This window comes from Coregonus lavaretus (assembly GCF_964263955.1).
Source record: "Coregonus lavaretus genome assembly, chromosome: 4".
NCBI classification, from domain to species: Eukaryota; Metazoa; Chordata; class Actinopteri; order Salmoniformes; family Salmonidae; genus Coregonus; species Coregonus lavaretus.
This window is the reverse complement of record NC_139991.1, coordinates 54,891,440-55,035,618: the sequence shown is the minus strand read 5'-3', so window position 1 is coordinate 55,035,618 and position 144,179 is coordinate 54,891,440. Positions and strand designations below refer to the sequence as shown.

Genomic DNA, 144,179 nt, shown 5'->3' with positions numbered 1-144,179 from the left:
CCCTTTGCTATGAGACTCGAAATTGAGCTCAGGTGCATCCTGTTTCCATTGGTCATTCTTGAGATGTTTCTACAACTTGATTGGAGGCCACCTGTGGTAAATTCAATTGATTGGATATGCTTTGGAAAGGCACACACCTGTCTATATAAGGTCCCACAGTTGACAGTGCATGTCAGAGCAAAAACCAAGCCATGATGTCGAAGGAATTGTCCGTAGAGTTCCGAGAAAGGATTGTGACGAGGCACAGATCTTGGGAAGGGTACCAAAACATTTCTGCAGCATTGAAGGTCCCCATGAATACAGTGGCCTCAGTCATTCTTAAATGGAAGAAGTTTAGAACCCCCAAGACTCTTCCTCCGTCCGGCCACACTGAGCAATCGGTAGAAAAGGGCCTTGGTCAGGGAGGTGACCAAGAACCCGATGGTTACTCTGAAAGAGCTCCAGAGTTCCTCTGTGGAGATGGGAGAACCTTCCAGAAGGACAACCATCTCTGCAGCACTCCACCAATCAGGCCTTTATGGTAGAGTGGCCAGACGGAAGCCACTCCTCAGTAAAAGGCACATGACAGCCCGCTTGGAGTTTGCCAAAAGGCACCTAAAGGACTCTCAGACCATGAGAAACAAGATTCTCTGGTCTGTTGAAACCAAGATTGAACTCTTTGGCCTGAATGCCAAGCGTCACATCTGGAGGAAACCTGGCACCATCCCTACGATGAAGCATGGTGGTGGCAGCATCATGTTTTGGGGATGTTTTTCAGCGGCAGGGACTGGGGCGAAGGTTCACCTTCCAACAGGACAACGACCCTAAACACACAGCCAAGACAACACAGGAGAGGCTTCGGGATAAGTCTCTGAATGTCCTTGAGTGACCAAGCCAGAGCCCGGACTTGAACCTGATCGAACATCTCTGGAGACCTGAAAATAGCTGTGCAGCGACACTCCCCATCCAACCTGACAGAGCTTGAGAGGATCTGCAGAGAAGAATGGGAGAAACTCCCCAAATACAGGTGTGCCAAGCTTGTAGCGTCATACCCAAGAAGACTCAAGGCTTTAATCGCTGCCAAAGGTGCTTCAACAAAGTACTGAGTAAAGGCTCTGAATACTTATGTAAATGTGATATTTCCGGGTTTTTTTACATTTGCAAAAATGTCTTAAAAACAGTTTTTGCTTTGTTATTATGGGGTAGTGTGTGTAGATTGATGAGGGGGGGGGGGGGGGAACCATTTAATCCATTTTAGAATAAGGTTGTAACGTAACAAAATGAATACTTCCCGAATGCACTGTACATAGCTGGCAAATACTGACTGCACTGACAGTCAAAGGGAGGGACACTGAGAGAAGAGAGAAAGAGAGAGAAAGACCAGACAGCGGAGACTTGCAGGCATTGCTGACATTTGGTATTGATTCCCCAGGTTTTTTATTGCCACTCCTCTCTTAAAAGCCTATTGGACAATTACAGGGAGACCCTGAGGGTCCGCCCAGGACTTTGATAGCTCCTGGTTTTCCCCTTGTTCCATGGAAAACCGGAAGAAGCTTCGGAAAGGTGCAGAAGCTCTAATTGGCTATGAGCAGACCAAACTCAAAGCAGCTGTCAAGTGAGGGAGAAAGGGAGCGAATCTGGCAGAAGAGAGAATGCTTAATTAAATGAGAAGAAAGTGCAATCTGGAAATTCTTCTTTTTATTTATCACAGCCGGGTGAATTAGGTCAGATTTTTCTGACACTGCAAAGTGCAATCAAGGAGCAGCCAATCTGAAGCTGTAATGGTGAACTACACATACATTTACATACGCTAACTACCAATCACAAAGTGCCTTGTTTCAATGTGGCTGATTGACCAGGTAGGTGTAGCTTAACCACTGATCTATGTTCAGTTTGATGAAACCAGAAGATGATAATGTCCATCAAGTTTAACTATACACAACTGGCTCCAGACCATCCTCCACCTCTCCCCACACTATCACTGTCTGGTAGTGCATGTCTGATTCTCTATCCATAAGCCCACTGTAATATATAGGAAAACATGCATTAGTGCCATAATGAGAGCACTGAGGCAATAGCTACGTCAGATGAGGAACCAAATTCCAATCTGATTGTTAGGTTTTAATTCAGGGAATGAAGGGGGGGGGGGGGTTAGCGATGACGTGGAGGGTTTGCAAGGGACTTTAATCCAGGAAGTGGAACCAGACTATATAGGCTAGTGTCCTATCTAGTCTCTACCACCACCAACCCCATTACCTAGGCATTGTAGCAAACCAGCAAAACGCACCATGAAGCAGTTACACCACTACAAGACCAATGGCCTGTGTTGACTGGTGAGCATGTCGCGATGGATGCAAACACAGATTTGTTGTACTGCAGCCTGCGACTGGGGCTTTGTCCGAACAGAGAGCGCCAATATGGACGCTTTTCCAAAAGGGCAGGCAGGGACATGGGGTGAAAAAATTTATGAGAGGGATTTTCCAGTTTTTTTTCTTACAAGAGCTGTCACCATAGTTGCAACTGAGGTAAGTTTGTGGTTGGAGACTTGGCATGGAAACCAGCAAAAACACATACACACCCGGCCACACAGACATACACTTGAGAGGGGGACTACATTTGGCACCCTGTGTGTGTGTGTGTGTGCGCGCGTGCGTGTTAGAGCCCTGCACGGTCATGAATTCTAAGCCTGAGCCATGCACGTGACGTTCAGGCCCTACCCTACCGAGGCCCGATTGCTTCTACCAAATGTAAGGCCCTGCCCGAAACCAGAAATAACTTCCTCCGTTAGTAAATCCATTAGCTGCTCCTCTCGGTCTGTCACTCGCTCAAACACGCTGCTCGCTCTGCATGCGCTCTGCTCATGGCGGCTCTGAGTCTGTGAGTATCCATAGCAACAGCTCTGCTTGGGCTGCTCAATGACGAGACATGAGACAGTAGTTAGGTGTTAGCTACTTTTCAACACTCTAAACTCGGATAAAACTCAAGAAACTATTATTTTCTGTGAAATAATCTCTTGACGAGGTTGAAACAATTCTGACACCATGTTATATGACTGTACTGCGCAGCAGAGCACGAGCAAATGGCTCAGCTTCAAAATGTTAGCGATCCATTTAGTGATACCCAAGCCCTAGTTATTGATGAAAAAACAGGCCCTACCTGGCCAATGTATAAGGTTGGGGCCTGTCGGGCTCAGGTAGCAGAGCTCTAGGGTGTGTGCCGTTGGGCTGTGCCGTCTGTCCAGGGCGGGTCAGTTCCGTCTGCTGCTCTACCTCAGGCTTAGAACTACAGCAGACCGCAGCCAGGCATTTTGACTCTCACTGGGGGTCTGACTGCAGCCTGGAGACACTCCACCCATCCGCCCTGATTGCGCCAACACCCAGCCAGTCAGTCAGCCAGCCAGCCAGGCCGTCTACAATATGGCTATATCCCACAACACAAGACAGACCAACCATCTACTCCTACAAACAGGCTGTAAGCCATGTCTGACAGAACACAAGCAACTCACCAAGTGATACTGAACAAAAAACAACTAATCCTATCTAGCAGCGTGCTCCAAGTCATGTATGAAGCTTTCTCTCAACCAGAACAAAGGGGTCATTTTCCTGTAGTATTGGTCCCAGGGCTCACCAGGGGGGATTCTTCCCTTGTTCCCTGTACTATAGAGGGAGAAAGAGCAGCCTCCTCACCAGCTGGCTCTGTGGAGAGATCCACTCCCCTCCTCCTCTCATCCATCCCTCCATCCACCCCCTCCTCCTCCACTCTGGGCCTTTTGGTTTCACTCCAGCCTGTTTGCCTTCTGTGGTTACAGAGGCTTCCGATGCCACAATCACTCAACAGTGGAGGCTGAACAAGGCTTTTAAGAGTCCCTGACAGTCACACACACACACACACACACACACTAATCCAGTGTGAAAAAGGGGTCATTGTGCCACACGGTAGTACTAGTGTATGTGGGGATGGCTGGAGGGAATGCTCAGACTGCTTTACTGTTTTTAAATGCCTGTTAAACCAATCATTCCTCTCCATCGTCCAGCCACACACGCAGTCACACACACACACACCTCCTGGCAGCCCATTTCACAAAGACACTACTGCGGTTGCCCGGCTACAGTTCCCTGTCATGTCAGCTAATGGCTGCATCATACAGGATTTTCATTGGGAGTGAAACTCCCCTGACACACACCACCACACGGCTCATCTCTCACAGTCCTCACAAGCCTGGGTATTGTAAGCATGTGTTTCATGTCAGTGTTTTTGATACCTGTGTACACACACGCACACACACAAACATGCACAGACACTCACCCACATACACACACTGTGGCAGTGATGGAATTGTCCCGATTGAATCAGAGAGGTCCCTCAGGGACACCGAGCCCCTTTACCTGTCACCACACCACAGCCTGGCACCATGGCTCCCTGGACCTGACCCCCTTCTACCAACATCACATCTCAACTACTAACATATTTCATCTATGACACACAGAGAGAGAGACCGAGAGAGAAGGGGGGGGGGGGGGAGAAAACAGAGAGGGGGTTTAAAAATAAACTGATCATTACTATTCATCATGAAAGTATCACTCATAACAGGGGTGTGTCCAACCGTATCCACAGAGATCAATGTGGACTTAGGCTTTTGTTCTTGCCAACCAGTACACACTTGATTCAACTAATCAACTATTCATAGACTTCAATCAAGATATGATTAGTTGAATCAGGTGTGTTATTGCTTGGTTATAAAAAAAACGGCACCCCCACTATAACACACACAACGTTCAATGAATTATCTTAAACCTGATTCACATTTGCTGTAATGCTATTCTTGTTGCTTAGTTCTACTTTTCTTCCTAAAGGCTATCTGAAGACTGTTTCAAATTCCCCTCTCTACTGTTGTATTACAAAGGTACAGGTGGTGGACCAAAATACGGAAACACCTGGATGAATGAAGGACAACAATATGACAATGCCCCCACCCAAAAGTGCATGAGTAGTCGCCCAATAGTCATCCTCTTGTCCCTCATTTGTTTCCACCACTTGTAGGTCTTCTATCGCAGATATCCCTCAACCCTGATCTTATTCTACTCGCTCTGCATCAACGACTTCCTGTCCACTCCAAACGTCTTGGAGAGAGTACAGAGGTTTCTAACTGTTCCGTCTTGTTTCTAATCTTGGTAAAGGCACCACGGCTAGATGCATAATATGGATAACTGTAGTTTGTGTGTTTTAATCAACTTCAATCTGAACCAAAAAACGATTTATGCTCATGTTCATTGAATATTAGGGATATCAACACACTATCCCCATGTGTTTAAATATAAACCAGGCTTATAGGAGCATACTGGCCTTAATTGGAACAACAGTAATTTATGGTGAAAAATAGAGAATAGCAAAGTCTACTCATAAAATATTTGGAAACCAATAGTTTAGGGTATAAATATTGACTTCAATATTATCCAAAGTTAGTATTAATCACATGGAACAACATGTATTTATTGGCATTTACATTCTGTATAGAGGGAGTGCTTGTTGTGCTACTGTACCTTTTAAGCCCACCTGAGATAAATGTTAAATGTACAAACATTTAATCTATAATCTATGTACAGTACCAGTCAAACGTTTGGACACACCAACTCATTCAATAATTTTTCTTTATTTTTACTATTTTCTACATTGTAGAGTAATAGTGAAGAGATCAAAACTATGAAATAACACATATGGAATCATGTAGTAACCAAAAAAGTGTTAAACAAATTCTTCAAATAGCCACCCTTTGCCTTGATGACAGCTTTCCACACTCTTGGCATTCTCTCAACCAAACTTTTGACTGGTAGTGTATAACAATGGAAGGTTCATTTAACAGTCAAATAAGACAAAATGCATTTAAAAATGTATGCTGTGAATGCCTGAAATCTATTATCTTGTTGTAGTTGCAAGTTATGTTGCTCCTGTGTGACTGTGACATGCAGGCACAACTGCTAACATGAAAAACCCATATATTAAATAGGCAGGAAATAGTAATTAATGCCCATTAAATATGCTATCACGTGCATACATCAGTACATTAATCTCTTAATTTATACATAAAGTATGATCACTTATCTGAGAAGGTACAAAAAATATCTGAAAAATGTGTTTATCTGAGGGTAACCTCAACATCAACAGTTTTTTTTTCAGCTTTGAAATAGGCCACTAGTGGGAATTTACACATAACTCTCAATAACTTAATAATAAAACATCTGATTGTCTTAGAATAACAACTGTTGATTTAATTGAAACATTAAACATTAAAACAGCAGACATTTTAAATTTTATTTGAATCCAAAGATGGAAGTGAGTTTTATGGGTACATGGCTTAATAGGCACGCTTACCCTAGATGTCTAATTCCACCCAATCTGTAGGTTTAACCGGTTTACCCCCCTCCCATGTGAAATCGGTCATAGAGATAATGATATGAAGCTTAAGAGGCCATCGGTAAACCAGAGGATCAATTGAATTGGACAAACCCAACATAGGTTGCCTCAAATAATCCCTACATTTGAGCAGCCCTCTTCCTCTCCATTTTAAAACCCACCTACTTATAGCCACGATTATTAGCTTTTCTTTCCACTTTCTGCTTGAACTTCTTCTCTCATAGTCTTACATTCCCGTGTGACTATTTCTGTCCCCTCTCTTTTGACAGTGTTTAAGTGAGTGTGTCCCAATTTTCATGTTCTATATTTCATAAATTGAAGTCTTTCCTTTGAATGTGAATTGCTACAGCTAGCGGTGTATGAAAATCTCCTTCCATTCTTCTGCTGGTGATAAGGTCTATATCAGGCTATGCATGAGGAAGAGGGTCTGTCGGAAAGCTTATTGAACGTAAATGATCGAATCATCTGTTCAGTTGTCCTGCTTTACTGACGCTACATTGAGAAAGCTAGCTATCTAGGCCTATGTTTAGAATCAGAAACATTTTTGTTACATTTTCTCAGCACAAGCTTCTCCTGGTTTCTTCTCCATTGAATGACGCTTGTATGTGAGCACTGAGAAGGAGAAGTTGTCTTCCCTCTCGCTCCGTCTTTCACTCTCCTTCTCTCTCTCTCTCAATCTAAAGAAGCAGCCATTTTAGATTGACCACCATGAATACAGTTCATTACATTTACGTCATTTAACAGACGCTCTTATCCAGAGCGACTTACAGTTAGTGCATACATTATTCTTTTTTATTTTTATTTTATTTTTATTTTTTCATACTGGGCCCCCGTGGGAATCGAACCCACAACCCTGGCGTTGCAAACGCCATGCTCTACCAACTGAGCTACCTCCCTGCCGGCCATTCCCTCCCCTACCCTGGACGACGCTGGGCCAATTGTGCGCCGCCCCATTGGTCTCCCGGTTGCGGCCGGCTACAGCAGAGCCTGGATACGAACCAGGATCTCTAGTGGCACAGCTAGCACTGCGATGCAGTGCCTTAGACCACTGCGCCACTCATCCTGAACAACACCCACTTCAACAGGCCAAAGGGACATGATAGAACAATTACTATTGTTGTTTACACCAAGGCCATATAACATGAGGAGAGAGAGAGAGACCATGGAGTAGAGGAAGAAGAGAGTGAGTAGAGAGGACAAGGAGAGAAGTCCTAGCTAGCAGATGGCCTGAATCGTCCACAGAGACAGTATTCTCTCTTTCCAGAATCCAACAGCCCAGCTAGCTATAGAACGAACAAACAGCCTCCAGCACCTGGTCATGACACACGCATACACTCACATGTACGCTTGGGCACACACACACAAACAAACACTTGTGCAAACACACACTCACTCACTCACACACACAATCCCACTGCTTACAGCCTCAAGGTGTATGTGAGTGAGTGTGTGAGATTGTTTGTGTGTGTGTGTGTGTGTATTCTGTTACGCAACGGGAGAGCTCTTCCCATCTGTGCTTCTACAGCCCCCGCATCCCTGACTAGTGAAGCGAGAAACCATACATCAGCTTTATCATCTTCACCCTCTTCCTCCTCATCATCCTCACTCAGCCCAACCAATACCAGAAAACATCTCCTATTCTCCGTCCCAGGAGCATCATCTAACAGATTCCATACATTTCCAAATCTAGATTATCCCCCAAAGACATGAGTGCAAAATCTCCCACATCGTCTATGGCATTGTAACTGACCCCGCTCTGCCTATTGTTGTGTGAAATGTACTACAACAAAGAGACCAGACAAGAGTGAGATACCCCCTCCCAGCTGCTATCTGTGGGATTAAGAACGTTAGCCACATGCTAGGCCTCTTACTGTGCAGCCTGCCTGCCTGCCTACAGCCCCAGCCTGCCTGCCTACAGCCCCAGCCTGCCTGCCTGCCTACAGCCCCAGCCTGCCTGCCTGCCTACAGCCCCAGCCTGCCTGCCTGCCTACAGCCCCAGCCTGCCTGCCTGCCTACAGCCCCAGCCTGCCTGCCTGCCTACAGCCCCAGCCTGCCTGCCTGCCTACAGCCCCAGCCAGCCTGCCTGCCTGCCTGCAGCCCCAGCCTGCCTGCCTGCCTACAGCCCCAGCCTGCCTGCCTGCCTACAGCCCCAGCCTGCCTGCCTGCCTGCCTACAGCCCCAGCCTGCCTGCCTGCCTACAGCCCCAGCCTGCCTGCCTACAGCCCCAGCCTGCCTGCCTGCCTACAGCCCCAGCCTGCCTGCCTGCCTACAGCCCCAGCCTGCCTGCCTGCCTACAGCCCCAGCCTGCCTGCCTACAGCCCCAGCCAGCCTGCCTGCCTACAGACCCAGCCTGCCTGCCTGCCTACAGCCCCAGCCTGCCTACAGCCCCAGCCAGCCTGCCTAGCATAGCTCAAGGCCAGAGAAAGCAGAGGTGGACACTGTGTTTGTGGCGGGGTTTTCATTAAGAGGGTGCTATTAATCTCTGTCCATCACTCTCAATCTCCACACTGTGGGAGTGCATGTCACTGGAAGCTACGCAAGTATATCCTACAGACATGAATTCAACAGTCATGAATGATGTCAACAGTGATGAAGACTGAAATTATGAAGAATATCAGGATATATTTTGGACTCGCACAATACAGATAATTCCCAATCAAAGGGAGTGTCAACAGCACCCCCCCCCCCTCCACCAGAGCAGACAGTCTTATCTGCCTCTCTGCACACACACAGGGCTCATCCTGGCATCCTGGCACAGGAACGGGTGCCTGCTGCCAATGGCCCACAGCTCGGTCTGCTCTAATAGGGCGCCAGGGCTGCAGCTGGAGCTCGGGCGCTAAAACGCCACTCACCTTGTCAGCAGAAAGCCCAGGGAAACCAGGTCAGAAGGCGCCACATCACATGACACCCCTGCAGCTAGCGCATTTGCACCCAACCGTCCAAGCCTCTAGCTCCAAGCTAACCACTCTGTTAGCTGGAGCCATAACTGGGCCTCGAGGCTACGAACAGGTTAAAGATATTACTGCAGATGACTGTTTGGGGAAAGAGGTGAAGAGATAGCTTTCTTTAGTCCAGGTCTCCAGTAAAAGCTTTTTAGAAAAAAACTGGTTGGGTTTCAGAAATAGTTGTGGACTGAGTCAGAAAGCCTCTCTCAGTCTGCGTCCCAAATGGCATTATTTTCCCTATACTTTTGTAGTGCACTACATCGGGGATATGGGACGCATTTGGGACACATCCTCCGTCTCCCCTGGTTGGCTGGCTGCGGCTCGCAGACACCTGTGGTTGGAATTCAAGGCACGGAACCCTGGGAGCCAAGCATATGTCTGAGGAAGACCTCCCCGTCTCAACTCGGACTGACCGCATTTGTTATTCACTCAACTGAACTCACATTCCAGGAAGATAGAGGTAACTCTCCTACAAAAGGCCATGCAGAGGACACAGTCAGGTATACACACAAACACACACAGGCACTGAGTGACACACACACGTAGGCACTGACACACACTGTGAGGCTAATGTAGTCCTCTATACCCTTCACAAAGAGCGTACCTGCTCAGTGACAATGGGGGGAGAAGACAAGAGCGTAAAAATGCACTGAGAGAGGAGAGTGAATGAGGAGGGAAAAGCTGCTTACACAGACAAAAGAAAACAATGCTGACAATTCATTGTTCAGCGATTTTTAGGAGGAGCCCCATGTCTCGCAAGGCTTAGTGGCTCTATGACTGTGTAATGAACAGGCAGTGACGAGATCACTCAGTAGGCAGGTTTCTATGGTTTGTCTCAGTCAAGAGGTCAATCCTGACATTTCAGCCAAGGAACATGTAAAGTACCAGAAACTACACACAATAATCAATTGCACCAATTCAAGGACCAGAAGTTGTGAGATTAAAATGGAAACCATTAGATTTCACTAGCTTTAGATGCTCTAGTCTAAATCCTACCCGTGTGTATGATGAGACTATGAACCCATCCCCCCTCCCTCCATACATGGCAGTCAGTCAACCCTGCCAGGCAGTGGTCAGCGTGTGACAGCCTCTTAAATCTCCAGACATGAACGGAGCAGCGACTAGAGCTAAGATTAGAGAGGGCAGCTGCCACTCACCCAGGTCTCCATGGAAACTGTTGTCATGGGAGGCTCTGCTGGCCGGTGTGGAGTCCGGATCGAGTGGGGGCCAGATCTGTCCGGTCTTGCGAACGCTCACAATGGTGGCTTCGGACATGACCACGTGGCCCTGCTGGCGGTGGCGCTTTTGGGACTGTGGCATGGGGGGACTGCTGCTGTCAAATGAGTGCTGGGAGTTCTGCGAGTTCTGCGAGGGCGAGCGGCTCTTCTCCCTGAAGGGCCGGCGGTAGGCCGTGGTGGGACTGGGCGACACGTGGCTGGACTGGCCAGACGAGAAGTCCTCCTCGCTGGATGTTAGGTTCTCATTGGAGCTGCAGTCTGGTGTGTAGCCACCACCTCCGCCCCCAACGTCCTCAAAGCTCCCGGGAGAGTAGGAGCGCCGGGGCCAGGTCAGGTGGTGCTCGTCTCCAATGTGGTCCCTCATGATGACGCCCCCTCTTCCGTCCCCCCCGCCCTCGCCCATCATCACCCCGCCCACGTAGATGCTGGTGTAAGGTTGGAAGTCAGAGGGTTGCCATGGGGGTGGAGGGGGCTGTTTTCCCCCGTTGGCCTTGGGGTGGCGTGGGTTGGGGTCCCCGTCCTCGTACTCAGCATCGTACCCACAGGTGCTCTCTGTAGAGCGCCCCCTGTAGACGGGCCGGGTGCGGAGCTCACCTGCCACAGTGGCCAGGTTGCCTGGCAGGGAGTGCAGAGATCTTTTGCGCTCCATCTGCATGGCCTGGCTGCCCAGGTTGTTGATCTTGTCAGAGCCGTCTCGGTCGTTGACTCTGACCAGGCCCCTGTCATGGTGGAACTCCATGTTGGTGTAGAAGGGCTGCTGCAGCTGCTTCTCCTGGCTCTTCCCCCCATCCCCGGCAGAGTGAGAGTTTGCCCGCTTGATCCTCTCAAAGTTAGACCTTAGCGCCGCCACCCCCAGTCCCATGCCAAGCTTGTCATTGGTGTCAGACGGTAGGTCCTTGTTCGGGGGTGGGTGTTGGCGGCGAGGGGATATACCTCCTTTCTGTTTGGAAGGCGAGAGGCCGTCTGTCTCGCAGGGCTCTACCTGCTGGGGTACCTCGAAGGCAGACTGGAGCTCCAGCCCGTCTCCTTGGGAGGCTGACTTCCGGGCTGGAGGGGGTCTAGGTTTGGACCTGGCCTCCCCCACCGGCTGGAACCGGCTCCGCTCCCCCTGTTCCTGTACGTGTGGCTGCTGAGACTCAGCGCCCAGCCCTGCCTGGTCCCCAACCTCGTTCATCTGGGCTTTCCTGAAACCCCAGCGCTGGCGGTCATAACTCTTCCTCTCCTTGGCCAGCAGCGTCTGCAGGTAGATCATACGGAAGCGCTCCTTGTTCACCTCCAGCTCTAGCCGCCGGATGGAGGCTTTGCACTTCTCCAGCTCCTGCTCGATGCCCCCCACCGACCGGAGCTCCATCTTTGGGGGGTCAGACTCGGGGAACTGCGCTTTCCATGCTTCAATAAATCCCACAGGCTCCACCATTGTTGATATTTACTGTACAGCAATAGATCTGACTGGGGTGATGTCACCAGTAGCCTACGGGGCTCGTTATTTCTCGCCTATCATACAGTTTCTGACAGAGAAAAAATCGGAATGTACCTAGAGAAACTACAATAGAAAAATACCATTCATATTAATGGTGTTAAACCAGTTCAAAAACTGACAATTTAACTGTTGTCACCTCTTTACCGATTTCGCAGTCACAGTACATTTTATAGTCAACAATAGAAATAGGCTTATCACTCAAACCAGCGAATGTGTCAGACACGAATCATATTTGACCACGGTCTCGCCTCTTCTGCATTATTCCAGAAAAAAAATATGAGACACCAAATCTCCTGAGCGGATGATCTTCTGGATCTAGAACTCTCGTGTTATGAGAAAGTGATAACGGCTCTCCAACTACTTACTTTTCATTTTCTTATTCAAGTCAAGCTTTTTCCATATAATCCATCATTGATGACCCTCGTTTACTCACATGACAACATCCCTGTTCCATTATCACCGGCTCCAGCTGTTCCTAGCCCTTTGTACCAGCTCAGCTTCCAAGGAGAATGGCATAAAATGAGAGAAAAGCGAGAATTATGGTTTTCATTCAATTCATTATCTCCTGTTCCTCTTCGGAATCGAGGATACATTTACATTTGTTTTGCCTTGTTATCCCATGTTTTCGCGGTTCATTGTTAGTGTACAGTTTATCTAGATCTTCACCGTTCCTCGCCTGTGGACCACTGTGGTTGCGTGTTCCCGTGTTCCAATCTCTTACTGGAGACAGAGGGCTGCAGGAAAGGGAGGGGCCAGACGGAATATGATTGACAGTGGCTGTGCTCGGTTTCCGTTCAATTAAAGAGGCAAGGCATGGATGTATTCAACTGTATACCACAGAACAATGTTCACTCAACTTCATATAATAATACATTATTCCGGCAGTGGATCATTTATTGATATTTCAGTAAATCCAATAAGCATAATCATATAGGCGAAACTCATTGATGTAACCTATATTCCATTTATTTATATCTTTATTTGAGCATTGCAGCTAAGATGGTAGAATGGAGAGTTAAAAATCATTTGTTGTATTATTATTGTTGTATTATTCTCTTTATATGGACTGAGAAAATGCTAATTGTAGACTACAGTAATTGAGATCAGCCTGCCGTGCAGGTGGGATACTGGTGGGCGCGTGGCACGTCCGGAATTCCTAATATGACACCACAATGCCACCTTGTGGCTGTTCACCTAAAGTGGATACAGTAGGCTAATGATTATTATAAACTGGGTGGTTCGAACCCTGAATGCTGATTGGCTGACATACCACGGGTATGACAAAACAGTTATTTTTACTGCTCTAATTACGTTGGTAAACAGTTTATAATAGCAATAAGGCACCTCGGGGGTTTGTAATATATGGCCAATATACCACGGCTAAGGGCTGTGTCCAGGCACTCCATGTTGCATCATGTGTAAGAACAGCCCTTAGCTGTGGTATATTGGCCATATACCACACCCCCTCGGGCCTTATTGCTTAAATAAACTCCATTCAAATCCACAAGTCCACAATATAGGAGTACAGTAGTTGTTGTACAATAGTAACTTTCTATCAGTGGTGGAAAAAGTACCCAATTGTCATACTTGAGCGTGTGTGAGAGAGAGAGAGAGAGAGAGAGATATGGGGAAACGAAGCTTCCTGAAGCGTTGAGGCTTTCCAGCAAATTGTGTCAAAAATAGGTTAATTACTAGGAGATTCATTATCCATTCACAATGCACATTAGTGACATCTGCTGGACAGCAATAAATAGCAACGTGTGATTATCAGAGTTTTTTTCTCTCCACTAATCCGTGGCGCAGCTGTAAATCGTTGCCTTTAATAGTCTACAATCAATTGGATTTCTAAATTTACATTATACTTCCGTTTTTTGCCTTCAAGTTGACTGTTTTTCAAAAACGGAATCTATGGCATTATTTAGGATGCTTAAGACAGAATCTTATACTAAATAAAATGAATTATTTGAACAACAGTGCAGAAAGTGTGGTTTCACATAAAACTATTTTCAAAATAGTGTGCCTAAAGCGGGATTGCGATGTCAGCTAGGCGAAACAGACATCTGTGCCACAGACAGAAGGGGTAACCCAGAAACGTCACAGGGGCTATAAAGCTGAAGCATCCGTTTATAACGTTTTCTCACCGCTAAATAATGGTGGTGAGTTGGAAGTCCAGTCGCGGATAGTGGGAGAGAATGGAACTAGGTGAAACTGGACTGACGTTCTGCTAATTTTCTCATCGATGAAACATCTGATCTCAATACACTTTCCTGTTCCCAAAACTAAAAATGTGTTACGAACACAGTGCACTTAGATTTATAGACTTGACGCTTTGCCAATGGTGTAAAAAATGTTGTTGTTTAGGTGTGCAAGGTCGAATTGAGCTTGTGCACAAGCGCACTTCACAGAGGAGGCATTCCTTAACGGAAATATGCTATAAATATGCTACAACGTGCCAATAGGATCTCGCTTGCACCTGCTTGGCTTTGCCCACCTTGCTTGTTCTGCCCACTATGCTTCATTTGCTCCTACTGTAAACGACACAGCTGAACTATCTTGGGTTAGCTAAACTGAACAAAAATTTAACGCAACATGTACAAAGTGTCGGTCCAATGTTTCATGAGCTGAAATGAAAGATCCCAGAAATGTTCCATATGCACAAAAAGCTTATTTCTCTCAAATGATGAGCACACATTTGTTTACATCCCTGTTATCAAATCAAATCAAATTGTATTTGCCACATGTGCCAAATACAACAGGTGTAGACATTACAGTGAAATGCTTACTTACAAGCCCTTAACCAACAATGCAGTTAATTTTTTTTAAATTAAATTAAAAGCAAATAATTAAAGAGCAGCAGTAAAATAAAATAACAGTAGGGAGGTTATATACAGGGGGTACCGGTACAGAGTCAATGTGCGGGGGCACCGGTTAGTCGAGGTAATTGAGGTAATATGTACATGTGGGTAGAGTTAAAGTGACTATGCATAAATAATAAACAGAGTAGCAGCAGCGTAAAAGAGGGGGTTGGGGTGAGGTGGGGTGGGGGGGGCAATGCAAATAGTCCAGGTTTCCTGTTTCAATACCTTATCCCGGATTAATTGTTCAGCAGTCTTATGGCTTGGGGGTAGAAGCTAGACCTAGACTTGGCGCTCCGGTACCGCTTGCCGTGCAGTAGCAGACAGAACAGTCTATGACTAGGGTGGCTGGAGTCTTTGACAATTTTTAGGGCCTTCCTCTGACACCGCCTGGTATAGAGGTCCTGGATGGTAGGAAGCTTGGCCCCAGTGATGTACTGGGCCGTACGCACTACCCTCTGTAGTGCCTTGCGGTCGGAGGCCGAGCAGTTGCCATACCAGGCGGTGATGCAACCAGTCAGGATGCTCTCGATGGTGCAGCTGTATAACTTTTTGAGGATCTGAGGACCCATGCCAAATCTTTTCAGTCTCCTGAGGGGGAATAGGCTTTGTCGTGCCTATTCTACGACTGTCTTGGTGTGTTTGGACCATGATAGTTTGTTGGTGATGTGGACAACAAGGAATTTGAAGCTCTCAACATGTTCCACTACAGCCCCGTCGATGAGAATGGGGGTGTGCTCAGTCCTCTTTTTTTTTCCTGTTAGTGAGCATTTCCCCTTTGCCAAGACAATTCATCCACCTGATAGGTGTGGCATATCAAAAAGCTGTTAAACAGCATGATCATTACACACGTGAACTTTGTGTTGGGGACAATGAAAGGCCACTCTAAAATGTGCAGTTTTGTCACACAACACAATGCCAAAGATGTCTCAAGTTTTGAGGGAGCATGCAATTGGCATGCTGACTGCAGGAATGTCCACCAGAGCTGTTGCCAGATAATTGAATGTTCATTTCTCTACCATAAGCCACCTCCAACGTCATTTTAGAAAATTTGGCAGTACGTCCAATCGGCCTCACAACCGCAGACCATGTGTAACCACGCCAGCCCAGGACCTCCACATCCGGCTTATTCACCTGCGGTATCGTCTGAGACCAGCCACCCGGACAGCTGATGAAATTGTGGGTTTGCACAACTGAAGAATTTCTGCACAAACTGTCTCAGGGAAGCTCATCTGACGTGCTCTTCCTGTCTGATCTTGGGCCCCTTCGGGCTCGTGCGGTGGCAGAGATCTTTGTGGGCTATCCTTGTCTCAAGTTGGTGGTCTGTTGATATCCCTCTAGTGGTGTGGGGACTGTGCTTTGGCAAAGTGGGTGAGGTTATATCCTGCCTGGTTGGCCCTATCGTCGGACAGGGCCACAGTGTCCCCCGACCCCCTGTCTCAGCCTCCAGTATCTATGCTGCAATAGTCTGTGCTGGGGGGCTAGGGTCAGTCTGTCCTATCTGGTGAAATCCTCCGTCTTATCTGGTGTCCTGTGTGAACTTAAGTATGCTCCCTCTAATTCTCCCATCTCTCTCTCTCTCTCTGAGGACCTGAGCTCTAGGACCATGCCTCAGGACTACCTGGCCTGATGACTCTTGGCTGTTCCCAGTCCACCTGGTCGTGCTGCTGATCCAGTTTCTGCTGTTTTACCTGTGGCTATTGAACCCTGACCTATTCACCGGACGTGCTACTGTACCTTGTCCCGGACCTGCTGTTTTCAATCCTCTCTCTCTCTCAATCGCACCTGCTCTCGACCTCTGAATGCTCTGCTTTGAAAAGCCAACTGACATTTACTCCTGAGGTGTTGACCTGTTGCACCCTCTAGAACAGGGGTGTCAAACTCATTTTAGCTCAGGGGCCACATGGAGGAAAATCTATTCCCAAGTGGGCCGGACCGGAAAAATCATGGTATATATAACTTAAAAACAACAACTTCAGATTGTTTTCTTTGTTTTAATACGATCAACATACAACATAAAGCTGGAGCCTGAGGACAGTGTGTCCAAAATAGTACAAGCACAACATCACTATTAATCATAAAACACGTCAAGTTTATTTGAAAATTCTAAAGAAAAAGAACACACAAACACACAATGCCTCAGTGATTAACAGAACTGTTTCACAGATCACAGAACTATATCAGGGTGTCATTTCTCAGGCAGAAATGTAGATAAAAATAATGAAATCCTGTTCCCCAAACAAGTGCAAGAACCACAGAGTCAAGAATAGGTTAATTATACAAATAAAATAAAATCAATTAAAAACAATAGCACATCAACATAAAAACATATAAACATAAATCTGAAAGCGTTGCTCAAACTCCCGTAACAGTCCAGTTATTTTATCTTTGAACCGCTTCATGTCTGCCACATGTTGGGTCGCGCACACATTTTTCAGACAGGGGAAGTGAGCTGCATCACCACCGGCAAGTTGCGTCTCCCACAATGACAGCTTCAACTTGAAAGAACGTATGCTGTCATAATACTGCGTGACAACTTTGTTGCGCCCTTGCAGCTGTTTGTTCAAGTTATTCAGGTGCTCTGTAACATCCACCATAAATGCAAGGTCCGGCATCCATTCTGCGGAATGAAATTCTAACACTGGTTTGCCCTTTTCTTCCATGAACTGTTCAATTTCTTCTCGTAAATCAAAGAAACGCCTCAGCACAGCACCTCGGCTTAACCATCTTACCTCAGTGTGGTATGGCAGGCCATAGATGTGGTCTTTCTCTCTGAGAAGGCTGTCAAACTGACGGTGATTCAGGCTTCTGGATCGGATGAAATTAACAGTTTGGATGACCACCTTCATGACGTTATCCATCTTTAATGACTTGCAACACAAAGCCTCCTCGTGCAAAATACAGTGAAAAGTCAAAAAATCACATCCTCCATTTGCAGATTGCACTTTCTCTCTGAACTTTGTCACAACGCCTGCTTTTTTCCCGATCATTGAGGGCGCACCATCTGTAGCCAGGCTGACAGCGCGGGACCAGTCCACTCCGACCCTGTCCAGCGCGCCGACGAGTGCGGTAAAAATATCAGCTGCTGTCGTTGTATCTGTCATCGGCACCAACTCCACGAACTCCTCGGTGACGGTCAATGTGTCATCAACTCCGCGGATGAAAAAATGGCCAGTTGTGCAACATCTGTAATGTCTGTGCTTTCATCAATTGCAACCGAAAACGCAATAAATGACTTTACTTTTTGCTTCAACTGGCTGTCCAAATCCACTGAAAGATCGGAAATCCTGTCTGCAACTGTGTTTCTTGTCAGGCTGATATTTGCAAAAGCCTGCCGCTTTTCAGGGCACACAATCTCCGCTGCCTTCATCATGCATGTTTTTACAAATTCACCCTCACTAAATGGTTTTGAAGCCACTGCGATTTCATTAGCAATGAGGTAGCTAGCTTTCACTGCAGCGTCACTGATGTCTCGGCTGTGAGTAAACACAGACTGCTGTTTCTTCAGACCCGCCAACAGTTCATTCACCTTCTCTCATCTCCGCTGTCCTTGAAAGTTGTCATATTTGTCGGCATGAAGACTCACATAGTGGCGACGAAGGTTATATTCTTTCAGCACTGCAACATGCTCTGAACACACCAAACATACAGCTTTCCCATTCAATTCCGTGATTAAATAGGATGACCATTTTTCTTGGAACACTCTGCGTCCACTTTTCTCTTTTTTGACAGAGACATATTGGGGCAATGAGGGTGCCAAAGCACATAATGTTAAAAGTAGAAGCCGTAATAAATATCGCGGGCAAAACAAAGTAGCTCATTGGCTGCACGTGCTTGACCTACTTGCTCTGCCCCGGTATAAACAGTTTGCTTGCTTAACACAATTGCTATCGCGCCATCCAGTGGACGCAATTGGAACAGCAGTTTATTTTATTGAAAAATTGCAGGGCATTTTTATACTTAAAAAAAATAATATATATATATATATATATATATATATTTTTTTTTTTTGTCATCTCGCGGGCCGGATTAAACCCGTTTGCGGGCCTGATCCGGCCCGCGGGCCGTACGTTTGACACCCCTGCTCTAGAACCACTGTGATTATTATTTGACCCTGCTGCTCATTTATGAACATTTGTACATCTTGAAGAACGATCTGGCCTTAATGGCCATGTACTCTTATAACCTCCACAGCCAGAGGAGGACTGGATACCCCTCAGAGCCTGGTTCCTCTCTAGGTTTCTGCCTTTCTAGGGAGTTTTTCCTAGCCACCATGCTTCTACATCTGCATTTCTTGCTGTTTGGGGTTTTAGGCTGCTGATGTAAAAAGGAAATGTATAAATACATTTTATTTCATTCATCTACATGCTTGTCGTCCTCACCAGGGTCTTGACCTAACCGCAGTTAGGCGTCGTAACAGACTTCAGTGGGCCAATGCTCACCTTCGAGGGCCACTGGCACGCTGGAGAAGTGTGCTCTTCACGGATGAATCCTGATTTCAACTGTACCGGGCAGATGGCAGACAGTGTGTATGGCGTTGTGTGGGCGAGCGGTTTGCTGTTAACGTTGTGAACAGAGTGCCCCATGATGGCGGTTGGGTTATGGTATGGGCAGGCATAAGCTACGGACAACTAACACAATTGCATTTTATCGATAGCAATTTGAATGTAGATACCGTGATAAGATCCTGAGGCCCATTGTCATGCCATTCATCCGCCGCCTTCCCCTCATGTTTCAGCATGATAATGCACGGCCCCAAGTCGCAAGGATCTGTACACAATTCCTGGAAGCTGAAAATGTCCCAGTTCTTCAATGGCCTGTATACTCACCAGACATGTCACCCATTGAGCATGTTTGGGATGCTCTGGATCGACAGCGTGTTCCAGTTCCCGCCAATATCCAGCAACTTCGCACAGCCATTGAAGAGGAGTGGGACAACATTCCACAGGCCACAATCAACAGCCTGATCAACTATGTGAAGGAGATGTGCCGTGTTGCATGAGGCAAATGGTGGTGACACCAGCTACTGACTGGTTTTCTGATCCACACCCCAACTCTTTTCTTTTCTTCTTAAGGTATCTGTGACCACAGCTGCGTATCTGTATTCAGTCATGTGAACTCAGTAACAACTTTGAAATTGTTGCATGTTGCGTGTGTATTTGCGCACTTGCCAACGCCATTGCACATTGTCAAGCCAAACATGTATTGCAAACAATGAGTTTGTATGACAGCACAAACAGACTGGGGCACTCAGGCTACAAGACAACGATACAGACCCCAATAAACAGTTTCAATAGTTTATTAAACTGAAACCACAATCTCAGTGATGCATGTTACAATCGCAGATAATGATCATTCAAATGTACAGATGTTCCCGTTTTAACATGGTGGGGAGTTAATGCATCACAGTTTAACTGCAGCTTCAATAAGTTACATGATATTGCCAAGACAAAAAGGAACAATTTTATTCAACAGGTATAGAACACACGGCTATATTGCAAGTCACTAATAAATCAAAGCCACGGTCAGTCTTCTGTCCTGGTTTCTCACAACTAATAGTCAGTAGTTGAGTGGTTATATTGTTAAAGTTCAGACTCCACAGACATCAGTGTCTCCTGGCCCAGTACTGTGCAAATTCCCAAACAATGGGAAATGTTTCTGATCAGTGATAAACACTTAATAGCATTAGTGATACTGTAGTATTTCTCTGTAAAATCATCTATCATCGTGTCAAGCAGTTTTGTACAATATTATTTTACTATAGAAATATAGATCAATTGCATGGCTACTCACTGCTGGAGGGCATGCACTGCTGTGTATTGTACATGGATATAAAACTATAGTCAACCTGGTATGAAATACTGAAGGTAGGAAGACGCAGGGAGGAATGTCAGGGACATGGAAGGCTTCCCCTGCATAAAGGAATCCAAACAGCATCATCTCTCCCCAGTCTAACCATGATATAAGAAGTCAGTTAAACCCTCAAACCCCCACCCACCAATCCCACAAACACACATTCCCACACCATCTCATTCCACTTACTATTTGGTCTTTTTATTTTCATAACATTTGAATATACTGTAAATGCATTGTACCCATGTCTGCACAGGTCACATATACAGCAGAGGAGGCTTGTTGGAAGAGCTATAGGAGGAAGGGCTCATTGTAATGGCTGGAATGGAATTCATGGAACGGAGTCAAACATACGGTTTCCATGTTTGATACCGTTCAATTTATTCCATTTCAGCCATTACAATGAGCCCATCCTCCTATAGCTCCTCCCACCAGCCTCCACTGATCTACAGTACGGGTCATGATATCCGAGGTGTAATGCTACCCAGAACACACATGCTGGACAGGACTGTTAGTCTCTACAGCTATCATATCAGACTAGATGGAATGGCAGGTTTTAGTCATCACCTGTAGAGAAAGGGAAATTATGATGAGTACAAAATATTGCCACAGAAAAACATGTCTTAAAATATTTTTTTTTACTGGATTTCCAAAAGACTATGTACAGTATATTTCCATGCAAGCAAAACACAAGATGACACCCACACTGATATCTGTGATTGTGTGGGAGCTTAAGCTGCAAGTGTACGTCAGCGAGAAAACAATAGATGCTCTCAGGTAAAGTCTATTAGAAGAATGGTGACAAAGAAAAACCGGAGTATGATGTAGACATGGCTTGAAATATCCTCAATCCAATCCAATCCAATATCAACCACAACATAACCAACTGACACTGACTTCTATGGCTGTGTTTAGACAGGCAGCCCAATTCTGATATGTATTAGCTCTGAAAAAGATCTGATGTGAAAAGATCTGATATGATTGGTCAAAAGACCAATAAGTGGAAAAGAGATCAGAATTGGGCTCCCTGTCTAAACTTTTTACAGAGTCCTGGTTTTAGTGTGCACTGAAAAAGAAAAAAAATAGCCTCAGTCTTCAGTCAAAAGCCCATCCTGAATCGATATAGCCTGTCAGAGACAAGTTAATTCAATCTGATGAGTGGCAGCCCTGGCTGTCATCAAGTTGCAGCAACAGCTGAGAGCTGCCTGCGCACCAGATGGACAACTAGCCCAAACTGACAAGAACAACAGAAATGTATTGATCTAATGGTCTCAGCTGGTCAAAGGTAATCGTGTAATGCAAAAAATATGCTGATGTCTGCAGCTGATCAAAATGTTATAGCTATGAGTCATCTCTCCATTATACATTTTTGGTGTGAAGTGATTGGTGTGTTAAGGAGTGTGGTGGAGGGAGGGAATACTCACTAGTGAAAAGGGAAGCCAGTGGAAGGCATTGAAGGAGAAAGCACACCATTGTTAAAGAACACAGACACAGTGCAATCAAACCAAGGCATCTACCAAAAGACATGCTTCACAGAAAGGTATGTTTCCATGTTGGATTGCTGAAAAACAGACCTATTTAGTAGACAATAATACTAGTGTGATGGTATGGACTCCTTGGGACTACTATTCTAAAAGGTATACTGCACCTTTCACAGACTTGTAAGCCCCCCGGAGGGAAATAAAATACTCTAGATCAGAGTTCTGTATCAACACACACTGCCAGCCAAGTTGCGCCTAATAAGCATGAAGCATTCAAAGACACATTTTCTATATTCAAGTATGTGCCCATACAAAAACCACACTGTATAGAAATGATCTAGACACCACATTAGGTCAGTCCTGGTAAAGAAATACAAAAACACTTTGATTCAAAGGGTTCATGAGTGTATTTTTCTTGAAATATAAAAAACAAAACATTGGGGGACTTATGTGTCGCAAGTTCATGGTTGGAGCAGTCAATTGGAAAACCTGTATTTTAAAAGTAAATTATTTTTGTAGCCTTTTCTCTCCTTTGAATCAAAATCATGACCCACATAGAGATGGCAACATTTACATCCTTTATCCCCACCCAATCCTGCCAACAAAACAACAAAAATAAATGTAATAAAAGTCATGTCAAATAAAAAATACAAAGACAAAATACCCTTAATAAAAAATACTGAGGAATGGCCAATTAGTTTTTTGTTTTCTGCACAAGGAAATAGGGGCACACATCAGGTCTCATAACTATATTGACTAAATGTTGAATAAAGACTAAAGCCATGTAGGGGAAAGCATCAAGAAATGAGCAAAATGGATCGTATTGATGTAGCTGTGCTCTGCCTAGTGCAGAAAAACTGGCTTTTCAAATCAAAAAGTTTTAAAAATAAAGAAATCCATAAAGGTAATTTTTACATTGATGTGGGGGAGACGACTAAATGAAAAACCCAGTACAGTTCATGCTAGGTCAAAGAACATGCAGCTTCCATTTTTAGGATACTTTTGTTTCAATTTCAGCGATGCATACACACACAACCACTCCACAAACCCTTATCTTACCCATCTCCTGCTATCTGGTGCTTGTCCATCGGCTCTGAAAGAGTTCTAAGTTTATACTGAAGACAACGGTAAACATTAAAAGGTAACCCTAACCATTCTCTTAGCCACTCCTCCTGCAATCCGTTCCAACAATTTACAAAGTGATGAACAAAAACAAAAAAGTTGCATAAAATAGTGTTAAATCTCTGTACAGGTCAATGGACTGCTTTTAAATATCTAAATTTGTATACTCGTATGAAAAGGGCAGCGCAAAAAGAACCAGGAATTGATTATTTGTACTGTAGTGAAATTAGACAAAATGATAATCTCAAATCATTAAAATATTCTAATTTAAAAGGCAATATCGACAATAACAAAAACTGACATTATTTTCTGTTTGAACCAGCAAAAAGTCCACAGCTACAGGAGTGACGGTCAAACTGACACTCACACAAAAGCCTCACCCACTCACAAAAGGCCTTTTCGATTGTTACATTTTTATATTATTTGTTAAGTTTGTGTGTTAAACTAGGTCCTTCTCATGCACGCTCGGCAGGCACACTCCAAGTCTACACAAACACACACACACTAACTATGCACACACTGGAGGAGAGAGAGGGGGTTGTGCTCAAGTCAGTCAGGACCAGAACATGTCTGCCATGTTAGTGTCGGTGCTGTAAATCCACAGCACCAGGGGGAGGGTGAGGGCCACAAAGGGCCAGGAGATGCCCTCCATGCATGCAGAGAGAGAGCAGCCTTTGCTGCTGGGCTTCTCCAGCTCTTTACCAGGATAGTTCTCCATGTAGTTCCTGGCTGCTAACTTTAGAACCTCGTCCAGCAGGAGGACGGGCAGGGAGAGCTTCAGCACCATCAGCCACTGGGTCAGGTTCAGAGGGGTAATCTGGAAGATGATCTGTAGAGGAGAGGATAGCAACATGGGTGAGGATGATAACCTCTCCTGCTTTTTCAGTTTCTCTACCCATCCCACCCGTTACACTAGCATTTAATTGTTCTAGAAATCATTTCTGGTAGCCTCAGGTTTATTATTATTGCAGGTAGTCTCACCGGCAGGGGCTCCACATAGAGGATAAGGAAATGCAGGGACATGGAAAGGCAGATGGCTCCCAGCAGCCACACGTTCTCCCAGGGGGGCATACGCAGCAGGGACTGGTTCTCTGACACACTGGGGGAAACAGAGAGAAGAACTGGGTTAAGTCATTGATTGAAACCCATTTGGGAGCCATTTGCCCAACATTTGACCATGTGTACCAGATTAATTTCACAACATTATGCTACTAATGTCAAGCCTAAATCAACAGTGGGGAAGTTTTAAATGAGAGCAGGAACACGAAAGATGTAGTGGCATAGTCTGACCTGTTGAGGGCGTTGCACATCTCGATGGTGACAAGCACAGACAGGGCCATGGTCATGGGGTAGGGGGACTCAAACAGCTCACACTCCAAACCCTCAAACTCTGGGTTCTCAGGACCACACTGCAGGAAGTGGCTCTGTGGGAAGAGGAGAAAAGCCGCTCAGTAAGAGTGCCTGTGTGTGTGCGTGCGCCTGCGTTTCAGAGTGTATGTGTGCATTGTATTGGCATTGTTCTCCTACCAGTTGGTAAAAGGTGATCCTGGGTCCGTCCTCAGCAGCGACGAACCACCAGGCAGCAGCACCAACTGTAGCCACACCCACATAGCCTAAAGAGGCAGAGCACAGGAGACACACATGGCTATCTAGATACACACAACAGCCTAAACACTTGTTCAACTAATATTTCACTTCTGTGAAGGTTTCTTCTCCACAGAGGGCAGGTGAACTCACATCCTATGGCGAGGTATCTGAAGAAGAGCCATCCAGAGATGAGGGGCTCGCGGGCGTTGCGGGGGACCTTGTTCATGATGTCCAGGTCGGGGGGGTTGAAGCCCAGTGCAGTGGCAGGGAGGCCGTCCGTCACCAGGTTAACCCACAGCAGCTGGACAGGGATCAGAGCCTCGGGGAAGCCTAGAGCAGCCGTCAGAAAGATGCTGTAGGAATGGTAGAATAACATTATTTGCATGAGGATGGAGGCTTGTTACCCTGGCACTGAGGACCTTTTATTGATTTTCTCACTGAAGAGAGGAGATGTGGGTGTGAGTCCCAAATGCCACCCTATTCCCTATATAGTGCACTACTATTGACCAGTGCCCTATCGGGTCGAAAGTAGTGCCCTGGTCAAAAGTAGTGAACTTTAAATAGAAATAGGGTGCCATTTGGGACAAAGCCATGACCCTTACCAGACAACCTCTCCCACATTGGAGGAGATGAGGTAGCGGATGAACTGCTTCATGTTGTTGTAGATGGCCCTGCCCTCCTCCACAGCCGCCACGATGGTAGAGAAGTTGTCATCGGCCAGGACCATCTCAGAGGCTGACTTAGCTACAGCCGTGCCGGAACCCATGGCGATGCCAATCTCTGCCTTCTTCAGAGCAGGGGCGTCGTTCACTCCATCACCAGTCTGGTCATGGGGAAAGGACAGGGCATGGTTAGCCATCTAAACTACTTTTCTACAGGATACGTTTAGAGCTTTTGACTAAATCACATATGGATTAGAGGTTACATTACATGCTGAGGGCTCATCATGAAGGCTTATCAATCATGAAAGCCAAACCACAAAGTGTAGTTTCAGTTAAATGCTGCACAGAAACTGTGATGAGGCAGGTCTCTGGAGGACCTTGTCTCACTCACCATGGCTGTGATCTCGTCCATGGACTGCAGGAACTCCACGATCTTGGATTTATGGGACGGCTCCACGCGGGCGAAGCAGCGGGCGTTCACCACCGCGTCTCGCTGGGCGGCCGGCGACAGGTCGTCAAACTCGCGGCCGGTGAAGGCCATGGAGGAGACATCGTCTTTGTCACTGAAGATGCCGATGCGGCGGCAGATGGCAACGGCTGTGCCTTTGTTGTCGCCGGTGATCATGATGACGCGGATGCCGGCTAGGCGGCACAGCTTGATGGAGGCAGCCACCTCGGCCCTGGGAGGGTCCAGCATGCCCACGCAGCCCACAAATGTCAGGTCCGTCTGGGGAGAGACACAGGGGGAAAGAGACAGTCAGACCAGAGTCTTGGATTTGGCTCACTCACAATGCCTCATCCGTATGATCGAAATCTTTCGTTTTTGAAATATACACTATTTTTGCAGCCTCATCACGTTTCTCCTATACAGTAAGTCCCAGTATTTAAGGTGTCTGGGGTTGTCCTTTCTCTGAATAAATGCTCTGCTATTTCTGTCACTCTCACTTCATTATGATCCCCCACTCCCTCACCTCGTATTCAATGAAGCGGTTTGAGTCTTCCAACACCATGTTCTCTTTGGCAATGGGGTTGTCCTTTGTGGCCAGGGCCAGGCAGCGCAGTGTGTCGCGCCCAGTCCCGTACTCCCTGATCACTGACAATACCTTGTCCTTGATGCCCGGGGTCAGGGGCACTTTGTTCCCGCCCACACGGATGTGAGTGCACCTGTCAATCACTCCTTCTGGGGCTCCCTGGAGAAAGAGGGACAGAGACAGGAACTCAAACTAGAGGAAATAAAGCATCAGCCTCTGCTCATTTACTACATACTGTACATTAAACTACAAAATGACACTGGCTCGTAAAGTACACAAATCCAAATCATTTATCATAGTTATTATGATGTGGCATCTAGAACTGTGTCCCAAATGACACCCTATTCCCTATATAGTGCCCTACTGGGCCCTGGTCAAAAGTAGTGCACTATATAGCGAATTTCTCAGGTGTCCATATGGTCTACTATCCGAGAAAAACTGTAGATGGATTCTCATAATTACCTTAACAAACATCTTGCCAATGGAGGAGCGGGCCTTGTTGGGGGTGCAGTACACAGACATGGACTTCCTGTCTCTGGAGAACTCCAGGGTGAACTCCTTCTTCATCAGCTGCTTGATCACCTGTACCACACAGTGAAAAAACACAGACCAACACATCCTTAACAAGGAGGAGTGGAACAGCACAACCTGGGGGATGTCTGATGGAATAGGACCACACTCAGGTATGCATCCTAAATGGCACCCTATTCCCTATATAGTGCACTACTTTTGACCACCAGGGCCCATAGGGCTCAGGTCAAAAGTAGTGCACTATAAAGGTAATAGGGTGACATTTGGGACCAACCCTCAGTTTTATAATTATTTCACAGGAGAATCATGTTGGGATTAAGAGAGTTGCCAATGGTGGCTTACAGAGTTGCAGGCATTGGCTCTCTCGATCTTGGACAGTCCCTTGACGTCGGTGTCAAACACGTTCATCTTCTCCACCAGGCAGGTAAGGGCAGTCTCTGTGGCCTCGCCAACCTTCTCATACACACCTTTGGTCTGAGGAAAAAACACACACCAGATAGTAGCAATGAACAACTAAAAAAACATGTATATCCACAACAGAATGGGGAAGACCACTGATATTCAAAACAATAAATGAACCACTGATAAAGGCTTATGTGACCGGGCCTTTTCAACCAGCAGGAACCTAACAGTGACATTTATAAAGGATACAAACCTCATTGTAATCCAGGGAGGAGTCGTTACACAGGGCACAGATGGAGGCCATCTCCACCAAGCCATCATACTGGGAGGACTTCACTTGTTTACCATCATGGTACCTGTAATAAAAGACAATGTTGTGGTGTATTGATAATGTGACTACACGTGTGTTTCATTGTGTGCGCGCGCGTGTGTGTGTGTGTGTTCGTTCTGTATGTCTGTCTACTCACACTTGTCCCTCAGGTGCGTATGTGGAGCCAGTGATTGTGAACTCCTTCAGGGAGCAGCTATCGCCCGCAGCCTGGTCAATAATGAACATCTAGAACACAAACACAGGGAGAGAACGTGTCAGGTCACACACACACACACACATTTCCTTATGGACGTAAAGCGTCCGCATACAGCATTGTTGAGGTCGTCTTAGTTGCGCAATTTTACATTAACTAAGATGTTTGATGCAGTATTTCTCAAGTGAAAAAATGTGCATGAAAACTAGTAATCTCTCGTTGAATGACATTTCATTGAAGAATCCTGTCCATAGTTCCCACTCCAACCAGGAGCTGACCAATCACAGACGAAGGGGCGTAGCCTTTGGCTACCGAACTACATGAACAGTCGGAGAAAAAAAATCAAACAGCCGAACACCAAAATGGACAAAAACGGCACAATTTGCACTAACTGTTTTGACTGGGAAGCACGCGACAGGCTTTACACAACTGGCAGTTCTCTAGATCCCCTGAATCAACCTAACAGTGTATGCCACTGCTTTGGAAAGCGGCCATTTTACGGGCTCCAGACCAATTATGCTATTCTGTGTATTTTTGGCCGCTAATTGTAACTTTTTTTGTAAATAATGTTTCCGCCATCGTTTCCTATGACCGAAAAGAGCTTCTGGACATCAGAATAGCTACCACTAACCTCGATTTGGACAAGGACTTCTACTTCAATGAGTCGGAGGAGAAAGACATTGATTATCCTGTACCAGGCCCAAATCCCCGACACTCGTGGAAGGCGAAGACTGCGATATAGAGGCCGGCGCGCGGGCACCTTGATTAGACTACGGCGGCGAGAGAATAAAATCGCCTCCACCCTCTGTTCTATTTGCGAATGTACAATTGCTAGAGAATAAACTGGATGAGCTCTGTTCGAGACTATTCTATCAACGGGACATCCAGAACTGTAATATACTATGCTTCTCGGAGTCATGGCTGAATAAGGACATGGATAATAACATCTAACTCGTTTTTCTATGCATCGGCAGAATAGTACGGCAGTCTGGTAAGATCGTTGGGGGGGGGTGAGTCTCTCAATAACAGCTGGTGTGCGATCTCTAATATTAAGAAAGTCAAGGTTCTGCCCGCTTTAGTTACAATACTTCATGATAAGCTGTAAACCGTACTATAAAAAATAAAATACAAAATAAATAAAAAAAGAGTTTCTGTATTTTTTACAGCTGTCTATTTACCACCACAAACTGATTCTGGCACTAAGACCGCACTCAAGGAGCTGTATAGGGGCCATAAGCAAACAAGAAAATGCTTATCCAGAGGCGGCGCTCCTAGTGGCCGGTGATTTTAATGTAGGAAAACTGAAATCTGTTTTACCTAATTTCTAGTAATTTCTAATAGCATGTCACCTAGAGAAAAAAACAACAACTCTAGATCACCTTTACTCCATGCACAGAGACATATACAAAGCTCGACCTCCATTTGACAAATCTGACCGTAATTCTAGCCTCCCGATTCCTGTTTACAAAAACTCAGGAAGTAGGAGTGACGTGCTCAATACGGAAGTGGTCAGGTAAAGCAGATGCTACGCTACAGGACTGTTGTTTCGGTAGCACAAACTGTAATATGTTCCGGGATTCATCCGATGGCATTGATGAGTTTACCATATCAGTCACCGGCTTCATTAATAAGTGCATCGACAACGTCATATCCCAACTAGAAGCCATGGATTACAGGCAGCATCCACACTGAGCTAAAGGCTAGAGCTGCCACTCGAGACAGCCTATAGGGAGGTCAGAGACCTTGCAGTGTGATGCCAGGACAACAACTTCTCCCTCAAAGTGGGCAAGACAAAGGAGCTTATCGTAGTACCGAAACGGAGGGCCGAACACACCCCCATTCACATCGACAAGGCTGTAGTGGAGCGGGTCGAGAGCTTCAAGTTCCTCGGTGTCCACATCACTAAGGACCTATCATGCTCCAAACACATCAACACAGTCATGAAGACGGTAGGACAACGCCTCTTCTCCCTGAGGAGGCTAAAAAGATTTGGCATGGGCCCTCAGATCCTCAAAATGTTATACAGCTGCACCATTGAGAGCATCTTGCCCACCGCTTGGTATGGCAACTCAAGCGGTACTGGAGCACCAAGTCTGGGACCAAAAGGCTCCTGAACAGCTTCTACTTCCAAGCCATAAGGCTGCTGAACAGTTAACCAAATGGCTACCCGGACTATTTACATTGACCCCCTTTATTATTTATTTATCCTAATTTTATGGGACTGACTCTCTTGCACTGGCTCTATGCACACTCACTTGACTCTACCCACGCACCTGACTCTCTTCACATACGCTGCTGCTACTCTGGTTATTATATATCCTGATTGCCTAGTCACTTTTACCCCTAACTACATGTACATACTGTATTAACCTCAATTACCTCGTACCCCTGCACATTGCCTTGGTACTGGTACTCCTTGTATATAGCCTTGTTAGCTTTTATTGTGTTCTCCTTTTTTAATGAGCAAATATTTCATACTTTTTAACTCTGCACTGTTGTGAACGGGCTCGTAAGTAAGCATTTCACTGTAAAGTCTACACCTGTTGTATTTGGCGCATGTGACCAATAAAATTTGATTTGAGCCCACTGATCTACATGCAGTAGTAGCACAGCCTACCCAGTAGGGGGCAGCACATCAGACAACTGCAATACTATTAGAGCACTGATAAACCCTAACCCCAATTAATGAAATAATTGCTACTGTGCCTTGGGAAAAAAACACTAAGGATTAAGCACACTTTACACTGGTGGCTATGGGTCTCTTGGAGAGGTGTTCTAGACAAGGGTACTAATTTATGTCCATGCTGGGATGAATGTGTGGATGTGATCTCTACCAGCAGACGGCGGGACAGGGAAGGGAAAGAGAGAGGAGGAGACGGGAGAGAAAAAGCAGACAGGGATAGGGTTAGAGGAGAAAAAGAGCAAAGTGAAAAAATCTAAAAAACAAAGAGAGATGGAGAAGAAGTGGGAGCATGTAAGTGAGAGAAACACAGAGAGCAGTAATAGGGCAAGCCTGCCTCCACAGATGGCATGCAACAGAGAGACACACACACAGGACGCGCGCATACATACATACATACACACACACACAGGACGCGCGCATACATACATACATACACACGACACGCGCGCGCACACACACATACACAAACGCGCGCATACACACACACAGGACGTGCGCACACACACACACACACACAGGACGCGCGCACACACACACACAGGACGCGCGCATACATACATACACACACACACACACACACACAGGACGCGCGCATACATACACACAGGACGCGCGCACACACACACACAGGACGCGCACACACACACACAGGACGCGCGCACACACACACACGACGCGCACACACGACGCGCACACACACACGACGCGCACACACACACACACACACACAAGACGCGCGCACACACACACACACACACACACACAGAGTGAGACTAATCTCCCGGCGCCGGCTTTGCAGAGAAGCAAGGCAGGATGGAGAGATGGAGAGAAATATCAAAATAAAAGTATGAACCGGTGTTGTCTTTCCCTTCTCCCCTCCTGAGGCACAGTACAGACTTCAAAAGAGCTGTGACGTCAGGGATGCTTTACCAAAAACACAATGAATTAAGAAAAACATTCCTCTACTCCAGCTGGCTAATTTTAGAGTTACCCGTCTTACACAGCAGCCGAATTCCAGATTCTGTTATTGCAGTATCGGTACAGGAATAGTTCAAAAGTATATATGCTAGGAAGTTTTGCATTGGAAAACAATTTCTTTGTTATCTTTAAACAAGATGCTGCTTCCAATCTTTCCCCTCCCTCTGTATTCCAAGAACTGAACCATGCTGCCATGTTATGCTGAGCTGTTTTGATTATGCTGAGCAGTGTTGCGTGGAAATGTATTGTGTAATGTTGTGCGTGCCGTGCCTTGTGCTGTGTTTGCGTGCAGACACCCTCTCAGCACAGACCACTCAAAATCAGAAAGAGATAGAAAGAGTGAAGGGGGAGAGATCTAAAACAAATTTTGAACTGGGTCGTTCGAGCCCTGAATGCTGATTGGCTGACAGCCGTGGTATATCAGACTGTATACCACGGGTAAGACATAACATTTATTTGTACTGCTCTAATTACGTTGGTAACCAGTTTATAATAGCAATAAGGCACCTCGGGGGCTTGTGATATATGACCACTATACCACGGCTAAGGGCGGTGTCCAGGCACTCCATGTTGCGTCGGGAATAAGAACAGCCCTTAGCCGTGGTATATTGGCCATATATCACAAGCCCCCAAGGTGCCTTATTGCTTAAAGAGAGAATGAGAGGGAGATAAGAGGGAAAGGTATAAGGATGAAGAAGAAGAGAAAGAGGGAATGAAATGTGAGAATAGTAGGAGACGGCAGAAAATAAGATAGAAATTATACAGGAGTGATGCAGTAGAAGAGAACAGCAGTGTCGAAGACCATTGGGGAAAGAGGCTTGGGAGTGGTAATGCATTATGGTCCATATTCAGGGATTTTGGCCCGCGGGCCACCTGTTGCCCATCCCCCTGAATATGAATGACTGTGTGTGTGACTCATCACCAATCTGAGGGCAGTGAAATCACCAGAAACTCAGCTAAACATTTGTTCAATTCAGGAAATCTGTTCCCACAAATAAAAGACACGTGATTGTGTCTCAATGTAATAAAGGTATGAAATGATTGTTATTTTCAAATTTGCAGTGTACAAATTATTAGAATTATGTTTCAGCCTCCCGACCATCCGCAACCGACAAAGATTGGCCAGTGGCTGAACCTAGCTGCCTACCCCTGGCATAAAGTGTTCAGCAGTTGCATTTAATCAATCTAATATGATGCAATTCAATAAATATAGGAATAATTTCATAGCCTCCACTTCCCAATCTCATTTAAACCGTGATAGCAAATAAATGAATCATTCATTATACTGCTTTGCCTTTCAACCGCTACAATACCCTGGGGATAAGTCCACACTGTCAGTAGACGCTGTCAATACTGCTTTATTGCCAGGGGGTTTCTGATGCCAAATCAGTGGGAAAGTTTTCACTGGAATGGATTGTTCATGGTTGCCAAGAACATAGCCTTTTCCTTAAGCAGGTATACTGCTACATAAACTAGCAAAGGCTAATCAAGTTGAGCTCAGAAAGCCCTAAAACTCCATCTGATTAAACATGCTAATATAAATGTGGAATAGGCTGCTGTAGGCTCTGTTTAGCTCAGCTGGACCCCTCCCTGCCAGTGCAGAAAGCTCGTCCCAGGAGGCAAGGTGTGAGGAGGTGTTTTTTGCATGGCTTTTGCATTGAGCAGCTGGAGATTTGCATTTCCACTGGCAGGACTTCAGATGCTCACCGGCTGGGTCTCATATACTGACTTGCCACTGTCACCTTCCCAGGATTCTCCATGGTAAAAGTGTTTCCAAGCAGTAGCACACAAACAAGGCTAGAATCATTGATTTAGGTAAGAATATTTTTCACTACTAAGGTAATGTTAGTTTTAATACCCTGAGTGTTGGACGTAACCATAATACAAAACATCAGCCATTCCTACTAAAAACCCTTCCCACCATACCACCACCCATATCCCCATGGTGCTCTGGGGATGGGGACTCACCCTGCAGACAGACATCTGGTTGGTGGTGAGGGTGCCGGTCTTGTCGGAGCAGATGACGGAGGTGCAGCCCAGGGTCTCCACAGAGGGCAGGCTGCGGACAATTGCGTTCTTCTTGGCCATCCGGCGGGTTCCTAGAGCCAGACAGGTGGTGATGACAGCGGGCAGACCTGGTAAAGAGAGAGATGGCAATAAGAGGGGGTTAGACATACTAACTATGCTGGAGCCCAATGTATTGCTTTCTGTATATTATAGACTGCTTCCCCTCACTCCTCATTCCCACTCTCCTAGTGACTCTTACCCTCAGGGATGGCGGCCACGGCCAGGGCCACAGCAATCTTGAAGTAGTACACAGCGCCGCGGATCCAGGAGCCTCCATGGACGGGGTCGCTGAAGTGGCCAATGTTGATGAGCCACACAGCGATGCAGATCAGGGAGATTACCTTAGACAGCTGCTCCCCGAACTCATCCAGCTTCTGCTGCAGAGGCGTACGCTCCTGCTCCGTGCACGCCATCTCGTCCCGGATCTTGCCAATCTCCGTGTGGACGCCCGTGGCCACCACAACGCCCACCGCCTTACCCGCTGCTATGTTTGTACCCTGTGAAGGAGAGAGGAGAGGTGGTGAGACAACAGGTGTACACTGCTGAGGGTTGTAATAACACTGGGGACACCTGAAATACACTGGGGACCTGAACAAGTGGGGGAGGAACAGTAAAAAACTGGAGAAGAAGAGGACGAGGGGTTAAGGATAAGAGGTCTGACATCAAAATCCCAGAGAGGAACATGTAACGGAGATAAGGGAAAGGGGGAGAAAAGGAGATTATAATTATTGGGTTAGCTAAACTTGAAAGAGGATAATGTACTGAAGAGACAATAGAAGGTGAAAGGGGAATGGGGGAGAGAGGTCTTTAATGGTTTTCTAGATACTCACACAGAAGAGCATGTTCTTCTTGTCCTGGTTTACAGCCCGGGGGTCAGGTACCGGGTCAGTGTGTTTGATCACAGAGACAGACTCCCCTGCAGGAGGAGAGAAAGAGAGGGATGAGGACGATCAAACAACGCCGCCCTTACACAGAGCAATGTGGTGATGGGTTGACATTTTGGGGAAGATGGGTGTGAATTGCCTTCACAGCTGACTGAGCAGGGCTGCCAATTACAAAATGCTGCATCCGAGGGGACTTTCACACTCCTGAGTCTGCACTGCAGGGGGATGCAAGGCCTAGTGGGTAATCAGCTGAGCAAGCTCTGCACTGTTCTGATAGGCTGAGACAGACTGTTTTTCACAGATTATAGCCATTAATGGGAGGAGAGGGAAAAGCAGCTGAAATACCACAAACTCCGCTACCAATTAAGGCAGTGGAGCAAGACCGGGGTTTCAGGACTAGCTTCTCATAACCCTCTTCCCTCTCGCTTCCATATCGCTCTCTCCCTCTGTCAGCCTCTCCTCATTCTCCTCCCTCTCTATACTGTATTGACTAAGAACTGCTGACCTCTTCTTGAATAAAGGTTCAGGGAGTCATTCGGAGAGAGAAATTCTCTTGTTCTCACACTGACTGTTTCAATGTCATTCTCAAGTGGTGACTCAACCCGGAGTCATTCATCAGCCCATATAACCCAACTCACAAACACCGGCAACTACATACAAGTTCTACACAAAGATATAGCAAACCTAAATAAGATTAATATTGTAAATGCCTGTAACATTGTGTTCTTGCTGTGCTTTTATGGATGCAGGAGCAATGGCAAGGAATGTTTAAAACTACACTATATATACAAAAGTATGTGGACACCCCTTCAAATTAGTGGATTCGGCTATTTCAGCCACAACATTGCTGACAGGTGTATAAAATCGAGCACACAGCCATGCAATATCCATAGAAAAACATTGGCAGTAGAATGGCCTTACTGAATTGCCTAGTGACTTTCAACGTGGCACCGTCATAGGATGCCACGTTTCCAACAAGTCAGTTGGTCAAATTTCTGCCCTGCTAGAGCTGCCCCGGTCAACTGTAAGTGCTGTTATTGTGAAGTGGAAACGTCTAGGAGCAACAACGGCTCAGCCGTGAAGTGGTTTGCATAGTACCAACTGTAAAGTTTGGTGGAGGAGGAATAATGTCTGGGCTGTTTCTCATGGTTCGGGCTAGGCCCCTTAGTTCCAGTGAAGGGAAATCTTAACGCTAAAGCATACAATAACATTCTAGACAATTCTGGCATCCAACTTTGTGGCAACAGTTTGGGGAAGACCCTTCCCTGCTTCAGCATGACAATGCCCCAGTGCACAAAGCGAGGACCAAACAGAAATGGTTTGTCGAAATATGTGTGGAAGAACTTGACTGGCCTGCACAGAGCCCTGACCTCAGCCCCATCGAAAACGTTTGGGATGAATTGGAACGCCAACTGGGAGCCAGGTCTAATCGACCCAACATCAGTGCCCGACCTCACTAATGCTGTTGCGGCTGAATGGAAGCAAGTCCCTGCAGCAATGTTCCAGCATCTAGTGGAAAGCCTTCCCAGAACAGTGGAGGCTGTTATAGCAGCAAAGGGGGGACCAACTACATATTAATGCCCATGATTTTGGAATGAGATGTTCGACAAGCAGGTTGAAAAGAAACGAGGCCAAGGCCTAGATCTCACCTGTCAGAATGGACTGGTCCACCCTCAGGGTTGTGGATTTGATGGATGTGAGTCGAATATCTGCAGGAACTTTGTCGCCAACTGTGGAGAAAAACAAACATAATGGGGGGAGAAAACATTAAAGGAAAAATCCACTCAAAACCACTAATTCCTTTAATTTACAGTGTTAAATAACACTCATATGTGAGAACAATATTTTCTGTGAATAAATGTTTCATTTTGGTGTTATAATAAGGTTGGTATCAACATGGAAAACTGTTGTGGAAATCTGTTGCAGCTCAAGTCAACTACAAAATCCACAATGCAATGCTCTCTCTATGGGCTGTCTGGCTGGCTAGCTAGCAAGCAAACATCGCTACACACAATAATACCAAAGACAATATCAGCATGTAAAGTAGCTAGTTAGCTGTAAAATTGCCTGTAAAATCAATTTAGGAGTCTACATTCTCACTATTTCAACCTGCTGATCGATGTGCCTCAGAGTGGAGTCTGGCATTCGCAACAGCAGATATACTTTTGAGGAGATGGGAAACGTTGCCCATGCTAGTCAAATGGGCTGTGCGGTGTATTCTGGGCGTTAACAAGAAGTAAAACATTGAAAATATTTTCTGAGATGTGAGAAAATTAACTTGCCATCTGTAATATCGTATAGCTTTGGAATCTTGACATTACGCACTTTCTAGGAAAACAGGCACGTTTCTCGACATACAGTTGAAGTCGGAAGTTTACATACACTTAGATTGGAGTCATTAAAACCATTTTTCAACCACTCCACAAATTTCTTGTTAACAAACTATAGTTTTGGCAAGTCGGTTAGGACATCTACTTTGTGCATGACACAAGTAATGTTTCCAAAAATTGTTTACAGACAGATTATTTCACTTATAATTCACTGTATCACTGCACCTGTACACAGCCATTCTGAAATTAGCCCACCCAACTACCTCATCCCCATATTGTTATTTATTTTGCTAATTTGCACCCCAGTATCTCTATTTGCACATCATCTTTTGCACATCTATCATTCTAGTGTTAATACGAAATTGTAACTATTTTGCACGATGGCCTATTTATTGCCTTACCTCCATAACTTACTACATTCGCACACACTGTATATATATTTTCTGTTTGTATTTTTGACTTTATGTTTTGTTTAACCCATATGTAACTCTGTGTTGTTGTTTTTAATCGCACTGCTTTGCTTTATCTTGGCCAGGTCGCAGTTGTAAATGAGAATTGTTCTCAACTGGCTTACCTGGTTAAATAAAGGTTAAATAAAGGTGAAATAAAAAATAAAATAAAATCACAATTCCAGTGGGTCAGAAGTTCACATACACTAAGTTGACTGTGCCTTTAAACAGCTTAGAAAATGTGTGGGTAGAACTGAAAAAGTGTGTGTGAGCAAGGAGGCCTACAAACCTGACTCAGTTACACCAGCTCTGTCAGGAGGAATGTGCCAAAATTCCCAACTTATTGTGGGAAGCTTGTGGAAGGCTACCCGAAACTTTTGACCAAGTGAAACAATTTAAAGGCAGTGCTACCAAATACTCATTGAGTGTATGTAAACTTCTGACCCACTGGGAATGTGATGAAAGAAATAAAAGTTGAAACAAATCATTCTATTACTCTGACATTTCACATTCTTAAAATAAAGTGGTGATCCTAACTGACCTAAGACAGGGAACCTTTACTAGGATTACATGTCAGGAATTGTGAAAAACTGAGTTTAAATGTATTTGGCTAAGGTGTATGTAAACTTCCGACTTCAACTGTATACACTTGACTTTGAGAAGGGATTGCGTGACGGTTAGCTTAGCAACCGCGTGACGCAGCATAACAACGTGAACATGATTAGACGACAGTCTGCTAGGTGAGGTGTTATACGTTTCCTATAATATCTCTAGCAACGGCACCATGCAATGCACCCTGGACAGAAGAGGCAGACAAATAGGAAAAATGTGCTAGACCCTCCGTTAAATTACAAATTTCTCGAGGTAGGAATATCGCAAAAATATGATCAATGGCTCATTCGAGAGAAAACATCCTCCCAAGTTATGACATCGGCCAGTATTGAAATCGGACATGTATGATAGCCGTTTTTGCAAACTAAAAGTAATATTCCTATTACCTTTCAGTGTAGTGCTAGCGACTTTATCACAGTGCTACGTCATACCGGCCGGATTTCTGCCTGCTTGAAAGGCAATAACTCAGATACACGTTAAAACATGAAATGACCCAGGGAATTGATAGAACATCGTAGATGCACAAAAACAATATAACATTCAAAATGGGTGAACCTTTCCTTTAAGTACAACTAGAGCAGGGCTGAGTTGAGTGGATTATACTGAAGGAGGATACCTTTAGTGAATGGATTACATTCTAACCTGTAGTTCACAGATTAAGCACAAGACATCTAAACAAATTAGGCATAAGGTGCATGAGGATGGGGCAATTTGACATTTTGAAGGCATAATTGAGTCAAGAGATGTTAAACATTTTGGTGCAGTACAAACCTTTGAAGACAGAACGGCTTTATCAAACTCAAGTTATTTCATGAGCAAGAGGGTCACAACACTACTGATGTTCACAGGGCATGTCCAATTCTCCAGACACACACGTGAAACCACTGGCTCACTCATATGTGCAGAATGTAGACTAGTGACAAATTAAACATTTGCTGGATAACAGCTGAGAGAAAATGATATGTAAAACAATATTAATGTTCCACTGAACTAGTGCGGGGGACAAAAATAGAAGGTAGCTCATTCTTTCCACTAACATAGGGCTTTGGTAATTGCCAGTAAAACAAAAGTACAACATAAATTCCAAAATACTCTTCGCACCACTGAAAGGGACAGTCCCAAGAGCTCATTAAAGGATCTTGACATTTATTAGCTACGGCTGAGAAGAGGGTATCAGCGTATCCTACTGTCGGCCTGAAAGAACAACACGCAGGGATTCCAAATTATATTGATAAATTGCTTTAGGCAGGGTGGTTGATTAAGAAAGCAGAATGTAAAATGGCTTGTTCTTTTGATGTAGTTTTACAGTATATAAACTAGTATATATGAACTACTTTATGTAGCCAGACAAAAAAAAAGATGGCCTACTGTACAAACAAGAGCCCCTGATTAATTCCTTCTCCAAAGGACAGAGTTTTGACAGACATGTAAACAGACCCTTGGGCCTCCTCAGTGCTAGACGGGGGGGGGGGGGGAGGAGAGAGACGAATTGCTTGAGACCTGAAAAAAGCACGTCCAAAAATGGGAAAACTATTTTGATCAGTTCTACAGTGGGGGTTTAGTTGTGAACGCTGCTGGGCAAGAGTCTCTGCTATGGCCCTCATGGAACAGGGGAGGCCACCTAGCCAGCACACTCTCTCTATACACAATATACTCACTATGCTCTGCATAATCATACTAGCGCCACCATAGGGACAAGAGGCTAGGGACTACATTAAACACTGGAAGAGCAGCTACTTATTTCTAGCTTTATCCCTCCAAACATTCTGATAAAACCCCAGCCTTAATAACTGTGCCAACTCCAGCTGTAAAGTTAGGAATGGAGCGCTATCGCCTTCATCCCTGGTGGCTGTCAAAACTTCATTACAACCTGCCAGGCTACAAACTGAACAAAAATGAAACGCAACATGCAGCAATTTCAAAGATTTTACAAAGTTAATCAGTCAATTGAAAAATTCATTAGGCCCTAATCTATAGATTTCACATGACTGGGAATACAGATATGCATCTGTTGGTCAAAGATACCTTTAAAAAAGGTAGTGACGTGGATCAGAAAACCAGTAAGCATCTGGTGTGACCACCATTTGCCTCATGCAGTGCGACATCTCCTTCGCATAGAGTTGATCAGGCTGTTGATTGTGGCCTGTGGAATGTTGTCCCACTCCTCTTCAATGGCTGTGCGAAGTTGCTGGCTATTGGCGGGAACTGGAACACGCTGTCGTACACATAAATCCAGAGCATCCCAAACATGCTCAATGCGTGACATGTCTGGTGAGTATGGGACATTTTCAGCTTCCAGGAATTGTGTACAGATCCTTGTGACATGGGGCCGTGCATTACGATCCTGAAACATGAGGCGAGGGCAGTGAATGAAAGGCATGACAAAGGGCCTCAGGATCTCGTCATGGTATCTCTGTGCATTCAAATTGCTACAGATAAAATGCAATTGTGTCCGTTGTCCGTACCTTATGCCTGCCCATACCATCACCCCACAGCCACAATGGGGCACTCGGTTCACAACATTGGCATTAACAAACCTCTCGCCCACACGATGACTTACAAGTGGTCTGTGGTTGTGAGGCCAGTTGGACATACTGCCAAATTCTCTAAAACAGCATATGCCAAACTTGGTCCCGGGGATCACAAGGGGTGCACGTTTTGGTTATTGCCCTAGCACTACACAGCTGATTCAAATAATCAAAGATTGATGTCCTTGTTTGAATCAGCTGTGTAGTGCTAGTGCAAAAAACTGTCACTGTCAAAATGCCCCTAAACTAGCTAATAGTGAACCACATTCCCAATACACAAGAGGGTCATGGAGTAGGGTAACCTACTTTTGAAGACAATGAGAGCAGAGTGCCTGTAAAAATAGGTCTTAATTCGACAAGTTGCTCATCAAGTAGCCTAACAGCATTTATTTGACATGAGTAGGATCGGTGCTATCAATGGTGAATCTAAAAACCAAGTCTCAATGAAAGAAATGAAGGGCATTTATTAATAATAATAATGGTGGATGGAGTAAGACATGATGTCCCAGATGTGCTCAATTGGATTCAGGTCTGGGGAACGGGCGGGCCAGTCCATAGCATCAATGCCTTCTTCTTGCAGGAACTGCTGACACACTCCAGCCACATGAGGTCTAGCATTGTCTTGCATTAGGAGGAACCCAGGGCCAACCGCACCAGCATATGGTCTCACAAGGGGTCTGAGGATCTCATCTCGGTACCTAATGGCAGTCGGGCTACCTCTGGCGAGCACATGGAGGGCTGTGCGGCCCCCCAAAGAAATGCCACCCCACACCATGACTGGCCCACCGCCAAACCGGTCATGCTGGAGGATGTTGCAGGCAGCAGAACGTTCTCCACGGCATCTCCAGACTCTGTCACGCGCTCAGTGTGAACCTGCTTTCATCTGTGAAGAGCACAGGGCGCCAGTGGCGAATTTGCCAATCTTGGTGTTCTCTGGCAAATGCCAAACGTCCTGCACGGTGTTGGGCTGTAAGCACAACCCCCACCTGTGGACGTCGGGGCCTTATACCACCCTCATGGAGTCTGTTACTGACCGTTTGAGCAGACACATGCACATTTGTGGCCTGCTGGAGGTCATTTTGCAGGGCTCTGGCAGTGCTCCTCCTGCTCCTCCTTGCACAAAGGCGGAGGTAGCAGTCCTGCTGCTGGGTTGTTGCCCTCCTACGGCCTCCTCCACGTCTCCTGATGTACTGGCCTGTCTCCTGGTAGCGCCTCCATGCTCTGGACACTACGCTGACAGACACAGCAAACCTTCTTGCCACAGCTCGCATTGATGTGCCATCCTGGATGAGCTGCACTACCTGAGCCACTTGTGTGGGTTGTAGACTCCGTCTCATGCTACCACTAGAGTGAAAGCACCGCCAGCATTCAAAAGTGACCAAAACATCAGCCAGGAAGCATAGGAACTGAGAAGTGGTCTGTGGTCACCACCTGCAAAACCAGTCCTTTATTGGGGGTGTCTTGCTAATTACCTATAATTTCCACCTGTTGTCTATTCCATTTGCAAAACAGCATGTGAAATGTATTGTCTATCAGTGTTGCTTCCTAAGTGGACAGTTTGATTTCACAGAAGTGTGATTCACTTGGAGTTACATTGTGTTGTTTAAGTGTTCCCTTTATTTTTTTGAGCAGTGTATATATACATATATACATAGATATATATACACACACATACATACACACACACACACACACACACACACATACATATATATATATACATATACAGTGAGGGAAAAAAGTATTTGATCCCCTGCTGATTTTGTATGTTTGCCCACTGACAAAGAAATGATCAGTCTATAATTTTAATGGTAGGTTTATTTGAACATTGAGAGACAGAATAACAACAAAAAAATCCAGAAAAATGCATGTCAAAAATGTTATAAATTGATTTGCATTTTAATGAGGGAAAAAAGTATTTGACCCCCTCTCAATCAGAAAGATTTCTGGCTCCCAGGTGTCTTTTATACAGGTAATGAGCTGAGATTAGGAGCACACTCTTAAAGGGAGTGCTCCTAATCTCAGCTTGTTACCTGTATAAAAGACACCTGTCCACAGAAGCAATCAATCAGATTCCAAACTCTCCACCATGGCCAAGACCAAAGAGCTCTCCAAGGATGTCAGGGACAAGATTGTAGACCTAAACACGGCTGGAATGGGCTACAAGACCATCGCCAAGCAGCTTGGTGAGAAGGTGACAACAGTTGGTGCGATTATTCGCAAATGGAAGAAACACAAAATAACTGTCAATCTCCCTCGGCCTGGGGCTCCATGCAAGATCTCACATCGTGGAGTTGCAATGATCATGAGAACAGTGAGGAATCAGCCCAGAACTACACAGGAGGATCTTGTCAATGATCTCAAGGCAGTTGGGACCATAGTCACCAAGAAAACAATTGGTAACACTACGCCGTGAAGGACTGAAATCCTGCAGCGCCCGCAAGGTCCCCCTGCTCAAGAAAGAACATATACATGCACGTCTGAAGTTTGCCAATGAACATCTGAATGATTCAGAGGAGAACTGGGTGAAAGTGTTGTGGTCAGATGAGACCAAAATGGAGCTCTTTGGCATCAACTCAACTCGCCATGTTTGGAGGAGGAGGAATGCTGCCTATGACCCCAAAGAACACCATCCCCACCGTCAAACATGGAGGTGGAAACATTATGCTTTGGGGGTGTTTTTCTGCTAAGGGGACAGGACAACTTCACCGCATCAAAGGGACGATGGATGGGGCCATGTACCATCAAATCTTGGTTGAGAACCTCCTTCCCTCAGCTAGGGCATTGAAAACGGGTCGTGGATGGGTATTCCAGCTTGACAATGACCCAAAACACACGGCCAAGGCAACAAAGGAGTGGCTCAAGAAGAAGCACATTAAGGTCTTGGAGTGGCCTAGCCAGTCTCCAGACCTTAATCCCATAGAAAATCTGGAGGGAGCAGAAGGTTCGAGTTGCCAAACGTCAGCCTCGAAACCTTAATGACTTGGAGAAGATCTGCAAAGAGGAGTGGAACAAAATCCTTCCTGAGATGTGTGCAAACCTGGTGGCCAACTACAAGAAACGTCTGACCTCTGTGATTGCCAACAAGGGTTTTATCACCAAGTACTAAGTAATGTTTTGCAGAGGGGTCAAATACTTATTTTCCTCATTAAAATGCAAATCAATTCATAACATTTTTGACATGCGTTTTTCTGGATTTTTTTGTTGTTATTCTGTCTATCACCGTTCAAATAAACCTACCATTAAAATGATAGACTGATCATGTCTTTGTCAGTGGGCAAACGTACAAAATCAGCAGGAGATCAAATACTTTTTTCCCCTCACTGTATGTATGTATGTATGTATGTATGTATGTATGTATGTATGTATGTATGTATGTACAGTGGGGAGAACAAGTATTTGATACACTGCCGATTTTGCAAGTTTTCCTACTTACAAAGCATGTAGAGGTCTGTAAATTTTATCATAGGTACACTTCAACTGTGAGAGACGGAATCTAAAACAAAAACCCAGAAAATCACATTGTATGATTTTTAAGTAATTAATTTGCATTTTATTGCATGACATAAGTATTTGATACATCAGAAAAGCAGATCTTAATATTTGGTACAGAAACCTTTGTTTGCAATTACAGAGATCATACATTTCCTGTAGGACTTGACCAGGTTTGCACGCACTGCAGCAGGGATTTTGGCCCACTCCTCCATACAGACCTCTAGATCCTTCAGGTTTCGGGGCTGCCGCTGGGCAATACGGACTTTCAGCTCCCTCCAAAGATTTTCTATTGGGTTCAGGTCTGGAGACTGGCTAGGCCACTCCAGAACCTTGAGATGCTTCTTACGGAGCCACTCCTTAGTTGCCCTGGCTGTGTGTTTCGGGTCGTTGTCATGCTGGAAGACCCAGCCACGACCCATCTTCAATGCTCTTACTGAGGGAAGGAGGTTGTTGGCCAAGATCTCATGATACATGGCCCCATCCATCCTCCCCTCAATACGGTGCAGTCGTCCTGTCCGCTTTGCAGAAAAGCATCCCCAAAGAATGATGTTTCCACCTCCATGCTTCATGGTTAGGATGGTGTTCTTGGGGTTGTACTCATCCTTCTTCTTCCTCCAAACACAGCGAGTGGAGTTTAGACCAAAAAGCTCTATTTTTGTCTCATCAGACCACATGACCTTCTCCCATTCCTCCTCTGGATCATCCAGATGGTCATTGGCAAACTTCAGACGGGCCTGGACATGCGCTGGCTTGAGCAGGGAGACCTTGCGTTCGCTGCAGGATTTTAATCCATGACGGCGTAGTGTGTTACTAATGGTTTTCTTTGAGACTGTGGTCCCAGCTCTCTTCAGGTCATTGACCAGGTCCTGCCGTGTAGTTCTGGGCTGATCCCTCACCTTCCTCATGATCATTGATGCCCCACGAGGTGAGATCTTGCATGGAGCCCCAGATTCCATCTCTCACAGTTGAAGTGTACCTATGATAAAAATTACAGACCTCTACATGCTTTGTAAGTAGGAAAACCTGCAAAATCGGCAGTGTATCAAATACTTGTTCTCCCCACTGTATGTTTTCATGGAAAACAAGGAAATGTCTAAGTGACCCCAAACCTTTGAACAGTAGTGTATATTTGCACCCATCTCCGTGAACTAATCCATTGCGGCGCCCTAGACTAAAAGGGTGTGATGCAATTGCGGAGCCTCCAGAAGCATGCAGAGGCCAAATCAAACTCTAACGCATCACCATGCTCCTCCCACATTTTGTAACAATGCGGAGGGCTCTGTATAGCTCGGAATTTAAATAATTTGTTTGACAACTTGACAACTTCCTTGACAACAGCTCTACACTGTTCTGCAAAGCGCAAGAAGTATGAATGCACTGACTTCTGCTGAGGCTATATCACCATAAATGCTGATGGCCAATGCAGAAGTCGGATTGACCATGCGCACAGATGCAAAGTGTACTTCTCTCTGTAGAATACGCTCTCTCCCGCCAATTTGTGCACATTCATTGTTTCATAACTTAATTGTGTGAATTTTTTGCATTTGATTGTTCGTGTATATCAATTCTTTATTACATATATCACCAGTAGTACATTTACCGTTAATTCCTAATCTACAATGTTTGTAATTTGGCAAGGTGACTGGGAATATGGCAGAATACAAACAGTGGAGCTACTCACTTCGCAAGGCAATTAAACTGGCAAAACATCAGTATAGAGACAAAGTGGAGTCGCAATTCAATGGCTCAGACACGAGACGTATGTGGCAGGGTCTACAGACAATCACGGACTACAAAAAGAAAACCAGCCACGTCGCCGACACCGACGTCTTGCTTCCAGACAAGCTAAACACCTTCTTCGCCCGCTTTGAGGATAACACAGTGCCACTGACGAGGCCCACTACCAAGGACTGTGGCCTCTCCTTCTCCGTGGCCGACGTGATTAAGACATTTAAGCATGTTAACCCCCACAAGGCTGCCGGCCCAGACGGCATCCCTAGCCGCGTCTTCAGAGCATGCGCAGACCAGCTGGCTGGTGTGTTTATGGACATATTCAATCTCTCCCTTTCCAAGTCTGCTGTTCCCACATGCTTCAAGATGACCACCATTGTTCCTGTACCCAAGAAAGAAAAGGTAACTGAACTAAATGACTATCGCCCTGTAGCACTCACCTCTGTCATCATGAAGTGCTTTGAGAGACTAGTCAAGGATCATATCACCTCTACCTTACCTGCCACCCTAGAACCACTTCAATTTGCTTACCGCCCCAATAGATCCACAGACGATGCAATCGCCATCACACTGCCCTATCCCATCTGGACAAGAGGAATACCTATGTAAGAATGCTGTTCATTGACTATAGCTCAGCATTCAACACCATAGTACCCTCCAAGCTCATCATTAAGCTTAAGGCCCTGGGTCTGAACCCTGCCCGGTGCAACTGGGTCCTGGACTTCCTGACGGGCCGCCCCAGCTGTTGAAGGTAAGAAACAACATCTCCACTTCGCTGATCCTCAACACTGGGGCCCCACAAGGGTGCGTGCTCAGCCCCCTCCTGTACTCCCTGTTCACCCATGACTGCATGGCCAAGCACGCCTCCAACTCAATCATCAAGTTTGCAGACGACACAACAGTAGTAGGCTTGATTACCAACAGTGATGAGACCTCCTACAGGGAGGAGGTGAGGGCTCTGGGAGTGTGGTGCCAGGAAAATAACCTCTCACTCAACATCAACAAAACAAAGGAGATGATCGTGGACTTCAGGAAACAGCAGAGGGTGCACCCCCCTATCCACATGGATGGGACCGCAGTGGAGAAGGTGGAAAGCTTCAAGTTCCTTGGCGTACACATCACCGACAAACAAATGGTCCACCCACGCAGACAGTGTGGTGAAGAAGGTGCAACAGAGCCTCTTCAACCTCAGGAGGCTGAAGAAATTTGGCTTAGCACCTAAAACCCTCACAAACTTTTACAGATGCACAAAAGTGGTCCTCTGTAGCTCAGCTGGTAGAGCACGGCGCTTGTAACGCCAAGGTAGTGGGTTCGATCCCCGGGACCACCCATACACAAAAAAAAACAATTATGCACGCATGACTGTAAGTCGCTTTGGATAAAAGCGTCTGCTAAATGGCATATTATACTATTATTATACAATTGAGAGCATCCTGTCGGGCTGTATCACCGGCTGGTACGGCAACAGCACCGCCCACAACCGCAGTGCTCTCCAGAGGGTGGTGCGGTCTGCCGAACGCATTACCGGGGGCAAACTACCCGCCCTCCAAGACACATACAACACCCGATGTCACAGGAAGGCCAAAAAGATCATCAAGGACATCAACCACCCGAGCCACTGCCTTCATCCAGAAGGCGAGGTCAGTACAGGTGCATCAAAGCTGGGACCGAAAGAATGAAAAACAGCTTCTATCTCAAGGCCATCAGACTGTTAAATAGCCATCACTAGCACATTAGAGGCTGCTGCTGCCTATTGAAAAATCACTGGCCACTTTAAGAAATGGAACACTAGTCACTTTAATAATGTTTACATATCTTGCACTACTCATCTCATATGTATCTACTGCATTCTATTCTATAATATTCTACTGTATCTTAGTCCATGCCGCTTTGTCATTGCTTGTCCATGTATATATTCTTAAATCCCATTCCTTATTAGTTTTGTGTGTATTGGGTATATGTTGTGTAATTGTTAGATATTACTGCACTGTCGGAGCTAGAAGCACAAGCATTTCACTACACCGCTATAACATCTGCTAAATGCGTGTACTTTTGAGCTAATACTCTATAAGAGATACAGGAGCTCAAGCAGTAGAACATTTGAGGTGCCGGTAATCAGCTCAAGTGAGCTCCTGCCCAAGCTTCTTATCCCTTGCGCAAATAGCCTACAGCTGTGTCTGTCCTGAGCTCACTGGTGAGGGAAACTGAGGGCCCAGAATATTTTATACAATGTTGCAAGTTCACTAGTGCAAGCTTCAGGCCTGACCCAAGTTAATAGTTAATACAATGTTTCAACTTCGTTGCAGACAGGCCATGTGTAGCCAATGTGATTTATAGGATATTTATTTTTATCAGGATATTTTCTACCTGTAGGCTGCAATGTTTTTATTTGTTGGCCTCCTGTAGCTCAGTTGGTAGAGCATGGCGCTTGCAACGCCAGGATTGTGGGTTCGATTACCACGGGGGTCCAGTATGAAAAATGTATGCACTCACTAACTGTAAGTCACTCTGGATAAGAGCGTCTGCTAAATGACTAAAATGTAAATGTAAAATGTAGGCTATTTTTTTACATTAGTTTGCAATGGCAATAGAAGACAATTTTTAGGTTTGAATCATTTTCATTGATAGAATTTTGATTAACCACATGACAATGATTTTGAGATATGAAGACGTTATTATAAATTAAACTAAACTGTTCCACGAAAATGTGCATATGAAAACCATAACTGCCATGCAGATCGGTAGAAACTGTAAAATAAATTGGCATTCCACATGAGAAAGGTTGCCGACTCCTCGTGTAGCCTATTATCGGCAACTTCAGGAGAGTAAGGGCAGAATCTGCAAAAGCCAGCAGGAGGAGAATAGTTGGGTCAGGTAACTTTTTTTTCTTCTTCTTCTGGTTATCTAGATCTCTGGGGCCCTCGAGGCATTTGTCTTATTTCATCAAACCGTAAGCTTTAAGCACCAGACAAGCTAAATGCATATAGTTGATTTTAGTGCAGGGCCGAGTATCGCTCCGCCTCCTCGGATGTCGCTATGGCTTTGACAACCCGTGCCAACGGTCACCCTCTACATCAGCATGGTGAATGAGGCTTTATTTAGCTGTCCATATTACTGAGAAAGGAAGATTGTCTCTTCCAGGTTGGGGACCTTTTCCTCCCCAGACATCAAAGAGGATCCAATCAACCCCCTTGAGCGAGAGAGAAAGACAAATGTCAGGCAACAGGTACTTGAGTGTTATCACTCCATCAGCCTACGAAGGCCATGGCAAAGGGGATCCTCTTCAGCAAATAAAATTTTAACACTCACAAACGCACACGTTGTGACATGGAACCTGGCCTAAACTGCAGTGGTGCTCCTGAATGCCTGTGTGGAGCTGTGTAAAATGTGTTACTACAGATCACAACAGAAAGCGGTTCATATCCACCCTCCATTCCTTGTAAACAGGTAGCCTAAACAATCACCCACACCACTCGCCAGCCCTGGCTCATCAGTGGCCAGGGAGGTTTGATTTTGCTCCTACAGTTCTCCGGCGAGGTTGCATGTAGGCCTGAAGTTTCCCGGTCGTTTCACGCAGTCAAAGTCCACAGGGAACCACCTGCTGTTCTCATGAATGGTAAGAGAAAGGAGCCATCATCAAACCCAAGGTACATAAACAAAGAGCTGGAGATACACAGCATGCTGTGTGAACCTACATCCATGACCTAATAAAATCAGGCAGCCCCTTAGTGTCGGTTGTGTAATGAAGAAGAAAGAAAAAAGTATAATGAGAAAAGGGAGGATGAAGAGAGGCAGATGAGAAGAGGGAAAGACGGACGGGGTAGAGAGTTAAACGGATCGCTTGAGAGAGGACAAAAGACAGACCATTCTGGCCTCTAAACACATGAAAGGAAAGTGCAACCATCTGGTTCGCTAATGATTTATCTGATAAAATCTTGCCCTTTGTAAATGTTAGATCCTGTCTATGCCCCTTGGACCACCTCACCAGCACTGCCATGGTGGGATGTTGTAGAAGGCAACAAGACCACAAAGCCAGAGCCTGCTGTGGTCCAACTCACACACACACACATTACAAAACTGGGTCACACAAGCACACTGCCAGCCACACAGAGACAGAGAGAAAGGCCACGCTTGTTTTTCCTATATACAGGGGGTCAGGGTTATTGCCATGGCATGGTGGGAGGTGATGGTAGTCAGCTCGGCTGGAAGAAAAACATGTCCTGGAAGGAGAGCTGGTGAAAGATGAAGAACTGCTGCTGTTCCAACGTGTTACAACACAGAATCCCTGTTACTGATAGCCAACTGTAGGTGAATAGAACAACGAGGGAGGAGAAGAGGGTGGGAATCTATCTAGCAGGCAACCTTTCGCAGAGTCCCTGAGAATGCCACTGTAAGCTACTGTTAGCAGTAACACTGGAAGCTAAACCTAGGCTTGACAGCTGCTTAGCCCAGGCTCCCGCTCTCACGTCCCTGGTGAATGCATGGTTGCCCTCTCCCTCTTAGGGGGGGTTGAAGCCAGGCGGTTAAAGTGAAAGCCACAGCTGAGGTGGTGTGTGGTGGTGAAGGCAGTCTAAGGTTTCTGGCACGCGCCACAGCTCATATTCAGGTCATCCCCTCCACCCTTGTTAACACCATCACTACGTGTTTATAGTCTCTGAGGGGTCGGTAGCATCCTGTCGCCAACCCATCACTGTCACAATCTCAGTGGAAGAGAAGGAACCCTGATCACATGGTTTCAGTCAGGTATGACCCCAAATGACACCAGGAGGCAGCCCATACCATGGCAGACACGCACACATTTTTGGGGGACAAAATGTTGGGGACAGACTATTTTGAGCAACTTACATGAAAACCACGCAGTCATGGAAAACGTGTTTATTTTGGTCTAACAGTTGGGAGATACCGGATCATTGATGCATTCTAAAGGAAGGCAGGTGTAGCGTTTGAGATTTGACATGACGGCACTGATTGGTTTGACTGTTTGCAGATGAGCAGCAAATCAGAGTGTGTAAGAGATGGACTGAACATTTCGGTGTGTGCCGCAAACAAAACTGTGCGTGGTCTTTGACAAGTAAACAAATGAATAAAACATTTACAGTATGTGAGTAAGCAAGTGGAAGGTAGGTAGGTGGGTGTCGTCTTGCCGGTAGACTTCCAAGGTCACTGGGATCCAGACGGTGGAGACAGCAGCTCCAGCCCAGCCTGTCAGCTCTGACTCACTCTTCGGAGGGGAGAGATGTGGTGGGTAGGAGGAAGGCTTGAACATGGCACGTTGTGCACTCTGCTTACATAAAGCCAAAAGGTGGGATATTCACGAGATAACACAAACACACGAGCGGTCACCGACGTACAAACACTGCATATTGTACACAGAACTCTGTTTAAACCCTTACCCTTGACAAGACTTAAGATTCCTCTTTGGCAGCTCTGAGGACTCTGGGCCAGGATATAAAGCAGATGCTACTTTAAACATGGCACTTAGCTACATAGCATTCAAGTCATGTATCAACTCCTCTCCTTACTCACCGCACAAAGGTCCACGTACTCTGCCTTTATGGTATGTAGTTACTCCTGTTACTCTGAAAATGGAGCGTGAGGGGTTAACTAAAGCCCTTCATTCCACTTCCTGAGTGCGGTGGCAGGAGTGGGAAAAACCCCCTCCAACCTTTCCTTTGAGGCAGAGAGAAAGAAAAGTCATTTTCTAGAAATCTGGGTGACAGAGAGAGCAAGACAAGAAGAGTAAAAGGGGAAAGGACAGGGCCATGAATTGGGTGAAGCAGAAGGAGAATAGCCAATCTGTGAGGAGGCCGGGTCCGGATGACAAGAGGAAGGAAGTCGTGGGAAAGGGTTGTGGATCCAAAGAGCCTGAGGGGACATCGGGTTTTTGAGGCCACTGTATTCTGATTTCACTGTAACCCTATTCTATTCCCATATGCGATTCCCATGTCCTAGCAATCACACAACCCCCCTTTCACTCACCCACACACAGAGAGACTCATTTTATATGAACCTCTCAATCCATTCACAGTTCTCACATGGTCTTATGTAACAGGCAGCTCCACTCACCTGGTGCCGCTATTATATTGTATTAGTCAGGGAGATGAGCAGTGTTTAGCAGAATGGATGTATGAGTTAGAGGAGAGACTCATCTACATCCCAAACACTGTTGATGAGAGCCTGCTATCGCAAATTACTTCGCTTTTTAGCAGAGCCTACTCAATCTATTATCTCAAGTACCTGTCCCACTGCAGCCAGGTGACGTACAGGTCGATTTTACAACAGCATGGGAGAGTTCACATTCAAACAACTTCCTCCAGTGCCATTCAATATGAGAGAGAGGGGCAGACAGAGGGGGCTGAACAGTTGCCAGTTCTACATTGAGAGGATCTGTTGTTGGCTAGAGCGTCCACTCTGACAAGTGTAGAGCATTGGAGGTGATGAAGTAAACAAAGGGTTCAACTCAGGACTGACATTTCAACTTAATTCCAATGAAAGGTCAAACTCTATAAAAGGTAGGGCTCATCTAAATTGTCTAAATCAGACTTTGAAACAACATTCACTAGCCAAGATCAAATACGGTGTTTGGGGGCGTCAATGGCAGTGAACGTTTCTGTAAATCAATTAGCAGAGCAAATGCCAGGCGGTGTCCTCTCTCCTGGTTTAGCATGCAAGGGAGACTGGGGAGATCAGGAGCAACACAGCTTTGATCTCTCTGCTTACATGACAGAACATGCATGCATATGAAATACATTCCTACCGTTTTTATAGTTGTTTGTGTAACGATTCACAGATACGCATCGGTCCCAGATTCAAATGTTTAAGATACATGTGCATCGTTCCGCGGTCTTGCACCTGTTCACATTTTTTGGGTGCTTATATTAAATTCTTTATACCTTAGGAAAATACCTCATCTTCTGTAACAACTGATGCTTCCTCTCCTTTAGTGTCAAACTGCATGTAACTGTGTTGACAGTCATAAATCTACAAGTAATTTTGTATGCCGAACAACCCCAGGCAATAGCCTAGTCAAACTGCGTGCTGTGCCCAGCTTCGCGTGCTGACCAACGCGAGGTAGGCGGCCTGTTCCTGATCTTGCACATCTGCTGGGCTCCTTCAGCATTCAAATTCTAAAATGGCTTGCGTGATACTAGGCTTTATTAGTAGAGCTAAAACCTATGCAATTTGTTAGGTTATTGCTATCTATGCGCTGTTAGAAAAGTAAGATACCGGAGACAACTCTCATCTGGCTATAATTGCTGAACGAGCCTTACAATTGATTTTATTTTGATTGTTCAGGTTCACCGTTAGCAATAGTTTTGGTAGATTTGCTTTAAACAAATAGTGTATATGGTCATTTTTAGATATACAGGGTAACCTTGATAATTTCATAACGAGGACAGCAATCACTTTTGTGAGGCGCACTGCATGGCCGGAGCGAGAGAAGAAGATCACGCCGTAAAAATGTAAAAACATTCAAAACCATTCGATATTGAGATGGGGGTGAAATCCAAAAGTTGTGCTGAAAGTATTCACACCCCTTGACTTTTTCAAGATTTTGTTGTGTTACAAATTGGGGATTAAAATTGATTTGTCTTGGGTCTTTTTACCATCTCCACCAAATATTCCAATGTATTTTCCAAATAAAAACACTAATATCTTGATAAGTATTCAACCCCCTGAGTCAATACAAGTTAAAATCACCTTTGGCATCGATTACAGCTGTGCGTCTTTTGGGAAAAAGTATCTTATAGTGTTGCACACATGGATTGCACAATATTTGCCTGTTAATCTTTTTTAAACTCTTCAAGTGCTGTCAAGTTGGTTGTTGATCATTGTTAGACAGCCATTTTCAAGTCTTGGTATACATTTTCAAGCCGATTTATAGCACATTCAGAAAGTATTCAGACCCCTTCCCTTTTCCTCAATCTACACACAATACCCCATAATGACAAAGCGAAAACAGGTTTTTAGAAATTTGTGCAAATGTATAAAAAAAACAACAACCGAAATACCTTATTTACATAAGTATTCAGACCCTTTGCTATGAGACTCGAAATTGAGCTCAGGTGCATCTCGTTTCCATTGTTCATCCTTGAGATGTTTCTACAACAACTTGGAGTCCACATGTGGTAAATTCAATTGACTGGACATGATTTGGAAAGGCACACACCTGTCCATGTAAGGTCCCACAGCTGACAGTGCATGTCAGAGCAAAAACCAAGCCATGAGGTTAAAGGAATTGTCCGTAGAGCTGCGAGACAGGATTGTGACGAGGCACAGATCTGTGGAAGGGTACAAAAAAACAGCATTGAAGGTCCCCAAGAACAGAGTGGCCTCCATCATTCTTAAATGGAAGAAGTTTGGAACCACCAAGACTCTTCCTAGAGCTGGCCGCCTGGACAAACTGAGCAATCGGAGGAGAAGTTCCTCTGGAGAGATGGGAGAACCTTCCAGAAGGACAACCATCGCTACGGCACTCCGCCAATCAGGCCTTTATGGTAGTGGCCAAGCGGAAGCCACTCCTCAGTAAAAGGCACATGAGAGCCCGCTTGGAGTTTGCCAAAAGGCACCTAAAGGACTCTCAGACCATGAGAAACAAGATTCTCTGGTCTGATGAAACCAAGATTGAACTCTTTGGCCTGAATGCCAAGTGTCACGTCTGGAGGAAACCTGGCACCATCCCTACGGTGAAGCATGGTGGTGGCAGCATCATGCTGTGGGGATGTTTTTCAGCGGCAGGGACTGGGAGACTAGTCAGGATCGAGGCAAAGATGAACGGAGCAAAGTACAGAGAGATCCTTGATGAAAACCTGCTCCAGATTGCTCAGGACCTCAGACTGGGCGAAGGTTCACCTTCCAACAAGACAACAGCCCTAAGCACACAGCCAAGACAACACAGGAGTGGCTTCGGGACAAGTCTCTGAATGTCCTTGAGTGGCCCAGCCAGGGCCCGGATTTGATCCCGATCTAACATCTCGGGAGAGACCAAAAAACAGCTGTGTAGCGACGCTCCCCATCCAACCTGAGCTTGAGAGGATCTGCAGAGAAGAATGGGAGAAACTCCAAATACAAGTGTGCCAAATTTGTAGCGTCATACCCAAGAAGACTCGAGGCTGTAATCGCTGCCAAAGGTGCTTCAACAAAGTACAGTAAAGGGTATGAATACTTATGTAAATGTGATATTTCAGTTTATTTGTAATACATTTGCAATAATTTTTAAAAACCTGTTTTTGCTTTGTCATTATTACATTTACATTTTTAGTCATTTAGCAGACGCTCTTATCCAGAGCGACTTACAGGAGCAATTAGGGTTAAGTGCCTTGCTTAAGGGCACATAGACAGATTTTTTACCTAGTATGGGGTAATGTGTAGATTGATGTGGTAAAAAAATATTTAATCAATTTTAGGATAAGGCTGTAACGTAACAAAACGTGGCAAAAGTCACTGGGTCTGAATACTTTCCGAATGCACTATAAGTCAAAACTGTAACTAGGCCCCTAAGGAACATTCAATGTGTATATTTGGCCTTGTGTTTTAGGTTATTGTCCTGCTGAAAGGTGAATGTCTCTCCTGAACATATTTAGGCTTGCCATAAAAGTGGTTGGATACTTATTGACTTAGGACATTTCAGCTTTGAATTTATTTCAAAAAAATTCTAAAAACAAAATGTTAGATTTTTTACATTGTGGGGTATTGTGTGTAAATCAGTGGCTCAAAATCTCAATGTAATCCATTTTAAATTCAGGTCGTAACAAAATGCAGCAGAGGTAACTCTGGGTTTTCCATTCCTGTGGTGGTGCTTATGAGAGCCAGTTTCATCATCGCGCTTGATGGTTTTTACGACTGCACTTGAAGAAACTTTCTAAGTTCTTGAGATTTACCGTATTGACTGACCATGTCTTATAGTAATGATGGACTGTTGTTTCTCTTTGCTTATTTGAGCCGTTCTTGCCATAATATGGACTTGTTATTTTACCAAATAGGGCTATCTTCTGTATACCCCCCCCCTACCTTGTCACAACACAACTGATTGGCTCAAAAGCATTAAGAAGGAAAGAAATTCCACAAATTAACTTTTAAGAAGGCACACCTGTTAATTGAAATGCATTCATATATATACACACACACACACACACACACACACATTTATATATATATATATATATATATATACACACAGTGGGGGGAAAAAGTATTTAGTCAGCCACCAATTGTGCAAGTTCTCCCACTTAAAAAGATGAGAGGCCTGTAATTTTCATCATAGGTACACGTCAACTATGACAGACAAATTGAGAAAAAAAATCCAGAAAATCACATTGTAGGATTTTTAATGAATTTATTTGCAAATGGTGGAAAATAAGTATTTGGTCACCTACAAACAAGCAAGATTTCTGGCTCTCACAGACCTGTAACTTCTTCTTTAAGAGGCTCCTCTGTCCTCCACTCGTTACCTGTATTAATGGCACCTGTTTGAACTTGTTATCAGTATAAAAGACACCTGTCCACAACCTCAAACAGTCACACTCCAAACTCCACTATGGCCAAGACCAAAGAGCTGTCAAAGGACACCAGAAACAAAATTGTAGACCTGCACCAGGCTGGGAAGACTGAATCTGCAATAGGTAAGCAGCTTGGTTTGAAGAAATCAACTGTGGGAAAAATTATTAGGAAATGGAAGACATACAAGACCACCGATAATCTCCCTCAATCTGGGGCTCCACGCAAGATCTCACCCCGTGGGGTCAAAATGATCACAAGAACGGTGAGCAAAAATCCCAGAACCACACGGGGGGACCTAGTGAATGACCTGCAGAGAGCTGGGACCAAAGTAACAAAGCCTACCATCAGTAACACAGTACGCCGCCAGGGACTCAAATCCTGCAGTGCAAGACGTGTCCCCCTGCTTAAGCCATTACATGTCCAGGCCTGTCTGAAGTTTGCTAGAGTGCATTTGGATGATCCAGAAGAGGATTGGGAGAATGTCATATGGTCAGATGAAACCAAAATATAACTGTTTGGTAAAAACTCAACTCGTCGTGTTTGGAGGACAAAGAATGCTGAGTTGCATCCAAAGAACAGCATACCTACTGTGAAGCATGGGGGTGGAAACATCATGCTTTGGGGCTGTTTTTCTGCAAAGGGACCAGGACGACTGATCCGTGTAAAGGAAAGAATGAATGGGGCCATGTATCGTGAGATTTTGAGTGAAAACCTCCTTCCATCAGCAAGGGCATTGAAGATGAAACGTGGCTGGGTCTTTCAGCATGACAATGATCCCAAACACACCGCCCGGGCAACGAAGGAGTGGCTTCGTAAGAAGCACTTCAAGGTCCTGGAGTGGCCTAGCCAGTCTCCAGATCTCAACCCCATAGAAAATCTTTGGAGGGAGTTGAAAGTCCGTGTTGCCCAGCGACAGCCCTAAAACATCACTGCTCTAGAGGAGATCTGCATGGAGGAATGGGCCAAAATACCAGCAAAAGTGTGTGAAAACCTTGTGAAGACTTACAGAAAACGTTTGACCTGTGTCATTGCCAACAAAGGGTATATAACAAAGTATTGAGAAACTTTTGTTATTGACCAAATACTTATTTTCCACCATAATTTGCAAATACATTCATTAAAAATCCTACAATGTGATTTTCTGGATTTATTTTCCTCATTTTGTCTGTCATAGTTGACGTGTACCTATGATGAAAATTACAGGCCTCTCTCATCTTTTTAAGTGGGAGAACTTGCACAACTGGTGGCTGACTAAATACTTTTTTCCCCCACTGTGTGTGTGTGTGTGTGTGTGTGTGTGTGTGTATATATATACACACACACACACACACACACACACACACACACACACACAGTGGGGAGAACAAGTATTTGATACACTGCCAATTTTGCAGGTTTTCCTACTTACAAAGCATGTAGAAGTCTGTAATTTTTATCATAGGTACACTTCAACTGTGAGAGACGGAATCTAAAACAAAAATCCAGAAAATCACATTGTATGATTTTTAAGTAATTAATTTGCATTTTATTGCATGACATAAGTATTTGATACATCAGAAAAGCAGAACTTAATATTTGGTACAGAAACCTTTGTTTGCAATTACAGAGATCATACGTTTCCTGTAGGTCTTGACCAGGTTTGCACACACTGCAGCAGGGATTTTTGTCCCACTCCTCCATACAGACCTTCTCCAGATCCTTTAGGTTTCGGGGCTGTCGCTGGGCAATACGGACTTTCAGCTCCCTCCAAAGACTTTCTATTGGGTTCAGGTCTGGAGACTGGCTAGGCCTCTCCAGGACCTTGAGATGCTTCTTACGGACCCACTCCTTAGTTGCCCTGGCTGTGTGTTTCGGATCGTTGTCATGCTGGAAGACCCAGCCACGACCCATCTTCAATGCTCTTACTGAGGGAAGGAGGTTGTTGGCCAAGATCTCACAATACATTGCCCCATCCATCCTCCCCTCAATACGGTGCAGTCGTCCTGTCCCCTTTGCAGAAAAGCATCCCCAAAGAATGATGTTTCCACCTCCATGCTTCACGGTTGGGATGGTGTTCTTGGGGTTGTACTCATCCTTCTTCTTCCTCCAAACACGGCGAGTGGAGTTTAGACCAAAAAGCTCTATTTTTGTATCATCAGACCACATGACCTTCTCCCATTCCTCCTCTGGATCATCCAGATGGTCATTGGCAAACTTCAGATGGGCCTGGACATGCGCTGGCTTGAGCAGGGGGACGTTGCGTGCTCTGCAGGATTTTAATCCATGACGGCATAGTGTGTTACTAATGGTTTTCTTTGAGACTGTGGTCCCAGCTCTCTTCAGGTCATTGACCAGGTCCTGCCGTGTAGTTCTGGGCTGATCCCTCACCTTCCTCATGATCATTGATGCCCCACGAGGTGAGATCTTGCATGGAGCCCCAGACCGAGGGTGATTGACCGTCATCTTGAACTTCTTCAATTTTCTAATAATTGCGCCAACAGTTGTTTCCTTCTCACCAAGCTGCTTGCCTATTGTCCTGTAGCCCATCCCAGCCTTGTGCAGGTCTACAATTTTATCCCTGATGTCCTTACACAGCTCTCTGGTTTTGGCCATTGTGGAGAGGTTGGAGTCTGTTTGATTGAGTGTGTGGACAGGTGTCTTTTATACAGGTAACGAGTTCAAACAGGTGCAGTTAATACAGGTAATGAGTGGAGAACAGGAGGGCTTCTTAAACAAAAACTAACAGGTCTGTGAGAGCCGGAATTCTTACTGGTTGGTAGGTGATCAAATACTTATGTCATGCAATAAAATGCAAATTAATTACTTTAAAATCATACAATGTGATTTTCTGGATTTTTGTTTTAGATTCCGTCTCTCACAGTTGAAGTGTACCTATGATAAAAATTACAGACCTCTACATGCTTTGTAAGTAGGAAAACCTGCAAAATCGGCAGTGTATCAAATACTTGTTCTCCCCACTGTGTGTGTGTGTGTGTGTGTATATATATATATATATATATATATATATAAACAAACTCAGCAAAAAAAGAAACTTCCCTTTTTCAGGACCCTGTCTTTCAAAGATAATTAGTAAAAATCCAAATAACTTCACAGATCTTCATTGTAAAGGGTTTAAACACCGTTTCCTATGCTTGTTCAATGAACCATAAACAATGAACATGCACCTGTGGAACGCTTGTTAAGACACTAACAATTTACAGACAGTAGGCAATTAAGGTCACAGTTATGAAAAGTTAGGACACTAAAGAGGCCTATCTACTGACTCTGAAAAACACCAGAAGAAAGATGCCCAGGATCCCTGCTCATCTTCGTGAACGTGCCTTACGCATGCTGCAAAGAGGCATGAGGACTGCAGATGTGGCCAGGGCAATAAATTGCAATGTCCGTACTGTGAGATGCCTAAGACAGCGCTACAGGGAGACAGGACAGACAGCTGATCATCCTCGCAGTGGCAGACCACGTGTAACAACACCTGCACAGGATCGGTACATCCGAACAGCACACCTGCGGGACAGGTACAGGATGGCAACAATTGCCCAAGTTACACCAGGAACGCACAATTCCTCCATCAGTGCTCAGACTGTCCGCAATAGGCTGAGAGAGGCTGGACTTACGGCTTGTAGGCCTGTTGTAAGGCAGGTCCTCAACAGACATCACTGGCAACAACGTCGCCTATGGGCACAAACCCACCGTCGCTGGACCAGACAGGACTGGCAAAAAGTGCTCTTCACCTGACGAGTCGCGGTTTTGTCTCACCAGGGGTGATGGTCGGATTCGCGTTTATCGTCGAAGGAATGAGCGTTACACGAGGCCTGTACTCTGGAGTGGGATCGATCTGGAGGTGGAGGGTCCGTCATGGTCTGGGGCGGTGTGTCACAGCATCATCGGACTGAGCTTTTTGTCGTTGCAGGCAATCTCAACGCTGTGCGTTACAGGGAAGACATCCTCCTCCCTCATGTGGTACCCTTCCTGCAGGTTCATCCTGACATGACCCTCCAGCATGACAATGCCACCAGCCATACTGCTCGTTCTGTGCGTGATTTCCTGCAAGACAGGGATGTCAGTGTTCTGCCATGGCCAGCGAAGAGCCCGGATCTCAATCCCATTGAGCAGGTCTGGGACCTGTTGGATCGGAGGGTGAAGGCTAGGGCCATTCCCCCCAGAAATGTCAGGGAACTTGCAGGTGCCTTGGTGGAAGAGTGGGGTAACATCTCACAGCAAGAACTGGCACATCTGGTGCAGTCTATGAGGAGGAGATTCACTGCAGTACTTAATGCAGCTGGTGGCCACACCAGATACGGACTGTTACTTTTGATTTTGACACTCCCTTTGTTCGGGGACACATTATTCCATTTCTGTTAGTCACATGTCTGTGGAACTATTTACACATGTTAAGTTCGCTGAAAATTAATGCAGTTGACAGTGAGAGGACGTTTCTTTTTTTGATGAGATATATATATATTTGTTCAGATGTTGAAAACAAGTGGCCTACCTTATTTCTCAGAATGAGAACGAGTTGCCAATTCCTTACATAAATGGGTTTTATGCTTATTGCACACTTATAAAATACAGACTAGACAGCTAGTGTGGGGGCAGCAGGTAGCCTAGCGGTTAAGAGTGTTGGGCCAGTAATCGAAAGGTCACTGGTTCGAATCCCTGAGCCGGCAAGGTGGAAAAATCTACCGTTCTGCCCTTGAGCAAGGCAGTTAACCCCCAACATCTGACCCTCGGGCGCCGATGACATGGACAACAATTAATTGATTCAGAGGTGTTGGGTTAAAATGCGGAATAAACATTTTGGTTGAATGCATTCACTTGTGCAAATGACTAGGTATCCACTTTCCACTAGTAAAACGCTGCTAGTGGTACGTGGTACCGCAATGCCGGGCACGACAAACTGAGCATTCATTTTGGTCAGTTCATTAGGTACACCCATCTAGTACCGGGTCAGACCCCCCTTTGCCTCCTGAACAGCCTGAATACTTTGGGGCATGGAATCTACAAGGTGTTGGAAACGTTCAAATGTTGCTCAATTGGTATCAAGGGACCTTACGTGTGCCAGGAAAACATTCCTCACACCATTACACCACCAGCCTGTACCATTGACACCAGACAGGATGGGGCCATGGACTCATGCGGCTTAAGCCAAATCCTGACTCTGCCATCAGCATGACGCAACAGGAACCGGAATCCGTCGGACCAGGCAATGTTTTTCCATTCCTCAAATTGTCCAGTGTTGGTGATCGCGTGCTCACTGGAGTCGCTTCTTGTTTTTAGCCGATAGGAGTGGAACCAGGTGTGGTCGTCTGCTGCAATAGCCAATCCGTGACAAGGATCGACGAGTTGTGTGTGTTCTGAGATGCCGTTCTGCACACCACTGTTGTACTGCGCCGTTATTTGCCTGTATGCTTGCACGATTCTTGACATTGTCCTTCGATCTCTCGTCAACGAGCTGTTTTCGCCCACACGACTGCCGCTGACTGGATGTTTTGTTTGTCGCACCATTCTTGGTAAACCCTAGACGTCCCGCGTGAAAAGCTCACTAGGCCGGACGTTTCTGAGATACTGGAACTGGCCCGGACGATCATACCACACCCAATCGAACAGTAACTGAATGCCTCTACACCCATCTGTCTGGTTTATATAGCAAGCCACGGCTACGTGACTCACTTTCTGTAGGAGTGAACCTAATAAACTGGCCACTGAGTGTAACTAGCAATAACTTAATCTACCAGCGCGTGTCAACTTGTTTGCTATATCTCCCCCTCCCTACTCCCAGCGTCACTCACAAGAGCTGCTGCTCTGCTTCGAGCCTCTTGCTCTCCCTCGTGCATTACAGCTCTGGTTAATAAAATTGCAAAAAAAAGTATTAGTTAGTGGTACTTTTGTGATAACTGCACTGTGATTTTAATTTTGTGAAAAATAAATAAACATCTAATCTTTGTTGTTGTGAGTGGCTGGGGGAGGGGCTTGGTGTTTGTGTGTGTAAATGGGAAGGTGCAGACAGCACAGAAAGAGTGAAGGTGACGAGACCAAAAAGACAACATGAGAACAAGTGGACATAAACGCTCATAAAAACAGAAGAAAAACCCCACTATTCTTGGAATAGAGGTATTTGGAATACCGCGCTAAAACATACATTTTAATTAATCAAATTATTTTGATATATCACCCAGCCCTACTACATACACCATAGACATACACATGTACACACACAGGTCAGCTCAGAGAGGCCCAGCTCATGAGCTTATCAGAAGCAGATTTGAATTTAGAATGGAAAATGAATGTTTATGTAACAAATGTTTGTGCATCGAATCGTATTGATTAATTCTCTAATCAAACCGAAATCGCACCAAACTAAAACGTATCGTCCCTGTATCGTATCGGAGCCCATGTATCTAGATACGTATCGAATCGTCTTAAAAGGGAAAGATGCCCATCCCTAATAAACTGACACACTTGCACTCTGAAAAAAATATTCAGTGATCACACAACACTGGGTTATCAAAGCTAAGCAGACATGCATAACTGGGATGGCGCAGGGGTGGGCAAATGTTTTGACCCCCCCCCCCCCCACCCCGTGTATTGGAAGCATCTTACCGGCCACCTCCACAATGTCCCCTGGTACAAGGTCCCTGGACTTGATCCGCTGCACACTCTTCCTGTCCTGCCGGTACACCTTTCCCATCTCCGGCTCGTACTCTTTGAGCGCTTCAATGGCATTCTCCGCATTTCGCTCCTGTAAGGCAAAAGCAACCAGATTAAATCAATATTATTCACAGAGATAATGTAAGCTTTACGTGTGTGTTGATGGCCAGATCCTACACAAAGAGCATTTAGAGATGGTTAAAGAATGAGAATGATCACTTGACCAGTGACCCTTAAGAGGAGAAAGGAAGCAAACCCAAACGAGAAGTGTATCCAACAACAAATCACTGGACATTGTAATAGACAGAAATACCACAGTATTTACAATGCTGATCTGTGGATCTCTCATCACACGTCAAAGAAAAAACAAATAGGACCAAATGAAAATACGGCCATTACACTTAAGGGGCTCAATTTCAGATAAGGAAACAACACATTCCTGACTCACTCAACCCTGGGAATTCAATGGACTTGTATTTTTAACATCTTGTATGTTTAACGTCACAAGTCAGTGTGCAATCAGATATAGCTGAGGACTGGAGCACAGTGTACCACAGTGAAACCCTCCCAGTCCCTCTACCCCCCCCGTCCTTTACTCCCCAATCAACTACCAGCGATCTGCTGACCTTTTCCTCCCTGTGGGATTACTCCCCGAGGGACAATCACAAGCAGCCAGCCTGGCATCACTTTGGACAGGGCACACCCGCTGGCCTCTCTCATTGGATGGGAACACGGACACAAAGCCTTCGTTAAAAACACAGGCGGCAGGGAGAGTGTTGTAGGTTGTTAACGGTTGCCGTGATAACCGTTGTGGGCATTGATTGGTCCAAGGCGCTTGTATTGAAGTAGAGTTTGGTCGAGGACTGAGTATAATTCAAAAGATATTCTGAACAGGTTCGTCATCATAACCTCCACCATCCCCAGACAAGTTTTGTTTGCTTATACAATGGCAAACGACCTGACAAATAACGGCTCTTCTCTTACAAACTTCAACAGGGCCTAGAGCATAATATAATTTATGTCCTTACTACCATAAGTGCCTGTCTCCACAACTGCCATCACTAGCCTAATTTAACTGAATATGGCATGCTAGAGTAAATTAACTTAACGTTAGACATTGCATTTGCTTATTTCTTTAATGAATTTTCTACACTACACCTAATCAAAAGCCACCCCCGTAGAGGTAACTTCCCTGCGTGCGTGTTGTAGGTCAACTAGGGGGACTATGAGGGTGAGGTGTAAATATTTGGAAGCAGTGAGGTGCAGCAGAAGGCCCGAGAGATGATCGAGGAGTTGGTGGCCAGAGACAACAGCCCCGGGGGATTCCGCAGAGTTAAAACACACTTAAACCACAGTGAACAGCAGACAGCACTGAGTGAGGTACTGTATGTGGGGGTGCAATGATTCACCAAACCCATGGTTCGGTACGTATTGCGGTTTTGGGGTCACAGTTCGGTTTCGGTACAGCGGGAAAATGAAATGCAGTTAATTTTTGTTTATTTAAGAAAATACAAAACTTGGTATTCCTGATTCCATATATGATCATGAGTCATAATGCCTGATGAGAACAGAAAATCAGGAATACCAACACTTTGTATTTTCTTAAATGAAAACATACAATTACTCATCAACGACAACACTAAAATAAAGTGCAAAATGCGTGTAAAATCAATATGTAAACATGGCTTCGACATGGTATAGGCCTATGCTACAATGATTTCTTACAAAGAGAAAAAGGCGGGCACTTGTGTGACTCTCATAAAAAGGGGCGTATGTAGCACAATACTTCCAATTTTTTCTATTTTGTTGCCTTACAACCTGGAATTAAAATTGATTTTCGGGGGGTTTGTATCATTTGATTTACACAACATGCCTACCACTTTGAAGATGCAAAATATGTTTTTTTGGTGAAACAAACAAGAAATGATAAAAACACAGAAAACTTGAGCGTGCATAACTATTCACCCCCCCAAAGTCAATACTTAGAGCCACCTTTTGCAGCAATTACAGCTGCAAGTCTCTTGGGGTATGTCTCTATAAGCTTGGCACATCTAGCCACTGGGATTTTTGCCCATTTTTCAAGGCAAAACTGCTCCAGCTCCTTCACGTTGGATGGGTTCCGCTGGTGTACAGCAATCTTTAAGTCATACCACAGATTCTCAATTGGATTGAGGTCTGGGCTTTGACTAGGACATTCCAAGACATTTAAATGTTTCCTCTTGAACCACTCGAGTGTTGCTTTAGCAGTATGCTTAGGGTCATTGTCCTGCTGGAAGGTGAACCTCCGTCCCAGTCTCACATCTCTGGGAGACTGAAACAGGTTTCCATCATTCCTTGAATTCTGATCAGTTTCCCAGTCCCTGCTGATGAAAAACATCCCCACAGCATGATGCTGCCACCACGCTTCACTGTGGAGATGGTGTTCTCGGGGTGATGAGAGGTGTTGGGTTTGCGCCAGACATAGCGTTTTCCTTGATGGCCAAAAAACCTCAATTTTAATCTCATCTGACCAGGGTACCTTCTTCCATATGTTTGGAGAGTCTCCTACATGCCTTTTGGCGAACACCAAAAGTGTTTGCTTATTTTTTTCTTTAAGCAATGGCATTTTTCTGGCCACTCTTCCATAAAGCCCAGCTCTGTGGAGTGTACGGCTTAAAGTGGTCCTATGGACAGATACTCCAAACTCCGCTGTGGAGCTTTGCAGCTCCTTCAGGGTTATCTTTGGTCTCTTTGATGCCTCTGATTAATGCCCTCCTTGCCTGGTCCATGAGTTTTGGTGGGCGGCCCCCTCTTGGCAGGTTTGTTGTGGTGCTATATTCTTTCCATTTTTTAATCATGGATTTAATGGTGCTCTGTGGGATGTTCAAAGTTTCGGATATTTTTTTAAATAACCCAACCCTGATCTGTACTTCTCCACAACTTTGTCCCTGACCTGTTTGGAGAGCTCCTTGGTCTTCATGGTGCCGCTTGCTTGGTGGTGCCCCTTGCTTAGTGGTGTTGCAGACTCTGGGGCCTTTCAGAACAGGTGTATATATACACTGAGATCATGTGACACTTAAATAAAGTCCACCTGTGTGCAATCTAAGTGATTATGTGACTTCTGAAGGTAATTGGTTGGACCAGATCTTATTTTAGGGGCTTTATAGCAAAGGGGGTGAATACATATGCACGCACCACTTTTCCGTTATTTATTTTTTCGAATATTTTGAAACAAGTTATTTTTTTTCACCAATTTGGACTATTTTGTGTATGTCCATTACATGAAATCCAAATAAAAATCCATTTAAATTACAGGTTGTATTGCAACAAAATAGGAAAAACACCAAGGGGGATGAAAACTTTTGCAAGGCACTGTAGCTCTCTGTAGCACTGGAGGTCCATCATCTGTAGTAAGCGCAACACAGGGTGCATTGGCCAATTCATTGACAACTTCAGATTTAGCTTGCTTATATAGAGCGGGTACTACACATTTGCTGAAATGGGTGCAAGAGGGCGAAGTTCGTAACGTCGCTCGAGCACTTTCACGAGGTGCTGAAACCCCCATTCGCAACCACCGAGAATGGGCACATATCCGCAGCTATAAACATACCCTTTGCTCTCGTAATTATTTTGGCCTGGTCATAATCGGAGCCACCAATGGACTGCTGAATGTTTATTTATTCCTCTTGCTTTGTTTGCTCTTTTCCATATTATGTCTCTCTCTGATAAGCTACCCAGGTAAGGACTGAAAATAGCTCATATGAATATAAGTAGGACCATGAAATCAATAACTTGCGAACATGAGATACCATTCATATATTAGACATGAGACTCACTTAGATAATTCCTTTGATGATACAGCAGTAGCAATACTATGATATAAGAAGTGCATTCGGAAAGTATTCAGACCCCTTGACTTTATTTTATTTTCTATCAATCTACACAATACCCCATTACGACAAAAAGCAAAAATTGGTTGTATTAAAAATAGTAAAAAAACGGAAATATCAAATTTACATAAGTATTCAGACCCTTTACTCAGTACTTGTTGAAGCACCTTTGGCAGCGATTACAGTCTCGAGTCTTCTTGGGTATGACGCTACAAGCTTGGCACACCTGTATTTGGGGAGTTTCTCCCATTCTTCTCTGACGATCTTCTGTCAGAATGGATGGGGAGAGTCGCTGCACAGCCATTTTCAGGTCTCTCCAGAGATGTTAGATCGGGTTCAAGTCCGGCCTCTGGTTGGAAAAAAAGGATATTGAGACTAGTCCCGAAGCCACTCCTGCGTTGTCTTGGCTGTGTGCTTAGGGTTGTTGTCCTGTTGGAAGGTGAACCTTCGCGCCAGTCTAAGGTCCTGAGCGCTCTGGAGCAGGTTTTTATCAAGGATCTCTGTACTTTGCTCCGTTCATCGTTCCCTCAATCCTGACTAGTCTCCCAGTCCCTGCCGCTGAAAAACACCCCAACAGCATGATGCTGCCACCACAATGGTTCACCGTATGGATGGTGCCAGGTTTCCTCCAGAAGAGATACTTGTTTCTCATGGTCTGAGAGTCCTTTAGGTGCCTTTTGGCAAACTCCCTAGCGGGCTGTCATGTGCCTTTTACTGAGGAGTCGCTTCCGTATGGCCACTCTACCATAAAGGCCTGATTGGTGGAGTGCTGCAGAGATGGTTGTCCTTCTGGAAGGTTCTCCCATCTCCACAGTGGAACTGTGGAGCTCTATCAGAGTTACCATCGGGTTCTTGGCCACCTCCCAGACCAAGGCCCTTCTTCCTTGATTGCTCAGTTTGGCCAGGCAGCCAGCTCTAGGAAGAGACTTGGTGGTTCCAAACCTTTTCCATTCAAGAATGATGGAGGCCACTGCGTTCTTAGGGACCTTCAATGCTGCAGAATTTTATTGGTACCCTTCCCCAGATCTGTGCCTCGACACAATCCTGTCTCGAAAATCTACAGACAATTCCCTTGACCTAATGTCTTGGTTTTTGCTCTGACATGCACTGCTATCTGTTTTTATTCTGAATACATTTGCAAATTTTTTTTTTTACTGTTTTCGCTTATAGGTTGTGTGTCAATTTAATTTTTGTATCCATTTTGGAATAAAGCTGTAACGTAACAAAATGTGGAATAAGGGAAGGGGTCTGAATACTTTCCGAATGCACTGTATGTAAGCATGCATCAATCTACACACAATACCCCATAATGACAAAGCGAAAACAGGTTTTTAGAAATGTTTGCAAATGTATTAAAACTAAAAACAGAAATACCTTATTTACATAAGTATTCAGACCCTTTGCTATGAGACTCCAAATTGAGCTCAGGTGTATCCTGTTTCCATAGATTATCCTTGAGATGTTTCTACAACTTGATTGGAGTCTACCTGTGGTAAATTCAATTGATTGGACATGATTTGAAAAAGGCACACACCTGTCTATATAAAAAAGGTTCCACAGTTGACAGTGCATGTCAGAGCAAAAACCAAGCCATGAGGTCGAAGGAATTGTCTGTAGAGTTCCAAGACAGGATTATGTCAAGGCACAGAGAGAGAGATTATATATACACACACACACACACACACTACCAGTCAAAAGTTTGGACACACCTACTCATTCAAGGGTTTTTCTTTATTTTTAAAATGTTTCACATTGCAGAATAATAGTGAAGACATCAAAACTATGAAATAACACATATGGAATTATGTAGTAACCAAAAAAGTGTTACACAATCTAAATATATTTTATATTTCAGATTCTTCAAATAGCCACCCTTTGCCTTGATGACAGCTTTGCACACTTGGCATTCTCTCAACCAGCTTCATGAGGTAGTCACCTGAAATGCATTTCAATGAACAGGTGTGCCTTCTTAAAAAGTTCATTTGTGGAATTTCTTCCTTCTTACTGCGTTTGAGCCAATCAGTTGTGTTGTGACAAGGTAGGGGGGTATACAGAATATAGCCCTATTTGGTAAAAGACCAAATCCATATTATGGCAAGAACAGCTCAAATAAGCAAAGAGAAACAACAGTCCATCATTACTTTAAGATATGGTCAGTCAATACGGTAAAGTTCAGTCGCAAAAACCATCAAGCGTGATGATGAAACTGGCTCTCATGAGGACCGCCACAGGAATGGAAGACCTAGAGTTACCTCTGCTGCAGAGGATAAGTTCATTAGAGTTAACTGGACCTCAGATTGCAGCCAAAATAAATGCTTCACAGAGTTCAAGTAACAGACACATCTCAACATCAACTGTTCAGAGGAGACTGCGTGAAATCAGGCCTTCATGGTCGAATTGCTGCAAAGAAACCACTACTAAAGGACACCAATAAGAAGACTACTTGCTTGGGCCAAGAAACAGGAACAATGGACATTAGACCGGTGGAAATCTGTCCTTTGGTCTGATATGTCCAAATTTGACATTTTTCGTTCCAACCGCTGTGTCTTTGTGAGACGCAGAATAGGTGAAAAGACAATCTCCGCATGTGTGGTTCCCACCATGAAGCATGGAGGAGGTGGTGTGATGGTGCTTTGCTGGTAACACTGTCTGTGATGTATTTAGAATTCAAGGCACACTTAACCAGCATGGCTACCACAACATTCTGCAGTTATTCGCCATCCCATCTGGTTTGGGCTTAGTGGGACAATCATTTGTTTTTCAACAGGACAATAACCCAAAACACACCTCCAGGCTGTGTAAGGGCTATTTGACCAAGGAGAGTGATGAGTGCTGCATCGGATGACCTGGCCTCCACAATCACCCGACCTCAACCCAATTGAGATGGTTTGGGATGAGTTGGACCGCAGAGTGAAGGAAAAGCAGCCAACAAGTGCTCAGCATATGTGGGAACTCCTTCAAGACTGTTGGAAAAGCATTCCTAATTTAGCTGGTTGAGAGAATTCCAAGAGCTTGCAACGCTGTCATCAAGGCAAAGGGTGGCTACTTTGAAGAATTTAAGCTCTAAAATGTTGATTTGTTTAACACTTTTTTGGTTACTAAGTGTTATTTCCTAGTTGTGATGTCTTCACTCTTATTCTACGATGTAGAGAAAAAAAAAAAAAAAACTTGAATGAGTAGGTGTCCAAACTTTTGACTGGTACTGTATGTTTGTATGCATACACACATGCATACATACACACATGCATACATACATACATACATACACATACACACACACACACATATATACAGTGAGGGAAAAAAGTATTTGATCCCCTGCTGATTTTGTACGTTTGCCCACTGACAAAGAAATGATCAGTCTATAATTTTAATGGTAGGTTTATTTGAACAGTGAGAGACAGAATAACAAAAAAATCCAGAGAAATGCATGTCAAAAATGATATCAATTGATTTGCATTTTAATGAGGGAATAAAGTATTTGACCCCCTCTCAATCAGAAACATTTCTGGCTCCCAGGTGTCTTTTATACAGGTAACGAGCTGAGATTAGGAGCACACTCTTAAAGGGAGTGCTCCTAATCTCAGCTTGTTACCTGTATAAAAGACACCCGTCCACAGAAGCAATCAATCAATTAGATTCCAAACTCTCCACCATGGCCAAGACCAAAGAGCTCTCCAAGGATGTCAGGGACAAGATTGTAGACCTACACAAGGCTGGAATGGGCTACAAGACCATCGCCAAGCAGCTTGGTGAGAAGGTGACAACAGTTGGTGCGATTATTCGCAAATGGAAGAAACACAAAATAACTGTCAATCTCCCTCGGCCTGGGGCTCCATGCAAGATCTCACCTCGTGGAGTTGCAATGATCATGAGAACGGTGAGGAATCAGCCCAGAACTACACGGGAGGATCTTGTCAATGATCTCAAGGCAGCTGGGACCATAGTCACCAAGAAAACAATTGGTAACACACTACGCCGTGAAGGACTGAAATCCTGCAGCGCCCGCAATGTCCCCCTGCTCAAGAAAGCACATATACATGCACGTCTGAAGTTTGCCAATGAACATCTGAATGATTCAGAGGAGAACTGGGTGAAAGTGTTGTGGTCAGATGAGACCAAAATGGAGCTCTTTGGCATCAACTCAACTCGCCGTGTTTGGAGGAGGAGGAATGCTGCCTATGACCCCAAGAACACCATCCCCACCGTCAAACATGGAGGTGGAAACATTATGCTTTGGGGGTGTTTTTCTGCTAAGGGGACAGGACAACTTCACCGCATCAAAAGGGACGATGGACTTGGGTGAGAACCTCCTTCCCTCAGCCAGGGCATTGAAATGGGTCGTGGATGGGTATTCCAGCATGACAATGACCCAAAACAAACGGCCAAGGCAACAAAGGAAGGGCTCAAGAAGAAGCACATTAAGGTCCTGGAGTGGCCTAGCCAGTCTCCAGACCTTAATCCCATAGAAAATCTGTGGAGGGAGCTGAAGGTTCGAGTTGCCAAACGTCAGCCTCGAAACCTTAATGACTTGGAGAAGATCTGCAAAGAGGAGTGGGACAAATTCCCTCCTGAGATGTGTGCAAACCTGGTGGCCAACTACAAGAAACGTCTGACCTCTGATTGCCAACAAGGGTTTTGCCACCAAGTACTAAGTAATGTTTTGCAGAGGGGTCAAATACTTATTTCCCTCATTAAAATGCAAATCAATTTATAACATTTTTGACATGGGTTTTTCTGGATTTTTTTGTTGTTATTCTGTCTCTCACTGTTCAAATAAACCTACCATTAAAATTATAGACTGAACATTTTTGTCAGTGGGCAAACGTACAAAATCAGCAGGGGATCAAATACTTTTTTCCCCTCACTGTACATACAGTGGGGGAAAAAAGTATTTAGCCAGCCACCAATTGTGCAAGTTCTCCCACTTAAAAAGATGAGAGAGGCCTGTAATTTTCATCAAAGGTACACGTCAACTATGACAGACAAATTGAGGAAAAAAAATCCAGAAAATCACATTGTAGGATTTTTTATGAATTTATTTGCAAATTATGGTGGAAAATAAGTATTTGGTCACCTACAAACAAGCAAGATTTCTGGCTCTCACAGACCTGTAACTTCTTCTTTAAGAGGCTCCTCTGTCCTCCACTCGTTACTTGTATTAATGGCACCTGTTTGAACTTGTTATCAGTATAAAAGACACCTGTCCACAACCTCAAACAGTCACACTCCAAACTCCACTATGGCCAAGACCAAATAGCTGTCAAAAGACACCAGAAACAAAATTGTAGACCTGCACCAGGCTGGGAAGACTGAATCTGCAATAGGTAAGCTGCTTGGTTTGAAGAAATCAACTGTGGGAGCAATTATTAGGAAATGGAAGACATACAAGACCACTGATAATCTCCCTCGATCTGGGGCTCCACGCAAGATCTCACCCCGTGGGGTCAAAATGATCACAAGAACGGTGAGCAAAAATCCCAGAACCACACGGGGGGACCTAGTGAATGACCTGCAGAGAGCTGGGACAAAGTAACAAAGCCTACCATCAGTAACACACTACGCCGCCAAGGGACTCAAATCCTGCCGTGCCAGACGTGTCCCCCTGCTTAAGCCAGTACATGTCCAGGCCCGTCTGAAGTTTGCTAGAGTGCATTTGGATGATCCAGAAGAGGATTGGGAGAATGTCATATGGTCAGATGAAACCAAAATATAACTTTTTGGTAAAAACTCAACTTGTCGTGTTTGGAGGACAAAGAATGCTGAGTTGCATCCAAAGAACACCATACCTACTGTGAAGCATGGGGGTGGAAACATCATGCTTTGGGGCTGTTTTTCTGCAAAGGGACCAGGACGACTGATCCGTGTAAAGGAAAGAATGAATGGGGCCATGTATCGTGAGATTTTGAGTGAAAACCTCCTTCCATCAGCAAGGGCATTGAAGATGAAACGTGGCTGGGTCTTTCAGCATGACAATGATCCCAAACACACCGCCCGGGTAACGAAGGAGTGGCTTCGTAAGAAGCATTTCAAGGTCCTGGAGTGACCTAGCCAGTCTCCAGATCTCAACCCCATAGAAAATCTTTGGAGGGAGTTGAAAGTCCGTGTTGCCCAGCGACAGCCCCAAAACATCACTGCTCTAGAGGATATCTGCATGGAGGAATGGGCCAAAATACCAGCAACAGTGTGTGAAAACCTTGTGTAGACTTACAGAAAACATTTAACCTGTGTCATTGCCAACAAAGGGTATATAACAAAGTATTGAGAAACTTTTGTTATTGACCAAATACTTATTTTCCACCATAATTTGCAAATAAATTCATTAAAAATCCTACAATGTGATTTTCTGGATTTTTTTTTCTCATTTTGTCTGTCATAGTTGACGTGTACATATGATGAAAATTACAGGCCTCTCATCTTTTTAAGTGGGAGAACTTGCACAATTGGTGGCTGACTAAATACTTTTTTTCCCCACTGTATATATAGTGCCTGTAACCTGGTTCAGGTTATTAAATCAACCTACCTGGGTGTTTACAAACACTACAGGAACAAGATCATCTACATGTTTTGATAACATTTTTACTAATACTATAGAACTTTGTTCTAAAGCCGTAGCCATACCCATTGGATCCAGCTCCAGTGGATGATGTTAAAAATATTTGTTGCTCTGATGTGATTAATAAGGAGCATCCAGATGCTGCACAAATTGTTTCTTCCAATTATTGATAAACATGCACCTGTTAAGAAACTGACTGTTAGAACTGTTACGGCTCCATGGATTGATGAGGAATTGAAAAACTGTATGGTTGAAAGAGATGAGGCAAAAGGAGTGCCTAATAAGTCTGGCTGCACATCTGACTTACTACAAATTGAGAAAATGTGACTAAACTCAACAAAAAGAAGATGAAACTGTATTATGAAGCCAAGATCAATGATATAAAGAATGATGGAAAAACAACTTGAGTACTTTAAAATGACTCAGGTGGCTTATTCATCACAAAACCATTTGATGTTCCCAATTATTTTTATGATAACTTCATTGGCAAAGTGGGCAAACTTAGGCAGGAAATGACAACAACGAACGGTGAGCCATCATTCATATATAAAAATAATAATAATAATAAAAGAAAAGCATTGTAAGTTAGAATTTTGTAAAGTTAGTGTGGGAGAGGTGGAAAAATTATTGTTAGCGATCAATAAACCTCCTGGAATTGACAATTTAGATGGAAAGCTACTGAGGATGGTAGCTGACTCTATAGCCACTCCTATCTGTAATATATTTCATCTGAGCCTAGAGGAAAGTCTTTGTCCTCAGGTCTGGAGGGAAGCCAAAGTCATTCCGCTACCCAAGAGTGGTAAAGCGGCCTTTAATGGTTCTAACAGCAGACCTATCAGCTTGCTGCCAAGCGCTTAGCAAACTGTTGGAAAAAATGGTGTTTGACCAAATACAATGCTATTTCTCTGTAAACAAATGAACAGACTTCCAGCATGCTCATAGAGAAGGGCATTCAACATGTACTGCACTGACACAAATTACTGATGATTGGTTGAAAGAAATTGATAATAAGCTTGTGGGACCTGTACTGTTAAATTTCAGTGCAGCCTTTGATATTATTGACCATAACCTGTTGCGAAAACTTGTTACGCCTTTTCAACCACATCGTGGATTCAGAGCCATCAATCGAATAGAACTCAAACGGTTTTCCTTAAAATGGGAGCTTCTCTAATGTCAAAAATGTAAAGTGTGGTGTACAGCAGGGCAGCTCTCAATGACTTGTCACTGGCATTAAACAAAGCATGCGTGTCCATGTATGCTGATGATTCAACCATATACGCATCAGCAACCAAAGCTAAAGAGGTCACTGAAACCCTTAAAGAGTTGCAGTCAGTTTTGGAATGGGTGGACAGTAATAAAAACTGGTCCTGAACATCTCTAAAACTAAGAGCATTGTATTTGGTACAAATCATTCCCTAAGTTCTATACCTCAGCTGAATCTGGTAATGAATGGTGTGGCTGTTGAATAAGTGGGGGAGACTAAATTACTTGGTGTTACCTTAGATTGTAAACTGTAGCTCAGTTGGTAGAGTATGGCGCTTGCAATGCCAGGGTTGTGGGTTCGTTTCCCACGGGGGGCCAGTATGAAAATGTATGCTCTGGATAAGAGCGTCTGCTAAATGACTAAAATGAAAAAAATATATAGATTCAACGGTTGAAAAGATGGGGAGAGGTCTGTCCCAAAGAAATGCTCTGCTTTTTGACACCACACTCCACGAAGCAAGTCCTGCAGGCTATAGTTATCTTATTTTTTATTATTGTCCAGTCATATGGTCAAGTGCTGCAAAGAAAGACCTACAGTGGGGGTAAAAAAGTATTTAGTCAGCCACCAATTGTGCAAGTTCTCCCACTTAAAAAGATGAGAGGCCTGTAATTTTCATCATAGGTACACGTCAACTATGACAGACAAAATTAGAGAAAAAAAATCCTGAAAATCACATTGTAGGATTTTTAATGAATTTATTTGCAAATTCTGGTGGAAAATAAGTTTTGGTCACCTACAATCAAGCAAGATTTCTGGCTCTCACAGACCTGTAACTTCTTCTTTAAGAGGCTCCTCTGTCCTCCACTCGTTACCTGTATTAATGGCACCTGTTTGAACTTGTTATCAGTATAAAAGACACCTGTCCACAACCTCAAACAGTCACACTCCAAACTCCACTATGGCCAAGACCAAAGAGCTGTCAAAGGACACCAGAAACAAAATTGTAGACCTGCACCAGGCTGGGAAGACTGAATCTGCAATAGGTAAGCAGCTTGGTTTGAAGAAATCAACTGTGGGAGCAATTATTAGGAAATGGAAGACATACAAGACCACTGATAATCTCCCTCGATCTGGGGCTCCACGCAAGATCTCACCCCGTGGGGTCAAAATGATCACAAGAACGGTGAGCAAAAATCCCAGAGCAGTATGGCGTTGTGTGGGAGAGTGATTTGTTGACGTCAACGTTGTGAACAGCGTGCCCCATGGTGGCGGTGGGGTTATAGTATTGGCAGGCATAAGCTACAGGACAACGAACGCAATTGCATTTTATCAATAGCAATTTGAATGCACAAAGATACCGTGACGAGATCTTGAGTCCCATTCATCTGCCACCATCACCTCATGTTTCAGCATGATAATGCACAGCCCCATGTCACAAGTATCTGTACAGAATTCCTGGAAGCTGAAAAATGTCCCTGCATACCCACCAGACATTTCACCCATTGAGCACGTTTGGGATGCTCTGGATCTACGTGTACGACAACCTATTCCAGTTCCTGCAACTTTGTCTTTTGTCTATAATGTTTTTTTCATTATGTGTCATTATGTTGCCATTGGTTTCAGCTACTGGGGATCCTAATAAATCAAAATCAGCTGCGAAGCGCTGCTTGAATGCAGAGGGGAGACGAAGTTGTGTGTTGTTGTTTTTTTCGTTTCAGTCTTGCTCCGGTGGTAGGAACACTGGGGTGATGTCCGGTGGTAGGAACACTGGGGTGATGTGTTAAAATGTTTAAAGTGTTGGCAGCTGCATAGGCTATTTTCATTGAGCAGTGGAGACAGTACTGATAAGTCGGTCCATCACTGTTGTAATCTATTGGGAAACCAAAATGTTCCCAAACTGGAGATTTAAATGATGGAGAATCCTCCTGGTTTATTAACCCCACCACTCGCCATCATACAGAACCAGTTCCCGGCTGCTCCTCAAAAAAAGGACAATTTGAAATGCACCAATTAAGATTTGAATTTTGATTACAAAGTGCGTATAGTTTTGTTGTTTTAACGGAAATAGCCAGACCTTTTTTCCAGCTAAGATTTACTCAAGAGGCATACAACGCAGCGTAGGCATAGCCTACAGGCCTAGTGTTTTTATTTATTTATGCATGTATTCATTCGGGTTCACAGTACGGCCCTAACCGATGTCCCCGTACTGAACGGTTCAGTACGAATACGTATACTGTTACAGCCTCCTGAAGGACCTCTTCAGCTATATAGCTTTTTGCATTAACTTTGATAATGTCTTGGGGGGCAGTTCCACCACATGTTCATTATCTCCAGTGCCAGAATAGTGTCTCCATACACTATACAGTGGGGAGAACAAGTATTTGATACACTGCCAATTTTGCAGGTTTTCCTACTTACAAAGCATGTAGAGGTCTGTAATTTTTATCATAGGTATACTTCAACTGTGAGAGACGGAATCTAAAACAAAAATCCAGAAAATCACATTGTATGATTTTAAAGTAATTAATTTGCATTTTATTGCATGACATAAGTATTTGATCACCTACCAACCAGTAAGAATTCCGGCTCTCACAGACCTGTTAGTTTTTCTTTAAGAAGCCCTCCTGTTCTCCACTCATTACCTGTATTAACTGCACCTGTTGTGAACACTCCCCCCACTGAGCGGCAGAGGTGAGTTCAGTGGCAGTGTAAACTGCGCAACCGATTGTTCTCAAATGAGAGCCGAGAAGGGGCTTGGTGTGAATTACAATGAGTCTTTTTGAACATTAAGAAAAATACTTAGCTCTCGATTAGAGGTTTGTCCTAGCCACAGTAACCAGGGTGTATTCTGAATAGAACGACTCACCACATGGTTCTATGGCTAGAGAAAGATTTCATTATGTTGGTTAAGGAATATATTAGAAATCCACTGTTTGGCAGGATGTAAAAGCCATATGGCAAGAAAGACTGCTCTGTACTAAACTCCAGTGGTCAATGACACCATTGACCAAAAAGGTATAACTAACTAAACAGACAAACTGTATGGACCTGCTTCAATGGGACTCCTTCCGGGTGTGGGTGGACATCTGCCCAACAGGACACTCTTTCTAGTCATCTAATCACCTCTCCACAACCTTAGAAATTGACAGATTGAGTCACAGGCTAAGATACAGGTGCCAAGCGCGAAATAGATACCATATGATAATACATTTAGAACACAGTAAACCTTTACTGTTAAGCCATTACTACTGTCCCCCTACACTAACTCGCCTGTAGCCGACCCGGTTGCCGAGTGACATCCGGCATTATTTACTGTGGTCTTTTATGGGCCTCTTAATCTTGTTGCCATGTGCATGGCGGGTGCTAGGAGTCCCTGTGCCCATCGAGCGGCGATCTTCTCCTGCCTCTGCTCCGACTCGGATTGAAAAAGAAACCGAGCAGAAAGGTAATTAGGCTGTGTGCCTCCAAGCCTGCTCCAGCAACAAAGGTGCACACAGCCAAATCAATAATCCACCTCCTGTCGATGACCTGCCACTTTAACCCCTTGGGATAAGCCAGAAGTCTAGAGGAAACCACAAGCAGAGAGACATACCCGTACAACCATACAGGTTGTGCCATCGAGATTTTTTATTTTTTTACCCCTAAAAGGACCCAAGAGTGAGGAGGGAAAACTTGGCATGTGAGTGGAGGGGGAGGGGGAGGGGGGGTGGGGGGGGGGGGCATCTCAGGCCAGTCAGAGTAATGAATGGAGACTAAAATAAAACCAAGGAGGAGAACGTGGGACGAGGGTTTCTGCATGAGTGAGAAATGAACGAAGGCAGGGAGGGAAAATAAGACCTATTTTCTCTCTGCTCCTGGCCTGGGGACTCCAGTGGGATGCTTGCTCTATCTTTAGCCTGAATTGGGAGAGTTATCTAGTTAGATCTGGAGTTTTACAATGACAACTTAATATAGGCTTTCACTATCCAACTCCATCCCCCTCTGCATCTAGGGATTTCTTGACACTGGGAGCTAAAAAGTAAAACTTATTGTGTAGCTCAGTTGGTAGAGCATGGCGCTTGCAACGCCAGGGTTGTGGGTTCGATTCCCACGGGGGGCCAGTATGGAGAAAAAAAAATGCACTCACTCTGGATAAGAGCGTCTGCTAAATGACTAAAATTTTTAACGTAATCTAGATAGAGTGACTATATGGAATCATATATCTTCCACAATTCTTGCAGTACATCTGTAGGTTTCCAGTGTTTTTTCTGGCTTGGTTTTAACAGTGCCATCAGTGGCACAAGCTTGTTTGAACAGCTGGGGCTGGGAGACCTGGGTTTGCAAGTTATAAAACTTCAAAGCTCATTAGACATGATTCATCCCTTCGAGACAGACATCAGCAGCAGCACAGGTGTGTCAGAGAACTCCCCCGACGCACATATTGATGACAACAGTCCTGCTAGAGTATAGGAACTAATCTGAATGTCCTGTAACACAATAGGGATGGCTGAATTCATTGTGTTTATGTCACACCTTTCATGTGAGGATCCCACTGTACTACTGCATAGTGTGGGGGTGACCTCACACTACCATTGTGCTAGTCCCATGAGCAGTGGAGAGAAGAACTAGAATGAGTCAAGGAGGCTGGACTGAAATCCATCAAAACCATGTTCTGTAGAACTGCACACACAGTGCTCCAGGGGAGGACTATGCAGTGAATTACTTTTCCACTTGATACAGTCAGCAATGAGTAGGCAAGAATAATGGTTCTCTCGGATCACTAATCTTTAATTAAGTTGATCAATCAAACTGTATAAGAGATGTATAGGCTAATCACATTGTGTAGTACCCTTGAGCAACAGTTAATGCACTCGGCAGGCAACACCATTACACAGCCATGATTCAACCGACTGACTAACTTCTAAACTGAATGACTACGGCTTTAAATGTGGATAGCTACATACAGTGAGGGAAAAAAGTCGTGGATGGGTATTCCAGCATGACAATGACCCAAAACACCCGGCTAAGGCAACAAAGGAGTGGCTCAAGAAGAAGCACATTAAGGTCCTGGAGTGGCCTAGCCAGTCTCCAGACCTTAATCCCATAGAAAATCTGTGGAGGGAGCTGAAGGTTCGAGTTGCCAAACATCAGCCTCGAAGTGGGACAAAATCCCTCCTGAGATGTGTGCAAACCTGATGGCCAACTACAAGAAACGTCTGACCTCTGATTGCCAACAAGGGTTTTAGCACCAAGTACTAAGTCATGTTTTGCAGAGGGGTCAAATACTTATTTCCCTCATTAAAATGCAAATCAATTTATAACATTTTTTACATGCGTTTTTCTGGATTTTTTTGTTGTTATTCTGTCTCTCACTGTTCAAATAAACCTACCATTAAAATTATAGACTGATCATGTCTTTGTCAGTGGGCAAACGTACAAAATCAGCAGGGGATCAAATACTTTTTTCCCTCACTGTATAGGCCTAGCTATATGCCCAGTGTATATCTTCATTCTCCTGCGTCATAAAGGACTGAGAAGAATAGCCTCTGGTTCCGCTCTAAGCTTGGTTCTATTTTTAACTGTCTTTTTGTTCATGGCATTTTCTCTCCCCGAGGATTGTTTGGGCAGGCAGGCGTTTAACTGGCAAGAGGACGTCCACAGGGATCCCTCCAAACCCTCTTCCTAGCATCCAAACCCTGCCATCAGGGGGACCAGCTCAGTGACCAATCACAGGCAACTAATGGTTGTCACTGACTGGAGTGACTAAGAAACTGTCATTAAACCAGCCAGGGGCAAAAACAGCTTTGCTACAATTTGTACATAATTTCAGTTTCTTCCTCATGCACACAATCAATTCCCTCAATTTACAGTGAGTGAGGCAATCAGTTATCTCTAGATATGGCCTGATCCTATCATAAGCTAGGCCTACTACTATTAATTATATCCCTCTTAGGGTGGGACAGTCTATCAAACTAAGAAAAATCTAAGTTGACCATATTAAAAGAAAAAAGGTTGTAAAAGATCTGCTTACCTGCCAGACACCCACGATGGCATTTGCTATTAGAATCAGCAAAATTACAAAAGGCTCCACGAAGGCTGTGATGGTCTCCTCTCCCTCCTCGAACCAGGCCAGCACCTAATACAGGAGAAACAGGCAGACAAGTCAGACAGCAATACCCCAAAATAATACATTCATATTATGCCCTGCAGTACCAGATATTAATGTCTCAGTCAGATACCAGCTTTAGGGTGTAGCGGAGATAAGGCGAACCAGAGGCAAGGGTCAAGGTAACAGAGCCTGGAGCACTATTGCAAAACCAGGGCAAAGGCAATCACTTGGTAACAGTGAGTTATTCAATTTGGGTGAAAAGTAGCCGTTGGAGAGTGACAAGGCTCATCAGGGCTGAAAGTGTGGTTGTCAGCACAAGCCCATCAAACACCTTAGCATCTGTACATCTAGGCCAGCTACTGCAGAGAGATGTCAGTGAAGAATTGACTACCTGTCTGATGCAGGACTTCCAGCTACATCAAATCTACTGTTGAACATGCCATTTCTAATACCTGTAGTTTACATTCAAAGCACCACACACCTCTACGCTGTTCAGGCATCCAGTCTCTGGCTAAGCATTTTGTCCTCTCTCAACAGCGAGCGACTACTCTTTAAAGTGGTGTTCATTTCCATGAAGTCCTCAGCCACTGAAATAGGATGCATGGGTTTAAACCAGTGGTTTGAATGACCGCATTACATAACAGATAAAATCAGCAATTTCATCTGTAGAGGTCCAACCATTTTACCTCAGAAATGACTTAGAGATGGAGGGGACAATGGTAGAAATTACTGAAAACTTCCTTGTACATCTCAAACTAGTCTACACTTCGAAGGGCTGGAGTGGTAGCTTCCCACACAACAGTGCTCATAAAGGCCAAGCTTGATCTTGTATGCTATGTAATGACCACTTTGAATGAAGAGGTTAAAAAAGCCACATATTCTCATTCTATTTTGATGTCCCCGACAGTCAATCATGAACAGGGAGGAGATTGAGCAGAGTAGCACTCCTCCTCAGGCATTGGAGTACACGACAGAGGCCTCAGCATCATTAACTCACCCAAGCCCACCTAATTATCCTTGTCATGGTCTCTGGCGATAACAGTCAATAATATGACTCATTTGTGCAGTGAAATAGGGGATTGAAAGCCTCTCACTACCACACATTAGTAAAATGTGTTCAGCGTAATGACAGTGTTTCAGTCCCAATTCATAAAATCTTATCCAGAGAATGGGTCTATCGTTTCTCAAAGACTATTTCAGAACAACAGGGACAGAAGTAACTTGTCTCCTCAATCAGAATCTAGGCCAGAACTATAAATGTGTTACATACTAAGATTATCCTCCTTCTAACCCAGTTAGAGGTACAGCCTATCAAATCAAATGCCAATGAAAAATGTGAACATCTTGACAGCTCAAGCATGCTTAGGACGCTTGTGTGTGTGATCTGTCTACTACTGGATGTGATTTACAGGCTAGATTCCTGACCATCATCACTATGTGTGACTGTCCCTGCTGCTGGTGATATTTACAGCGATGTGTCGTTGAATACCAGCCAACAGGAAGGGAAATGGGGTCACAGAGAGGTGAACTTGGCACTCACCGGCATCACCACTAGTGAGGCCACTTGTGACATAAAACAAACATTGTTTATTTCCAGATCAACTGCTTCCCATGAAGGACTTCAATAGAAGGGATATGATAGGGCCTTACTAAAGGGAGTAGATTAGGAATAATTGGACAACAGCAGGAAAAGGAGGCTCAAAACAGGTGCAAGAAAATAGCGACTCGCTAACAACTAGAAACTCAATCAATTATGTTCTCAACATAGCAGACTAGGTTAGCTTTCTCAGCTGTCCCCCACTCAGTGTTCCTCACAAAAACAAACACGCCCCTCATTCTGATGCAGTAACCTAAGATGTAACGACACACAAGTAGGTGCAACAACCAATTAATTATCCCTAAATTACTGGACAAATGCCAGTTTACCATCACATTTTCACCAGAATAGACAGTCAGATACCATACAAAACCGACATGAGGCTGGCGCTGTGGGCACAAGGCCTAATGGAAACCCAGGGGCTTGCAATTTCTTAAGAAACCCCTCTTCAGTGCTATCTGCCCTAGAGGGGTTTTGTGCGTTCCGCAACAATTATGCCCGTACACTTATTCTGGACACATATGAAGCATACCATCATCCTCATGTGAATAAATTAAGAGTCATTATATACTTACAAAGGATATGCAGGCTGCAAGAAGAAGAATCCTCACAAGTAGATCTCCAAACTGTTCAACTACCAGTTCCCATAAAGATTTTCCTAATAAAATAAAATAGAGGGTTTGATTGCATCCAAATAATTGGATAATTTGAAAAAGTAAATTAACAAAAATGTAACTATTTGCTTACCCTCCTCAGCAGGCAATTCTGCGGTTCATCCAATGGATACCACAACGGAAATAGAGGACAACAGTGAGAGAGGAATGTTACAATTGGGTTTCAAAAGGGAAAATACACCTAGATACCTAGGACTGGAGGACAAACATAAGACATACTCAACATCGTTTAGAACAGGCAGACTATTTCAAATGTACAGCATTTTGCTTTAGTTCGTTTACTGAAATTGTTTCAACACACGAGACTGTACATGTTCATGACGTCAGCAATTTGTTCAAACAAGCGGGTTGCTGAAGAATGGAAGAGGCGTAGCGGTAGTTTAGCTAGCTAACTAGCTAACAGGCCGTACACGGTGTAGCCAGGCAAGGGATATCACATTTCAGAAACATGTTACTCACCATTAGGTCCCCATTTTTCCCGCTGCCTCTTCACCTGGTCTAAACCTAGACCTGTGCTTTCGTTCACGTTGAAATGGCTGTAAACTTCCTCCACCGTCTTTGTGTGAGCGTTCTCCATGGTGAGAGTAGCCGCGCGAGGTCACACACCAGCTCGCTAACGTTTACTGCTTAGCTGAAACCTCGACAACCCCACTGATTCCTCAATTATTGTGTGTCTTCCCCAAACTCACGCTGTCAAAAATTCATACAAATATAAATAACCTCACGTGCAATGAAAACGGTGGCTAATGTAAGTCCTCACACTTGTTAGGAGACCGATGCCTTGCCCTGTCAAACTCGCCGGTTAGCTACAACGTTCCAGACCATGAAATACGGATAATTCATACCACCATCAAAACTATTTCATTTTTTGAAGGAGCAATAACTTAAGAAAAATGCGTCCCTGTAGTTGGATAATGCAAGTGGCTAAGCGGTAGGTCTGACAAGCACAGCCTTCGTGGATGTCCGCTGTCTATTTCCTCTTGCGTGCTGCTGCGGATTCACTACCTTCACCATCAGCACCAATCGCATTTGTCCACTACACTTTCGCATGCTCGCATGCATGGTGTCCGCATGTGGAATGCGCTTATTGGTTGGAGACTCCGGAAATCCATTTTTCTTCCCGATCTTTCGGTCCTCACTAGTTACCGCAGCCACAAAGTCATTATTCTGTATAAACCCCGCATATTTAAAAAATGTCTCTTCAAAAAGTATGATTTTAAACCTAACCTTAACCACACCACTAACCGTATGCCTAACCCTAACCTTAAATTAAGACCAAAGAGCAAATTTTAGTTTTCATTAATTTTTATGATAACCAATTTTGACTTTGTAGCTGTGGTAAATACTGACAAACCGATCTTTCGCCGGTGTCCCTGATCAGCTAACTCCTTCGGTGGGGTTTATCGGCGGTTGGCATCCAATGTTATTGTGCCTTACCGCCACCTACTGTACTGGAGTGTGGACCAAGCGACAGAGAGGAAGTAAATCCTACCTGCCAGCCCCGTTACATATTTGAGACGATATCTAATGATGTTCTACTCAATATACTCTTTCAACTAATTTTCTGTATCCCCTTCTCCCTCATACTAGATCTCAGCCTCTCTCTTTCCCTCTGATACTTGAAATAAATGTCTGCCCTTAGTATCTCTATTCCACTGCTCCTGCCATCTCTGCACCATCACTGTCCATATCTGGCTTTTTTGCCTCTGAAACTACAACATCCCCACTACTAAGTGATTGTTTAGCCAGTACATCAACTGCCTCATTCCCCTCCAAGTGGAATGGTATCAAATACATCAAACACATGGTCTCCATGTATTTGATGCCATTACTTTTGCGCCGTTCCAGCCATTATTATGAGCCGTCATCCCCTCAGCAGCCTCCACTGGCTGGGACCCAAGTAAATCTTATCTGTATACCCATCTGTCTAATCCTGCCATGGGTTTGTAGCACATCATAAAGCAGGTATTGTCTGCTACGTTAGCTGAAGGACTGCAGACTCATCAACACTGCACATGAATCAGAGCAAATAACTACTCTGTCTGGCTTGACTTCCTCCACCCACTTCAAGGCCAACAGTATAGCTATCAGCTCTGCCGTATATACAGCCAGATGATCTGTAATACGTTTCCTGACTGCCAACCCACATTCCTGCACTACAAATGCTGACCCAGTACGTCCTGTCCTTGGATCTTTTGAACCATCTGTGTAAATGGCCACAAAATCCTGATACACAGTATGCAGACATCTATTAAACAAATCAGATGGATCAACACCCTCCCTATCTTTCTGTAGTCTCTCCAACACTTCTAGATCAACTACTGGAGGCGGGAGTAGCCATGGTGGATTTACAGGAATAGCTACCATTGGACTAAACTCCCTTCCATACAGTCCCATCTCCCTCGCCTGGGTATTACCCACCCACCCAAAGCTCATGTTCTGTCCTCGCTCATGTTCCCAGCATGCCTGTAAAATCCCTTTTGCAGAATGAGACACCCCATGTCCCTGTAGGTTGACCCAATAATTCATTGCCAGCTGCTGTCTCCTAATCTGCAATGGCAAATCCCCCATCTCCACCCGTAGTGCAGCCACTGGGGAGGTCCGAAATGCCCCACTACATGTTCTGAGTCCTTGCCCCTGTATGACATCTAACCTTTCCAATGAGGTCCGGGCTGCCGAACCATACGCTATAGAGCCATAGTCTATTACAGATTGGATCAATGCAACATAAATGGTCCTCAAAAAGGAACGCCCCCCACCCAATCCCCGTCAGACAGCGCATCACATTTAGCACCTTCTTGCACTTTCCAACCACTCTCTCAATGTGTTCTGCCCAGGTGAGCCTAGTGCCAAAGTATACCCCAAGGAACCTGAAGGCCCTCACCCGCTCCAAGTTTCTCCCATATAACCTCAAGTGTATCTCATCTCCCACCTTCCTCCTGGTAAAGAACAGAGAACCTGAATCTCCACATTAATGCCTACCACTCTACCTCATCAATTGCTTCCTCTACCTTTCTGACTGACGGTCAAAAGTTTTAGAACACCTACTCATTCAAGGGTTTTTCTTTATTTTTTACTATTTTCTACATTGTAGAATAATAGTGAAGATATCAAAACTATGAAATAACACACATGGAATCATGTAGTAACCCAAAAAGTGTTAAACAAATACAAATATATTTATATTTCAGATTCCTCAAATAGTCACCCTTTGCCTTGATGACAGCTTTGCACACTCTTGGCATTCTCTCAACCAGCTTCATCTGGAATGATTTTCCAACAGTCTTGAAGAAGTTCCCACATATGCTGAGCACTTGTTGGCTGCTTTTCCTTCACTCTGCGGTCCAACTCATCCCAAACCATCTCAATTAGTTGAGATCGGGGGATTGTGGAGGCCAGGTCATCTGATGCTGCACTCCATCACTCTCCTTCTTGGTAAAATAGCCCTTACACAGCCTGGAGGTGTGTTGGGTCATTGTCCTGTTGAAAAACAAATGATAGTCCCACTAAGCCTAAACCAGATGGGATGGCGTATCGCTGCAGAATGCTGTGGTAGCCATGCTGGTGAAGTGTGCCTTGAATTCTAAATAAATCACAGACAGTGTCACCAGCAAAGCACCCCCACACCATATCACCTCCTCCTCCATGCTTCACGGTGGGAAATACACATGTGGAGATCATCCGTTCACCCACACCGCCTCTCACAAAGACACGGCGGTTGGAACCAAGAATCTCCCATTTGGATTCCAGACCAAAGGACACATTTCCACCGGTCTAACGTCCATTGCTCGTGTTTCTTGACCCAAGCAAGTCTCTTCTTATTATTGGTGTCCTTTAGTAGTGCTTTTTTTGCAGCAATTCGACCATGAAGGACTGATTCACACAGTCTCCTCTGAACAGTTGATGTTGAGATGTGTCTGTTACTTGAACTCTGTGAAGCATTTATTTGGGCTGCAATTTCTGAGGCTGGTAACTCTAATGAACTTAACCTCTGCAGCAGAGGTAACTCTGGGTCTTCCATTCCTGTGGCGGTCCTCATGAGAGCCAGTTTCATTATAGCGCTTGATGGTTTTTGCGACTGCACTTGAAGTAACTTTCAAAGTTCTTGACATTTTCCGTATTGACTGACCTTCATGTCTTAAAGTAATGATGGACTGTCGTTTCTCTTTGCTTATTTGAGCTGTTCTTGCCATAATACGGACATCTTTTACCAAATAGGGCTATCTTCTGTATACCCCCCCTACCTTGTCACAACACAACTGATTGGCTCAAACGCATTAAGAAGGAAATAAATTCCACAAATTAAAGGCACACCTGTTAATTGAAATGCATTCCAGGTGACTACCTCATGAAGCTGGTTGAGAGAATGCCACGAGTGTGCAAAGCTGTCATCAAGGCAAAGGGTGGCTATTTTGAAATATAAAATATATTTTGATTTGTTTAACAATTTTTTGGTTACTACATTAAAAATAATGAAAAACCCTTGAATGAGTCGGTGCTCTAAAACTTTTGACCGGTAGTGTATGTATGACACATTTCTTCCCCTCTTCCATAAGGCCCCATCATGTGTAAATAAAGACCTCCCAATATCCAGCCGTACCTGAGAGTAAACATCATTGATCATGATTGAGAACAACAGAGGACTAATCACGCTCCCCTGTGGTGTACCGTTATCCACCAGGTAGCTTCCTGATAGAGACGTCCCCACCCTCACCTGAGTTGGCCTTGAGAGGCCTGTTGTCTTTAGTTGGTTTGGTCAGGGCGTGAGTTTCTATGTTATATATTCTATGTTTACGTTCTAGTTAGTCTATTTCTATGTTTCAGTTCTAGGTTGTGTGTCTATGTTTGGCCGGGTGTGATTCCCAATCAGAGACAGCTGTCGCTCGTTGTCTCTGATTGGGGATCATACTTAAGTAGCCTGTTTGCCTACCTTAGTTGTGGGATCTTGTTCCGTGTTAGGCTTGTATGTGTATAGCCAGAGGACTTCACGTTACATTGTTTCTTGTTTTGTTTATGTTTATTGAGTTTAATAAACATGTACGCTTTTCACGCTGCACCTTGGTCTGACATGTCTCTCAACGTTCGTGACAGAAGATCCCACCACAAAAGGACCAAGCAGCGTGCTAAGAAGGAGCAAACGCCTGGTACTCAACAGGAGGCTACGTTGGTAGATGTCCTCCTCGGTTGGGGGAAAATCACAGAGGACAGAAGAGGAGGCCGTCCGTTATGGTAAGGCAATGAAGGAGGAAGCCCGGGAAGGAGAGGATCAATGGCGACATCAACGAAGCCGGCAGAAGAGGAAGCCCAAGAAGCAGCCCCAATAAAATGTTGAGGGGGGGCTCACGGGGTGGACGACGAGGTAGCAGGAGGCCGGGAAAGGGCTGACTAGAGAGGAGGAGGACGCTATTTTAGAGGTCCTCCAAGACCTGTGGATCGAGAGAGAAGAGCCCTGACCACTGCACCCGGTGGGGTTCCAGTTGGAGTCCCTACGACCATGGGAACAGGAATGGGAACAGTTTTACACTGAGGAGTCGGAGGATGATGACGACGATGAGTTTCTGTTCCCTAACTCATGGGGGCTCCCGGAGGAGTCCTCACTGGAGGAGGATTGGGCGCGGAGAGAGGACTGGAAGAGTCGTACATTTCCAACGCCAGTTCCCAGCCCGGTACGCCCCGTGCCTGCTTCTCGCACCAAGCCAGTGGTGCGTGTTCCCAGTCCGGCACGGCCCGTTCCAGGACAGAAACACGCACCTAAAATGGAGTCAGCAGGTACAGTCGGTCCGTCCGGATCTTGGGAGGAACGTATCCAACGGCAGGCGAGTAGGATCCAGGCGCTCGGCAGCGCAATAGTGCGCGTGTTGAGTACATTGGAGCGATGGGAGAGAGGTGGCGTTTCAACACCTCCTCCAACCACACAACTCGCCCGACCTCCAGTGACGGTCCCCTGCATGGAGCTCTTAAACGTGTCGGTGCCCAGCCTGGGGCAGGCAACCAGTCCTATTACAGGGCTGGAATTTTCCTCTGTATCGGTGCCCAGGCTGGGCACAGCTTTTAGTCCTGCTCCAGAGATGAGGATGGATACGGCTCCGGAAGTTTGCTCCACTCCGGAGCCAGAGCAATCCGCTCCACCGGTGCCTGATCCAGCTCCGGTCGGTTGCTCCACTCCGGAGCTAGAGCAATCTGCTCCACCGGTGCCCAGTCCAGCTCCGGTCAGCGGATCCACTCCGGAGCCAAAGCAATCCACTCCACCGGTGCCTGATCCAGCTCCGGTCAGCGGCTCCATTCCGGAGACAGAGTAGTCCGCTCCACCGGTGCCCAGTCCAGCTTCGGTCAGCGGTTCCACTCCGGAGCTAGAGCAATCCGCTCCATTGGCGCCTGATCCAGCTACAGTCAGCTGCTCCACTCCGGAGCCAGAGCAGTCCAGTTCGGTAAAGCCCGTACCTGCTCCCCGCACCGAACCAGTGGTGCCTGTCGCCAACCCGGTATGCCCCGTACCTGCTCCCCGCATCAAACCAGTGGTGCGCGTATCCAGTCCAGTACTGCCCGTACCTGCTCCCCGCACCAAACCAGTGGTGCGCGTCTCCAGTCCGGCACGACCCGTTCCTGCTCCTCGCACCAGACCTGTGGTGCGTGTCCCCAGTCCGGCCCGCCCCGTTCCTGCTCCTCGCACCAGACCAGTGGTGCGTGTCCCCAGTCCGGCCCGGCCTGTTCCACCGGTGCCTGGTCCAGCAACGGTCAGCGGCTCCACTCCGGAGCCAGAGCAGTCCGCTCCACCGGGGTCCAGTTCAGCTCCGGTCAACGGCTCCACTCCAGACCCAGAAGTCAGCCACTCTCCAGGTTCGGGGTCTCCCACACCAGGGTCCAGACAGGGTTTGGTGCATCGTGGGGGGATTGTCGATCCAGGTCCAGACGTCAGCACCTCTCCAGGTTCGGGGTCTCCCACACCAGGGTCCAGACAGGGCTTGGTGCATCGCGGGAGGATTACCGATCCAGGCCCAGACGTCCGCCCCTCTCCAGGTTCGGGGTCTCCCACACCAGGGTCCAGACAGGGCTTGGTGCATCGTGGGAGGAAGGAGAGGGGAAGCATTGCGCCGAGGTCCAGACCAGACCAGGGGCGCAACGGGGAGGCAGAGAGGAAGAGGTCGTCACGCCCGGAGCCGGATCCGTTTCCGAGGCTGAAAGCCCACCCGGACCCTCTCCTAATGAGTCAGGTTGGTGCGGCCGGAGTACGCATCTATGTGGGGGGGTAATGTCACGCCCTGGCCGTGAGAGGCCTGTTGTCTTTAGTTGGTTGGTCAGGGCGTGAGTTTCTATGTTATATATTCTATGTTTACGTTCTAGTTAGTCTATTTCTATGTTTCGGTTCTAGGTTGTGTGTCTGTTTGGCCGGGTGTGATTCCCAATCAGAGACAGCTGTCGCTCGTTGTCTCTGATTGGGGATCATACTTAAGTAGCCTGTTTGCCTACCTTAGTTGTGGGATCTTGTTCCGTGTTAGGCTTGTATGTGTATAGCCTGAGGACTTCACGTTATGTTGTTTCTTGTTTTGTTTATGTTTATTGAGTTTAATAAACATACGCTTTTCACGCTGCACCTTGGTCTGACCCGTCTCTCAACGTTCGTGACACAGTTCTACGTTCTTCCTCCTACCCCCATAATATCAAGCTTGATTAACAACCCCTCCTTCCACATCATTTCATAATCCTTCTCCACATAAAAAAAAGACAGCTACCACAGTCTCCTTGTTCACCTGAGCCTTCCTTACCTCTTCTTCTAAGCAAAGCACTGGGTCCATAGTTCCCCATCACTTCCTGAACCCACTCTGATTTGGCAATACTAGCCCCCTGCTCTCCAGGAAGTAAGTTAGCCTCTCCGTAATCATACGTTCCATAATCTTACATACATGTGATGATAAAGCTATTGGCCGATAGCTTGTTGGCCTCATTGGGTCCTTCCCTGGCTTCTGGATTGGTACCACTACTGCCTCCTTCCAGCTGCCTGGTAGTTTCCCCTCCTCCCACCAATACCTTATCCAGTTCCTCATCACTAAGATGGGCCAACATAACATAGCACACCTCAACTTTCCCAGGTGAAGTTAACCAAGCCTTACCTATTGCCCTTTTCATCTCTGCCATGGTAAATGGTGCATTCAACGCATCCTTTACATCCTCCCTCCTATCCAGCACTCCAGGGTGCTCCTCTCTTGTTCGCGCTCTCCCCCTCCTCTGACAAATTTGCCGAGCTATGCACTTGGACAAATGCTTTGGCCATCATCTCTGCATTCTCATCTGTTACTGCAACATCCTCCCCACTCGTCAACACTGGATAATCCCACTCCCTTCTGATCCCACTCATCCTCTTAATCATCCCTCACACTTCTCCCACAGGTGTCGCCCTTCCAATGGTGTCACAGAACCGATGCCAACATGACCTCTTTGCCTGACGGATAGTTCTCCTCACCAGGGCCTGCTTATACTGAATCAGATGTTGGAAGTTATGCGTCCTTTTCAGTACTCTAAATGCCCTGTTCCTACTCCTCACCATTGCCCCACACTCCTCCATCCACCATGGGACTGCATTCCCCCTCCTCCCTGAACTCTTAGGTATAGCCTCAGTAGCTGCCCCCACTAAAGCAGTTCTCACCCAGTTATTCATACTATCCACATCCCCTCTTATATCCACCCGAGCCATCACCTGCTCACTGAGCTCCTGAAACTGATCCCACTTTGCCCTTCCAAACACCCACCTGCCTACTCCATCCACTAACACCTCCTCCTCCCTCCGGCCTCCCCCCCACCACCTTACTTCTATCCTGGTCCTCCACCACCTCCAGCACTTCCAGGTCCAATATCTGACAAGGATTATAGTAGTTCACTCCCACTAGCACCCCTCCTCTCAACTACACCTCCACCACCACATATTCCTGTTCAATACCTTTGCCTAGCATCCTGTAAGGAAGTCCTTGCTTTATGAAGGTGGCACACCCCCCCATCCCCCTACATCTCTGTCCCTACGAACAACTACATATCCCTGTATGATAAACTCCAAAGTCGGTTTGAGCCAAGTTTCCTGCACACAAATCACATCAGGTTTAGCTGGCATATCCATAATGAACTGCTTGAACTCCTGCCCATTAGCCAACAGGGTTCGAGCATTCCATTTTAGTACTACCACCATAACTCAAATCCAGTAATACATGACTCCAGCCTCGGCTGATTGAGGTAATCTCGAACCTGTTCCCATGTCAACCCTGTCATACTCAGATGTCTATCAGCCGCTTTCACTATTAGCTGAATCCTCTCTGTTTTAGACTCTACTTTAGCAGTGAACGTCACCTGCTATGAACATCACCAGCTTCTCTTTCTCTTATAATCGCCGCCCACCTGCCCCCTAATCCTCGGTCTAGTTGCTCCTAACCATCTCTTCCTTGAACCTGTATCTCCCTGGACCTGGACCACCCTCACTGCCTCAGCATGACACCCTTCTCTCCGCTCTCACTTGTTGCACTTCCACTGGCTGCTTCATTGCCTCACACCCACCATATGCCACACTATGAGCACCCCCACAGCTGCAGCACTTTGGTTGTACACCATCCCCACACTTCCCATACTTATTTGGCAGTACGCTCTACCATCCGAACTGCCGCTGGCTTTAGAAACTATGTTGCTCTCCTCAAACGTCCTTTTCTTCTTCATATCCGCCTACATAGACCTCTCGCTCCCCTTCAAACTCCCACTCCCTTTCTCTCCAGCTTTCTTTGTATTTTTATCTTCCCTACTCCCCCCTTTATTTGTACCGCTATGCTCCATACTTGCTTCACTTTCTTCTCCATCACTATCTCCTACCATTCCTGACCCAGTCACAGCACAGCCGTGCCGAACCGCCGCCACACCATGTAAAGTTTGATTGTTCGTTTATCAACGATTGATACCGGAGCTCCGATCAACCCACGTTATGTCTCAACCCGTTGTGTCTCTACCGTTCCCAGCTGACTCCAATGGCTGACTTTCCTCAAAGAACTATGCTGCGTTCACGTGCTAGTCGGAACTAGGAAACTCAGAAATGTCCGACTTGCTAACTGGTTGGTTAGATTAAGTCTGACATATTCGAGTCTCCTAGTTCTGACTAGCACATTAACGCAGCACTACATATATTTTATTTAATATTACAGCCCATTAATATAATGTATCTGGTAATATTTAGAGCATTTCTATTACAATATTTAAAAGAGCTAGTAGGCTATATAAAACCAGCTAATGTAAAAAACTGCTAGATTAACTGTAAAATCATCTTGGCATATCACTTGAGGGGCAAAATACACAAACATTATCTAGGTTTCTATCCAACTGGCCACAGATTTCATGCAAATATTCTAAAATCTGCATAAAAACAATAACGCATTTTCCCACCAGAGATGTTTCCATCAAATTCACTTGTTGCTGATAGAGCCCCACAGAGGACGTGTCATAATATCCCCAAAAAACCTAGCAGTCAAACAGGGAAATGCTTCCAATAGTTTTTTCACCATTCATTTTTCTCATTGGGGATTTCTGAAACACTTAAAATAAGGGCTGTGTTTTGTGTAGGCTTACCCTGGTGTGACGTTTTGATAACCATGTAAATCTCTCTCGGACAAGGTGACTTTTATCAATATATTCGGCTCTATTTACTCTCAGATTCGAAAATGCTAATTAGCATCAATGTAGACATCATGCAAGATTGCAAATCCCTGCATGCTCCTGCACGTCATCTCGAGAGAGATTTACACGGTTATCAAAAAGTCACCCCAGGGTAAGCCTACACAAAACACAGCCCTTATTTTAAGTGTTTCTAAAATCCATTATGGGAAAAATGAATGGTGGAAAAACTATTGGAAACATTTCCCCGTTTGACCGCTAGGTTTTATGGGTATTATGACTCATACTGTGGTACTCTATTAAAGGCTGTGCGTGATGACGTAGTGCACATAAAAATACATTTTGTGGTTAAATTCACATTTCTATCCACAACAGGTCCTTTAAGGTGGAAATACACCACTAGTAGGAAAATGTGCATATTTTCTTTATGCGTTTAAAACAAAATTTGCATGAAAATCTGTTGCCAATTGGATGGAAACCTAGTTAGAGACAGGCTTATAAAAGTGAACATCTTATCTTGAATGTTCAGTATCAGGGTTCTTTATTTTATTGGTTTAAGGCCAGGCACCACACCCTAATAGGGGATCCCCCCTTAATCAAATCCCAAACAACTTTTACCAGTTGAATGTAGATACAAATATACATTTTCAACAAGATTTTGACATCTTTAGGTTTACTTTTTGAAAGTACTAATATTAACGGACCAAAATACCAACAAATCTCAAAATTGATAGGTAGATGCAAAAATGTCATTTCCGCCTGGGATGCCTGGTGTTAACATACAGCTGACAGCTAGTATTAATCCCAACACAAGTCTGCTAAGGTCAGCAAGACACAAATCAATAATACTAGAATTACATTCACTCAACCGGTTTGATAAAAGACCAGTTAAAATCCATGTTGTCTTTGTTTTTTCTCTCATTGATTGCAGTGGAGAGCAGACCTGGGTTGTGAGCTATGATTCAGAGAGGTCCATTATCTATTGGTTTGTACAGGATGGTTGCATTGGTGGACTGTGATCACCAACTTGTCATTGGGGGACTGATGGGCTTCTGGAGGTCAATGGCGTCTTCAGTGTTTTCATAACAGCTTGGTCCAGATAATTTAGTCTCATTTGTGAGAATCCGTCCCAAAAGTCCCCTATTCCTTATAAAGTAATGAAAATTGTAAACATTTGACTCTGCTCATGTGAGTCATTGACCTGTCATTTCTCCCTCATTCACAGTAGTTGTTCTGTCAATCCAGGAAGAGGATATGAGAGGCTGCCTCCTCCACTCAAGGCCACATCAGATGTTTCTATAGCTCCTCAGCATCCCCAGTGTGAGACACTATGTGCTGCCTGGCTCCAACATGTTCAATCAGGCCACCACTAATAAATGGCTTGCATGAAACCCCTACTCCACTGGAAGATGATAGTCAGTGAGTGGAGAAGATGCTGTAACAGCTATCTTGCACAAAGTAACTCACATTCAACACAAAGTAAGAGATGGATATTATTTTTGGTTAGTATAGTGCATGTTTATTGGCAGTGTGTGTGCTTGTTTTTGGTTATTTTGGTATTTTATTAGGATCCCCATTAGCTGTTGCAAAAGCAGCAGCTACTCTTCCTGGGGTCCACACAAAACATGAAACATTACATAATACATAACATTAATAGACAAGAACAGCTCAAGGACAGAACTTCATACATTTTTTTTAAAGGCACACGTAGCCTACATATCAATACATACCCACAAACTATCTAGGTCAAATAGGGGAGAGACGTTGTGCCATGAGGTGTTGCTTTATCTGTTTTTTGAAACCAGGTTTGCTGTTTATTTGAGTTCCATGCAATAATGGCTCTAAATAATACTGTACGCTTTTTTGAATTTGTTCTGGATTTGAGAACTGTGAAAAGACCCTGGTGGCATGTCTGATGAGGTAAGTGTGTGTGTCAGAGCTGTGTGTAAGTTGACTATGCAAACAATTTGGGATTTTCAACACATTAATGTTTCTTATAAAAAGAAGAAGTGATGCTGTCATTATCTCCTCAACTCTTAGCCAAGAGAGACTGGCATTCATAGTATTTATATCAGCCCTCTGATTACAATGAAGAGCAAGATGTTCCGCTCTGTTCTGGGCCAGCTGCAGCTTAACTAGATCTTTCCTTGCAGCACTCGACCACACGACTGGACAATAATCAAGATAAGACTAAACTAGAGCCTGCAGAATTTGCTTTTTGGAGTGTGGTGTCAAAAAAGCAGAGCATCTCTTTATTACGGACATACCTCTCCCCATCTTTACAACCATTGAATCTATATGTTTTGACCATGACAGTTTACAATCTAAGTTAACGCCAAGCAGGGGCGGTGTGTTCATTAGGGCGATATGGGCGACGCACTGCCAAACGGGAAAAGGAAGGGATTTTTTTTCTAATCAATTATATCACGGCAACAGTAGTTATCAGTGTTCTAATCTAGACGTCTGATCTGCCACTAAATGTCCAATCAGGCTAAAGTCGTGCTTCAAATGGCCCCGCCCCTTTTGGGGCGATTTCAGTCAGGTTGAAAATCGCCCCAGAAGTCTCTCATAGACTCTCATGTAAAATCTTTTTTTTTCAAATATCAGAGCTTTCAATACAATCTCTATGGGTTCCGGGAGGGCTTGCACTTACGCGCTTTCGTCATACGTAACATAACCATGAACGTAACTAAGAAAAGAGCGGGTAGCAGCGTCAATCAATTCACGTACTACTGTCAAGATGGCTAGCGTTCAGTGCAACTCGATTGTCTCTTTGAAATAAGTTCCTTTTTGTCGGCGAACAAATCAAGATAAATTGGCAACGAAACAATTAGGACCTCCCAGACCAAATTTAATAATTCAACAGGTTTCTACTAAAGGGGGAAAGTCCTACACCCGAGGATTTTCCAAAAATTGGTACGAACGAAAAACCTGGCTAGCAGGCTGCGATGTAGCTAATGCAGTCTTCTGATACCCCTGCTTACTCTTTCACCCTGAAGGCTGCACGGCAGACAGCACCGCTTGGACAGCGACTGGTGTAACGGACATGCACCATCTTTCAGAAAAGATTAAGAAACATGAGCTGTCAAAGACCCACATGGATAGCTGTTTGAGATTGTCTGCTTTGGGGAGAGTGAACATTGCCACTCAACTGGATGAGGGATACAGGCTAGCTGTCCGCCGCCACAACGATGAGGTTAGCAAGAACCGCCACATCCTCAGCCGGCTAATCCAGTGTGTGAAGTTTTGCGGAGTGTTTGAGTTAGCTTTGCGAGGCAAAGATGAAACTGAGGGCTCCACCAACCCTGGTATTTTTCTTGGACTTGTCAACTTTGTGGCACAATTAGATGAGGTGTTTGATGACCATCTTAAAAATGCTAAAGTTTTCAAGGGCACATCAAAGACCATTCAAAACGAGCTACTGGAGTGTATGCTAGCGGTCATGAGGGAACATATTGTGGAGGAGGTGAAGTCGGCGAACTTCGTAGCTATCCAAGCTGACGAGACCACGGACGTTTCTACACAGACACAGCTGGTGCTTGTGCTGAGGTACATAGATAGCAACCACAAAGTGCAGGAGCGCTTTTTTGAGTTCCTTCCCATCTCGGAATCAACCTCAGTCTCAATCGCCAGTGTGCTTTTGGAGAGACTGAACGGTCTTTTTGCCGACGACGAGAAAGTCAAACTCATTGCGCAAGCTTACGATGGAGCCAGTGTGATGAGGGGAGAGAAGGCTGGTGTGCAGCAAAAGGTGCGTGAGCATTTCAAGAATGCCCATTACGTGCATTGCTATGCGCATTAGCTGAATTTGATCATGCAGCAAGCTACTTCTCGCCTCAAAAAAGTGAACATTTTCTTTTCCGATCTGAACGGGATTGCAACTTTTTTTTCCCGGTCACCCAAACGCACCAGCATTCTTGACCAGACTGTTGCACGAAGACTGCCCAGACCTTCATCCACACGGTGGAACTTCAACAGCAGAGTCATGAACACTGTCTACGAGAATCGAGACGACCTCATAGAATGTTTTGAAGCCATCCGGACGGGTTCATTGGGTTCATTTGACCAGCCCACCGTGAGAGAGGCATCTGGCTACGTGAGGATGCTACATGATGAAGATTTAATTTTTTTCCTGGGGCTTTTTCACAAAACCATGCCCCACGTCGACATTCTGTACCAGAAGCTACAGAAGAAGGACATCGATGCTGTCTTCATCAAACGTGCCCTCGACAGCTTCACAAGCAGTGTGCAGGCCATAAGGTAAGATTAAACAATATCATTCGATCTTTCTCAAATCAGAGCTTTATTTGAAAATGTATGCATGAAAGGAGACTGCATTTGTGTTTGAAATTACATTATTCTCATTATATATGGCCAGTGGTGTAATCTAGCTTATTTTATATACTATGTGTACTGTACAGTGGTGCTCATAAGTGTATGAACACATTCTAAAGTTGACTAAAAAGAGGAATAAAAAAATAAAAAAATCATCTTTTGGAAATTGATCTTAATGACTTAATTAAAAAAGTTGGAAAATCCAACCTTTAAGGACACCAATTTTCTTTTCTTTTTTATTCCTCTTTTTAGTCAACTTTAGCATGGGCTCATAAGCTTATGAGCACCACTGTATACTGTGCTGAACATCCAGGCTATGTGAGACACAAAGGCTAACTTAAACACTAAAGACTTTATGCATCCCTGCCCATTTTAAGTGGAACTGAAGTATTTGTACTATACATGGATACATTGCATATACCTGTGCATCACATAGACAACAATACTGTACAAAGCCAACAAACACATTGGTCTGTTTGCCTTCAGGGACTCCTCTCAACAGCAGCTGCAAGAAGCAACAGGAGCCAAAAGACCCAGAACAGCTTTGAGAGAAGAGGAGAAGCAGAGGCTGTCTGAAGAGGTCTGCAACACCATCCTGGATCACACCAAAGAAAGGTTCTCTTTCTCTGGCCACCTTGTGAGTGCTACCTTACTGCAAGCAGACATGTTTGAAAGGTACTGCCATTCATTTCCTGATGAGGCTCTGAATGCCACTGTGAATGCATACCCCATGCTGAGCAAGGCAAAGCTCAAGACAGAACTATCTCTGATCTATGAGAATCCTGAATTCAAGGGCTGCTGTGGTGCACTGGCACTGTACCAGGTTCTCATGAGCTACAACCTCCAGGAGACGTTCTCTGAGACTGTGACTCTGTTGAACATCCTCATAACTACTCCCATGACAACAGCTGAAGCTGAGAGATGTTTCTCAAATTTGACACGAGTTAAGACATTCCTGCGAAATTCAATGGGCCAGGAACGTCTGAATGCACTGGCCATGCTTTCCATGGAGAGGGAACTAGTCCTCAGCATGCCTGATTTCAATGAGAGTCATTGACCACTTTGCTGCATTGAAAGAGAGAAGAGAACAGTTTCAGTACAAGTAATGTAGCCTCTCTCTCTCTTTGTCCCTCCCTGTCTGTCTCTTTAACACACACACGCCCAAATCAGTTCACAGTTGATGTTGTTTCAAATAGTTATAAAAGTAAAAAAATAAAAATAATCTGTTCATGTTCATTTTTACAAATCTATACAATTGGCCAGAATATGGTTGTTCATATTTACAAATCTATACAATTGGCCAGAATATGGTTGTTCATTTTTACAAAGCCATACAGATAGCTGTGTTTACCTTTTCTATAAATTATTTTCAAATTCTGCTTTCAGGCAAAATGTCTATCACTGTTCATTTTCACAAATCTATACAAGAGGGCAGAATATGGAAGTCTATAAAAATTTCTTATTACCAATAACTTGCATCAATGTTTTCAGTAGCCTCTATCAAAAGCTCCTGCTTGCTTGTTGTGAATTATGCTCAGGTGCACATATTTCCAATTCAACCATGAGGCCTTTTTGAAGCAAGTAATGTGTATATCAGAATTCTTTAGTTAAACTTAGCAGCACCTCATCATTCTGGTTTGGTCTTCAATGTGTAAAGCCAAGATGCCCAGACTACACTAGGTCAAGCCTCACTTGTTCATTCCCCTATTTGGGACAACGTTACTTTGCTTTTATTAAGTAGCACTTTGGTCATATCCTACATTCCACAAAATGTAGTTCTAAAGATCCACTTCAGTGTTGCCAGATCTCGCGAGACAAATAAGCAACCAGGCCTGTGAAAAAAAGGCAAAAACAAGCAACTTTTTCTACGGAGCCCCCCTAGGTTCTGGGTGTAGGTCACCTAAATCAGAAAAATTGCCCCCCCTGAGAATTTTTTCAGGAGCCGCCACTGACGCCAAGTAATTTAGTCTCCTCCACTTATTCAACAGCCACACCATTCATTACCAGATTCAGCTGAGGTATAGAACTTAGGGAATGATTTGTACCAAATACATTGCTCTTAGTTTTAGAGATGTTCAGGACCAGTTTATTACTGGCCACCCATTCCAAAACAGACTGCAACTCTTTGTTAAGGGTTTCAGTGACTTCTTTAGCTGTAGTTGCTGATGCGTATATGGTTGAATCATCAGCATTCATGGACATACATGCTTTCTTTAATGCCAGTGGCAGGTCATTGGTAAAAATAGAAAAGAGTAGAGCGCCTAGAGAGCTGCCCTGCGGTACACCACAATTTACATGTTTGACATTAGAGAAGCTTCCATTAACAAAAACTGTTTGAGTTCTATTAGATAGATAGCTCTGAATGCACTATATGGCAGAGGTTGAAAAGCCATAACACATAAGTTTTTTCAACAACAGGTTATGGTCAATAATATCAAAGGCTGCACTGAAATCTAACAGTACAGCTCCAACAACCTTATTATTATCAATTTCTTTCAACCAATCATCAGTCATTTGTGTCAGTGCAGTACATGTTGAGTGCCCTTCTCTATAAGCTTGCTGAAAGTCTGTTGTTCCTTTGTTTACAGAGAAATAGCATTGTATTTGGTCAAACACCATTTTTTCCAACAGTTTGCTAAGAGCTGGCAGCAAGCTGATAGGTCTGCTGTTAGAACCAGTAAAGGCCGCTTTACCACTCTTGGGTAGCGGAATTACTTTTGCTTCCCTCCAGGCCTGAAGACAAAGACTTTCCTCTAGGCTCAGATGAAATATATTACAGATAGGAGTGGCTATAGAGTCAGCTACCATCCTCAGTAGCTTTCGATCTAAGTTGTCAATTCCAGGAGGTTTGTCATTATTGATCGATAACAATACTTTTTCCACCTCTCCCACACTAACTTTACAAAATTCAAACTTGCAATGCTTTTCTTTCATTATTTGTTTTTTTATGCATGAATACGATGGCTCACTGTTCATTGTTGGCATTTCTTGCCTAAGTTTTCACTTTGCCAATGAAGTAATCATTAAAATAATTGTCAACATCAAATGGTTTTGTGATGAATAAGCCATCTGATTCGATGAAAGATGGAGTTGAATTTGTCTTTCTGCCCATAATTTCATTTAAAGTACTGCAAAAAAAAAAACATCATTCTTTATATCATTGATCTTGGCTTCATAATAGAGTTTAATCTTCTTTTTGTTGAGTTTAGTCACATAATTTCTCAATTTGCAGTAAGTCAGCCAGTCAGATGTGCAGCCAGACTTATTAGCCACTCCTTTTGCCCCATCTCTTTCAACCATACAGTTTTTCAATTCCTCATCAATCCATGGAGCTGTAACAGTTCTAACAGTCAGTTTCTTAACAGGTGCATGTTTATCAAGTGCAGCATCTGGATGCTCCTTATTAATCACATCAGAGCAACAAATATTTTTAACAACATCCACATAAGAGTCACAGTAAAATCTTTTGTATGATCTCTCATACACTATTTTAGGCCAAGCTTTTGGAACTTTGGCTTTCCTGGATTTAGCCACTATATTGTGATCACTGCATCCAATGGGTACGGATTTAGGTGTCTGGAAGCCTCACTGTCATCACTATATGTATGCAGAGGATTCCCCCCAGATGGTATTATTAAGTCTGTGAGAGATGAGCCCCATGCCCTGATAGATATGGATGTAGATTCAACACAGGTCATCCCATTACCCATTAGGCTATCTATGGCCATTTCAGGGTCTATTAGCATGTGCTGTGGCAGCTAAAGATAATCCATTAAATGTTGTTGCAGAGTTCTATAAAGTTCTACTTTATTCTTTTTAGGCCTACATTTTGAGTGTATTATGATTCACATTTCCTGATATTATACCAACCTGTGTCATTGACTCAAGGGGCAGATTCCTGGACACATGTTAAGCCTAGTCCTGGAATAAAAAGCACACTCAATGCAGAATTTAACATGATTTTTGGTCTAGGATAAGGTGTAGTCTGTGTCCAGAAAACTGCCCCAATAAACGAGTCTGTACAAAATCTTGTGTATGAGATTATCACCTTTCAAAAATGGTCCTGGGTTGTGAGTTATATAGGGGTGTGGATTATAGTAGGAGATGGTTTCTGTCTCTTACAGCTGGCCTGTTGTCTGCCTGAGATTGTGGTTATTTATAGATACTGTGATTAGTGTGTCATGTCACACATCAACCCAATGGTCTGCAACTGTTCTGCCACGCCAGATAAGATGTAGGAGGGCTGACATTGTTCAACTGATGTGGGGTTGTTATGGAGATCTGCCCATCAACTAGTCCCAGAGCCTTTTTAAATGGGCAGTAGATGTTTAATGCACATTACTCTCATGCAATGTAAAGGTTTATGTCAAAGGTAAATGGTGTCTTTTTGATGTTCAGATGGACTGAGTCCCCAGGATTACCGTTGAGAGACATAGAAATACAGACAGGCTGACTGTTGCTGACTTAACATAACGGTAAAATATCATGTCATGTCCATTATCTCAGATTTGAAACAAAGAATTGCAATATGTTATCTCTGTTTAATAAACTATCACTGTTTCCTACTTATTTTACCAAATTGTTTTACTTGTGCGGAAAGGGCATTTAGCTGCTTGTGTTCTTTTCCCATATTGAGTCTGTTTGGCAACTTCCTCTGGGCAGTGTGCCAGATGATCACCTAATAAGGTGCTGTGAAAAAGTGGGAGAAAGAATCTGGTTTGACATAGAAATAGGGAAGATTCGCTCTATGGATTAAGGATGATAATGCTGAATGATGTGTCATTCATGGCCTCTCTACATGTAATAGACTTGTGACCAGTATACCGCCATTAGACATAGAAGATGGTTGGGGGTGAATAGGGGGAAATTGTTTTTAAAAATAAAAAAAATTCTGTAACACACTGTCATGACAGGATTTAATCAAAAATGTTATTTGCTATTATTCAGTGTCTTTGTTTACAAATTACGGATGTGTCTTATTGTGAGATCTGGTGAGAGCTGTGAGGTGAGTATACTTCGCATTATAACATTAATCGAAAACCTTTCCGTGATTGTATTTGACTGACGGAAGAAATGTACATGCACGGCTGCAAATGTGATGGAATTGAGCCCTTAACTCTGGCCCTTACTTTTCAATTGGCATACAGTATATATGTGATGATCTACTGCACTCTAGTGGACACAGATAGTGCATGAAAATGTGGAATAATAGGCATCCAAAAAGTACGTATTTGCGAATAAACATTTATTAAGGGGCTTATGTTTAAACTGATCATTTGTTTGGCCACAAATGTTGAGGCGATCATATCGGTAGTAAAGGCTTAAAGGTAACAATATAAACTAAAAATATTCTACCTCATTAACATTTTACATCCCTTCTACAGTGATAGGAGAAATAATCAAAAACAACAAGTATTCGCAATTCACACAGAGACGTTTTCCACCTTTACAGAAATCTAATGGTAGGAACTTCAGTGGCTCAACCTTGGACGTATACAATTATGGATAGATTTTGCCAATAAATAGGTATAGGCTCAGTATTATAGGTTTTAAAGTATGGAGGTGCTGTTGGTGCAGAAGATCATAGAAAGATACCTTCTCTTTGTCCAAGTCCAGACAAACTCTGATCCTCTCAGGTTTCTGCTTTATTCATGCCCCCCTTGGGAATTCTGACCCCCCTCCCCTCCCCTCCCATGCATGGGAGTTAGGCCAACAAGTGTTTTAGCTAGGTAGCCTATGACAACAAAAACTAAAGCATACTGTATGACAGAGCCATAGATGTTTTGTCAACATGAAAGAGAGGAGGATGGCATTGGCGTTCAACTAGTCTACAAGTAAGGTGAGTCAAAAACATTTTTACTTGAGCACACACACAAATCATTACCACAGACATGATATTTAGCAACATTGATTGGACTAAATTGTTTTTGGTATCTAAGTTTGTTTTCAGTGTATTAAACTAAGCATATATATCCTTGTTGATTTGATGTGTAAATGTTTAAGTTGAAATGGTGCTGGAATAGCGGAGGCAGTGCTCCTGTTGTCTTTGTGCTAACTTGAGATAACTCTGTGGTTCTAAATCAGAAGTTGTTTAGTAAACTGTCGAAAACATTAACTTGCTAGACCATGCTGCAGGTCATATAACTGTTTGTTACATGCAATATATGCTTTGTGGACTTCACCGGCCAGATGATGCTCTCCGGTTTTGTGATGAAACAAACATATGTGTAGTTGAATTTATTCCTCCACTGTGTGACTGTTGTCTTTTTGTTGTCACGGCCTTATTGTATATCACCGTGGCATATGAACGAATGGGTTATCGAGCAAACAACGCAATTATCACAACATAGTCGGGCTTTCAACTTACTCTTGAAAGTTGTAATAGTAGAATGCACAAGGTGCAATTTCGAAATAGGGTAGAGCATCAGCAGTTTTCCTCTTGTCATAGAGCCCCACAGTGGCGGTGTCATAATACCCATAAAACCTAGCGGTCAAACAGGGAAATGGTTCCAATCGTTTTTCCACCATTCATTTTCCCATAGGGAACTTTACAAACACTTAAAATAAGGTCTGTGTTTGGTGTAGTCTTACCCTGATGTGACGTCAAGGTGACTTTGATCAATTATATTCGGCTCTATTTACTCTCAGATTCGAAAATGCTAATTAGCATCAAAGTAGACATAATGCAAGACTACAAATCCCTGCAAGCTCCTGCACCTTATCTCTAGCTGACACATTTGCTAACAGGTATTGTGTCAATTTAAAACTTGCACAAGACAGTTCACAGAATTGTCAATTTAAATACATGTAGCCAATTTATTCATTACTAAATTTAGCTAACATTAGATAGTTAATCCAGAGATCCTTCCATTTGCCTCGATTCGGCAGTCACGTCCAGATCACCATGGTATTTGTAGTTATTTATGATCGCCACATTAGCAGCTAACTAGCATTTCATTTTTTGCAGGTAAATACAGGCGAATATGACTGTAAATAAAACAATACAATAGGTTGAGAGGAAGTTGAGCACAATTTTGGTTTATTTACAAATCAGAATTTTAGAAGGAGACCAATTAAAATGTAGAACTCGAGAGCGAATGAACTCAGCTCTCGCAATATTAGCTAGTATGCACACAAGGTCAAAGTTAGATGGTCGATTGACTGGGGTTTTAAATTCTCAGTGGCAAAGTCTTGCTGTATAATATACAGTTGTTTCTGTATGGACAGCCTATGGGGAGGGTTTCTAAGTTCAAATATTTGGGTCTATGGTTCAATGAGCGATATACATGGAAAGATCATGTCATAAATGTTGAAACAAAGTGTAAGAAGGTGATGAATCTTATGCGCTCGGTCTCTGGTTATAAATGGGGTGCTGACAGACAATCATTGATGGATATTTATAGAGCTCTGATCAGGACGACAACTTGACTACGGGTGTATAGTTTATGGAACAGCGGCGAAGACTTGGCTTCAGAGACTGGACAGAATCCAGTATATAGCGTTAAGGATATGTATTGGTGCATTTAAATCAACATCTGTAAGTGCCTTACTAGTGGAGGCAGGTGAGATGCCTTTGAATCCCACTGCTACTGTTCTAGATGACTGTTGGGAATATACTAGTAGACAAGTCAGTGGTTTTGGTTGGACAGTTGAAAAACTTGAAGATGAGAGTGGTCTGAGGGAGTTGGAGGTTGGCCCTTGCTACAGGTTTTGGTTTTTCCACTTATGTTCTGAGGTTGGACTTTAGCACGTATAGCACTTTAGCACACCGATTGGTGTCACCTCATTTGTCAGTATGTGTTCCACCTGTGCTGGTTTGCCATCTCGTTAGTAGGAAGGTGTTTCACCTGTGATGGCCCAGTGCTCCAATTGGTCTTGAGCGAGGTGGAGGGTCAACACCTTCAGTTGGCTCTCCCTATTTTGATTTCTTTCTCTGATCTTCCCTGTTTTCATTTACTCCACTTTTTGGTTTACTTCATGTCTTTAAGTTGGGTGTTTTTTTATTTTTATGGGTGCTCATGGTGGGTGTCTTTAGGTCCCAGTTGTTGTTGCTAATGTCTTTTTAGAACCGCTCCTAAAACCTCACCTGTTTTGGTTGTTGTCAGTGAGTCTTTGTTAGTTCCCACTTCTGTTTGAGCGACAGTTTTGGTTTTCTTGCTAGGGAACGTAACAAAATGGTGGCTCGTCCGGGATGTTGTTTCCCATGAGTATGGTAGTAGCTCTAGTCCCCTACTCTGAAGTTCTACTGTGCCCAGATATGAGTGTTCAAAGTACACTTTTGTGGTAGTTTGTCACTGACATAAGATTGGCGGAATCATTTTGAAAGTTCCATAAACACATATGCTAATGGTCTTTAAGTTGGAAGCATTTGTGGAAAACCCTACATGGGAGATGCTAGATAAATGTACAAAGGCGAATCTGCTAATTTCAAAGCATTATGACATCAAGGTGGCATCTAGCGACCCAAAAGCAGTAGTCAGAGTTGATCGGTACTGCTTTGGTCGAGGAATAAATATTTCCGGAGAGGGAGGTTGATGAAAAGGGTCCTAAGGGTAGTAGGGTGAGTCCTGTAGATGTGCAACTGCGAGAGTTTGAGCTAAAGGCAAAGTTGGAGCAACAGACATTAGAGCTCTAGCACAAGGAAAGAGAACATGAGGCGAGATTGGAGCAACAGAAATTAGAGCTTGAGCACGAAGAAAGGGAACGGGAACTCCGAATCCAGTCAGGCCATCCTGCACCCTCAACAGAGTTTGATCTTGGTTGGAACAGCCGGCTTGTACCGCCTTTCAATGAAAAAGATGTGGATGTATATTTTACTGTTTGAGCGGATTGCCACATCCCTAAAATGGCCGCACGGCATTTGGTCACTTCTCCTCCAAAGTGTTCTTGTGGGAAAAGATCAGAAAGTGTATGGCGCTTTATCTCTTGACCAAAGCTCAAATTACAACACTGTTAATGCTGCTATCCTTCGGGCTTACAAATTGGTCCCAGAGGCATTCAGACAACAGTTCCGTAAATTACGAAAGACAGAATCACAAAGCCATGTTGAGTTCAAGGGAACACGCATGTATTTTTGATCGGTGGTGTCAAGGACCTTGAGGATTGAAAGACTCATACTTCTCAAGCAGTTCAAGAATTGCCTTCATGAAAGGGTTTAAACCTACATTTATGAGCACAAGGATCTCACTCTTGAAAAAGCTGTAGTTCTTGCAGATGAGGGTATGTTGACACATAAAACTACCTAAGCAAACAAAGCGCCCAGTAGTTATCTCTAAGCAAAAAGCCAGTTTGTCATTACTGCCGTGAGAAAGAACACATTGTCTCTCAGTGTCCTAAGTTGAAACAGAAAAATTTGAGAGAGAAAAGGCTTCTTCTTGTGGGAGCACTCCAGCCCATTAAGTCTCCTAAACAAGATTTTGGATCAGATGTGTATTAACTCTTTGTTTCAGACTGGTTAGTGTCTCTCAGAGTGGCAATGCTGTCATGCAGCCGGTGAAGATACTGCGAGACACTGGGGAAGCCCAGTCCTTCATTTTGGAGGGTATTTTGCCTTTGTCTGACACTTTAGCAACTGGTTACAATGTGTTAGTACAAGGCGTGGAGATGGGTTGCATTGGAAGTTTCTTTGTATAATGTGGAACTCGAGTCAGATTTTTTTCTGGTTCAGTCATTGCTGGATTTAGGCCTAGCCTACCGGTGAATGGGGTCTCATTCATTTTGGGAAATTATTTGGCTGGAGGCAAGGTCGTGCCAAATCCTGTCGTTTGTAAGGAACCCAGAGTAGAGGAACCTGATGGGTTATCAGAAAAGTACCCTACAGTGTTCCCAGTGTGTGCTATTACACATGCTATGTCTAAGAAAGTCGCCGGGAGCAAGTCTAACGTTGAGGAGGATGTCAGCGATCCCACCATGGTCGATCTATCTGAGACGTTTATGGGTGATCCTGATTTCATAAACTTCCTGAGTTGACCTCTCCTTTGAAAACCCCAAAGGTGAGTGAGTTTGTAGGACCGCTGAAGGAAGAGAGGATCCCTACACTTGACACTTCGATGTCTAGGAAGCAGCTGATTGCTGAACATAGTAATGATGTTTCCCTCTTCCCTCTTTTTGCTGACATACGTCCATAGGAGGAGTTTGATGAAGTTTGTGTGGGTTACTTTGACAGAGATGGTGTTCTAATGAGGAAATGGCATTCTCGCGCCACTTCTGGGCAAGACGATTGGCCCAGTGTATCTCAAATTGTGGTTCCAGTTACGCTTCGACAAGAGATACTGAGATTGGCTCACGATGGTAGTATGGCATGCCATCTTGGGCTCAACAAGATGTATGAACGTATCTTGCATAACTTCTTCTGGCCTGGTCTAAAACAGGATGTCGTGTCTTACTGTAAATCCTGTTATGTTTGCCAGCAGACGGGTAAACCAAACCAAGCTGTACCTTTCCAGCCTATTCCTGCTTTTGACTAACCTTTCAACAGGGTTCTGGTGGATTGTGTTGGTCCTTTGCCCAAAGCAAAGAGTGGTAACCAGTTTCTCTTGACCATAATGTGCACTGCCACTCGTTTCCCTGAGGCCATTCCACTGAGGAAATCACGGCTCCCAGTATTGTTAAGGCCCTGGTGACATTCTTTTGAACGTTTGGACTTCCGCAGGTAGTGCAGTCAGACCAAAGTTCGAATTTCATGTCAAAGGTCTTCCAGCAAGTGCTACAGCAATTGGGTGTTACCAATTGCCCCTCTAGTGCCTACCACCCAGAGTCTCAAGTTGCTCTTGAGAGATTATCAGACTTTGAAGTCTATGTTGAGAGCTTACTGCTTTGAGTTTGCAGGGCAGGAGGTTGTTCAGAAATCTCTCGGTTTTAGTCCGAATGAGCTCATGTTTGGACATCATGTCAGAGGTCCTTTGAGTTTGCTGAGAGAGAGTGTGTTGCAGGGCGACACCTTAAAAACAAATCTGTTGGAGCACGTTAGTGCTTTTCGATACAGATTACGTCATGCCTGTGAGTTTGCCAGTGAGAATCTGGAGAAGCTCTAAAGAAAATGAAGGGTTGGTACGATCGAAAGGCCGAAACCGCACTTTCGATGTGGGTGACCAAGTCCTGCTTTTGTTGCTCGTTCTGGGGTCACCGTTGCAGGCTCGTTTTTCAGGCCCTTGCCCCAGGGTGAGGAAGGTTGGTAATCTGGATTACATCATCGCCACACCGACGCGCAGGACAAAAACCCGGCTGTGTCATGTCAACATGTTGAAACTATACTTCACCCGCTACGATCGGGCGGCGAAGTTGGTGGAAACTGGTAGTGATGTTCTGCCTGTGGCCACTGCTGTCACTATTGACTATAGTCTTCCTTAAAAGTATGAGGAAAGCTCAATACACCCTGTGCCGGTTGGAAGGTTGAGTAACTCAGAGATTCTAGAAAACCTTGATGTCTTTTTGGCACATTTGTCTCTGGAGGAAAAAGGCGACATTGTTGCACTGCTTTTAGAATATCAGGGTTTATTCTAAAATGTGCCAACTCAGACAAATGTACTAGAGCATGACATTGACTTTGGGGACTCTGCCCCAATCAAACAAGGTTTACTACGGATATTAGAGGAGTTTCCCCTTGAAATCAGACATGTCCGTGATAAGGACAACTTGGTTGCTGATTGTCTCAAGGATGGGCAGTCAATAAGTTTTGTGTTTTGCGTTTAGCCAGTGTGTTGCCCTGGCTCACAATTTATTTTGACTGCACGTTTTTTCCATATTGGAGATTTGTTTTGTTTTGTTTGGGCTCGTTCCAAGGGGACAAGAGTTATAGAAACGTACGTGAGTTTCTCAAGACTTCTGAGTTTTAGGCAACTATTTGTATTTTTTTATTTAACCTTTATTTAACTAGGCAAGTCAGTTAAGCAAGTCAGTTAATTATTATTTACAATGACGGCCTACACCGGCCAAACCCGGACGACGCTGGGCCAATTGTGCGCCGCCCTATGGGAAACCCAATCATGGCAGGTTGTGATACAGCCTGGAATCGAACCGGGGGTCTGTAGTGACGCCTCAAGCACTGAGATGTAGTGCCTTAGACCGCTGCACCACTCGGGAGCCCACAACAAAAAAAGAAATGGAGAAACAACAAATTATATATATATATATATATATAGATATAGATAGATAGATAGTACCAGTCAAAAGTTGGACACACCTACTCATTCAAGGGTTTTTCTCTATTTTTACTATTTTATACATTGTAGAATAATAGTGAAGACATCAAAACTATGAAATAACACATATGGAATCATGTAGTAACCAAAAAAGTGTTTAGAAAATGAAAATATATTTTATATTTGAGATTCTTCAAAGTAGCCACACTTTGCCTTGATTTACATTTACATTTAAGTCATTTAGCAGACGCTCTTATCCAGAGCAACTTACAGTTAGTGAATACATTATTTTTTAAATTATTTTTTTTATACTGGCCCCCCGTAGGAATCGAACCCACAACCCTGGCGTTGCAAACGCCATGCTATATCAACTGAGCTACATCCCTGCCGGCCATTCCCTCCCCTACCCTGGACGACGCTGGGCCAATTGTGCGCCGCCCATGAGTCTCCCGGTCGCGGCCGGCTGCGACAGAGCCTGGATTCAAACCAGGATCTCTAGTGGCACAGTTAGCACTGCAAAGCAGTGCCTTAGACCACTGCGCCACTCAGGAGTGATGACAGCTTTGCACACTCTCTCAACCAGCTTCACCTGGAATGCTTTTCCAACAGTCTTGAAGGAGTTCCCACATATGCTGAGCACTTGTTGGCTGCTTTTCCTTCACTCTGCGGTCCAACTCATCCCAAACCATCTGCATTGGGTTGAGGTCGGGGGATCGTGGAGGCCAGGTCATCTGATGCAGCACTCCATCACTCTTGTTCTTGGTCAAATAGCCCTTACACAGCCTGGAGGTGTGTTGGGTCATTGTCCTGTTGAAAAACAAATGATTGTCCCACTAAGCCCAAACCAGATGGGATGTCGTATCGCTGCAGAATGCTGTGGTAGCCATGCTGGTTAAGTGTGCCTTGAATTCTAAATAAATCACAGACAGTGTCACCAGCAAAGCACCCCCACACCATCACACCTCCTCCATGCTTCACGGTGGGAACTACACATGCAGAGATCATCCATTCACCTACACTGCGTCTCACAAAGACACAGCGGTTGGAATCAAAAATCTCCAATTTGGACTCCAGACCAAAGGACAGATTTCCACCGGTCTAATGTCTATTGCTCGTGGTCTTGGCCCTAGCAAGTCTCTTCTTATTATTGGTGTCCTTTAGTAGGGGTTTCTTTACAGCAATTCGACCATGAAGGCCTGATTTCACGCAGTCTCCTCTGAACAGTTGATGTTGAGATGTGTCTGTTACTTGAACTCTGTGAAGCATTTATTTGGGCTGCAATTTCTGAGGCTGGTAACTCTAATGAACTTATCCTCTGCAGCAGAGGTAACTCTGGGTCTTCCTTTCCTGTGGCGGTCCTCATGAGAGCCAGTTTCATCATCGCGCTTGATGGTTTTTGCAACGGCACTTGAAGAAACTTTCAAAGTTCTTGAAATGTTCCGTATTGACTGACCTTCAGATCTTAAAGTAATGATGGACTGTCATTTCTCTTTGCTTACTTGAGCTGTTCTTGTCATAATAAGGACTTGGTCTTTTACCAAATAGGGTTATCTTCTGTATACCACCCCTACCTTGTCACAACACAACTGATTGGCTCAAACGTATTAAGAAGGAAAGAAATTCCACAAATTAACTTTTAACAAGGCACACCTGTTAATTGAAATGCATTCCAGGTGACTACCTCATGAAGCTGGTTGAGAGAATGCCAAGAGTGTGCAAAGCTGTCATCAAGGCAAAGGGTGGCTACTTTGAAGAATCTCAAATATAAAATATATTTTGAGTTGTTTAACCCTTTTTTTGGTTACTACATAATTCCATGTGTGTTATTTCATAGTTTTGATGTCTTCACTATTATTCTACAATGTAGAACATAGTCCAAATAAAGAAAAACCCTGAAATGAGTAGGTGTGTACAAACTTTTGACTGGTACTGTGCATTTGGAAAGTGTTCAGACTCCTTCACTTTTGCCACATTTTGTTACGTTACAGCCTTATTCTAACATGGATTAAATAGTTTTTCCCCCCCGCATCAATCTACACACAGTACCCCATAATGACAAAGCAAACACCGATTTTCAGGTTTTTACAAATGTATAAAAAATTTAAAACAGAAATATCACATTTACATAAGTATTCAAACCCTTTACTCAGTACTTTGTTAAAGCACCTTTGGCAGTGATTACAGCCTCGAGTCGTCTTGGGTATGACGCTAGAAGCTTGGCACATCTGTATTTGGGGAGTTTCTCCCATTCTTCTCTGCAGATCCTCTCAAGCTCTGTCAGGTTGGATGGGGAGCGTCACTGCACAGCTATTTTCAGGTCTCTCCAGAGATGTTCAATCGGGTTCAACTCCGAGCTCTGGCTGGGCCAGTCAAGGACGTTCAGAGACTTGTCCCGAAGCCACTCCTGTGTTGTCTTGGCTGTGTGCTTAGGGTCGTTGTCCTGTTAGAAGGTGAACCTTCGCACCAGTCTGAGGTCCTGAGCGCTCTGGAGCAGGTTTTCATCAAGAATCTCTCTGTTCTTTGCTCCGTTCATCTTTCTCTAGATCCTGACTAGTCTCCCTGTCTCTGCCACTGAAAAACATCTCCACAGCATGATGCTGCCACCACCATGCTTCACCATAGGGATGGTGCATGGTTTCCTCCAGACGTGACGCTTGGTATTCAGTCCAAAGAGTTCAATTTTTGTTTCATCAGACCAGAGAATCTTGTTTCTCATGGTCAGAGTCCTTTAGGTGACTTTTGGCAAACTCCAAGCGGGCTGTTATGTGCCTTTTACTGAGGAGTGGCTTCCGTTTGGCCACTCTACCAATAAGGCCTGATTGGTGGAGTGCTGCAGAGATGGTTGTCCTTCGGCAAGGTTCTCCCATCTCCACAGAGGAACTCTGGAGCTCTTTCAGAGTGACCATCGGGTTCTTGGTTACCTCCCTGACCAAGGCCCTTCTCCCCTGATTGCTCAGTTTGGCTGGGCGGCCAGCTCTAGGAAGAGTCTTGGTGGTTCCAAACTTCTTCCATTTAAGAATGATGGAGGCCACTGTGTTCTTGGGGACTTTCAATGCTGCAGACATGTTTTGGTATTCTTCCCCAGATCTGTGCCTCGACACAATTCTGTCTCGGAGCTCTACAGACAATTCCTTCGACCTCATGGCTTGGTATTAGCTTTGACATGCACTGTTAACTGTGGGACCTTATATAGACAGGTGTGTGCCTTTCCAAATCTTGTACAATCAATTGAATTTACCACAGCTGGACTCCAATCAAGTTGTAGAAACATCTCAAGGATGATCAATGGAAACAGGATGCACCTGAGCTCAATTTCGAGTCGCAAATCAAAGGATCTGAATACTTATGTAAATACGTTGTTTTTTTGTTTTTTTTACATTTGCAAAAAAAACAAAAAACCTGTTTTTGCTTTGTCATTATGGGGTATTGTGTGTAGAGTGATGAGGAAATTAATTAATTTAATCATTTCAGAATAAGGCTGTAACGTCACAAAATGTGAAGGGTTCTGAATACTTTCCGTAAACACTGTATATGCCCTCCAAAGAAAGGTTGCTGGCAGTGGCGTGTATTCATGGATGCCAAGGGAAGCCAGGCTTCCCAAAAAATTGGCCAAGAAAAAAATTCAGTAATATATTTTATCTTGTCTCTCTCTTTCATAATTTTCCTTCAGTTCGCAAGAGGTTGAATGTATCTCACAGGAGAAAGCATCCGAGCGGGCAAAACAGTGCCCCTCTGTCTCTGTACGTGTAGGCCATCTATCTGATGCTGTCTGGTCGAAACGAGTATGACATTGTTGCAGCCCGTAGCATTGAAGGCAACGGAAGCCAGTGAGCATTTGGTTTCCCTTGACAAAAAAAGTATAAACAATTAGCCAATCAGCCTTGAGCTAAACTGAGCGAGCTCAACTGTGAATGGTCCTGGCGCGCCAAAAAAAAGTGTCAAGGGAAGCCAGCTTGGATTTGGCGTCAGTCCTGTCAAATCCCATTGTGAGCATACGTCATTGAAAGAAAAACTTGAGTTGTTGCATCTCGTTGTGTTGTTGTCCTCCGGTGGCTAGCTAGCTAGCTAGCTAAAATTGGCCCTTTCCTAAATTAGCCATGGATGGAGATAGGGATTTGGACTCGTGGTTTTACTTAATTCTCTGTACTGGCCAATTATTATAATGGCGATTCTGATCCAACCATTAATTCATACATTGCTGTTCCCCTGGCCTGAGAGGATGGAAGATTATTATGTAGCTAGATTTAGAAGGCTAATGTTAACTAGCTAACGTTGCCCATGAATGGAAGTTAAGCTAGTGAGCAAGCATTTTAGTCAGGTAGCCTAGGACAACAAAAAATAAAAGCGTGTACTGTATGACAGAGTGATAGACCGTTTCGTCAACATGAAACAGAGGAGGATGGCACTGGCGTTTCTCTACAAGTAGGGTGAGTCAATGTGTTTTTCTACTTGCATGAACGTGCGCGCACACACACACACACACACACACACACACACACACACACAGAAATCAGAACCATGGACAGCCACATCATATTTAGCTAACGTTGATTGGACTAAATTGTTTTTGGTATCTTTTAGTTGTCACTGTATTAGACTAAGCAGAGGTGATTTGATGATGTTGAAGTTGAAATGGTGCTGGAATAGTGGAGGCAGCTCTCTGTGGTTCTAAGTCAATAGTTGTTTAGTGGTCCGCAAATGTCGGAAACATTAACTTGCTTGACCATGCTGTAGGTCATGTAACGGTCTGTTACTCTACATGCAATATGCTTTGTGGACTTCAATGGACAGAGGTTGCTATCTGTTTTTGTGATAAAACAAAGGTGTGGTTGAATTTATTCTGCCACTGTGTCTTCTTATTGTCTCAGCCTTTAGGCCTATATATCACAGTCGCAAGGCATATAAATTAACAGGTTATAGAGCAAACAACGATATTATCACAACACATAGGTTGTAATATGGCTTGAACTCATCATTACATCTGGTTGGCAAGCATGTGAATGGTTTGTGTCTGGAGTGTATGGTCGATGAAATGGTGGAGCATGTTATATTGTTGTTTGTTGAAGAGAGGGAAAGGCTGAAGTGTAGGGTCATTGATGTTGGATGGGGTTTGGATGGGGGAGGGTCTTTTAGAAGTTAGTAGGGCTCTTTTTTATTTTCTCAGAAGTACTGAGTTAGGCTTAGAGGATTTAGAAATGTGGAGCTAATGTTGTAAACTTTGATTGATAGGTGGCGGCATGCACCTTAAACGTTTGTTTGCGGCCTGCCATTATATCATAGAAGAAGAAGAAGGTCAAAGTTGATTTTGCCCATGCGTGTCGCTGTTGCTGCTTGCAGTGATAACTAGCCAGCTTGTAAATGGTTTCTTGCATTTTTGTTTCAGATTGTACAGATGTCGGAAGTGGATTAACTACCGAGGTTGTGCTATAAGCAACACGTGTATTTAACTATTTTTCGTGGATCACACGTGAGTCTCCTGCAAAGGATTTTTCCTGTTTATAGCCAGTTTTATTGCTGGTCATGGTAGCTAGTTAGCTGGCTTGCTAGCAAACCATAGGACATGTGTATTTGTTGTGTGATGAAGCTAGTTTGCCTAGCTGAATCGGTAAAGATAGGTAGCTGGCTCCTATTTAGATCTTCAGAACTTAAACATGATCATATGTCATTCAATGAAGAAATTATGAAAATGTGTCCACCAGTGTTGCGTATCAGAAGCAACGGTAAACCTAATTTAACGAAATTAGCTGACTACTTTGGAAGAAAGTCAAATTAAAAGACAGTAATCCATATTGTGGTAGTGTTCTAATATTAATCAACTTTCATGTAATGATGACTGTTGGCTCCTCCTCCAGGCAGGTACTCATGTAGATCTGAAATGATTGGAAATGTTACCTGTAGTGAATAACCATATTGTTTTTACCTATCTAGGCCTTTCATATTCTAGAGTACCTAGGGATAAGGGGCTAGGTATCGATTTCAGCCTTAAATCCATGGCTGAATTTCATTCCAGAAGGTTATTCCCTCTGGTCTGGTCTCCTTCACTCCCCTTCTCAGATATATATATATATTTTTTTAGAAATGAAGTGATTTATAAGGTGAAAGGAACAGGGTGGAAACTCGATGTAAGTGCTCAGCTACCCTTTCAGTAAATGAAAGGCAGCTCTTAACTCACTCGCAGAACTATCTCTTTAACTAGCTATCTGTGTTTTCATCAGGTTGGCATTACAAGTGTGCAGGGATCCGGTGGATGATGAGTGAAGAGTCAGCAAATATGCTGACCAAGCCACTGAAACGAGTGGAGGAGGGAAATGGAGAGTCGGGTGAGAATGGACACATCAGAAAGAAGCTGAAGTCTGTAGAACAGACTGGCGACGAGAGGAAACACCCCAAAAGAAAAGTGGTCCTGCTTTTGGCATATTCAGGCAAAGGTTACTACGGTATGCAGGTTGGTATTAATCATAATATTTTCATAAAGGGATGTCTTAATAAAAATAACTAGTCCTCCATTCAGGTGCAGCTTTCTAAATATACTGAACAAAAATATAAACTCAACATGTAAAGTGTTGGTTCCATGTTTCATGAGCTGAAATAAAAGATCCCAGACATTTTCCGTACAGACATAAAGCATTCTTCTCTCCAATTATGTGAACAAATTTGTTTACAACCCTATTAGTGAGCATTTCTCCTTTGCCAAGATAATCCATGCACCTGACATGTGTGGCATATCAAGAAGCTGATTAAACGCTTGATCATTACACAGGTGCACCTTGTGCTAGGGACAATAAAAGGCCACTGAAATGTGCAGTTTTGTCACACAACACAATGCCACAGTGGGTTAGCCTTTGCCCTCCCAGGCCCACCCTTGGCTGCGCCCCAGCCTAGTCATGTGAAATCCATAGATTAGGGCCTAATGAATTTATTTCAATTGACTGATTTCCTTAAATGAACTGTAACTCAATAAATTGTTGAAATTGTTGCATGTTGTGTTTGTTTTTGTTCAGTATACTTAATCTGCTGTGTTTTGTGTGTTTCAGAGAAATGCTGGATCCTCCCAGTTCAAAACCATTGAGGATGAGCTGGTCACAGCACTGATTAAGTCTGGGTGCATCCCAGACAACCATGGAGATGACATGAAAAAAATGTCGTTCCAAAGATGTGCGAGAACAGACAAGGTATGGGAGGCAAGGATGGAAAAGGCTTGGTTGCTGTCTGCACAAATACATCCCTTGAGCAAGTATTCTTACATATGTTTTATACCTGAAGTAATGAAATGCACAGGAAAAGACATGCACTTTGTGTGGCCTCACCCAAATTCATTATTGCCTTGCTTTGTGATCAGCTTCATTTGTTTTCTGTCAGGGTGTTTCTGCAGCAGGTCAAGTGGTCTCTCTAAAACTGTGGATGATTGAAGACGTAATGGAAAAGATCAACTCCAATCTTCCACCACAGATCAGAGTGCTGGGTGAGATCGCACTGCTTCCTGTCAAATGTGTTGGAGACAAGCCTAAAACCTTCACAAAGCAGCCCATGGTTCTTGTATGAAGACTAGGAAGTCTAGGTGGTCCCTTTTGGGAAGTCATTGATTCAACTTTAAGGTGTTGTGTGAAAATGTGTTGGACGTGTGCTGACAATGCAATTGTTATTTGTCCAATACTGTCTATTCTGCCTATTGGCTTGAACATATAATAAAAACAATTGATCTCAAAAAGAAAACTTTAAAGAAAAGAACGGTTTAGTTACCAATGTGGTTCTACATAGTTTGTGATCTTTTGTCCCTATAGGTCTGAAACGAGTGACTGGGGGCTTCAATTCTAAAAACAGCTGTGATGCCCGCACATACTCCTACATGCTCCCCACTGTGGCCTTCTCCCCAAAGGACTATGACACCAAGAATTCCGCTGCATTCCGCCTGGAGCCAGAGACACTGCAGAGAGTAAACCGGCTGTTTGGCAGCTACAAGGGCACCCATAACTTTCACAACTTCACCTCCCAGAAGGCTGCGCGGGACCCCAGCGCCCGCCGCTACATCACAGAGATGTCCTGTGGCGAGCCCTTTGTGCGCGGCGGCGCAGAGTTCGCCGAGATTACCGTGCGTGGCCAGAGCTTCATGATGCATCAGATCCGGAAGATGATTGGCCTGGTGATAGCTGTGGTGAAGGGCTATTCAGGGGACGAGGTGTTGAAGCGAAGCTGGGGCGAGGAGAAAGTGGATGTGCCTAAGGCCCCCGGGCTGGGCCTAGTGCTGGAGAAAGTGCACTTTGACAGGTACAACAAGCGTTTTGGTGGGGACGGCCTCCATGAGTGCCTGGAGTGGACTGAAGAGGAGCAGGCCATCTTGGCCTTCAAGGAGGAGCACATCTACCCCAGCATTGTGGAGACCGAGTGCCAGGAAGGGTCCATGGCTAACTGGATGGCCACACTGCCCATACACGACTTTGAGGCCACTGCAACAGGAGCTCAGGATAAGGATAGGGAGCAGGTGGGTGAATGCAACACAATTATATATTTGCCAGGTCAATTATCAGTGGTTCTTTGTTAAAGTCCTACAAAATGTTGAACATTATTAGATTAATCATCAACTATAAGCAGTTCACACCCAGACCTCATAAAACCTGCAGTCTTTTTGGGAGGTGCAATCCCCCTCTCTTTTTTTTTACTCATAAAACTATTTTCCATTTTCAGGATGATGAGGAGGGTAATAGATCAGATTCTGCACTTTGAAGTCTCCGGCAAGTGGAAAGAAACCCTTTGCTTTGCTGTATCTCAAGAATGAGCTTTTGTTTTGCTATGGAAATGCATTGTCAGTAATGCCACTGATTTACTCAACAATGAAAACATTTTAATAAACATTTAGTTATTTTAAACCATTGTGTGAATCCTTTCTAGTAATAATCTTTTAACACATTTTATTTGTGAGGATTTGTTAGTTGGACATGTTTCATGAAACAAACACAGCTTGAGAAGACATGCAGGTCTAAGACAGGATGCAATGATATGAATGATATTTTATAAAGCTTTCAATTTGTTTCTCAATGCCACATGTAAATTATGGAAGTACGGTTTGTTTACCGCACTGCTAGAATATTTGAGATATTTGGCCATGCCCAGCACGATATACACGCAGTCCGCAAGGGGGCGGAATTGGAACGTAAAGGACGTCTACACTAACCTCATCTGAAAGAAGATGGCGACTTCCAAGAGGTGCAACGTGAGTTCGGAAAACTTAACAGAAAATGTTGTGAAAACACCTAAAATAGACATCAGCGGTAAAGTAGATCTGATTATTCAGAGCAAAAAACATGCCAACGATGTGTTCGACGTTCTTGAGTATCTTCAGGTATGTAACTTAACAGAAACGTTCTAGTGTGTGTTCAATGTTAGCTTTGCCTATGGGTTTGGAAAGCTAGCTACTACAGTAGCTAGGTAGCCCCCCCAACATACATTTTGTCCCTCATAGTTATTTTGGTGATGGGACGATCCATATTAAATATCAATGCACATTCTCCCCACTTTCATCCTCAGTCAGAGAAGGAGAAGAACGTTATTTGTGCGATCAATGGATGTACTAAACTGTTCTGTACGTCGTTGGAGAGGGGAGACCTGTATGTTGGGCAACTGCCCAAAGAAGAGGTGTTGTTGATTGGTGGTGAGTTATCAGTTTTGCTCTGGAACAGAAAAAATGTATACTGAACAAAAGTATAAACGCAACATGCAACGATTTTACTGAGTTACAGTTCATATAAGGAAATCTGTCAATTTAAATAAATTCATTAGGCCCTAATCTATGGATTTCACATAACTGGGCAGGGGTACAGCCATGGGTGGGAGCCAGGCCCAGCCAATCAGAATGACTTTTTCCTCACAAAAAGGCTTTATTACAGACAGAAATACTCCTCAGTTTCATCAGCTGTCCGGGTGGCTGATTTCAGACTATCCCGCAGGTGAAGAAGCCGGATGTGGAGGTCCTGGGCTGGTGTGGTTACACGTGGTCTGTGGTTGTGAGGCCAGCTGGACGTACTGCCAAGTTCTCTAAAATGACGTTTGAGGCGGCTTATGGTAGAGAAATGAACATTCAATATTCTGGTAACAGCTATTGTGGACATTCCTGCAGTCAGCATGCCAATTGCACGGTCCCTCAACTTGAGACAGCTGTGGCATTGTGTTGTGACAAAACTGGACATTTCAGAGTGGCCTTTTATTGTCCCCAGCACAAGGTGCACCTGTGTAATGATCATGCTGTTTAATCAGCTTCTTGATATGCCACACCTGTCAGGGGGATGGATTATCTTGGCACAGGAGAAATACTCACTAACAGGGATGTAAACAAATTTGTGCACACAATTTCAGATGTTTTTTGTGTGTATGGAACATTTCGGGGATCTTTTATTTCCGCTCATGAAACATGGGACCACCACTTTACATGTTGCGTTTATATTTTTGTTAAGTATAGTTGTGGCATTTCCTCACCAAGTACAAGTACAGCATATGTAGTCTGATTGGGAAAAGTATTTAGTTCAGTGACATCTATAGAGTTAGACTTCGAAAATGAATGATGTACCTTTAGGCGTCTTGTCTCTATTTTGCTTGGGCCTCAGGCTATGCCGGTGACTGACTTTTTGTGTCCTGGCAGGTGATCGCAGTGCGAATGAGAAGTACTGCATGTTCATGCGCCACCGCTACAACGGCTGTTTGGAGCTGCTGCTGGAGCACATCAGCCATGAATCATACCAGATTAAGGCGAGTGGCTTTTCTGTCAACACCAAAAGTTCATTGTTAGAGCCAGGAGGGAAGACTCTAGCCTGGTCCCAGATCAGTTTGAACTCTTGCCTACTCCTTATCACTCCATTTCATAAGGAGTTTGCAAGAGAGCAGAAACACTGGCATCCAGGCTAGGAAAACTCTGGGCCCTAGTTAGTCCCAATTATGGCACATAGAAAAAAAACTAAATGTCCCTTGTCTGTCACGAATGTTGTATAAAATTATATTTGAACATACTCTGCCGATTGGCCGTCAGGTTTGTCCTTCAGTGGGTTGAAATCTGACACGAAATATCCACAGGAAAGTATTATTAAAAATACTTCAAAATGCGAGTCTCTGTGTGGCAATGAATAATTGTTTGCTTTTGACCTAAAGCACATGCACAAGACAAAAGTACATGCACTTGATGCATTCATATTAACCGATAATCTTGCAGGTGTTTACATGGTTTTGCACATGTGATAGACATTTCAACAGCAGTACCGGTACTCTAAAAAATCTGGTATGTAATACTTTCCAGTATATATTTTGTCAAATTTCAACCCACTGAAGGACCAACCACACAGACAACCGGTCGAGTAAGTTCAAATGTAATTTTATTTAACATTCTGGCTTGTAATGAAACTTTTTGAGGTGCTTTGTTTCAGACTGTATCCCAATAATTGGTATCACAGTCTGATTTATTAGGCAAGGTCTGAGTATAAAAGGTCAGCTGCTTCATAAGTTATGATTATTAGGGCCTGGTGTTTTTCTGGGGTCTGGTCACATGGTAAAGGAAAACCCTTGGCCCTAATCATTATGTTGAGTGTGTTTAGTCTGATGATGCTATTTATTCCCATGCAGGAGAGTGCCCTGTGTGCACTGATGAAGTTTGCCTCCATGGAAGGGAAGTTCCCTCTCCAGGATTTGGACTGGAGCGAACACTACAGCTTCCCAAGAGAACTCATCCAGGTAGGGATTTCACTTAAATACTGTACTACATGTTAGTTGCCTGCCGCAAATGTTACACCATTTAAACTGTCATAAAGGTGCATTGGCGCACCAAAGATGCATGTTTGAAACTGGACCCACCTGTATATATGCCATTTAGCAGACACTTTTATTCAAAGCGACTTAGTCATGTGTGCAGACACTGTTAGTATGGGTGGCCGCAGTGGGAATCGATCGCACAATCCTTGGCGTTGCAAGCACCATGCTCTACCATCTGAGCCACACCTGTTACATTGAGATTTTGTCTGTTTGTAACGATCCATTGCTCTGAACAGGCAGTGGTAGAGAGGCTGCTCTCTCAGAAGGAGGATATGGCGGTTCTTATCTCCAGATTTCAGGAGTACCTGGAGATGGAGGATGTGCGTTACTACGTCATGAGCTCTGTCCGCGAGAACGTGGGTAGGGTGATGGACAAATCCAAAGGGGTAAGCCCCACTAGGACTGGTGTCTGCGTTTGGAGGTTCTAAATGCAATGGTTTATTCTAGCTTGTTTAGGTGTCTGTTCTGTAGCAGTTATGTATTGTAAACATTATTTTCTCTTCAATCACTTCAGTTGACTTGTGCTCCACACTTAAGCTCATGTGTTGGGCTGTCATATCTGACTGATGTTGTTTGTTTAGAATGGTCTTGTCTTGTCACTTCAGGCAGTGATGCCCATTTACCAGAACAACGTGTTCACTCTGCTGTCCAATATCAACATGCCTAGCCAGGAGTCAGAACTCACCAACTACCTGGTCAAACAGGAAGGTCAGCCTGCTGTTTTGCTCTTATGCTATATATTAAAATGAAAACAATGCATTTTTAGTAACTTGTATGCAGCATGTTCTTAAATTCAATGGCCAAGGTGCATAAAGATGGCTGCCCCCATGTACTTACCACAAAAGCTTTGTTTGCTTAGTTCGCCGTATTGTACATTGCTCTCTGTTACAGTTTTTTTTTTTTTACGACATTAGCACAGTATACATGATCCAAATTCTAGCTCCAAGACGGCGGCAATTTGAAAAAACGAAAAAGTAAATTGTGCTGATTTACTGGCACATTGAGCCATGTCGCGCATCATAGTTCAAGAACTATGTGGGTAGTGCTAAAAACAATGACGTCATATCTTAATTCCTCCATCTTTATGTACCTTCGCCATTGTTATGCAAAAGTGCCATTAATTTATCAGAGTAGCTGAGTTGCCGTATTCTCTGGATGTTGTAGAAAAGACATGATACACAAACTTTGTCTGTAACAGTAGGCTATTACAAACATAAGCACGACAGACAGGCAGTCTTAGTAGCGATTTCATGTTCTTTTTTTCATTATCATTGCAAACATTGGCTAAGCAGAAGGGCACTACAAACATGAGCATGACAGACAAGCAGTCTAAGTAGCGATTTCATGTTATTTTTACATGCAGCTATCTAGGCAGCATATCAAACAGTCTAAATAGTGATTTTATGTTATTTTTTCATTGTCATTGCAAACATTGGTGAGGCAGACAGGCAGCCAAAGTATGAGTGTTTTTTGTTGAGTTAAGTGAGAAATGTGAAGGGAGGGTGAGCAGCAGCTACGTAGAAAAAACGTGTGCGTAAAATAACATACGCAGAACGCAATTAGGTTTTTTAGCTCTGGGGAAGAAGCTTCCAGGCTTCCTTCTGTTGCGCAGCCTCAGCCTTAACTTATTATGTGATTGATTGCCCCTTGGTTCATTTTACAGCTAAACATGAAGACTGGAAAGCAGCCAAACTAAAAGTAAGCAAAGCCTCCTATCAGCTAGAGAAAACATGCTTTTTGTGTCTCATGATTAGAAGTATTGCTATAAGTGTGAATGTAATGATCATCTCTCCTTCCTATCAGGAACACAAGCGTGCCTTTGAGCGGTTGTGGCTCGGGTTTCTGAAGTATAAGGTATAAGATCCACTTTAACATATAGACCACCTTTGAACTTGTCTTTGTTCCAGACTCTGCAAACCAGAATTTTCTATCTCATGTCTTTCGCCCCCTGTAGTTGCCCAGCAGCATGTACAAGAAGGTGCTAGTGATCCTCCATGACTCCATCCTGCCCCACATAAGCAATCCCACACTGATGATTGACTTCCTGACTGCAGCCTATGATGTTGGTGAGTTGAGTTTCCATAGTCTGTCATCTATAGAACAATCTGACTAGATGCCACACTGTACTGAAAGAGAAAAGTACTGCGACAAGAAATATCTTATTTGTGGTGTACTGTAACCAGGGCATGAGTGTGCTAGAACTTCTGCAATAAAGATCACAGCCATACTGATCACCCACAGTGGCATTCTGTGTAGAATTTTTTTGTACGACTTGGAAAGTTAATTCCTGGTATATTGTGTTTTCTGTGTCTGTACAGGAGGGGCAATCAGTCTGCTGGCTCTCAATGGCATGTTTGTGCTCATCCATCAGCACAACCTGTGAGTATTCCACACTCTTAGTGCACAAGGTACTGATCCAGGGAACATTGCCTTCCTCAGCTTCAGAAGGTTTAGGTTTTTGAATTGGATTCAAACTATTTCAACAGAAGTAGACTACCCATTATCATAGGATCAAAGAAACCCTGGTCCTAGCTATTGAATATGTAAAAGTTGGGAGTTACTTTCCCTCAACACTGTAGTGTGTGCCTGTGTGTCTGCAGAGATTATCCCGATTTCTACAAGAAGTTGTACAGCCTGCTGGAGCCCTCTGTTTTCCATGTGAAGTACAGAGCACGCTTCTTCCACTTAGCTAACCTCTTCCTCTCCTCCACGTAAGACCTCTCCTTCATGATCACTCCATTAACTATCGATGACTGGCATTTCATCCTCACATTTGCTGTAAATCAGTTAACAGTCAACACCTCTTTGTCCATTGTGTCTTGTCTTTCTCTCTCCAGTCACCTGCCAGTCTACTTGGTGGCAGCGTTTGCCAAGCGTCTGTCCCGCCTGGCCCTCACGGCGCCACCTGCTTCCCTGCTCATGGTACTGCCCTTCATCTGCAACCTGATCCGCCGCCACCCTGCCTGCCGAGTCCTCATTCACCGGCCTAGCGCAGCAGATGGTAGGTGTCCCCATTTCACCCCATACATTCACCTGTCTGGAGATGGGAATTAATTCATTTGATTATGATGATAATGTTGATGTGGTGGTTTGACATATAGGCAATGTCTCAAAGGGCTTTCCAATAGATAGCAGATTGTTTGACATTGCTTGTCATTTCCTGTGTGTGTTTGGACAGAAGCCTGTGTTGACCCCTACCTGATGGAGGAGGAGGACCCCTCCCAGTGCCACGCCCTGGAGAGCAGCCTGTGGGAGCTTCAGGTGTGTAGGGCCCTCCAGAGAAACACACATGATCCATAGAGATGAACACAGCCAAACTCACTCAGTGCTCTTTACTTTCCCCTCCTGCTCTCCTCCTGAGTGTAGACCCTGCAGAAGCATTACCACCCTGATGTGGCCAAGGCTGCCATGGCGATAAACAAGCCATTGTCACAGCAGGAGGATGACATCAGTGAGCTGCTGGAGCTATCCACCTATGAGGTGAGGTGACATCACCAAAGTCTGATTGTCCTTTCGTCTACTTTTTGGTCATCCTGTTGGTTCACAATCCCAAGTGTTTTTACTTTGTTGGTGAGGATATTAATTTCAATTGTAAGGTCTTATCATTTGTTAGCATGTTACTTTTGTCAGTGTATTGGTGTCTGTCACCGTAAATTGTGTGTGTGTATATGCATGACTTTTATCATGTTGTTGATGGAATGTGGCTCCATGTCTGTGCACACAGCTGATGGAGCGGGACCTGAAGCAGAAGCAGAGCAAGACTGTGCCGCTGGAGTTTGACCCTGCCACCCAGCTGCTGCAGGGCTCTGTGGGGGTGCTGGGCCTGAACTTCTCTCTAGAGTAGAGACAAACAGCCCCAGGACACTCATACACCTAACATCTCTGGACCTCACTCTCTCCCCCATATTCCCTTTTCATTTCACCTCCACATTTGTATCTTTCTGTTTGGGATTCATTGTACCTCAATAAACATTTCTAGAAAGCTATTGTGAGCTGTGTTTATAATGTAGGCTTATTGTCATAAGATTTACAATGTTTTGTAGATGTTGACTCATTGGTATGAATGTCTGCAATCTCTGTGAGACTTGGGGATACCATTTTTATAATTTTATCCAGAAGTTAAATAAGGTTTGACAGGGAGCGAGTAGCACTTGAAAGATACATTCACAACTCTATGCAACATGTTTATAATGCATTCGAATGGGGGCGTTGAGATAAAGTAAGGCAATGAAGTTCAGAAATGTCAGGAATCCACCTTGCTCACATTGGAGTGTGTCCTACATTGGAATCCGTAAGATTGCTCGGCATTCATTGGCTGATTGCATGACTCTGTCACTGCCTACGTCATTACGTTTTCGTGGGTAGCTGCTTCCTGAAGCCCAACACAGCAAAATAGACGATGGTAAGTGAAAAGAAAGTAAATATTAGATTTTTTTTGCCATATTGATTTTTCGTGAACATTGTTTGTATGTAGATGTATGGACTAATTGCCTTGTGACCGTAAAATCTACCTCTAGATCCCGGTATATAACGCTTGTAAAGCATGTTAGTCTGCTTGCTAGCTAGCCCGAGATGGATGAACGATGATCACATGACAAAAAGTGGTCTGAATAACCGAACGCAACTCAAATCAATCACCCTTTCCATCTGCATTGGGTTCTACTTTAAGTTTGTCATTATATGTGAATCTGTGTGATGAGATTGAGCTTGGTCGAGTAGCTAGCTAACTAACGTTAGTTAATTTCCTTCTCGCATGTCTTAGCTAGCTAGCAGGTGATTTCTTCATTTTCTCTGGTTGATGTTTAGCTACCACACCATGTCATTTCTCATGCTTACTCATCGCAGCAAGTTACGTCTTTAAATTCAGTAATTTTAGTTTTTGTATTTTAGTTTGTTTTGAACTTGATGGACCTTTGACATTTTGTGTCAGTGCACAAACCTAACGTTAGTGTTTGGTAGGGGCACTACTTCAATCACTCACACACTTTAGTTTTGATCTAACCTGCAACCCACTAACAATTAAGGCTATGTACTATTGTCACCTTACTAACACTTATTTGTTTGGAAGGTTTCATTACTTTATTCATCCACTTTTAATTTCTAATTTAAGTTTTCACTTTTGTCCCACCTGGTTTTATTTTTTTCCTTTACAATCTTTGATCTTGCTTCATGTCAATCTCTCCACGCACATCCTGCTTCCCACTCTCGTCTCCCACCACTCCCTTCCCACCCTCCCCTGTCTCCAATCAACTTCTGCGTTGTATTCAGGCTGGTCACCGGGTAAGTGCCCGCTCTCTGTGTTGGACCCTGTCCTCTACCTGTTCTACCTCTTCTGGAGGCTTGTTTTGCAGACTAATGGGGGGATGCCTGTCATAGTAACACTCCACACCTCGCTAAACTCTGAGGGTTACGCTTTATAATGATGTCCTGGTAACATACATTTTAATTTACTGCTTTCATCCACACTAACACACAAATAATGTTGTTATGTATTCAGGTGAGGTTATTGAGCAATCTGTTTGTGGTGAGTTTGTTACCTCTAAATGTATCACTGTGATTTTGGATACACTGACCCCTTGTGCTGGATGGTTGGTGATGTAGTATGACCTTTCTGATGTCTGAGTGTGGTGTGGAAAAATAAATACACCTTTCTTGTTTGTCTGAAACAAGGCTTATTTGATTAGTCGCGGTTCAGACAAACTGATCTATCCGTGGGGATAGCCTAATTCTTCGGAATGGGACCAGAAGCTTTAGTCCTTGACCAAATTGGCGAAACACAATCTTCTTCTTGTTCTAGTAGGTATTGATATACCCTACTCGAGAACATATAATTATCTTCCAACACAAGGACCAAAGTTGTGGTATTTTTAAGATGAACTGAAATTCAATACAACTGAGCTGAAATGGTATCGAAATGGCACCTTCCTAATGGACAGCCTACATTTTGTAAGTATGACTGAGCTCCCTCCTGTAACTGTTGCCAACATATCTCATCTTTCCATCCACTGTTTGATGCCAGTTGGTCCTGGTGTTAGGTGACCTGCACATCCCCCACCGATGCAACTCCCTACCAGCCAAGTTTAAGAAGCTGCTGGTGCCAGGCAAGATCCAGCACATCCTCTGTACAGGAAACCTCTGCACCAAGGAGAGCTATGACTACCTAAAGACACTGGCTGGGGACGTACACATCGTCAGGGGAGACTTTGATGAGGTTTTTATATCCGCTTCTCTTCTGCTTTATTACGTGATCCATTATCTCAAAATGTATGTGTCATCTTTTAATAGGTTAGAAAAGTGGATGAACTGTAGTGTTTTCTGCCTTCTCTGCACTACAGAACCTAAACTACCCGGAGCAGAAGGTGGTGACAGTGGGTCAGTTTAAGATCGGCCTGATCCATGGGCACCAGGTGATCCCCTGGGGGGACATGGCAAGCCTGGCCCTGCTGCAGAGGCAGCTCGACGTCGACATCCTCATCTCTGGACACACGCACAAGTTCGAAGCCTTCGAAAACGAGAACAAGTTCTACATCAACCCCGGCTCGGCAACTGGAGCCTACAACATACTGGAAAGGTAATGGCGGAATTTCTACAGATTAAGCCGTTCACATTATATTTATTGGGTCATTTAGCAGGTGTTCTTACAGTGACTTGGTAAGTTGCTAACTGCTAGCATTACACTGGTGTGTAAACATAAGCATTCCTCTCCTTTGTTTGGTTTCTCCTCAGCAACATCATCCCGTCCTTTGTATTGATGGACATCCAAGCATCCACAGTGGTGACGTACGTCTACCAGCTCATCGGAGATGACGTCAAAGTAGAAAGGATTGAGTACAAGAAATCCTAAAGCCAGGGCTGTAAAGGGAGGGAGGGGTGAGGCAAGGGGTGCTGTCATTCACTGTATCGTTTCATTCCTTTCTACTTGCAGCTCCAACTACATAACCACAATGCTAATGCTCTATCATAACTGTTTGCTAACTTAACTCTAGAAAGAAATGTGGCTTGTGTTCGACCCACCATGTGGTGTCTGTAAAAAAAAAATGCAATTATCACATGAGTTTGCATAATGTCATTAAAATAATTATTTGGTGGCACTTTTTATTTTACGTATTGTCATGTAAAATGTCCTGTAAGTACGCGTAGCTCCACGTCCTTTATCGTCCTGTAGTGAGCCTTCTCTCACTCATTTTCCCCACAATAAGAATCCCATTTCACTCTCAGCCACTTGTTCATACAGTTGAAGTCGGAAGTTTACATACACTTAGGTTGGAGTCATTAAAACTCGTTTTTCAACCACTCCACAAATTTCTTGTTAACAAACTATAGTTTTGGCAAGTCGGTTAGGACATCTACTTTGTGCATGACACAAGTAATTTTTCCAACAATTGCTAACAGACTGATTATTTAACTTATAATTCACTGTATCACAATTACAGTGGGGCAGAAGTTTACATACACTATGTTGACTGTGCCTTTAAACAGCTTGGGAAATTCCAGAAAATGATGTAATGGCTTTAGAAGCTTCTGGTAGGCTAATTGACATCATTTGAGTCAATTGGAGGTGTACCTGTGGATGTATTTCAAGGCCTACCTTCAAACTCAGTGCCTCTTTGCTTGACATCATGGGAAAATGAAAAGAAATCAGCCAAGACCTCAGAATTTTTTTTGTAGACCTCCACAAGTCTGGTTCATCCTTGGGAGCAATTTCCAAACGCCTGAAGGTACCACGTTCATCTGTACAAACAATAGTACGCAAGTATAAACACCATGGGACCACTCAGCTGTCATACCGCTCAGGAAGGAGATGCGTTCTGTCTCCTAGAGATGAACATACTTTGGTGCGAAAAGGGCAAATCAATCCCAGAACAACAGCAAAGGACCCTGTGAAGATGCTGAAGGAAACAGGTACAAATGTATCTATAGCCACAGTAAAATGAGTCCTATATCGACATAACCTGAAAGACCGCTCAGCAAGGAAGAAGCCACTGCTCCAAAACCGCTATAAAAAAGCCAGACTACGGTTTGCAACTGCACATGGGGACAAAGATCGTACTTTTTGGAGAAATGTCCTCTGGTCTGATGAAACAAAAATATAACTGTTTGGCCATAATGACCATTGTTATGTTTGGAGGAAAAAGGGGGTACTTGCAAGCCGAAGAACACCATCCCAACCGTGAAGCACGGGGGTGGCAGCATCATGCTGTGTGGGTGCTTTGCTGCAGGAGGGACTGTTGCACTTCACAAAATAGATGGCATCATGAGGAAGGAAAATGATGTGGATATATTGAAGCAACATCTCAAGACATCAGTCAGGAAGTTAAAGCTTGGTTGCAAATGGGTCTTCCAAATGGACAATGACCCCAAGCATACTTCCAAAGTTGTGGCAAAATGGCTTAAGGACAACAAAGTCAAGGTATTGGGGTGGCCATCACAAAGCCCTGACCTCAATCCTATAGAAAATGTGTGGGCAGAACTGAAAAAGCTTGTGCGAGCAAGGACGCCTACAAACCTGACTCAGTTACAACAGCTCTGTCAGGAGAAATGGGCCAAAATTCACCCAACTTATTGTGTGAAGCTTGTGGAAGGCTATTCGAAACGTTTGACCCAAGTTAAACAATTTAAAGGCAATGCTACCAAATACTAATTGAGTGTATGTAAACTTCTGACCCACTGGGAATGTGATGAAAGAAACAAAAACTGAAATAAATAATTCTCTCTACTATTATTCTGACATTTCACATTCTGAAAATAAAGTGGTGATCCTAACTGACCTAAGACAGGGAATTTTTAGTCGGACTAAATGTCAGGAATTGTGAAAAAATTAGTTTAAATGTATTTGGCTAAGGTGTATGTAAACTTCCGACTTCAACTGTATATATTTGGCAATGAGGTATGCAAGCAGATACCCATAGACTTCCAGTCATTGCGCTAATGCTAGTTAGTATTAGCTTGCAAAACTACCTCTAACTTCCTTCATACTGGACACGGAGACATAAAATTATATCCACAAGTTCATCTGACTCTGGGGAAGATAACAGGCCTCATTGCCAAAATCCCAAAGTATCCCTTTAACACTTATAGAAAATGACAACAAATGAGCGATGCTGTCATATATCCGAGAAGCTCGAGAATAAGTCGTCTTCCTCCCCCATAGACAGTGAGCTCATGCATTCACTCAGAGTCATCAGCCATATCTAACTCCAGGTCATCTTCCCACTGGTTGAACACTGATAAAAGGCACAGATGTAAGCATGGAGTAATTTGGATTAGAACAAAAATTGTGCAATCCTAAAGCTAAAACTGCCCTGAGCACTTTTAAACAAACCTCTTTTGGGAGACTTTAGTCCTGCTTTTTGGATTTCCTGTCTTTTGACACAGAAGAACCTGGTGATGTCCTGTAGGGTTAACCACAGGCAAAAAACATTAAGACAGGTAGTTTTTGACATCAGATTCTAAAAAAGTAAAATCCCTTCACCTCATTTGGCGATTGGGGATTTTTGGTAGAATGGTTTACCCATAAGTCCTTGGGTCCACGAGGCAGTCAAGGCATGGTCCTGCTGAGAATTTTGGAATTATGTTCATTCGTCTCATGACTTAACATGGGTGTTAATCCAACCTCTGGATACACATCTAGGACTAGGTCCTTGTCCCTTACAGAGCCTACAAACAAAAATGTGAATTCTATGAGCACTTTTCTTAAGCCTCGAACAGGTATGTCCACCAATCTTAAATGTAATCTTCATTGTAGTACTTCACTGTCCCCCAACAACCTTGTAGGATGTGTCCGTGGGTATAGAGTAACCCCCATTTCTTACCTGTCCTGATGCATCTGTGCAGCACATTTTAGGTAATGTTTCTGGATGAGTTTATGTGCATACTCTGTGCTGTAAGCATCAGCAATCGTGTACAGGTAAAGCTTCTGCCCTGGTGTCAGCTCTGAGTGCTGCAGTAGGAGAGGGTTAGAGTGTAGTGTTTCATGTCTTGCCCTAAAGATCTAGAATCTGAAGAAACATTTGATATTTACCAGATCTGTCTTTCAAGGTAGTGTTTGATTTGACTAAAACGTGATGGTTTGCAGATGTTATTTGCCCCAAATACTTGTAAAAATGGGGCTCCGGCCATAGTCATAAGAATATGTATGGTTTATAGTATATGCTGAATATCTGGTGTCTACCTTGCAGCTGGTGTTCTTTGCTGGATCTTTGGTGTAAACCCTTCAGCTGGTGTTCTTTGCTGGATCTTTGGTGTAAACCCTTCAGCTGGTGTGATCAAGGTTAACACTGACCAACGCTGCACCGAGAAATGATGAAAACACATTTTAATTTGACTAATAGACAAATACAGGTTAGCCAAATCAATTATATTCCCCATGTCTTTTTTCAACCTTCCTCATCGTGTGTGTCTATGTTATTATTGGTCAATTGGTCTCTATAGAGACAGGTTGTTTTACAGTGGCGAATTAAGGAGAGTGGATCAGCAATATAATAACACATTTGGTAGCTAATAAAAACAACACCTTTACTTCTACTCCTGAAGTAATTTCTTATAACTGGTGTGTACTGTAGAATAAAAAATAAAACAACTGAAATAGAAAGGTTGAAGGGACTCCCAGACACTGCGCCAGCCATGACTTATTCAGTGTTACAATGCTGGCTGACCTCAGCCTCTGAGTCAAGAAGTCATTTTTTCCAAATTTCTAACATTACATTTTAAGGACATTTAAACATCTTTGCGCATCAGGTGGCACTTGGCAGATAATGGATATGGAGTCATCCTCTTAGCTCCATTCGGTCCTGTCATGCTTTGTTCTAAACTCACCATAGTGTACTGTGAATGGAGAAATGATCAACCATCAACTTGACCACATAGTAGTAATGTCATAAAGGAGACTGGACATGTCTTGTTGGCAGCCTTCTGTGACATCATAATTCACTGTATGGCACTCCCATGACAACTTAATTCCAACAGTCCAATCAAACATTCTGAACACCATAACTCATCTTTCTTTCTAGAGAGTGGTTCATTTTCTTTGAGTTTACTTATTTGCGATGGCTTTGAAGTGTACTACTGTTGTTTTGTTGTTGGCTCTTTACATGGTTGCTTTACACCCTGGAATCCCTAAGGGACTCCCAAATGGTGAAGTGCTTCAGGACACCCTGTTCCCCCCCATGATCCCTAAGGAGTGGGCCGCCACCTCTAAACTTCAGACCGATACTTACACTGTTCTGAATATTCTCTACGAACGACACCTGAAAACTGAATAGACCACAATCACCACCAAGACCGGACAAACTTCACACCAGACAACCCAAGATGATGCTACGCCCACCTTTGAATCACTACGGACCAGTGTAGCTGAGCTCCGGACTGGGGAGAATGCTAGAGTGAGTGAGATTGTCTGGCAGAGGCTGGTTTAATGAGACTGACGATAGAAAGCTGGAGGCAACAGGTTCTGTCCTTTTAGGTCAGTCCTGTGTGTTGGGTGGACTGGGCCTGCTATTGAAAATACATTTCAAAGGCCTTCTACAGGTAAGTATTTGTATTTATTATGGATCCCCAATAGCCTTGGCAGCTACTCTTCCTGGGGTCCAGCAAAATTAAGGCAGTTATACAATTTAAAAAACATTACAATACATTTCACAACAGATTTCTCAACACATTAAGTGTGTGCCCTCAGGCCACTACTGTACTACCACATATGTACAACACAAAATCCATGTGTACATGTGTGTATAGTGCGTATGCTATCATGTGTGTGTGAATGCATGTGTCTGCCTGTGTGTGTGTGTCTCTTCACAGTCCCCGCTTCACAGTCCATAAGGTGCATTTTTATCTGTTTTTTAAATCTAATTTTACTGCTTGCATGAGTTACTTGATGTGGCATAGAGTTTCATGTAGTCATGGCTCTACGTAGTACTGTGCGACTCCCATAGTCTATTCTGGACATGGGGACTGTGGTGGCATGTCTTGTGGGGTATGCATGGGTGCAGGGGCGGTGTGTTCAATAGGGCGATATGGGCGACGCACTGCCAAACGGGAAAAGGAAGGGATTTTTTTTCTAATCAATTATATCACGGCAACAGTAGTTATCAGTGTTGTAATCTAGACGTCTGATCTGCCACAGTGCCACACTGCCACTAAATGTCCAATCAGGCTAAAGTCGTGCTTCAAATGGCCCCCCCCCCCTTTTGGGGCGATTTCAGTCAGGTTGAAAATCGCCCAGAAGTCTGTCATAGACTCCCATGTAAAATCTATTTTTTTCAAATTTCAGAGCTTTCAATACAATCTCTATGGGTTTCTGAGGGCTTGCACTTACGCGCTTTCGTCATACGTAACGTAACCATGAACGTAACTAAGAAAAGAGCGGGTAGCAGCATCAATCAATTCACGTACTACTATCAAGATGGCTATAGCGTTCAGTGCAACTCGATTGTCTCTTTGAAAGAAGTTCACATCAAAGAGACAACCACAAAGTGCAGGAGCGCTTTTTTGAGTTCCTTCCCATCTCGGAATCAACCTCAGTCTCAATCGCCAGTGTGCTTTTGGAGAGACTGAACGGTCTTTTTGCCGACGACGTGAAAGTCAAACTCATTGCGCAAGCTTACGATGGAGCCAGTGTGATGAGGCGAGAGAAGGCAAAAGGTGCGTGAGCATTTCAAGAAAGGCCATTACGTGCATTGCTATGCGCATCAGCTGAATTTGATCATGCAGCAAGCTAAAAAGTAACTAGTAAACTAGTCCTCAGCATGCCTGATTTCAATGAGAAAGTCATTGACCGCTTTGCTGCATTGAAAGAGAGAAGATAACAGTTTCAGTACAAGTAATGTAGCCTCTCTCTCTCTTTGTCCCTCCCTGTCTGTCTCTTTAACACACACACGCCCAAATCAGTTCACAGTTGATGTTGTTTAAAATAGTTATTTTTCATTTTTTAAAAAGTAAACAATTTTTTTTACAAATCTATACAATTGGCCAGAATATGGTTGTTCATATTTACAAAGCCATACAGATAGCTGTGTTTACCTTTTCTAGAAATTATTTTCAAATTCTGTTTTCAGGCAAAATGTCTATCACTGTTCATTTTCACAAATCTATACAAGAGGGCAGAATATGGAAGTCTATAAAAATTTCTTATTACCAATAACTTGCATCAATGTTTTCAGTAGCCTCTATCAAAAGCTCCTGCTTGCTCAGGTGCACATATTTCCAATTCAACCATGAGGCCTTTTTGAAGCAAGTAATGTGTATATCAGTATTGACTTATATGCTGCCCCTGTCTTCATGTTGTTGCTGGACATATCTTTTTTAAAATGTGTGTAGGTCACCTAAATCATCAGAAAAATTGCCCCCCCTGAGAATTTTTTCAGGAGCCGCCACTGCATGAGTGTCCGAGCTGTGTGCTAGTAGTTGGCAATATCAGTGGGTTTTGTGATGAATGAGCCATCTGATTCAATGAATGATTGAGCGAAGTTTGCCTTTTTGCCCAAAATTTCATTTAAGGGGCTCAAAAGCTTTTTACTGTCATTCTTTATATCATTTACATTATCTTTGTTTCATAGTACAGTTTCTTATTCTTTTTGTTCAGTTTAGCCACATGGTTTCTCAATTTACAGTATGTTTGCCAATCGGCTGTGCAGCCAGACTTATTTGCCATTCCTTTGCCTCATCCCTCTCAACCATACAATTGTTCAATTCCTTATCAATCCACAGGGATATAACAATTTGTACAGTCATTTCCTGAATGGGTGCATGCTTATTAGTAACTGGAATAAGCTATTTCATAAATGTATCAAGTGCAGCATCTAGTTGCTCCTCATTACACACCACATCTTCAACATAGGAATCACTACAAAACGTACTGTATGACCTCTTATACACTATATTAGGCACAGCCTTTGGAACTTTGGTTTTCCTAGCTACTATATTATGATCACTACATCCGATGGATTTGGATACTGCTTTAGAGCAGTAAGTAAAGATGTGATCAATACATCTGGATGATTTCATTCCTGTGCTGTTTGTAAATACCCTGGTAGGCACTGGTTACTGTTTTGAAGCTTTTTCTTGAGTGGGCAGCTTGATGAAAGCCAGTCAATATTTAGGTCACCCAGAAAATATACCTCTGTTTATATCACATACATTATCAAGCATTTCAAACATATTATCCAGATACTGACTGATAGCACTTGGTGGTCTATGGCAGCTTCCCACAAGAATTGGCTTTAGGTGAGGTAGGTGAACCTGTAGCCATATTACTTCAACAGCATTTGACATGAGATCCTCTCTAAGCTATACAGGAATATGACTCTGAACATACACGGCAACACCTCCACCATTGGCATTCCTGTCTCTTCTGAAGATGTTGAAACCATGTATTGCTACCACTGTATCATCATAGGTATTATCTAAGTGAGTTTCAGAGATAGTCACTATGTGAATGTTATCTGTTACTAGCAAGTTATTAATTTCATTAACCTTATTGCTTGGGCTACATATGTTCATGTGGGCTATTTTTAGAACTTTTCTGGGATTCTTGATTGTTTTTATTGCTTTACTGGGAGGCTTATCAGAGGTAGACATGACAGTGATATTGATGTTTGAGATGATAGTGCAGGGTGAGCTGCGCACAGTGGAATTCCACCTCAGTGCTAACAGTATAACTCCGGTTCATAGGCGCATGATTACAGCATACAATATCTGTAGGATTGACAGAGGCATTTAGGGGTTAGAGGGACATAAATTAGGCTACTTACATTATGACTGCGAACGCCCCTGGGACAATGTACATTTGCAGCAGCACTATAACAACTCAGCGACACAATGGTAGGGATTATCTGAGCAGGGCTTAGGTCACTGATAAGTCATTGTCTCAACGCAGCCTTGAAATGCGAGGACAGGGTCCAGTAGCCAAGATGATTTGGATGGACTCTGTCATTCCTTTAGAGCATCTTCTGTTTCCAAAACGTGCCAAAGTTACCTATGAAAGTTATGCCAACAGAGCTACAGCAGTCTTTTAGCCAAGTGTGTAATACCAGTAGCCTGCTGAATCTTTCACAGCCGCGGCCCAGTGATTGTACCGGGCCTGAAATAATTGGCCGCTTTTTGGAATCTTTCAGAGTTAGAATCAGTTCTTTAAAATCAATTTTCAGCAGTTCCGAGCTAGCCCTCCTAATGTCGTTTGACCCGACATGGACTACGGCAGCGTCAGCCCTCAGTGATGTGAGGCTTCCTAATGCTTTAGGAAAACACTACAATGTTATCCATTAATGCCAATATGGTTTTGCTTTCCTACTGAGACTAAGGGCCTTGTTTCTTCTTTCCCTTAAGCCATGGTTGCCTTGGAGCTTGATGTTGACCAAGAGGAGTGGCCCTAGCAAGAAGAGCGGCTGTTATTCCAAGGGACAACACTGAACACCCTGCCAATATGCAACATTCTTCATTTTGATATTTGAAATATTTTGATAAAGATGTTTCTTACTACTATACTTGCTGTTTCCACTTCATTCTTGTGCTTATTGGTTATTTTGTAATCTCAGGTTTACGCAAATTAACGCGCTGCCACTGTGTCCCCGCTAGAAAAACTTGCCTCAGATTGCAACCTACACATATCATGATATTGAAAACAATGTTGTTTTTCCTAAACTTACCTCTCTTTGAATTATGAAATCCTACAATAGAAAATAAGTATTTTAACTGTCTGGTTAAAAGTCCTTGAATTGACCTATTGAATTGACTTATTGACTAAGTGAATTGACCCATTCCATGACTTTATGCCAATGTTAAATTGAATTGAATGCTATAAACGAATGTAGTCTGTAACATTTAAATGTAACATTTAAAATATTTCCTTGTACTATTTCAATACGGGACATACACACATGATTAGAAACGTGCAATGTAATTTGTCCTATGTGGGTTTCAAAGCAGATAACATAGGAGAATGACATCAAGACCATTGCACTGAGACAGCCTTACCTCGTTGACAAGATGCCATTATCGTGTTTCATCCGATGCACTCTGACATAGTCTTGGCCCTTTTCAGCAAATATCACTTGTTTTTTCATGCACACACAGTAGGACAGAAGTAGCAATAATATTATTGACTGACAAAATCCAGGTTGCTGTCGATTCTAGACACACGCGCGCAGTTAAGGTTATTTGTGCGCATGCGTGACAATCTACTGCTCACTGGTTCGAACGATAGCTTTTGGTCTCAATACGATACCCGTAGTTAGCGAATGTTTTCTGCCTGCAAGCATGTTGGCTGTGAATGTAGCCGCCGACATGGTTTAGCAACATTACTCTTTAATAATTAAGCGACTAAAATTGTTTTGTGTAGTTTCAGTCCTTGCAGTGTTCGGGATAGGATAGTAAAAATGCCTCGATATGCTCAACTCGTCATGGGCCCGGCGGGAAGTGGAAAGGTACTAGCTAACGCTAGCTAGCTAATGTTGTTAACTAAAGTCGTTAGCTACCCACAACGCTTTGAAACGTTACCGTTAGCTTCAGTGGGTAGCTATTAGCTAGCTAACGTTAGACGCTTGCTGTTTGTTCCATGTCAATCCAAAATGTAGGTAAATGAGCAGGGCTAGGCTATGTTTTACAATTAACGCTAATTCACATTAATATAGCTATAGTTAGCACTTGCTAGTTTAGTTGCAACATCCAAGGTCTGAACTACATGCACTGCCATTGACCATGACTTGTTAGTGCCAGAAATGCAGTGCCAACACTTTTATAATGTGCTTGTACTGTAGATGTTGCTTGATTTATCCTATTCAATGTTCTCATATCATCACGTATGTTTTTGCCACAGGTATTTCAGTCAGCTGTGTTGTATATCTCTCACTCCTCTCTGTAGAGTACCTACTGCTCTACAATGATCCAGCATGCAGAAGCCATAAACCGCTCTGTACAGGTGGTCAACCTAGACCCAGCCGCTGAACACTTTGATTACCCGGTCATGGCAGGTAAAACACATCTCTGAGGAATTCTGTCATAGTCCTATTTCTATGACAGTGAGTGCCACTGACTGGCTGTTTTTCTACCTTCAGATATCCGGGAGCTGATTATGGTGGATGACGTGATGGAGGATGAGTCACTGAGGTTCGGCCCAAATGGAGGGCTGGTGTTCTGCATGGAGTACTTTGCCAACAACTTTGACTGGCTGGAGGAGAGCCTGGGCCACGTGGAGGATGACTACATACTGTTTGACTGTCCTGGTAAGGTGCTATTCATAGAGGGGGGCAAGGAACATGACTTTGATGTAAATGATGATGGACAATCAATGACTATGATAGAGATTGACTGAATATGGTGAATAATATGGATCAGATTTTGATGTTGATGATGCTAGTTGAGAAGTTTGTGCTGATGTTAATGTGGTGAGAATGGTATTGACGATGATGATGATGACTGTTGGTGATGTCTGCAGGTCAAATAGAGCTCTACACACACCTCCCTGTGATGAGGCAGCTGGTAGAGCAGCTCCAACAATGGGAATTTCGTGTTTGTGGCGTCTTCCTGGTGGACTCGCAGTTCATGGTGGAGACCTTCAAGGTAATATGGCCACTATTAACACATCTTATTCCTGATCACGCTGCCTTTTACTCAGTCTATAATATGCTATAACAGTTATATTTGAAGTTAATTGCAAAACAATTGTCTCCCATCCCAGTTCATCTCAGGTATCATGGCTGCATTGAGTGCCATGGTGTCTTTGGAGATTCCAACAGTCAACATCATGACCAAAATGGACCTGCTGAGTCCCAAGGCCAAGAAGGAAATTGAAAAGTAGGTGCCAGAATGATCGAATTCCTCCTTTTTATGTTTATCTGTCACTGTGGTCTTGGTTCATCTGGTTTTGTGTGTGTCTGGCTCTGAATGCATCCGGTGCACATGCTTAGCAGACCTGTATTGGCTGACACTGACAGATCTCACTCCATGCAGATACCTGGATCCAGACATGTACTCAATGATGGAGGACAACTCTGTCACTATTAGGAGCAAGAAGTTCAAGAAGCTGACCAAAGCCATCTGTGGCTTGGTAAGTTCCTGCCGTGCACACAGCCATGCTCAGAGAAAAGGCAGCCCTGGTGTCAATGATTTGAATGATTCCTGAATTTGGAAGTTGTTAAAAAAAAAAATATATATATTATGTTTGTGTTTTCCAGATTGATGACTACAGCATGGTGAGGTTCCTGCCTTTTGACCGCACAGATGAGGAAGGCATCAACATAGTGCTTCAGCACATTGACTTTTCCATACAGTACGGAGAAGACTTGGAGTTCAAGGAGCCAAGGGTAAATAAATAAAAATCCACTATGTAGACTGAAACGTATGCCGAGTCCTAGAGGTTAGCAGAGTAACTCTGTAATCCTGCTTTGGGAAGTTATATACACAATTACTAAGTCTGCTCTCCAACTACCCAAAACCTTTCACTCGCTTTACTTGTTTCTCTCTCCTTAGGAGCCCGACGAAGAGCCTGACAACACAAATTATGATGATTTCTTTCAGGAAAAAGTAGAGGACTGAGAGGTGACAGAGCCCCAGAAAGAAAAGCAGAACATTTGATGGTCAGATGGAAACGTTAATTGCAGACTCCAAGTATCATGCCACCTCATTATTTATTTCTAGACTTATGTCTGTTTTTATGTTTTCAAGATTTGTTATTGATCATTTTAAGATTGTGTATAGTGTATTGTGACCCAGATATTGCATTCCCGCCTCCCCGGTTGAATATTTGGATGATATTTTTCGAATAAAAACTATTGTAAAACAAAGTTTTGACAAGTATTGCTATGAAAAAATGTTGTTCAATTGGCACAACCCTGTGGCCATTCAAATATTCTACACACCGCATCTGTCTACTTCCTGTAATTCTGTTGGGTGGGACAGGCGGAAGCAGCGTCCTGGCAAACGATACATTTTTATTTTGCTGGGCTGAAAGATTGACATTTATTTCTCAAAATGCCGGTAAGTAAGTTATAATATTATGACCACCTCTTAAACGAACAACCTCTATCAAGTGTGTAGCAACACTGAAATGTGATTATTTGTATGATAATTGTGCATGTATCCACCCTAATGACGTACAGACCGTAGAATTTCTAGCTAGCTAGCGGTGACGTTTTGGCTCCCTAGAATAAGTTAGCTACGTAATTTGATGTACAATATTGCATGTTAGTGAGACAGAGACTCTACTTGCCAATTAAATGAACACTAGCAAATTAACGACATGTTAGCGTTTGCAGCTAATATGGCTAGCTTCTAAGTGGGCTAGCTAGCTAGGTTTTCTGTTAGCTAATCTGCTCTCTGGTAACTACTAGTATTATTGACAGCTATCAAGTGTTTCTTGTCAGAAAGAGCATCTAATGAAAGCCATTATACTATACAAACATCAACTTTTCCATTTCCTTCGCAGGCGTACCACTCTGGCTTAATGGATGGGGACATCAAGATGGTGGGGAACATGGCAATGTTGCCACTAAAAACCCAGTTCAAGGGCCCTGCAGCGAAAGAGAGTATGTTTCAGCTTGCAAACTCTTACCATCCACACACGGTGTTTAGAAAATAGCCTACAATAATGGACAAAGTTCATGTGTGATGCGAAAAAATATTATGTGATTATAAGTAGGCTATCCATCCTCTTTCAACCTGCACATCAGTTTTATTTAATTCCCTTCTGACTGTGGTTGCCTGGTGGTGCATGTTTCTACCTTATTTGGTGTCATGAGTCAGTCGAGTGTTAATTCTCTTTATTTTGACGAACTAATTTGTCCAGCATTCCCTAACTTCCTGTATACTCAATACTCTTATTTCAGCCAAAGATTCAGACATCATTGAGGAGGCTATCTACTATTTCAAAGCCAATGTCTTCTTTAAGAATTATGAAATCAAGGTAAAGGAAAACTGAATTATTTTATTGTCTTTGAGTAAAATAGTGACTGTAAAAGTGGTCACCTGCCGTGTAAGGAAACTGTCAGTTTTTAAGGAAGTGACTGTTTTTACATTACCTCCCCTTTAGGCCTCTTGCTACGGTGATTTGGCCCTAGTTTTCCCACATTCCCCAGCCTGCCTCTGAATATTGCCATTGGCAATACAATCTTCTCATAGCTCTGTTAGCATTATAACCAATGCAGCCCATAAGTTGGATTGTGACTGAAACTAGGCTCTGCTCGCATACACCCATTCATGTTGTTATCAGATATTTACATTTTAGTCATTTAGCAGATGCTCTTATCCAGAGTGACTTACAGTTAGTGCATACGTTTTTCATACTGGCCCCCGTGGGAATCGAACCCACAACCCTGGCGTTGCAAGCGCCATGCTCTACCAACTGAGCTACAGGAGGCCTACAACAGATAGACTAAAGTCAGTAGTAATGATAATACTATCTGTCACAAGGCTTGGTGTATTCCTGGAGTTAACAACCTGTCCCCGTCCCCCCCACCAGAACGAGGCAGACAGGACACTGATCTACGTCACCCTGTACATTTCTGAATGCCTGAAGAAGCTACAGAAGGTAACTGAATCCGATTGATTGCCAACATGATTTTCTAATAAACTAAATGGCTAATGAATCCAAATAACCCCTCCCTAAGTTATATAATGTTAGGTCCTCAGAATAATGCAAAGAAATATATTTGTATTGTGAACTCTCCTCCAGAATTCTTCTTTGTGTGTTTGCAGTGCAGCTCCAGGGGCCAGGGAGAGAAGGAGATGTACACTCTGGGCATCACGAACTTCCCCATCCCTGGAGAACCTGGCTTCCCTCTCAACGCTATGTACGCAAAGCCCGGCAACAAGCAGGAAGAGGGTAAGGAGCATTAGCACAAGTCCTTGCAGGATGAGATATGGGAATGCCAGTAGTACATCAATCACTTATTTTTAATTGATCTGATTTTGTCTCTGGTTTTCCCTGATCAGAGACCATGAGGGCGTACCTGCAGCAGATCCGCCAGGAGACGGGGCTGAGGCTGTGTGACCGTGTGTTTGACCCCCAGACAGACAAACCCAGCAAGGTGAGACTGTAATATCCGACTTCCCCATCTGTCACACTAAATCCCAATTGCACTCAAGTACTAACATTGATAAAAGTGAAATTGCAGATGACTTAATTGAACTGCTTTTGATGGACTAACCTAGACTGTGACCTCTTCTCTTTTCAGTGGTGGATGTGCTTTGTCAAGAAACAGTTCATGAACAAAAGCCTTTCAGCTCCTGGACAGTAGACAACTCAGGACTGCTGGAGGTTATTCTAAACTAGTGTGAGGCAGGTGGATTTTTTTTGTTTGTATTTTTCATCTTTCATTTTTGGGCCTCCACTTTCATGTGGCTACGATGATTTTATACTGAATAAGAAGAGTACATGGACGTGCTATTGTTGTCGGGCAGTTTCATTGATCATGTTAAGCTGGTGCTTAATGCGTTAAAAAACAATTGTCATTATCCCTGTCAATCTTTCTTACACAATCAACAAGAAAAATACAACGCTGTTCTTACATTTTGTCAATCAACATGACCGTTTTCAAAACTTTATTGGGCTCAAGTTAGACGTTAACTGTGGGTGTAAAAACTCCTACAATTTCACAACTCATGTCAGCCTTCGTCACACAGGTCAATGGGTTAAATGATTGGTACTACTATCAGTTAAATTAACTATTGAGCTACAAATCTTATTTCTTGTTCTAACAATCCATCACCACTTCCATTATTAGATCCTTTACATTACAACACTTGCGTAACACTCAAAAGCACCTCCTCTTGGGATAGAAATTGTGTTGCGGATGGCTAGTCTAATCCACTTGCACAGGATAAAACGTCAATACTTGTGTGGACTTTCAACCAAAAGTGGTATCACTTCATCACAACCTTGACAAAGATTACACACAGAAAACACCTTTCAAACAAAAAGGCTGAACCAAATCTGAAAGATTACTTTTGTGTGTACATGTTAACGTGACTAAAGCTAAAATGATTTACTCACAAGAATATACAACGGACAAAACGACACTGAACACCGTTGTCCCTGAAAAAAAATTCCTAGCAAGGAGAATCAAGTACACAAACTGAATTCACCCTTAAGTACTCGAAGGGGAAAACTCACAAAGGACACATCATTGATACAGTATATATTTACATACACGAAAAATACAATTTTAGAGATGAGATCTTTATTACAAAAAATATTCTGTTCCTCATGCTAATATTCTTAGGTTTTTGGTTTATCCCAAAAAATGTATTGATCAAACACTGAAGAAATGTATCCTGACATAGATGTTGACATCACTGG

At 43.9% G+C, this 144,179-nt stretch overlaps 7 protein-coding genes across 9 annotated transcripts in view; 5 read left to right on the top strand and 2 right to left on the bottom strand.

Moving 5' to 3' along the window:
* Positions 1-22,896: 22,896 nt before the first annotated feature.
* LOC311128669 (sarcoplasmic/endoplasmic reticulum calcium ATPase 2-like) lies at positions 22,897-84,009 on the bottom strand. The gene is made up of 21 exons (XM_084160865.1): positions 83,454-84,009; positions 83,068-83,085; positions 82,896-82,978; positions 80,646-80,750; positions 62,959-63,097; positions 36,363-36,443; positions 34,660-34,745; positions 34,029-34,326; positions 33,731-33,897; positions 28,045-28,133; positions 27,831-27,933; positions 27,518-27,649; positions 27,107-27,226; positions 26,585-26,803; positions 26,005-26,340; positions 25,554-25,774; positions 25,102-25,304; positions 24,892-24,977; positions 24,655-24,788; positions 24,346-24,463; positions 22,897-24,193 (listed from the first exon to the last, which is right to left on the bottom strand). The coding sequence occupies exons 1-21, from the start codon at positions 83,569-83,571 to the stop codon at positions 23,918-23,920; spliced, it is 3,132 nt and encodes a 1,043-aa protein (XP_084016991.1). The 5' UTR covers positions 83,572-84,009; the 3' UTR covers positions 22,897-23,917.
* A 31,396-nt stretch (positions 84,010-115,405) lies between these two features.
* Positions 115,406-118,968, top strand: LOC311128670 (pseudouridylate synthase 1 homolog). Its single transcript, XM_084160866.1, has 6 exons — positions 115,406-115,571; positions 116,320-116,549; positions 117,139-117,276; positions 117,464-117,566; positions 117,886-118,583; positions 118,787-118,968. The coding sequence occupies exons 2-6, from the start codon at positions 116,352-116,354 to the stop codon at positions 118,823-118,825; spliced, it is 1,176 nt and encodes a 391-aa protein (XP_084016992.1). The 5' UTR covers positions 115,406-115,571; positions 116,320-116,351; the 3' UTR covers positions 118,826-118,968.
* Positions 118,969-119,261: 293 nt separating this feature from the next.
* Positions 119,262-125,876, top strand: LOC311127714 (nucleolar complex protein 4 homolog). Its single transcript, XM_084159582.1, has 15 exons — positions 119,262-119,441; positions 119,627-119,750; positions 120,735-120,841; positions 121,706-121,813; positions 122,128-122,277; positions 122,497-122,599; positions 123,555-123,589; positions 123,695-123,745; positions 123,846-123,957; positions 124,210-124,270; positions 124,492-124,602; positions 124,729-124,892; positions 125,070-125,152; positions 125,258-125,371; positions 125,616-125,876. The coding sequence occupies exons 1-15, from the start codon at positions 119,289-119,291 to the stop codon at positions 125,733-125,735; spliced, it is 1,596 nt and encodes a 531-aa protein (XP_084015708.1). The 5' UTR covers positions 119,262-119,288; the 3' UTR covers positions 125,736-125,876.
* A 349-nt stretch (positions 125,877-126,225) lies between these two features.
* On the top strand, positions 126,226-128,987 carry LOC311128237 (vacuolar protein sorting-associated protein 29-like). The gene is made up of 4 exons (XM_084160273.1): positions 126,226-126,293; positions 127,911-128,102; positions 128,227-128,462; positions 128,618-128,987. The coding sequence occupies exons 1-4, from the start codon at positions 126,291-126,293 to the stop codon at positions 128,733-128,735; spliced, it is 549 nt and encodes a 182-aa protein (XP_084016399.1). The 5' UTR covers positions 126,226-126,290; the 3' UTR covers positions 128,736-128,987.
* A 9,130-nt stretch (positions 128,988-138,117) lies between these two features.
* gpn3 (GPN-loop GTPase 3) lies at positions 138,118-140,667 on the top strand. Of its 2 annotated transcripts, none has more exons than XM_084160270.1 (8): positions 138,118-138,309; positions 138,747-138,855; positions 138,940-139,107; positions 139,320-139,444; positions 139,563-139,678; positions 139,835-139,931; positions 140,059-140,187; positions 140,354-140,667. In XM_084160270.1, exons 1-8 carry the CDS (start codon positions 138,262-138,264, stop codon positions 140,417-140,419), a joined length of 858 nt encoding a protein of 285 aa, XP_084016396.1. In that variant the 5' UTR covers positions 138,118-138,261; the 3' UTR covers positions 140,420-140,667. The 2 variants fall into 2 exon arrangements, with proteins under 2 accessions (XP_084016396.1, XP_084016397.1); XM_084160271.1 differs by having other exon boundaries at positions 138,120-138,309; positions 138,702-138,855.
* A 71-nt stretch (positions 140,668-140,738) lies between these two features.
* LOC311128082 (actin-related protein 2/3 complex subunit 3-B-like) lies at positions 140,739-143,335 on the top strand. The gene is made up of 7 exons (XM_084160046.1): positions 140,739-140,860; positions 141,309-141,408; positions 141,709-141,785; positions 142,341-142,409; positions 142,577-142,703; positions 142,814-142,908; positions 143,056-143,335. The coding sequence occupies exons 1-7, from the start codon at positions 140,855-140,857 to the stop codon at positions 143,116-143,118; spliced, it is 537 nt and encodes a 178-aa protein (XP_084016172.1). The 5' UTR covers positions 140,739-140,854; the 3' UTR covers positions 143,119-143,335.
* A 73-nt stretch (positions 143,336-143,408) lies between these two features.
* The window catches only part of LOC311128084 (ubiquitin-conjugating enzyme E2 G1-like), a 3,431-nt gene continuing 2,660 nt past the window's right edge, over positions 143,409-144,179 (bottom strand). For both annotated transcript variants that reach the window (XM_084160047.1, XM_084160048.1), the window contains exon 6: positions 143,409-144,179. This exon is cut by the window's right edge and continues 473 nt beyond it. The gene's annotated coding sequence lies outside the window, so the exon portion shown is untranslated.

Coding starts and splice junctions, on each gene's coding strand:
- LOC311128669 (XM_084160865.1), bottom strand. CDS start 83,571: ATGGAGAACGCTCACACAAAGACGGTGGAGGAAGTTTACAGCCATTTC. Junction 27,934..28,044: donor TACGCACCTGAGGGACAAGT/GTGAGTAGACAG, acceptor CTTTTATTACAG/GTACCATGATGGTAAACAAG. Junction 24,194..24,345: donor TCTATGTGGAGCCCCTGCCG/GTGAGACTACCT, acceptor TCTCCTCTACAG/ATCATCTTCCAGATTACCCC.
- LOC311128670 (XM_084160866.1), top strand. CDS start 116,352: ATGATGAGTGAAGAGTCAGCAAATATGCTGACCAAGCCACTGAAACGA. Junction 117,277..117,463: donor GATGTGCGAGAACAGACAAG/GTATGGGAGGCA, acceptor GTTTTCTGTCAG/GGTGTTTCTGCAGCAGGTCA. Junction 118,584..118,786: donor AGGATAAGGATAGGGAGCAG/GTGGGTGAATGC, acceptor TTCCATTTTCAG/GATGATGAGGAGGGTAATAG.
- LOC311127714 (XM_084159582.1), top strand. CDS start 119,289: ATGGCGACTTCCAAGAGGTGCAACGTGAGTTCGGAAAACTTAACAGAA. Junction 123,746..123,845: donor TCGGGTTTCTGAAGTATAAG/GTATAAGATCCA, acceptor CGCCCCCTGTAG/TTGCCCAGCAGCATGTACAA. Junction 124,603..124,728: donor AACCTCTTCCTCTCCTCCAC/GTAAGACCTCTC, acceptor TTCTCTCTCCAG/TCACCTGCCAGTCTACTTGG.
- LOC311128237 (XM_084160273.1), top strand. Junction 128,103..128,226: donor TCAGGGGAGACTTTGATGAG/GTTTTTATATCC, acceptor TCTGCACTACAG/AACCTAAACTACCCGGAGCA. Junction 128,463..128,617: donor GCCTACAACATACTGGAAAG/GTAATGGCGGAA, acceptor GTTTCTCCTCAG/CAACATCATCCCGTCCTTTG.
- gpn3 (XM_084160270.1), top strand. CDS start 138,262: ATGCCTCGATATGCTCAACTCGTCATGGGCCCGGCGGGAAGTGGAAAG. Junction 138,856..138,939: donor TGATTACCCGGTCATGGCAG/GTAAAACACATC, acceptor TTCTACCTTCAG/ATATCCGGGAGCTGATTATG. Junction 139,108..139,319: donor CATACTGTTTGACTGTCCTG/GTAAGGTGCTAT, acceptor TGATGTCTGCAG/GTCAAATAGAGCTCTACACA.
- LOC311128082 (XM_084160046.1), top strand. Junction 141,409..141,708: donor GGGCCCTGCAGCGAAAGAGA/GTATGTTTCAGC, acceptor CTCTTATTTCAG/CCAAAGATTCAGACATCATT. Junction 141,786..142,340: donor TTAAGAATTATGAAATCAAG/GTAAAGGAAAAC, acceptor CCCCCCCACCAG/AACGAGGCAGACAGGACACT.